The following is a 144,179-nucleotide window of genomic DNA, read 5'->3' as shown; positions in this document are numbered from 1 at the left end:
ATTCTCGTGACAGAGAAAGAGGTTGAAGAAATGGTCGTGAAAGTGGATGCTAATGGAAATGGGTTGATTGAATTTGATGAGTTCTGCGTGCTGTGTGAGTCCATGGTTAGTGAAGAGAGAGCAGCTGGGAATTATGATGAGGGAGATGGGGCAAAAGGTGTTGAAAGTAGTGAAGGTACTGGAGATGAGGAGGACGATTTAAAGGAGGCTTTTGATGTGTTCGATGAAGACAGAGATGGCTTGATTACGGTAGAGGAGCTGGGTTTGGTGCTGTGTTCTTTGGGGTTAAAAGAAGGGAAGAAGAAGGAGGATTGCAAGGAGATGATTAGAAACGTTGATATGGATGGGATGGTATGGTTAATTTTGATGAGTTTAAGAAGATGATGAAAGGTGGAGGCAGGCTTCTCTTAGCCTCCTAAGTAGTTCGAACTGAAAACAAGGTGATAATTTCATTTTCCAATCAATTGCTTGAGAAGATGTTCATTTCAGCTGCCTCACATGATGGAGAAGAAAGTCGTCTATGACTATGTAGAGACCTTCAAGTATGTAATTTCCCAATACTTTGACCAAAAACAGTATGTAATATTAGTATTTCTTTTCTCCTTTTTCCATTTCAAAGATCTAGCTAAATCTATAAAACAGGGTCAAATCCACCTCAACTTGATGAAGTTCTGGCTTACGTACGACTTCCGAGCAATCTGGCTACTCAATGTATGTGAAGTACTGCACAGAAATAATAAGGCAATAACATGCATGTAAAGTTCAAGCATCTGAACCTTTTTCTTCCCCAAGTCTTTGGTTCTTTGAGCAGTTGGGGAGTAGTGATCTGCAATTACCACCCTTGTTTGTAGAATGTACATATTATATTGAAGTCGTCGTTATGAATTTTGCAGACAAACGAAATTATGTATTCGTACTAAGTTGTCGAGGTATATAGACCCAAAACTTAAGAACAGATAAGCAAGGTTTGGTCTTTCTGAGTTGTTATGTAGTTGACCAACAAAAAGAAATTATGACTCCTTTGGATGCAAATAACTTGTCAATATGCAATAATTGCTTATTTTTCCTAAAAAGATTATATGAATAAAACATGACTCATGCAAAAATTCTCGATCTCTATACATAATATGCGTAGATACATATATATATATATATATATATATATATATATATATATATACAGCAAAGTTATTAAGTAATTTCCACGCAAACATACACTACAACACAATCCACTTTTTGCGTCCATATTATTTGCGGTGTTGTGTACTTTTGAGGCAAAAATGTATTGAAGTCGGACCAATTACGGTGATGACAAGAAGGACGCTACAAGGGAATTTTTGTGACGATTGGGCTATCGCCGCATTGAAGATGGACAAATTTGTGCTTTTACCGCACTTATGTAATATTTCACGGCGATATCATGCCAACACAATAACTAAGCATCAGACTAAACTTCTGCAGCGAAATTAATCACCGTAAAAGGTAAGGCCCATTACTGTTTTTATTCAGGAATCCCTAATTTTTTCCATCTCCCCAACCCGATCCCCTACAATTTCATTCCATCTCTATCGCCCAAACTGCAAAGTGGCTCCTTCCAACCATGCCACGCCGTTAACTCCTAGGGTAGGCACTATCTCTCTCTCTCTCGCTCTCTCTCTCCCCACGCGTCCTGATCATCTGATCTATCTCTCTCTGTATTTGTAGCAACAAACAACGACTGCTCAATTGGTTTGGATCTGTAAATTGGTCCAAGATCATTTTCTTCACTCGAAAATTGCACTCCCAGCAAAAAATCAGGTATTCGATAAACTCATTGCACACCCTGATTTTCCTTTCTCCCTCTCTTTTTTCCTCATTGACCTTCACTCGATCTGTCTCACCCCCATCTATTGGTCTCTATATGTTAATCATTTATGTTATCTTTTGAACTCTTCTATATTTTGTTTGGTTAGTGATCGGATTAGATGAATAAAAAAATTTCCATTACATGATTTGGCACTTTTAGTTTTTCTGTTTTGCTTATATATAGTTCATGGCTCCATCACTTAGGGTCCCTAGTGAATATTTTGGTCTTTGAGTATGACCAAGCATTTCAATTGGGATATGCTATTGCAATGCTTGCGAGTTGAATATAACCAAATATATTCACATGCAGCTTACTGCATTACAATGTATTATTAATTTCGAATTTTACATATGAAGAACAGCAAGCTCTCCTGCTACAAGTAGAATGGCAGATTCAATTCCTTAGACCAATTTAATGTTGGCTGTAGTACTAGTGTGTTAGATCGAATTTGCCACCTTAAATTTGTCTTGCATTGGACACTGAAAATATAAGCCCCAAACATTCATCTGCGTCAACTTAGGTACTAATTTGAATGTTTACCTGCGGAAATTTCCTCGTTGAAGCATTGTATTTCTTTATGGTTCATTCACAGCTTGTGCCCTTTAAACAAATTCACCCACTACCACACAAATAACACATACATGCATATAAAGGCGTCATTTGGACCAATATAAAATCTAAACTAGTTCACTTTACCAGCAAAATGCATTGTATATAACCCCTACCTATTTTTGAGAAAACAATTGTGAGTCATAATGACGTAACTAGATCTTTATGCTTTTTCCAATGCATTTTGGCATTTTGGACCAATTTCAGATAAAGTTGGCACTTGTTAATGTTTTTGATGCTAGCGCTTTGCAGTTGACATTTTTTAGCCTTCTCAATATTTCCAACTTCAGTGCCCTTTTTAGCAAGAATGGCCGTTTTAGTTTTACAACCAAACTCGATCCCCTATTTTCACCTTCCCATGCATGCATGATATTTCACACTCTATTCCTGGCGTATAGAATATAACCCATGCAGTGCCCACCCTATGACGCTTGAATAAACTTTTGTTGATGCATGATGGATCACCACCACCCTCTGAGCTTCCGTGGAAATCATTTAATCTTTTTTGAAATACTCACTACTTAAGGAAAAAGGGTCATGCCCATTTTGGGTAGAAATTAATGAAACATGAGATCAATGCTGAAAGAGGCCGATTTTGGCAAAACTTAATCAAGCATCATGAGCCAATCTTCAATCTTCCCAATTTTTTTGAGAGTTTTTTTTTTTTTTTTTTTTGAATCTTGGTTTTGTTGAGTTGTAAGACTTTCAAATCATGTGCAGAAAATCGCTGAGAAATATCATGAATTACTCAAAAATCATTGGTGAGTAACAGAAGGTGATCATTTTAAAGGAACAAAATGACATGTAAAAATCATCATGCATTTTTTTTTTTTGATACATGGGGTGGGGGATTCGATCCTTGGTTCTCTTAGTGAGAAATCAAGGTGTTGCCAATTGATCCAAAGGATCTTGGCGCAAAAAAAAAAAAAAAAAGTCATTACGCATAACTTGCATGCATATATATATATATATATATATATATATATAAATAGCTCAAATATGTGCCTATAAAGTAATGTTTGAACAAGTATAATCGTAATGAACATAGGAATATATAGAAGAGAGTGGGTGATGGTGTAACACCCCGTATTTTAGTGTATTTTTACTGAAGGATTATTTTTTATTGTTCAAAAATTTATCCTCTTATTTTAAAATTGGTTGAATTTTTTTTAGTGAGTTTATTTCAATGATTTTAATTTGGTAAAAATTATTTTTATGTGCTTTCCTAATATTTATTTATTGTTATGCATTTAAATTGCTTTTAATATTTAAATTAATTACTGTGTGATTTAATTATTTCAATTTGACTTTACCATTGCGTTTGAATTATTTTATTGAACTTATGGTTTTAAAATCGTCTCCGTTGGGTCATTTTTGTGACCCAAGTTATGAGGATTGGACCTCATTTCTTTTCCTTCTATTTTTCTTTCCTCCATTTCTTTTTCCTTTCTTTTCTTTTCCCCCTTATTTCACCTTCGGCCATCTCCCGCGCGCGACATCTCTCTCTCTCTCACCGTGCAATCGTTCCTCACCCAGGCCGCCGCCGTCGCGCCGCCGTGCGCGACACTGCCCACCCCATCGTCCTCCCCACCGGCCGGCGACCTCACCCCACCAACCTCACCTCCATCCGCGCCGCCGTTAACCACCACCAGCTCTTCAAAGCCGCTGCGCCACTTTCGCTCCAGCGTCGCCGTTGCGCCACCTCCGGCCACCATCTTCACACCACTTCATCCTCAACCTCTTGGCAACCCATTGGACCCAACCCCACCTCCGATTTGCCACCGGTGAAGCTCCATCATCTACATTTCTGATTTGGGTATTTTGGTCTTCTACCGCCCATTGCGCCGCCACCCACGGCCAACCTTCACTACCACTAGCTTCACCGACCTCCCTAGGCCCTACCCTATCAATCTTGGGTCTTCGTTTGCCTCCGTTTGAAAGTGGGTATTTGTGACCCACGGCCACAGTGTATTTTACACTGTTGCGTTGCTCAAACGTCACTTCTTGCAGCTTCGTGATCCTTCGAAAATTGCTTTATAGCGCTGTAAGTATTTTCTCAAAGACCTTTCGTGATTTAAATGTATTTTTGCACTAACTCATTTTAACTGTGAACTCGTTGGTTATGCCGGACTGAGTCCGAGGAGTTCGGGGGTCGGATGGATTGCGGACGGAGTTGATTGTATGTTTGGTTTGTGATTGGATTGTGTTGACATTTGTTGGATATTGGTGTCGTGTCTTGTTCACTGCATTTGCACGCATGTTCATAGTTGTAACTGAAAACTGGGTTTTCGCATGATTGCATACATGTTCATGTGTTTATTTGAAAACTGGATTTTCATGTGAGAAATGATTTTTGGGTGTGTTTGAAACGACTGGATTGACTGGTTTGAGAAAAAGAAAAAGAGACTGTAGGGATGGTGGTAAGCAGGGACGGTGGTAGAGTCCCGCCTGTGATTCCCACCTATGGTGCACGCGATAGGGATGGTGGTAAGCAGGGATGGTGGTTGTGTCCCGCCTGTGATTCCTGCCTACGGTGCATGCGGTAGGGATGGTGGTAAGCAGGGATGGTGGTATAGTCCCGCCTGTGATTCCCGCCTACAGTGTCCAATAAATTGTTGAGTTTTGTGTAAATCATTTTTTGAAAAAATGTTGGATTATATGTTTTGGCTAAAAATGGGATTTTTAGTGTGTGTTGGAAAAGTACTTGTTTTCAGGAAAAATGAGGTTTTGGGATTTGTTAGTTGGTTGCTTTAATGCGTTTTTATCTTGAGGGTTGTTTGGATTATTACTTACCTGCAGTACCGTTTTATGGTATCGCAGATTTTGATGCAGATGAGGATGATGAGTCTTAGGCTTTGGCTCCATTGGGAGAGCGATCTGGGATTGCTCTCGTGCATCGATATTTATTATCCTAGTCTTTTATGTATTTACCTTTTGTAATATATTTGGGATGACTGTATAATTTTTTTTTAAAGATAAATTATTTTGAATACCTGTATTTAAATTTCTGGTACTTAGTGGACTTATTATATTATCCGCTGCGATTTTTGTTGTGCACTTTTGCATGTTGCACACACTTGGGCACATTTTGTTGGGATGCGTGACCCATGTTGTCATCATCCCGATGTCACGATTCTCGCGTCCCTATACGTGGGAGTCGGGGCGTCACAGGTGGTATCAGAGCAGTTCCGCTCTGGGTAAAACCGCATGTCCTGTAGGTGCAGTACCAGAAAGTTTTAAAGTTGTGATTTGAAATTATTTTGTTTGTAGTATGTTATTTAAATGGTTTTAATATATTGTATGTTTTTATATTTTGTTGGTTTTATTTTATTTTATTTCAAGTTATTTTCTTGTATTTTTAAATCTATTTTACTATAATTATATTTTAGTTTGTTTTAAGTTGAAAGTGGGGTTAAGGGTTACGCTATGGCAGGAAAAATGGTGAGACCAAGAAGGCCAACTGATGTGCCTAAAGATGAGTTACCAAGGGGTGATGGGAACTACGCCATGGCTAGGGCGTTAAATAGGATGACGGAGTTCCTCCAACAGAATTTTCAGCCACAGCAAGGAGAACAGTACAGGGCGATGCAGGCCGGGTGCACCTATGAGCGCTTCTTAGCGCATAGGACCCCTGCCTTTTCTGGTGAAGAGGATCCATTACGGGCTAGAAGGTGGATTCAAGATCTGGAAAGAACGTTTGAAGTTTGTGGATGCACTAAGGCCCAGAAGGTATTATATGGGAGCTATATGCTGCAAGGTGAAGCGGCAAATTGGTGGGAGACCAAGCGGTCACTCTTAGAGATGGAGTTGGGATCCTTGGCTGCTGTGTCTTGGCAGCGTTTTAAGAAAGAATTTGATGATCGATTCTTTCCTGTTTCGGTGAGACGACAAATGGTTCGGGATTTCAATAATTTGGTTCAAGGAGACATGACTGTCGAGCAGTATGCAAGGAAATTTATGGAGCTTGGATGGTTCGCTCCTCACCTCATTGCTACTGAAGAGATGCGGGCTGAACGTTTCCAAGAAGGGTTGCGCCCTCAAATTCGCAGGCAGGTCGCATGCCTGGAAATCCAGAACTTTCAGAGGTTGGTCGATGTGGCCTCAATTGCTGAGCGAGAGCGAGGTGCTGTGGTAGGCTCCCCTCCGGGTAAGAAGCGACTGAACGTTGATGGTGAAGGGAGCAGCTCCGGGTCGCCACAGAAGTTTGTGCAAAGGATCGGGGCCAGAGCACAGGCAGCTTCCGGTATACGTATTGGGGGCCGAGCTCCAGTTTGAGGTAGATGTAATAGAGCCCACGAGGGCGAGTGTCGTCAGGGTTGGAACCAGTGCTTTGAGTGTGGTCAGACGGGGCACTTTGCTCGTAAGTGCCCTAATCGGACCCAAGGGAATCAGGGTGGTCATCGCGGTGGTAGGACTAATCAGAGGCAACTAGTTCAGGCTCGGGTGTATGCGGTGACTCCTGGTAGTGCTGGCGACGAGATTCCAGAGACTCAGGACGCTGGAGTTATGGCAGGTATAGGTCTAATCTTACCTTTCGTAACGGATGCCATGTGTGGTTTATTCTTGGGTTTTGGAAAGTTATGCAAGTTGTACCCATGCCCGTTGGGTGTTGGAGGTTGTGTGATTTTCTTAAGAGTGTTCTGGTTGTATTTGGTATCATGCTTTAGAGTGATGTTTGGCCTTACAAATTTCGAGGACGAAATTTTATTTTAAGAGGGGAAGGATGTAACACCCCGTATTTTAGTGTATTTTTACTGAATGATTATTTTTCATTGTTCAAAAATTTATCCTCTTATTTTAAAATTGGTTGGATTTTTTTTAGTGAGTTTATTTCTATGATTTTAATTTGGTAAAAATTATTTTTATGTGCTTTCCTAATATTTATTTATTGTTATGCATTTAAATTGTTTTTAATATTTAAATTAATTACTGTGTGATTTAATTATTTCAATTTGACTTTACCATTGCGTTTAAATTATTTTATTGAACTTATGGTTTTAAAATCGTCTCCGTTGGATTATTTTTGTGACCCAAGTTATGAGAATTGGACCTCATTTCTTTTCCTTCTATTTTTCTTTCCTCCTTTTCTTTTTCCTTTCTTTTCTTTTCCCCTTTATTTCTCCTTCGGCCATCTCCCGCGCGCGACATCTCTCTCTCTCTCTCTCTCTCTCTCTCTCTCACCGTGCAATCGTTCCTCACCCAGGCCGCCGCCGTGGCGACACCGCCCACCCCATCGTGCTCCCCACAGGCCGGCGACCTCACCCCACCAACCTCACCTCCATCCCTCCCCCGTTAACCACCACCAGCTCTTCAAAGCCGCGGCGCCACTTTCGCTCTAGCGCCGCCGTCGCGCCACCTCCGGCCACCATCTTCACACCACTTCATCCTCAACCTCTTGGCAACCCATTGGACCCAACCCCACCTCCGATCTGCCACCGGTGAAACTCCACCATCTACATTTCCGATTTGGGTATTTTGGTCTTCTACCGCCCATTGCGCCGCCACCCACGGCCAACCTTCACTACCACTAGCTTCACCGACCTCCCTAGGCCCTACCCTATCAATCTTGGGTCTTCGTTTGCCTCCGTTTGAAAGTGGGTATTTGTGACCCACGGCCACAGTGTATTTTACACTGTTGCGTTGCTCAGACGTCACTTCTTGCAGCTTCGTGATCCTTTAGAAATTGCTTTATAGCGCTGTAAGTATTTTCTCAAAGACCTTTCGTGATTTAAATGTATTTTTGCACTAACTCATTTTAACTGTGAACTCGTTGGTTATGCCGGACTGAGTCTGAGGAGTTCGGGGGTCGGATGGATTGCGGACGGAGTTGATTGTATGTTTGGTTTGTGATTGGATTGTGTTGACATTTGTTGGATATTGGTGTCGTGTCTTGTTCACTGCATTTGCACGCATGTTCATGTTTGTAACTGAAAACTGGATTTTCGCATGATTGCATACATGTTCATGTGTTTATTTGAAAACTGGATTTTCATGTGAGAAATGATTTTTGGGTGTGTTTGAAACGACTGGATTGACTGGTTTGAGAAAAAGGAAAAGAGACTGTAGGGATGGTGGTAAGCAGGGACGGTGGTAGAGTCCCGCCTGTGATTCCCACCTACGGTGCACGCGATAGGGATGGTGGTAAGCAGGGATGGTGGTTGTGTCCCCCTGTGATTCCCGCCTACGATGCACACGGTAGGGATGGTGGTAAGCAGGGATGGTGGTATAGTCCCGCCTGTGATTCCCGCCTACAGCGTCCAATAAATTGTTGAGTTTTGTGTAAATCATTTTTTGGAAAAATGTTGGATTATATGTTTTGGCTAAAAATGGGATTTTTAGCGTGTGTTGGAAAAGTACTTGTTTTCAGGAAAAATGAGGTTTTGGGATTTGTTAGTTGGTTGCTTTAATGTTTTTTTATCTTGAGGGTTGTTTGGATTATTACTTACCTGCGGTACCGTTTTATGGTATCGCAGATTTTGATGCAGATGAGGATGATGAGTCTTAGGCTTTGGCTCCATTGGGAGAGCGATCTGGGATTGCTCTCGTGCATCGATATTTATTATCCTAGTCTTTTATGTATTTACTTTTTGTAATATATTTGGGATGACTGTATAATTTTTTTTAAAGATAAATTATTTTGAATACCTGTATTTAAATTTCTGGTACTTAATGGACTTATTATATTATATACTGCGATTTTTGTTGTGCACTTTTGCATGTTGCACACACTTGGGCACATTTCGTTGGGATGCGTGACCCATGTTGTCATCATCCCGATGTCACGATTCTCGCGTCCCTATACATGGGAGTCGGGGCGCCACAGATGGACTTCAGGATTATTGCACCTTTCAAGAGTTTTTTCAAGTGCATATTCGGATATCCAAAAAGAATAAGAGAATTAGTTTTGGATAGGTTCAAGCTGTTGTGAGAAACAAAGCTGAGCATGCATAGTCAGTCCTTGTCTTACTACGTAAACAACTAGCCAGTGCATGCAAAAGGACAATGAGTTGGGGGAAAATCTGATGTTTTCTTTGAGAGTTTCCTATTTGGAATGAGTTCAAACAGGAATCCAAACTGCTCCTATATATATTATATTGTCGATCACTTCGTTCAATTCTTTACACATTTTCTATGCAATATTCTGGTTTAAGCTTTTGTCTTGGCAATATGATAATTTTGTATTCACTTTGGAACTTCCTGATCATTGCATGCATGATCTTTGAGTTTGGTTATTCTCTTTTATTTTTTATTTTTTTCTGTTCTTTTAAATCTGAGATGCATATATGGCGCCTTGTTGTCTATGAAGAAGAACTCAATCAAGCATTATTAATAAAGAACCCAAATTAAATTATGATTGCCCTTGCAGGGAAGATTCTTTCAAGACAGTCGATCAAAAAATCTGAATTCTATACTTAATATTAGTATAGAGAATATCATTAATTAACCTAGCTAATATCATCTGTCCAACCTTATTTTTTATTGCTTAGTTTTAAGGATATATATTAAGCATGCACTAGTGTGCTCTAACATATTTAATGATTAAGGGATGTATTCACATTAATTTCTCGAAATAATAACTTCTAGTTTTTACTAACTCCACTCCATGTCTGTTAGATTGGATGTCTATGATAATAAACATAGTGTTGAAATATTTAATGTTTCAGATAGACAAAAGTTGGATGCACCTCACTGATAGGTTTAGGTCAAGGGAATATGGTGAAGGGGTTAGGTAGTTTCTCAAAATGGCTCGAGCTCATGCCCTCGAAAACAACAGTGTGAAGTGTCCATGTCGTAGATGTCGTAATAATTTGTTCCTACCTATAAGTGAGGTAGAACAACATTTATTTATTACGGGCATAGATCCAAGTTACACTTATTGAATATTTCATGGGGAGCAAGAACCCATGAACTTTGGGGACCAGGCCGACGATGAGCCTGATAATCTTGATGATAGTTATGTCGATGATGTTGACGATATGTTGGGTGACATTCATGCGGCAACCACCATTGGTGTTGATGAAGACGCAGCTCCACATGATACTATGGTAACCAGCACGGTTGAACCTGAACCAACCACCTTTTAAAAGATTTTGGAAGATGCTCGGCGTCCACTTTACGAAGGGTGCACAACATTTTCTAAACTATCATTCACTGTGAAGTTGCTCCACATCAAAACAATTGGTGGGTGGAGTGTAAAGTCCTTTGACATGCTACTTCAATTATTGAAAACAGCTTTTCCAGAAGTTGCATTGCCAGACTCATTCTATGATGCACGATCATTGGAGCGCGGGTTGGGTTTTAGATACATTAAAATTCATGCATGCCCAAATGATTGCATACTATTTTATAAGGAACATAGCAACAAGCAAGAATACCCTAAGTGTAAAGCATCTAGGTGGTTGTCCTCCACACCTTCTAAACGACCAATACCCCAAAAGGTAGTGCGGTATTTTCCATTAAAGCCAAGGTTGCAGAGACTTTTTATGTCGAAGAAAACTGCAGTATACATGAGGTGGCATCAATCAGAAAGGATACACGATGATAACACTTTGTGATATCCTGTGGACTTTGAGGTGTGAACCACATTTGACAGAGAGCATAGTTGGCTTGCTGAAGATGCTCGTAATGTGAGGCTCAATCTTGCTAGTGATGGATTTAACCCATTCAATAATATGAGCAAACCATACAGCATATGGCCAGTGATTCTAGTTCCATATAACTTGCCTCCATGGTTATGTATAAAAGATCCATCCTTCATGTTGTCTACACTAATTCCTGGGCCTAAATCTCCTGGCAATGAAATCGATGTTTACTTACGGCCTTTAGTTGATGAACTAGTTGATTTGTGGGAAAATGGTGTTGATACGTATGATGCCATGGTTGGACAAAGATTTTGATTACATGCAGCTTTATTGTGGACAATTAATGATTTTCCCGCATACGGTAACCTTTATGGCTGGAGCACTAAAGGAAAGTTGGCATGCCTTTGTTGCAATCTGGATACAGAATCTCAGTGGCTGAGACATGGGCAAAAACATTGTTACATAGGTCATCGCCGCTTCTTACCAGTAAGTCGCATCTGGAGAACCAAGACGAATACTTTTAATGGTAAAGAAGATCACCGGATGCCACCTACACCCCTTTTGGGAGTAGATATAGTCCACCAATTAATTAGCATTGGTCATGTAGATTTTGGCAAGGGGAATAAGAGAAGGAAACGCACTCCTGAGGAGTTAAATTGGACCAAACGAAGTATCTTCTTTGATCTACCTTATTGGCCATCTTTGAAACTTAGACATAATCTAGACGTAATGCACATCGAAAAAAACATTTGTGACAATGTGTTAGGTACTTTGATAAATATTTCAGGTAAAACAAAAGATGGTATCAAAGCCCGACGGGACTTGGCCGAACTCAGTATAAGAATAGAGTTACATTTGAGAGAAAATGGTGATTGAGTGATAATCCCTCATGCCTATTTCATGTTCCATGGAGATGAGAGAAAAGAGTTTTGTGCATGGTTGAAGACTGTAAAATTCCCTGATGGTTTTGCATCTAATATTTCCAGATGTGTTAACATTAATGACTGTAAAATTTCTGGTATGAAAAGTCATGATGCCCACATATTCATGCAAAGAATATTGCCAGCTGCATTCGAAGGGTACTTAAGACATGAAATTCGTTTGGCATTGATGGAACTTAGCACATTTTTTTAAGGAATTATGTGCACAAACATGTAAGAAAGAAACATTGAAACATCTTGAACCTGATATTGTCCTCATTCTTTGCAAGATGGAAATGATATTTTCACCAAACTTTTTTGACGTAATGGTCCACCTAGCTATCCATTTGCCCCGAGAGTTGTCACTTGCAGGATCAGTTCAATACAGATGGATGTATCCGTTTGAGAGGTATTTGGGCAAATTTAAGCGGTACGTGAAAAACAAAGCCTGCCTAGAAGGATCCATTGCAGAGGCATATATTCATGAAGAATGTTTGACATTCTCATCTATGTATCTTCATGATGTACCAACTAGGTTCACTCGGGAGGATCGAAATATTGACGTGGGTGTGCAAACATCCGAGCTTTCTGCGTTTGATATTTTTTATCAGAAAGTGCGGTCACTCAGTAATTCAACCTCTATCCACTTAGAGAAGAAACTATTTAAAACTGCCAGATGGTACACCCTCAATAACTACACCGAGATTGTCCAGTATTTGGAGTAAGAATCTGACATTGACGTGACTTCACTTTGATATACCTATTGGAGGTACCATGCATTCACCATCTTTGCACGGTGCGTTGTGTGCTAAAACATTTTATTACTTATTGCAGGGAGCACTATAACATCTTGAAGGAGCTGAGCATATCTAACATTGACGGGAGGCACAAAGCTGAACTTCCATTGTGGTTCAGGAAACGTGTAAGTGGTTGTTTATTTGAATATCTATCGAACCTTAATTGTATGATCATTAAACCGTATTTTTGGCATTGCCTTTTCTTGTCTTATGGTCATTATTTTAGATTCAAGCGCTGCGTGCTATGGATCCACAGAGTGTATGTGATGATCTTTATGCAATAGCTTGTGGACCAGACCCTTGGGTGAGTTCATATTTTGGGTGTATAATTAACGGTATACGGTTTCATACAAAGCATCAGGAAATGAATCGTAGAACACAAAATAATGGTGTATTAGTTACAAGTGAACACCAATCCTCTATGGTTGACTTCTATGGGGTTCTTAATGATATCTTTGAGGTGCGGTACATGGGATGGCGACGAGTTTGGTTATTTTCTTGCGATTGGTTTGATGTTGGCGATATGATTTGAGGTATCAACATCGGTGACCATGTTACAAGAGTCAATATGTCTAGAACGTGGTATAAGGATGAGCCGTTTGTGTTGGCATGCCAAGCTTCGCAAGTATTTTACCTCAAAGAGGAAAGAAAGTTGGAACCTCCTCAGATTATTAAAATCAGATTCCAATACTCCCTTGCTTATTATGGGAGATTTTAATGAAATCATCTCCCATGGGGAAAAGTTGGGTGGACCTTCCAAGCCTAATAAACAAATGGATGATTTCAGACAAGTTCTTATGGACTGTGATTTGGGTGATCTTGGGTATGAAGGGTCTCAATACACCTGGTGTAACAACCGAGAGGGTTCAGAGTTCACCAAAGAGAGGCTAGATAGGGTCTTTGTCAATGGTACTTGGCAACACCTCTACGACACTAACTCAGTCACCACCCTGCCTGTCCAATGCTTAGACCATAACCCTATCCTGATTTCCAGTAAAACTTTTGCTCTAATTCAGAACCTAATAAAGAGGATATTCAGATATGAGGCTGCCTGGGCAAAGAAGGAGGGGTGTGAGGAGATTATAAAAAAGCATGGCAGGGTTCTCTCCAAGCTGGAACCAAAGCTGATGTGACCAGAAGGGGTGCAGATTCCAGCTGAGACAATGGAACCATGATTCAAGGAGGAAATCCCAGCAGGATCTAGTTCACAAAAGGGACAGATTAAGCTCTTTACAAACAGCTAACACTGGAATGGATAATGCTCAGGTTAGAACTCTACAGAAGGAAATGAACATTTTGCTTGAGGAAAAGGATTTATTTTGGCGCTAGAGAGCCAAACAAAATGGCTTCAAGAGGGTGACAGAAATACTAATTACTTCCACAAGTGTGCCATTCAAAGGGGAAAAAAAATTTAATTGCTAAAATTGAGAGTGAGAATGGTAACTGCTTTACAACAAGGGAAGAAATTGGGAGAGAATTTCAGGCCTTTTTCATGGATCTTTTTTCCTCCTCCAATCCAGTAGGAGTAGAAGACTTTGTGGAAAACTTCAATCCAAGTGTCACGGCTGAGATGAACTCCAACCTCACAAAGAACTACACTCGAGAGGAAATTGAAAGGGCTCTTTTTGAGATGAATCCACTGGGTTCTCCTGGACCAGATGGTTTTCTTGCTCTATTCTTTCAAAATCATTGGTCTATTGTGGGGAATGATGTAGTTGCTGCAGCCCTTGAATTGCTCACCTTGAAAACTGGTTTTCAGGCCATAAACAATACCTTTATTGTCTTAATCCCCAAGAAGAATTGCCCCTCATTTGTCTCAGACTTCAGACCTATTAGCCTTTGCAACGTACTCTACAAAATCATTGCAAAGGTCATTGCAAACAGACTAAAAGCCATTTTACCCTCTCTAATTTCTGAAACACAAAGTGCTTTTGTCCTTGGCAGGTTGATCTCTAATAACACTATTGTAGCCTATGAGCTGCTACACTCAATGCAAAACAGAATGAGGAAGCAAAAGGATGCATTTATGGCTCTCAAACTCGACATGAGTAAGGCCTATGATAGGATAGAATGGTCATTTTTACAAGTGGTTTTGCTTAAGATGGGCTTCGAAAAGGGTTGGGTTGATCTTATTATGCAATGTGTTGGAACTATTTCTTATTCCATCATCCTAAATGGAACTCCTCAAGCATCTTTCAAACCCACCAGAGGCATTAGACAGGGAGATCCCCTCACTCCCTATCTCTTCATCTTGTGCTAAAAAATGCTTAGCTTTGCTTTAAACCAAGCTAAACAAAAGGGGCTCATCTCTGGAATTCCTATTACCCATGGCTCCTTCACTGTTAATCATTTGTTTTTTGCAGATGACAGCCTTGTCTTGTGTAAGGCTCAGGCTCTGGAATGGTCTAGATTACACAACATATTAAGAGCCTATGAATTAGCTTCTGGTCAGAGGCTCAACCTTGGGAAGACCTCCATCTATTTCAGCAAGAATACCAAGCCTGAAATCCAACAAGCCATCTTGGCTTCTGCAGGGATTCAAGCCTCGGGTCCCTTTGAGAAGTACTTAGGTCTACCTTCCTATGTTGGCAAGAACAAAACAAGGGCTTTCAACCATATACTGGATAAAATCAAAGGCAAGATCAGCAGCCGGAAAACCAATTTGCTTTCCTAAGCAGGAAAGGAAATACTTCTAAAGGCAGTTATCCAAGCAATTCCCACATATTGAATGGGCATTTTCTTAATTCCTAAGAGTATCCTGAGGAACATAAACAAGAGTATGCAATCTTTTTGGTGGGGCTTGAGAGACCAAAAATCTAAGATGCATTGGCTTAGTTGGCAGGGAATGGGAAAGTCAAAACAAAAGGGGGGTTTGGGCTTTAGGGATTTTGAAGATTTTAACAAAGCTATCTTGGCTAAGCAAGGATGGAAGCTCCTCATAAACCCATCTTCACTTGCAGCACGTGTTCTCCAAGCAAAGTACTACCCTTTAGGAAATTTCTACAATGCAAAAATAAGGAATGGTGACTCCTTTGTTTGGAAAAGTATCACAGCAGCAAGACCTTTACTATTTGAATGCCTTCTATGGAAGGTAGGGAATGGTCAAAGTATTAAAATATGGTCAGGCAGATGGATCCCTTACCCATCTTCTTACAAAATTCGATCCTATCCAAGGATTCTGCCCCAAGAGGCTACGGTGGCCTCTTTAATTGACCAAGACTCCCTTCAATGGAAGATGCCTTTGATCCATGAGTTATTCAGTCCAGTTGAAGCCGCAATCATATCAAAGATTCATATCAGTCCATGCAAAAGCAAAGACAAACTGACATGGAGATGCACTGTAAATGGAAAATTCTCAGTGAAGCCTGCATATCATCTTCAAACATCTCTCAATACTAAAAAGCTTGGACAAACCTCAGAGCCATCTCACAGCACAAAAATATGGCATCACATTTGGAAGCTCCAGGTCCCAAATGCCCTCAAAATCTTTCTTTAGAGAGCTGCCAAAGACATATTCCCCACCAAGGTGAACCTGCATAGAAGAAAGGTAATTGATTCCCCTTTGTGTCCATTCTGCCAGACTGAACCATAAACCACTTCCCATGCTCTTTGGACATGTATAGCTGCTCAGGATGTGTGGTGCAGCAGCTCGAGAAAACTCCAAAAATGCAGTATTGATGAGGCGCCTTTTAGTGTGATTCTGGAACAGCTCTTGTCAACTCTTTCAGGGGAGGAACATCAAGCATTGGCATTCACCACTAAGCAAATCTGGTCCAGAAGGAACAAATGGGTCTTTGATGCTCAGTTTTCATCCCCTCAACAAGTTAATAACCTTGTCTTGACATGTATTTCAGACGGTAAAGAGCCTTCAGAAACAGAAAAGCAACCAAGTTCAAACCCTTATCCAATGGACTAAGCCACCACTTGGCAATTTCAAGGTGAATTGAGACGCAACCATAGACAAAATTCATTGCAAGGTAGGCATCGGAGTAGCTGTCAGGGACTGCAAGGGTCTGGTTATAGGCATTCTCAGATCAGCTCAAGCTTCTTTCCCTGATCCATTGCTAGGGGAAGCATTGGCAGCCTTAAGAGCAGTTCAGTTTTGTATTGAACTCGGTCTCTCAAATATTATCCTTGAAGGGGACTCCATGACAGTGGTAAAAGCTATCAATGGTAAGGAGGATAGCTGGAATTCAACTAACCTAATTTTTCAAGATATCAAGTTGTTGCTAGAACAAGTTAGTCCTTGGTCTGTTAAGCATGTTCCTAGGCAGGCTAATGTAGTGGCGAATACTTTGGCAAAGAGTTCATTAGACCTCTCCGAAGAATCCATCCATGTAGAGGATTATCCTCATTGTATTCAAAACCTTCTTGGGTGTTTTTAATATGAAGTAGCCGTTATTCTAAAAAAAAAAAAAAAAAAGTAGGCAAATATCAACTCTTTGGTGATTCTAGATCTTCTACCATAAAAGCAAACCCCCATTTTTTATGTGATTTGGTAGGATTAGAAGCATATATGCATGAAAGTAAACCTTTAAGTCCATGTGTATGCTGCAGAACAGAACAATTGGCTGAAATGATTATACTAGAGACAAAATTGTTGTGTATGAGCCATGAGGACTTGGTCTTGTTGCGCATAATGGGGATAAAGAACTTGGTTTTGATCAAAATTAATAGGGAAGATTATGTATTCCTGTAGCATAGTTTCAGCTCTTCTGTTAAATCAAAATGCCAACTTGTTCAATCTACAAAATCTCCATGGTGATCTACTTTACAGTATCTGTGATTATTATAAGTTGACATGACCAAAACAATCCAAGAATTTAGAGTCTCAGCGCCAATGTGAACGCAGGAGGTCCGTAATATAACAAGTTTTCCTTCTCAGAACAAAAGATTTGTATAGGAGAGGCCGATGCAAGAAGACACAACAATATTATTGGTGGTTGATTCCCAATCAGCATTCTAGTAAATTTTATAGACTGCCATTTATTTTGAGGCCTGGGTTCATATTAACTATTGTAATTGTGTTGTAATAATTTGTTCTTAGATGGAGGAGTGGATTTACCATGGTCTTAGATGCAGGAGTGGGTTTACCATTCTGGATCCAACTTACACTAATTTGAGCATCTTCATGAATTTCCTTCAACCGTTAATATATAATCCCTCATGAATGATCCGCACAGGTTGCAAATGCCCCTAGTAGTTGATTTCAGTATTCTTATCTCTATAGGGAGTTTGTTTTAATGTGGGTTTTTTTTTTCACATTTGTTGGAGCAGATGTTAATGTGAATATTTATTGCCCTACATCTTTCTGCAACATGATTTGTTCTGTTCTATTTTCTCACTTTCTATCTCTCACTTTCAAAAGAGAATCTTGTCCTCAACCCCCAACCTTGGGTCGTTTGAGTTGTAGCAGGGCATATAAGTCCTGATTATAAGTCACATGTTACTGCTAGCTAGATCAGTTCTAACTTCACTTTGTTTAGTTTTGGGACATGGACCGGCACAATTGGCCAAGCCGTATCTTAATCTATATATTTTTGTTCTCATGCAAGAAGTCAATGCATGCATGCTGGATATTAACTATGTGCAGTAGCATTCCATTTACAAGGAAAGAAAAAAACAATCACATATTAATTGGGCTTAACCAAAGTAGTTTAGTTATACTAAAATCTTTAAGGGCTGAAGATAAAAATTTAGTCATGCTTAACCTCTCAAGTAGCGAATGTCCTAAATTATCAAGTTTGGTAAGAGCCAATTTGAAGACTTTTTTCTTTAGAACCACTATTAAATCAATACTTGACTTTGTTTAATACTTGGTTGGTTCTTAAATTTAGCAGTTGTTCCTATATAAAATTATATATATATATATATATGAGGTCACTAATCAATCATTTGGTAGTCTAGAAATAGAGACTGTTAATATTGACACAATGTCCGACGCACGTAGTGGCACTAGCAATATCTCACACTCAAGAAATTCTTGTCAAGATAAATACCCAATATGCTTTTGTGGTATTAAAGCACGTCGACGAACCGCGCATACGGAGGATAATGAGGGTCGTAGATTTTTCAGTTGCCAAAACTTTGAGATATATTGTTATTTAATTGTTTGTTAAGAAGTTATTTTTAAATCTTTGTGAAAGCAAGCTATTTTACTCAAATCTTTTTTCAAAAGCAATATGATGCTTATTCATACCAAAATATGGTTTGTTTTTGGAAAATCATATGGATAATCTTTGTTTGCTAATATGTGTTGATTGATTTTGCAGGCTGGGCATTCTTGCCATTTTTTTGTTAGTATGACCCAGAAATACCACCATATGGCGAGAAGAAAATCACTAGTTTAGAAATCGAAATTCAAAGGATACAACTTGCAATGGATATCCAAACAACTCGACATGATGTATAGACTCTATGTTAATGCATGAATTTTGGAACACACATTTTGGCTCAAATGTACCAGTTCCTACAAGCATTGCACGTCAAGTGGGAATAGACTTTTCATGTGTTATATTTATTGTCATATTTTGGTTCCATTTCATTAAAGAAATATCTCTCTCAAAGTCATACGGCCACTGACTGAAAAAAATCATAGAATATGTGCCTGTGGGAGTGGAGGTAAAGAGAAGAAAAACTAGATGCGGGCTATATATACTATCTGACTTTTCTTTTTTAATTTTTTTGCTTTGAAAATTTGCTTTGATTGAAAGTCATATTTCATTGGAATTAGCTTTTATATCACTTCAACTATTTCATATATATGTCGAGTGTCAAGCAATAAAATAAAATAAAACAACTTTGATACATAATGTGTCAAAATGTAGCAATTATTAACATTTTTCTTCCCAAAAGCTTGCTGGTCGTCTTTATTTCTTTTGCTTTTCAGACGATGCAGCCTTTTCCTTGCAGAGTAAAATCAATTAACCCACCCACCCCCGTGCCTCACAGTGCATCCAAGACATCAATGCATAAATGCACCCAATGTTCTGAAACCCACATGCAGCACCAAATTATTCAGCTAATCCACCATTCAAGCCTCTTCATCATCGGTGACCATTTTACCCAAACCCTCGCCTCATGGGCGTTTGCTGTGGGTATCGAAGCCCGGCCATTGAGCATATGAAGATCCCTTTCGAAACCCCTGTGATGTACCGATGGCAAAGCTAAGACAAGATAATTTTCCATCCCATCTTGTGATTGAAGCCGTACAGCTCTCTGCCCAAAGTTGGCCTTGATATATACTTGCCTGATGAAGCCATGCGAATCTCTACCCAAATACACAATGCCAGACCAATCTCCCCAGCTGGCCTAGCCAAAACCGGCCTCCCTGCTCTGCATCGTCAACTCAGGAGCCCACTGTCGTCTGCCATTCAAGCCCTAGGGTTGCAGGAGTTTGCAATCCTACAACCCTATCTCCATTGTTTACGGGTTGTTGTATGCAAAAATGGTCTTTAAAGGTAAACTCCCCAAATCGAGGAAAGCCAGCCCTTTGAAACACCGGAAGGGAATCTCCCTCACCAAAACTGTCAAGAGACGTCGTTGCCGCCATACCTCCAGCACCACGGCTCCCAAGAGTTAATTAATATAGGATGGAAAAATAAGGTATTTATTTTGTAAGGAATTCTTTGTTTGCCTCTGTTGTTGTTGCTTGCCCTTGATATATTTCTGCGATTTTGTGGTTTTGGATTTTCTTCATTTACCATGATTTATGCTTCAGATATACATGCAAACATTGTAGTCTGTAATAAATTTTTGCAGTTATAGTGCTCTTGATCATTGAGTTTTGGATTTGTTGAAGTGTTTATACCAAGTTTAAACAATAGGGGTTTATTTTGTTTTATTTTAGTTGAAGAATCTGATCATCGATCAGCTGGAGCTTGAACATGTCTGATGATTGATGAAGTAAAACACGCGTTTGTTTTTCAATTATTGTTTACCCTGGTTGTGTTTCATGGGAGTTTAGGAACGTAAGAAGTTTTATAGGACAGGATGTTATCTCAGAAATGTGTGAAGCCTGCTTTAAATTAAAGAAACTAGTTCCAGTCATGACCTGGTTCCTAGTTCCTTCATGGAAAAATCTAAAGCCTAACAATTAACATCTCAGCTCCTTCTCAGCCTATCAATCATCATACATGTTCCACCAACATTTTGAGCCAATTGATAATTTGATAGTAAGTTAATCAAATGCGCGCCATAGGTAAGGAGAGGTTGCAACTTGCATGTGGCTAGTTGTATGTATACCCTTTGGGTTCAACAGTTTTTAAAAAGGTCATTTTAAAACATGATGCCGAAAAACTGTTGTACTGGGTATTGTGTGTTTATGTTTTTCATATAAATAATAGTAACAGCTAGGTATATATAGAGTTACTTATATATATAAAAAAAAACACACAGGTATATATAAAGCTATATATCATAGTTTCCAAACTGTTTTCTTCTGCTGAAGAAAAAAGGAGTAGTTAGGAAAATTAAACATCCACACCTTTTATAGAGATGTTTATTTTTTTCATTTAATTTTAGATGTTCATACATTCCAAACTGATACGTGCCACTATTTCTTTCTTATTACATGGTCATGCCTGTAGCCTTACTACTTGTGGTCAAGATCATCATCCTCATCTCGACAGGTAACATATTTTGAGGTTTATTGCATACAACATGTATCTGAGTACTAAAATGTTAGGATTTCTAATTTCCTGCCTATATGTAGCCTTACTGTGAATGACTGGGAAAAATATTGAACATTAGCTATTTCTTATCCTTACCCTATAAACATGTTATCTTTCACATCTAAAATTATGCCTTGTAATACACATCTTGTCAGCGAATTAAACCTCAATATATTTAAATGCTAGTGTTGAGGTTTATTTTTATACATCTTTTAGCTCCATATGGATGAGCCGAATGAAAACATACGTGATCGACTGTTGTGGTCTGGGGGGATGGAGGATCTCCTTGTTGATATCTTGTACGAAGATTCCATCCAAAATAGACTGAGGGGTGGGCATATCACCCACAGCAACCATGTGCGGCTCACTAAACAATTGTCGAACTATGGGCAGAAGAATTTTAACTCTGAGCAAGTAAAAGGAAAGATTGCACGCCTTAAACGAAGTCAGAGAGAATTTACAAATCTGATGAAGCAAACAGGGTTGGGCTGGGATCCATACAGGAAGGCCCCAGTGGCAAGCGAGAAACACTGGGCAAACACAATCAGGGTACGTACCTATGAGCTGATTAATTGAAGCTATGTCATAAAAAGTATTTTTTGTAATTTTCACTGAGCGAATTTAATGATATTTTTTATTAAATATGTTAGGTACGCAGCTCATTCAAGCATTTGACTTATGGATGCCCAAAGTATGAAGAGCTGTGCGTGATCTTTGTCTGTGCCTTTGCGATGGGGACATTCCATCGGGCATCGACTGACCCGGCCCCAACTAGCGAGGAGGAGGACCTGCTAGAAGAGGAGCTGCGAAACCGTGACCGGCCAGTGCATTATGATCAAGGGGGCCCATCACAGCGGCCAGTGCATTATGATCAAGGGGGCCCATCGCAGCCAACTCCTATGGACGGCTCCACTCAATCAAGGAGACCCTTATCCGCCTCATACAGTAGTGCATCTCGTCGACGCCAGAGGGGAGGGCCTTCCCAGTCCCCTGCCATGGAAGAGTCCTTTAGCAAAACCTTGGAGGCAATTGAGAAAAGTGCTGAGGCTAGGTGACTGGCAGCTGATGAGTGGAGGGCCTCGAAGCGCAGCAAATCAAACAACATGGAGACTGATGCGGGATTGATAAGCATGTGTGTTGCATTCAGTTGCTTGAAGAAGTTGAACCTCACCTGCCTTTTGTGCAATGGAGCAAGGTCTTTAGATTATTATCAGGGGAGTCGGGATTGCAGAACTCGTTCATCGCAATCCCTGCGAAGCGCAGGAGTGAGTGGGCATGGAGTTTATAGCTCTTTTTTTTCTTTTTTTCTTTTTTTTATTGATGAGGGGACCTTAGTTTAGACAATAGGCAGTTTTTAATTAATTCGGCATGGAATTTAGTTGTAAAACTTTGTGTCTGACATTGATCATACTTCATTATGCTGGTCATTTATTTTATGTTTATTTAGACATGAGCTAATTAGCTACTGCATGCTACTTTGGATGAGCATTGTATAAGGGTTATTTCGTTGAAAGTTTTATGCTTGCAGATGATTATAGTTAATTAATTGTTTATCTCTGACATGATTAAAACGGTGATGCTTAATGATGAGTTCATTTGGAGTCATGTATTGAATCATTGGTCCTCAATGCCACATATGCCGGCGGATGATGATGCGGGTTAATCATCTCATGTAGGTGCATGGTGGACATCATGTCTAGTGAATCGGCCCAAGCAATGGGGGCAATGAGTAATGAATTTGTGCATGCGTTACCGACGTGGGCACATCAGATTGGCCAAAGAATTATGAGACATTTTATAATTTATAATTGTATTTTGAATTTGGAGAGGAAAAATATTTCACAAATTTGTTAAAAACATGCAAGCATGTTTGTGAATTGTGTATTTCACATCAACCAATTGAAAAATTACTAGCATGATTAGTTTGGGAACAACATATATATAATGCTTATCAAAATTTTAAAAGCATGAAATATAGTAATATTTTATGACAATTCACAATTAACTATGGATATTTGTTTTCATGTGTAAAAACAAATGCAGTAGTTATTTATGGTATATCATTTGTTTAGAAATATTATGTCTATGTGAGCCTTCTTTTGGAATAGAAATCCGTAAAGTATAATATAATTATTCAGAAATTCTCGTACATCTTAATAATTTTGTAGAAAGAAATTATTATTATGCATTATTGTTAATATAAAAATAAGTGCGTTGACATATTCTTGTGAAAACCTTTGTAAAATTGTATTGTAACAAGTATTGAAGTGTGTAAAGTGAAAATACAGCTTGAGCAGAACACAAATAGAGGGTTTGCTCGACATGGCTCTACCATTCGCTCGAGCGAAATCAAGTCAGAGAGTTCGCTCGTAATAGCTCAACCAGTAGCTCGAGCGAAATCAAGTCAGAGAGTTCGCTCGAAATGGCTCGACCAATAGCTCGAGTGAACTCAAGTCAGAGAGTTCGCTTGATATGGCTCGACACTTCGCTCGAGCCAATGTTCTGAAAACCTAATTTTCCTTAGTTTTGAGCGCCTCTCTCTTGGGAAGTATAAAAGGAAACATTTTATTCTTTCCTTTGTGTGGAAAAACAAAGCAAAAATAGAGTCCCATTCCAAGAGCATTTGAGAGAAACTCTCCCCTTTATTCAAAGTTGAATCTCTTGGAAAATATATATACCTCCACCAAATTAATGACATTCAAGATAAAAAGACAGTTGAGTCCATTGGAGTGGATGTGTTCGTTGGCCTGAGGGTTTTAGAGCTGCTGTGGATGTAAAGAGCTAAAGGTTCTCGTGGGACACTACAGAAAGGTCGGAGTTCCAGTACACTACATGTGTGTAGAGATCGAGTGGGTCATTCGTGCTGGTGCAAGCCAAATTTAGGAATTACAAAGGTTTTGTGAGTGTCTCTAAATTGATTGTAACATTTAAAGTTTCTTTAGTGAATTTGAGGTGGTGTCTTACACCCGGAGTAGGTTTAGATTTTGAAGAGGTTCTTCAAATGAGTCTCCACTTCGTGACCAAATCTTTATGTTGATTATTTGTGTGATTTATTTTATTATTTAATTGCTTGCTTGTCAATATTTTGCCCCTGTGTGATTTATGAAAATAATGATGCTTTTTTACATTTGATGTGTATCTTTGGTTTTAAAAATTGCTCTAACTAATGTTTGGAGTCAAGCCATGTGAGTTTTTGTGTTAAATTCAATAAAACCAAAATTCTGGGTTTGTCGCTCGAGGAACCGCTCGAGGGTTTTAAAGTATGCTCAAGCGAACATCGTTTAAAAGGCCTGCGCCGCTCGAGCATTTCACGATTTTCCTCAAAACTTCTCTTCTCCTTCCCCATGCGATTTTTCTTCTTTCTTCTCCTAAAGTTCCTTCTCCTTCGTTTGGTTCTCTCTATATTTTTTTTTCATTCAAATACTGATCTACTTCTCCTTTCTTAATCACGGTAAGCCCTCATTCATGGTAATGTTTCAATTTTCTTTTTTATTTTCATGTGGGAACGTTTTCGAAAATGGGGGATACGGGTTGTGAAATGGGGGAGCACGGTAGTGTTCTTGTCATTCGATTTTCGATTTCATCTTCATTTTCATTACATTCTATTCCATTGCATTCCATGTCTTAGGAAACTGTATTAGGGGATAATGGATTTCCATTTCATTTCATGAAAGGGGGCTACGGGTTTTAGGTTTTTGAAATGGAGATTTTATGTTGGGCATTTTGTTGGTTTGTGAATGGGGTGTAGAGAATGTTTCTTTCACCATTGTATTTAGGAATTTTGGGATTTATGCATGCACTGCACCTTTGAGTAACAACACATGCACACCAAGTGTTTGATAAAATGCTTGAGTGATTTCCTATGTTGCATTTTGATGGAGAAAGTGTTGGGTTTGTTTGATATGGTTGGTGTGATTGTAAACACCCATTGAGAGGTGTCAGTACTTAGGAGGGCTTTGGAACAGCAATGGGTTCTTAAACCCATGTTTGGCATAGTATGCACACCACTTCATTGATCATATGTTGTGATTTAATTTGGGCGTATTGGCCATGCATCTTAATTAGGTGCATTTTAGGCATACATTGGGGTTGTTGCCCATTGTGCATGCATTAAGCTTGAAATGGCCAGGTCAGTCAAGGAAGGTTAGTGAGTGAGTTTTAGGAGGGTCACATTGGCATGCACATTAGTCATATATATTAGAATGCACATGCATTGGACATGCATACATTGGTCATGTGCATTACTTTTAGACTTGTCTAATGGTCATATTTCTGTCTACAGCCTAAAATCATGTCTCGTCGTGTGCGTCCTCACAGGAATCCTCCTACCCCAGCTCATGATCCCCCTGCCCAAGCCCAAGCACACTTTCACAATGCTACGGCTCGGGATCTTTATGATGAGAATTTTAGTAAACGCGCCCTTACTGTTGAGCGCGAGGTCTCCTTTGGTGAGCTCACTGAGACCATTGTGCCCCGCATTTTTGAATCCCTCCAGTGGCTTGGCTTGGACACTAATCTTCCCACTCCTTATGTGGAGTTGGTGAGGGAGTTTTACTCCAACATCCATGCCACTTCTGAAGATGGCTCATTTGAAGTGATTCTTTGGACCATACACTTTCGGGTGACCTTGGACTTGTTAGCAGACATGCTAATTGCCCCTAGGGTTTCCAACCCTATCTATCCATATCTCACCACTCGTCCTCCTCCCATGCCAGTCATAGCTGAATGCTTGATTGGGAGATACATTGCTTGGAATGGTAGGATACCCTTGCCTACGGCTCAGTTGCCACCCAACCACCTTCTTCTTAGGCAGATTGTACTGACTAACCTCTACCATACGGGTCATCACAGCAACCTCTGATATGATCGGGCTCTTCTTCTTTATGCCCTCATTAATGATGTCTCCATTGATTTAGAGAGTCATTTGTGCGGAGTCATCATTGAGACATGCCGGTCCAAAAATTTTCGGACTGGACTACCATTTCCTTATCTCATCACCCGAATCGCCTTGTCTTACTTTGTCTCCTTTCTTCCTCATGAGCCTAGGATTACACTCAAGGCTCTCATTGGTCGTAAGACCATTCAGCTCAGTCGTGCTCACCTTACCCCTCAACCTTTAGACATTGAGCATCCTCCAGCACCAGCACCCACATCTCAGCCGACGAGCTCTTGGCCTTCGAGCTCCGCACCATCCACCTCGGCACCTCTAGGCGTAGCCCCATCAAACTAGCCCAGTCTACAGATGGTGTTGGAATATTTGGTCCGCCTTGATGCTCGTCTTGATGGCTTCCAACAGAATGTCACCCAACCCTTGAACGACATTGAGGAGCTCCTCCGTAATCAGGATGATGGAAACCAATCAGATGGTGGTGATTGAACCCCTTGCATTTAGTGACAAAAAAGGGGAGTGTTATGTAGGAGAGAGATGTGTTAGGGGAGCACATGGGAGGACATATGAATTAGGGGGAGCACATATGTAGAGGGGGTTTGTACATATGTAGGTAGGGGGAGCACAAGTTAAAGGAATATTTGCTTTGTGAAACACAATTTTTGACCTACTATTGTATTGCATACTTCATAGAAACTCAAGTGTCATATTTTCTTAATGAAGATTTTTTTATAAGAATTGTGCTTGTCATGTGTATACTTGAATTTTTGCTTTTAACTTTGATAGTAGATATTGATTACACATGTGAGAATATTTCGTACATTTTTATTTTGGTACGCTTAACTTTTTGTCAAGAATATGCCAACATACATATTTTTACATTAACAATCTCCCCATTTAGCGTGAAAACCTTTGTAAAATTGTATTGTAACAAGTGATAAAGTATGTAAAGTGAAAAGGGGGTCAACACGGCTTAAGCATAACATGTGCGTACTTGATGCTTATGGTTATCATTTATTTGATGTTTATTTAGACATGAGCTAATTAGCTACTACTACTTTGGATGAGCATTGTATAATGGTGATTTTGTTGAAAGTTTTATGCTTGCAAATGATTATAGTTAATTGTTTAGTCTCTAACATTTCACAACCATTTATGCACTAATGCCATTGAACTTTCACATACATTTCCTTATTAGTACAATGTATTTTCCATTTTGTTAACGCACGCTAAAGGTTGCTTATTCAGAATGGCCGATGATGACTTTCCAAACGAGGATGCCCTATGGTTCGGAATTGGGGACGATGATGCAATGAATGAGATGAATATAGTTTATATGATGTGGATGAGAATGCAAAATGCTAGAGCTCGAATCCCAATGCCCCAACATGATCTAGGCCTTCGGGGGGATCAATATATTCAGGGGGTTTAGAATGGGAACCATCGTACCTGCCTTGAAATGTTTCACATGGAAGTTTCTGCATTCCGTTATGTAGTTGACACGTTACGGGAAACAATGATTATGGCACCTACAGAAAGGATCTCGGTGGAGGAATCATTGGCCATGTTCTGCTTTCTTGTTGATCATGCACAAGGCCAACGTATCGTTGGGGATCGCTTCCAACATTCAAGTGAGACTATTAACCGCCACGTAAAGACGATTATGCGGTCGCTGCATGAGTTAGGGAGAATTGTGATTAGGCCAATACACACAATTGGGGTGCATCCTCGAATTGCGAGAAATCTCCATAATTATCCATGGTTTGAGGTAATGACTTCCCGACTTTTAAACGTTTGTATTCAATTTTTTTTAATAGGAATATATATATAAATATTCCATATTGATTGAGATTTGCTCTATGATAATGATTTTGCAAAAATGTCTTGGGGGGTTAGATGGCGTAATGATCTTAGCTGTGTCACCCACTAATGTACATGATGCATATCAAAATCGTTCTGGCCAGATTGCATAGAACGTAATGTGTGCGTGTGACTTCGATATGAAGTTTGTATATGTGTATACTGGGTGGGAGGGAACAGCCCACGATGCACGAGTTTTCATGGATGCATTGAGTCAAAATCAGAATCAATTCCCATGGCCAGAAGACGGTAAATTTAATATGTGTATAAATATTATTGTGGAAATATTGTGAATATGTTGTGATATGGATTTAAAATATTGTTATTATTGTTGTGTATACATGTTTACACAAAGGGAAAGAATGATCTTGAAGAAATGTCTGTCAAATTACTTGACTCTCAAAGTCCCTCCAGCCTTGAGAGTTGTCAAGGTCGGACAATTTGTGATGGTTAAGTAATTAGACTAAAGTTTAGACATTTATTCAAGATCATTCTTTCCCGTTGTGTATTGATAGAAAACTTGTTCACATAATCTTCTATCTCTCTCCTAGTTTAACAATATAACACTACTAGGATGTGACATTGTTAATTTATAAAAAAATTAAAAATTAATAGTTATGGAATCGAAACTTCAGACTTTTCAACAGGCAACAAAGTTTTTTGGCGTGATTTTGGATTGGCTGGGGCTATCCTATGCGAAATACTATAATGATTGATCTCGGATTATTATTCCTAAATTTTAATTTTAATTGTTATTATATATCTTAGGACATTGTTAATTGGTACCTCCCTATAATTTTAATTCTTATTTATAATTGTTATGTAAAACGTTGTCTTTTGGAATTTCGCAAGTGATTTTATTTTGCAAATCACTGATTCCGATTCATTTAAAATGTAGTTTTAGGTTATTATTATCTTGTCGATGCGGCTTATCCTTGCGTCGAAATGTTTATGCTGCTTTATCCACGAGAGAGATATCACCGATCAGATCGTTAAAGTGCGCATCACTTTCAGGGATATAAAAATTATTTCAATTATCGTCATGCCTTTATAAGAAACATTATTGAACGCACATTTGCTTTGTTGAAAAATTAATTTTTAATTTTGAAGGTCATGCCTCGATATTCATTGACCAAGCAAGGCATGATCATTACTGCATGTTGTACACTACATAACATGATTAAAACGGCGACGCCTAATGATGAGTTCATTCGAAGTGCATTGAATCATCGGTCATCAATGCCACATATGCCGGCGGATGATGATGCGGGTGAATCATCTCATGTGGTGGACATGTCCAGTGAATCAGCCCAAGCAATGAGGGCAATGAGGGATACGCGATACCAATGTGGGAGCATCGGATTGGCCAATGAATTATGAGACATGTTATATATAATTTATAATTGTATTTTGAATTTTGGGAGGAAAAAAATTTCACAAATTTGTTAAAGACATGGAAGCATGTTTGTGAATTGTGTATTTCACATCAACCAATTGAAAAATTAGTAGCATGATTAGTTTGGGAAAAGCATGTAAACATGTAATGCTTATTGATATTTCAAAAAATTGAAATATAGTAATATTTTATGACAAGTCACAAACTATGGATATTTGTTTTCATATGTAAAAAAAAAAATGCATTAGTTATTTATGGTATATCATTTGTTCGGAAATATTGTACCCATGTGGGCCTGCTTTTGGAATAGAAATGCGTAAAATATAATATAATTATTACGAAATTATCGTATATCTAAATAATTTCGTAAAAAGAAATTATTATCATACATTATTGTTAATGTAAAAATAAGTGTGTTGACATATTCTTGTGAAAAGTTTTGTAAAATTGTGTTGTAACAAGTGTTGAAATGTGTAAAGTGAAAACAAGGCTGAGCAGAACACAAACAGAAGATTTGCTCGACATGGCTCAACTATTCGCTCGAGTGAAATCAAGTCAGAGAGTTTGCTCGACATGGCTCGACCAATAGCTCGAGTGACATCAAGTCAAAGAGTTCACTCGACATGGCTCGACATGTCACTCGAGCTACATTCAAGTCAGAGAGTTCGCTCGACTAGGCTTGACCAATAGCTCGAGCGAACTCAACCCAGAAATTTCGCTCGACTAGGCTCGACACTTCGCTCGAGCCAATGTTCGGAAAACCTAATTTGCCTTAGATTTAAGCGCCTCTCTCTTAGGAAGTATAAAAGGAAACATTTCATTCTTCCTTTTACATGGAAAAATAGAGCAAAAAGTCCTCTTCCATTTCATTCCTCCCTTTATGTGGAAAAACAGAGCAAAAATAGAGTCCTCTTCCAAGAGCATTTGAGAGAAACTCTCCCCCACATTCAAAGTCAAATTTCTTGGAAAATATATATAATACCTCCACCAAATTAATCACACTCAAGATAAAAGCACAGTTGAGTCCATTGGAAGGTTTCCGGAGCTGCTGTGGATGCAGAGAGCAAGAGGTTCTCATGGGATACTATAGAAAGGTCGGAGTTTCGGCACACTACATGCGTGTAGAGATCGATTGAGCGGGTCACTCGTGGTGTTGCAGTTAGCAGTTTATTAGGAACTACAAATATTTTGTGAGTGTCTCTAAATTGGTTGTAACAATTAAAGTTTCTATAGTGGATTTGGTCAGGAGTGGTTTTAGATTTTGAAGAGGTTCTTCAAATGAGTTAATTTCACTTCCTTGCCAAATCTTTGTGTTGAATATTTGTGTGATTTTTTTCATTATTTAATTGCTTGCATGTCAATATTTTTTATTAGACCAGAAAATGATAAAGTACATCTATTCACCCCCTCTAGATATTGTATTGGGTAGAATCACTGATTTTTTAAATATGTTCGAAACTATTTATGCTGAAAAATTTTAAACAGAAATATAATAATTATAATAGTAATATATTTTTACTCTCAGTGTAAGGGTGTTATTTATAAAATTAAATTCTAACAATACGCCCTCAATTACATTTTCGTTGTTGTAATGCAAAGATCAGACGGTCCATTTAATTTCCCTAAGCAATCACATTAATTGTTAATATATATTGACGTATTTATTTTAATGGGATCTAAAAGCCAATAACGAACAAAGTTATTTAATTTATAAAACAATATTATTATTTATCTTTCTTATAATATACATTTTCAATACTTATAATTACGGCGATTGATAAAATTTTAATGTAAAAAATAATTTGTTAATGCAAAGAAAAATGTATTATTGTAAAGAAAAAAATTTTAATGCCAAGAATAATTTATTAATCCAAAATAATTTACCAAGTAATTACCATAATAATTTACCAAATAATTACCATAAAAACAAGTATTCGATATTCAGATCAACTACTTGAGCCATGAATTTCAACTTTTGTGGCATTTCAACATAAAAAGCAATCTTCCAAATAATCATAGGCGGGAAAGTGAAATGAGTTAGCCGGGCTTGGTGACCATGTTGAGGGGCAAATGTGTAATCCCAGGTGATTTACGCCATTTCGTGTACATGTTAAACCAACAAGCAAACTGATTTGTGTAGAAAGTAAAGGAATTGCAATAATAATACATTTAAACTCCCCTACATACCCAGAAGAACCCCAGTTTGCAAGGACGCAAGGATTAAGCAGACCAACTATGGTGCAGCCTGTGGTTTCAGACCTCACGGTAGGTAAAATATATTTCCTTGCTGCCATTTAAGTATCTTCTAGTAGTGATTTGGGGTCATGCTTGTTCATGGGATGTCCTTCGATTCATTGAAAGGTTCATATTAAATTTCTTGCATGCCTTATAATATGGAAAATGAACGCCAATTCGTAGCATAGTTGTTTTACTCTTGGTTTCTTCAAATCGCATATGATTTGCTTGTGGGTTTTTAAGCCAACGATGTAAAGGATCATTTGGATCTTTCGGTGCTGCGAAGTGACTTGCCATTTTTGTGGTATACTACAAGGATAGCAGAGCATCCTTGTGCGGGTATGTTGAATGTAGGAAACCCATTCTCACAAGTTATAGGTAAGCTGCAAAAGTTTTGACCTATTTTCTTGATTTCATCATGTTCTAAGAGGTAACACAGACCTTAGTCCTAGCTAGGTTTCCTATGTTTACTTCAATGTCATGGGACATTTAATTACCATTCCCCATGAAGAGATGTTCTAAAATTTTTTCTATGCGTGGTAGTTTACCCACATATATATATATATATATATATATATATAGAGTTACCTATTTCATTTAAACTGCATCTTAAAGTCTTTTGAAGTCACACAACTCCATTTAACACATAAAAAGTATATAACCCCCATGAAAAAAACCAGCAACTATCAGGAGCATCTAGATGGTTTCAAATATCTAAACCAACTGAATTTGGATGGGATATTCTAGGAGTCCTATTCCATTGTGGGTGCCAAAGGCATTGTGTGTGGTTGATACATTTTTAAGAGGGAGGTATACCTGTGTTTTTATTTTGCCCAGCCCACTATTAGGATATTTACTGATCAATATCTTCCCATATTGATCATATATATATATATATAGTTGTATTTTTTAGTAGTTGTTGTGAGTCATTGAATGCATATATGTGCTCGAGCAAGCATATATAGTTTACAGGGCATGTGGATGTGCATGTATATGAAGACAATTTCTAATGGATTTTTTCTTTTTTTAATAAACGCCAAGGTCAGGCCTCTTATTATTAAGAATCCCTCACTGAGGTGGAGAAACAACCATAATTACAACTACCAACACAAACTAGAAAATTACATCAATGTCGAATATAAAGAATACCCAATTAAATTTATCCATACAAAGTACTAAGCCCCGAATACGACCTTGCATCATTTCTAAAGGATCACAATAGCTTCGGAGTACTTGATGAGACAAAAATAATATTACTAATTCTGATGATGATTAGGATGATAGATCTTTAACTCCTTATAAATTTAATTGATCCTTACAAATGTTTACAAATATATAATATCATGTAGCTAAAGATCATAATTGCCTATATATATACTAGGTTTAGGATTTTGGTAACCTGGCCTAGAACTAGGGACCACATGATGAATCACGTGGCTTTACATAACATGATTTGTTGTGAACATGATATATACAGTTTCTCTGGCATGCTTATATATATTTTACTCATGAACACAACAATTGGTGGGTGAAAGTTTGAGAAATTTCACAGATGTTCAAGAATGTGATAGGCATTATTAACTATATATTGTGAATGTATAAGATGCTCGGGGTATATATAATTCTATGTTTTATAATTAATGATAGTCATTATGATGAGTTTATGAATGTAGCTAAGATAGTAGCAGGGTAGCAGGGGTAACTGGTTATAAGTGCCACTATATAAATGGTGCGAAGTATAAGAAGAGGAGTACGTGGACGGAGGGAGGATTTAGGGGGTCTTTAGTCCACAGGCCAGAAATACAAGATGAGCCATTTCCACCACAAAATGTACCAACACTAAGAGACGACACTAACTCCTCATCGGATGACTCAACCCAACCACCCGATGGCGTATTCGAAACTGAGTTCCCGGAACAGCAAGCTTCTAGTACAAGTAGAGTTATACAATTTAAAGATGTTTTTTACTAGATCTTGTGACATAGGATAGTGTTAATTATTTGCATCACATACAAATTGTAATATGGTCACAAACCGATATTTTTGTTGGGATACATATGAAGTGGAATGACCAGTTTTTTGCTGATGTTTTATAAAATTTAGTAGCTGTGAGTAAGAAACAAGGTCGGGGATGGGCAAAGATGACAAAATTTGACATGCTTAGAAAGATTGGACCGATTCCGTTGCTAATCAAGGATGGGGACACAAATGTGTCATGCGAGAATGCAAGCCTATTTAGTGGTAGGGTCACATGGATCATCAAGCATTATGCTGACATGGGTTACCAACGTTGGAATGATATGCCAGAAGTTGAACAAGAGGAGTTGTGTTCTCGCGTCCAAGTAAGTAAATTGAGTAGACACTTCAATGTGGATCTTCATGTGGTTCTTTTTGTATACTTATTTAAACCACATTTATGATTTAATTTGTGGGTGTTTAGGCTGACTTTATTATACAATGGGAAAAACAAAACCATTGTAAGACGGTTACTGAGCAACTACGTAGGAGGTTCAATTCTTTCCACTATGACTTACACAAAATCTACCTCGGGTATGGAAGCCATAAAGTTGCTGTTGCTAGAGGGACCCCCATGGTGGATGAAGCAGTTTGGAGGAAATTGTGCATGCGCTGGGGTAGCAAGGAGTTTAAGGTAAAATCGTGGTGATTGGGGTACAAAATCTCAGTGTTTACTGCTTGGTGCTAACTAGAAAATAGCAAATTTCATTTGTTAATAAATGTTGGATATTTTTCAATGATATGTGCATTAGAAAGTAATAATATGGATTTAACTCATGTGGTGTTGTTTGAAATCTGGACTAGGCCTTGTCGTTGCAATACAAGGCAAATAGGGCATTACAACGAACCAACCATACTACTGGCAGGAAGTCCTTTGTTCGAATACTCGCCGAGTAGGTAATAATGCCATATGTGGTTATGTGTATGAGTCCTAATTTCAGCATTATATTAGAATTGTTAATTCAAGTATGACACCCATAAAAGCTGGTCCATGAAATTAGATTTTTAATTGGTTGTTTCAGCAAGATGGTGTTACTAATCTGGTGGATTTTTTTAAAGAGACTCACTGGTCAAAGAAGAAAAATGGGTTTGTGACCAACATGTCTGAAGAGCTGTATGTGAGTTACATGTGCTGATCTCAGGGGAAGTACCCAGTAATATTAAGTTGTAATTAACTTAATATTAACTACCTAGGCTGGATCTTGTTTTGTTATTAACTACCAAGGACTTAAACTGAACATATTATTTTTCGTTATTTTGAAAGGACAAAATGGTAGAGAAGTTGAATGAGATGGAACCGGAAGAGAGGACTAAGGACGCAGCTGCTGCAGTATTCAGGGAGGTTCTAGGGAGAAGATCAGGCTATGAAAGGGGTTTGGGAGAGAAGGTGATGCCCGTAACATCAGGAACAATGATTAATCCCGAGAATAGAGGTGTCTTGTCAGAGGATATGCAGTTTTACAAGGCCTAATTTGAGGCACTAAAGGCCAATGTTGATGAAATATTGGTCAAGCAAACGGAGTTTGATAAATTTATGACATACTCAATGTCACAGCAGCTGCCCCAAGGAAAGTCTCCGAGGGAGACACCGGGAGCTGTCTAACTTTGGTATAGAACACATTTTTGGGATTTTTTGGTTTTTTGAGAGGCAACGGGATGACGTACTACCAGCTAGTGGGTGGTTGTCTGTGGTAATTTTGTTAGTGGCTTCTCTAGACTCATGGTTGGGTGGTCGGTCATATCAAAGAGGAATTATGCCTATGCCTATTTATTTGCATTGATGCGTAGTCATAAATATACGCACTTCATGTAAGCCATAGACCAAAGGGACTGTGCATTGATATTAACTTTTGCTTATAAGCAACATCCAGATCTTGCAAGATACAAAAGATTAGGCAATGGGTTGTATGAAATGCTATTGTAGCCATGGAGCACTGCAAGAGGCCGGGGACAGCTTGTGCCATATATATTGCATTCTTTACATGGAGATATTGATCATGTGAAGTGTACTGTTGTGGGGGTGACAGCTTTTGAAACAGGTATCACTGAAGAACTCCACATGACTGACATATATGAATTAATTTATTTGCAATTGAGGTTAATACTTTTGGCTACTTCATTCTATGCCATGGATAATTATATGGTCTGTAAACTCGACTATAATTGGAGCCTGATAATAATGGGTATGCATGTTCTTATTTATGTAGTTAATATGTTGGCCTTTACTCAGCTTTATTTAACTTGAGGTGTTACGATTCTTCTATAAATTGTAGTGGTTCAATGATATATAGATAGGTGATGCAACTTGGTATGTGTATATATAGTTTGATACTTGTAGTATGAATTGAGAGCATTGAGCTATATATGTTAGGAAACTGCTGGTATGATGGTCTTTATTGCCTGCAAAGATTATATTTCCAGTTGGTTGCAATCATGTACTGATCTCTCTAATTTAGTAATGAAATCATGTCATATTTCATGTATACTATAAGTAGAATTAACATACGTTTGAATGTTCTTAGGTGCAAACCTATCATGTCCACTACATGAACAATAATGCAGTATTTATTAGTTTTGACATATACATGGGGTTAAATGAGCCATTGGAAGTTTATTTAACAAGCTGAGAGCTGATAGGCATTGTTGTTGATGGTATATTAATTTGATTAGTTAAACAACTTATTTAATGTTAGATTATTGGTCTTTCATTCATATAAATATATCTATATATATATATATATTACTTGGTTTATTTAATTCTTACAAAACATGGATGTAGAAAAAGGTATATTACAATACTGCCAGCTGATGGGTCATTGCTAAAGAGATCATGGGATCTAGAAGTTGTGGTTCAATTTCATCCCATGCTTCCAAGATAGAGAGGAGTCAAATGTTACTGCCACATGACATATATATAGTGTACGTGTATAGCACATATTAATGTTGTCTTGTATTAAATGTGCAAACTAGTTTCATTGAGTTTCAGAACTAGCTTGAACTTATTTAACAGTACCTGGTGGACGTCATGTATTTGGTAGATGTATAGAGTGATCGGTACATCACTCACTTGGATGATGAAATTAATTAATTCTCAAAAAGGGAGGTAATTAATTTATGTGCATGTATAGATGGTTGCCTTCCAAATGAAATATTGATGCATGTATATTTTTAGTTGAAATTGAATCTGTTTCAATTTCACAATTTCAAGTTTGCGACCTAGCTATATGTATCCACTGCTGCATTCTTCTGCTGCTACTCAGGTTTTAATTACTCATAGAATGCGGGTTGGGTTTATATAATTATCTCGCCGATAATAATGCAAATTGATCTATTTGCGTCCATATATCCACACCGCAAATACTAATACATATATCTATACCTGCGAGAAAAAGTTTTTGTGACACAAAAGAGTGCCACTACTTTATATTTGCGTCTCAAACAATACTTTTTGTGGCAATTGATATTGTATGTTAGCAGCGATGCCCAGCCATTTACGACGCCAATAAATGGACGCAAATATTCATCTCTATTCCTACGATGTTTCTCGCTGCAAATATTCGACGCAAGAAATATATGTTTGCATCCCAAAATTTTCGCCACACCTTTGTGGCACGAAATTATACGTATTTACCACTCTAGTTGTAGCGTTGCAAAAAATTTACATGCGGCATTACTAAATATTCGCGATGATCATAAATGGCAGCTAATGATGCATAGACTCGGCATTACTAAAATTAGGGCTTGGTTCGAGGAGGTCATTTCACAGTGAGCATAGACTCGGTGTCCACGAGTTGGAACCTGTCCCACGGTTGAAATTTTCCCTTAACCATATCGAGAATACTCGGCTGGAGCATCCAACGCTGACTTCGTGTAAACGTTATTTTACTAAATCTCTTCTCTCCCTTGTTTCATTATATCCGTAAACTAGACTTGGGTCTTTCATAGTAAATCTCATCAATTGTGGTCTTCCTTACTCATCAGTTTGATCATCACGTATCGCTTCACTGAGTTATCTCATTTCATTTCAAGGAGTCTCCCTTCCCACAAATCTCCAAAAGATTGCATGTAGTACCCAATCTATATATATATAAGGAATGGGTTTAGATTTTTTGCTTCTACCGACATGTGAATGACAGGTAAGGAATTTTATTGAAATTGGTTTTCTAATCATCATGTTGTTAAAACTCGATGGTTAGTGTATCTTGATGATAACAATATTTGTGGTAGCATGTTCCTAGTTTTGATGGTTTTTGGGCAAAAAGGGGACTGTCCCCGTAATTAGAGACGTCGGTGTAAAGGATGCTAATGCTCTAAAAGTGATAAATGCATGGAGATGGTAGATATACTTTTATCAAAAAGGCTAATTGAATGATGAAGTGTCATAAATCATTAATCAAACTGTATTTTTGTGCTATCACTGTACTTGAGAAAAAAAAATAATCATGCCTTATATGAAGGGCTGGGGCACTTTTATTTCAATTGCTCAAGCATTCAGGGTCTCAAGATCGCAGTACACTTAAAGTATTTTTTCTGCATTTTTTTTTTTGTTTGAGGTTCTAGACTCACCACTCACTTTACTATCAGTGAGGTCCTAACCTTAGTTTGTGAATTACTGATCAACTTCCAAGGCCATGAAGCATTGCCCGTGCTTAATGGTTGTATGTTTGTAATTATATATGGTTGTTTGTGGGGGCAAATGTTCACTTTTCCAATGCATTGGCCGGATGGTCTCATTTTTTCTTAGAATTCTATAATATCTAACCATTTATAAGTTTGTGAGACATTATAACTTAATGGTTATAACATCTAACCATTTATAAGTTGGATTAGATGTGTCAACTGGTTCACTCTACATAAATCAATGGCAGCCAGAAGTCATAATTTCTGCTATAGAAGATCTTTTTTAAAGCATGAGATAAAAGATATGCTTAATGATTTACTCCTTTTAAGGAAGCAGATCCGAGTGTTTTTTTTTTTTTTTAATATACCAATAAATTGGGGGCAAACTTAAAAAATCATAGCTAATTAATTAAAGGGATTGTAGACTGACAAGGATGTGGCAACCATTAATGTATGTCCACATTTATTGCCTAATGAGTTTTTTTAATGAGAACTCTGAAAATTACTACCATTTGTGTGATTTGAGTCAATGTCAATTAACCTGTTGGGATGGTGCTTAGATGCGAATTCTGATGGAGGTTTCTTTTTTAGTTTTTGTGGCCTTCTCTCTCTCTCTCTCTCTCTCTCTCTCTCTCTCGCTCTGTGGCTGGGTGAGGGGATAGAGGTGAGTTGATTTTGTTTTACAGTTGGTTGTCCAATACATTATGTTGTAAGCCATTTAGTGGCATCTCAAATTGCATGAAAAATTAATGGTTGGACTGTGTTATTTTCAAACTATATATGTTTGAGGAGAGATTTTTCTAAGTAACACATGAGAGAGAGAAGAGAGAGCTTAACTGATGTCTTGTGGTACTCCTTGTTTAGGTTATCTACTTTGTTATCCAAAAAGTAGGTGTCAGCTATAGAGAACGGCAAAATCTACAACCTGTATTCATAGTGGAATTAGTTTTTCGGTGTGGATGGCCAATTGACAATCCTACCTTGTACTTTTGTTAGACATGGTGCTAGTTGTATATGGGTCTCGTCGGTATTTCTTGATTGATTTGACATTGTTGTATTAGAAACTTGTGTAGATTCCATACAAAAAACAAATCTCAACATATGAGGGACTAAACAAACAAAATGAGAGAATACGGATTTGAACACCATCACTCTCTAGATCTTGCGTGTATGGTCATATCAGGATAGTGTGATGGAAGTAGGATGAGAGCATGGTATATAGTAAAATTCGAGGAAACAACTGGAAAAGATAAATCATCCTTAACAATATATTCAAATGTAACTAAATTTCTGTCATCAATAACTTTCTTCCATTTCCATATAAAATAGGAAACTTCTGCACACCCAAGACCCAATCAGCGTAATAGAACACCTTCTGAACTGCCTACAAATAATTCGTACCGAAGTTTTGAATTCTGTTTCGATAACCATTTCGGTTAAGGCACTAGAATGAAATATTTCGGTACCAGTACTATTTTGGGATAATCTATATATGGATAAATTAATTATAAATGTATAAATTATATTTCAAAATAACATTAATGCAAGTCTTAAAAAGTTAAAATACATATAAGAATATTTAGATATGAGAATTGGAGTAAAAATTACGAGAAAAAGTCATAATTTTTACATTAATTACAAAAATACCATAGCCATGTCGGTACACCAAAACGCATCGAATTTGCCAATACACCAAAAACCAGTCGGTATTGACTGAAACGCACCGAAATGACTAGTATTTGACTCGATACGAAAAACCTACCTGCCTCGTGCCAGTTACTGTTCCGGCACGGTAAATTCCAGTTGTACTAACCGGTATTGTACAATACGATATTTAAAACATTGATTCATACAAATTTTTTAGCAGTGTTTGAAAGCAGGCTCACATATCAACCATCAACAATGTCATATTAACGTATACAAGGTTCACTAAAACGCATCGGGATGGAAACGATCCGGGATGGAGTTGCTTTCCTGAGCCTGCTTCAGGTGCATAGTCAATGTATAGTTGTTTACCTGGTAGTGCATCATGAAATCAAACAATAATCATCATACACAAGCAATTTCAAGAGTAAAAGTCAAAATATAGCTTAATCATGCAACGATTGTAAAGATCAAAGGATCGATCAAAATAATAGATGTAGTAAGACTATATCGCACCATTTATGGTCATTTTCCTGCCAAACAATATATTCCATAGAACAATCCGAGAATGAAGTGGATAATAAGCAAAAGTTCAATCCAATCATGAGATCATATACAGACTCAAGAAATAATTAGATTTGTAAGCTAAACCTCTAGTGTTCTCAATTGCTCTTGGTACTGGGACACCAGTTGCTTCAGATTTTGTAACTCTTGGTTCCTATCTTCACACTCTTTCTGATCATGTTAAATAGACACTACTCGCTTGAGAATTGTATTTTCCTAAATATGTCTTTCTACTTGTTCTTTCATCATCTTATTTTTCCTACAAAAGGAACAACCATAAGTACAAACAATCCAATAAAGAAACCATCATCAAATATGAGTCGTCACTTTCTATCCCCCCTCATCCCCCCAAAACAACAAACTACCCTGGCACCCCTTGCACTTGCACTTCCCTCTGCCTTTCTCTTGCACACAAAAGAAGAAAAAAATAGATAGACCAAGGACAAAAATTACAATACATTCTGCATTATAGTACTAAAAACTATAACCACAATAATATTAACAGGGACAATGATTAATAAACATCCTGTTGAAGGCTTTGGGCTACCTTTGCACTTGCACGTGCATGAATGGATCTCTCTAGAATCTCAAACACTCTTGAAGTACGAGCTCTAGCATCATCTACATTGGAGGCACTCATCATATCTCTAACAAATAACTCCACCCAGTCAGTGGCATCCATGGTAGGGTTCTGCGGAGTTGATAGCTTCTCATCAGCGACAACATGTCCATTAGTTGTCACTTCACCTAAAACAAAACATTGCACTTAAGCCCATTAAGAATTAGCACTGCTTACTAGTCACAAGCCTCAGATTTGGAAAACCAAGGGAGACTAGCAAATGGATGATGACCAAAGGTGGCTTGCAAGTGACACTTTCTTTCTTTGGTAGTGGTTAGTCTCTGCTAGTAATTCGCTTTAAATTTATATTCTCCTGCGCACTTGAAACAATATATCTCCTTGTCTAAAGATCTGGTACTTCATATAAGCACAATTCGCTTAAAAATCACGTACTTCAAGACCCAAGGCATATGGTACATCAAAATTATATCATTTAGTGTGAAAAGAAGTTGACCACAATTCAATGTTTAATGTTCAGCTAGAGTATACCTAAACTTCAATTGAAGCAAATGTCTCATCTATATAATGAGGGAGACAATGTCTTTACACAGACCTACTAAAAGGTATCCCCATTCATTAGTGTATCCAAAGTAATTCAGAAACAACCATCAAAGTCAGTTTCAACCAATCGATTCAAAACATTTGCCTACGCATACCTAGTGATTGAACATTGGCTTCCAATGTTACATCACACTTGGTTGTAGTAAAGCCCAAGTTATTATCAGTAGATCCTAAACGAAACTCGTTCAAACTTCTGATAGCTGAATCCAAATCATCATCGCATTCTTCAAGTGCTCTCTCGAGAAGCTACAAGAATGATAACTCCCCCAGATGGTTAGAAGCTACTCATATTGCCACAAGCAGATGTGATCCACACCCTTCAATTTCAAAGCTTTGGCTTAAAAAGATTACACATATATTCAATTATTCCAATACTACTTATGCCACTAGTGAGTCATTACTCAAAACAATTGAGGAGCCACTATACAGCTTGTTATTTCCTCTTACTTTATCCTCTCTAGATGAGACTTTTCATAAAAACCCAAAAAAAAAAAAAAAAAAAGGAATCCTTGTTTAGGAAACAAAATCTTGAAAAAAAAATATCAAATATCGACCTAAGATCTGTAATAATCATTTTAGATAAGACAAAAAGTTACTTCAAATTTAATAACCGAAAGGAATAAAAAGTAAAAACCAACCTTCTGATCCATGTGAGGAAAAACGGCCCTAAGGTGTTCGATAAAGTGTGGTGGCGAGTGATTGAAGGAATGGGAAGGAAAGGAAGAGTGGTTGGACCTGGATGATGAGAAGCATAAGGGAGAGGAAGAGGAGAAGCAAATTCTCTTGGAGATGGGTGGATTGGCTAGTAGATTTAGACGATCTTTGAAAATGGAGGATCTCTTCCCTCACACGATGGCAGACATGTTTCGAGGCTCGTCCGCTTTAAGTATCTCTCCCCACAACTGACCTCCTCCACCTTTACTCTCTCTTCTCTTCCTCCCACTTGATCGATCCCTCCTCATTCATGGCTAGTTGTGTGATGCCCCGACTCTCACGTACAAAAACAAAGGAATCGTGACGTCAGGATGATAACAACACGGTCACGCATCCCAACAAAATGTGCTCAAGTGTGTGCAACATGCAAAGGTGCACAGTAAAAATCGCAGCAAATATTATAAACAAGTCAACTAAGTACCAGAAATTTAAATACAAATATTTAAAACAAATTATCTTTAAAAAGTTATACAGTCATCCCAAATATATTACAAAAGCAATACATAAATAATTGATAAAAACGAATCTCGATAAACAGGAGCAATCCCAGATCACTCCGCTAACGCAGCCAAGCTAAGGCTCGTCATCCTCATCTGCATCAAAATATGCGATACCATAAAATGGTATCACAGGTAAGTAGTATAAACCAAACAACTCTTAGGATAAAAACATATTAATGCAACCAACATGCATGCATATGACAAAATACGCTTAGCCATAAAATACCATTTTTTTTCAGAAAAATGATTATTTCCAACACACGCCAAAATCTCATTTTGGCCCAAAAACATAGTCTGTCATTCTCCCAGAAAATGATTCACACAAAACAAACTATTTATCGGACACTGTAGGCGAGAATCACAGGCGGGACTCTACCACCGTCTCTGCTTACCACCATCCCTACTGCGTGCACCGTAGGCGGGAATCACATGCGGGACACAACCACCATCCCTGCTTACCACCATCCCTACCGCGTACACCGTAGGAGGGAATCACAAGCGGGACTCTACCACCATCCCTGCTTACCACCATCCCTACAGTTTCTTTCCACACAATGAATACTTATCAGAGCACTGTAGGCGGGACACAACCACCATCCCTGCTTACCACCATCCTTACAGTCTCTTTCATTTTTCTCACATGAAAATCTAATTTTCAATAAACAGATGAACATGAATGCAATTACACGAAAACCCAGTTTCCTTACAAACATGATCATACGTGCAAATATGTCATGTACATGAACAACACCATACCAACAACCAACAATGCAAACCAAACACACAATAACTCAGTCCACAATCCATCCGACCCCCGAACTCCTCGGACTCAGTCCGGCATGTCCAACCAGATCACAATAATATGAGTTAGTGCAAAAATATATTTAAATCACGATAGTTCTTTGGAGAAATACTTACAGTGCTATATTATAATTTCTGAAGGACCATGAAACTGCAAGAAGTGATGGCTCAGCAACGAAACAATGTAAAATACACTGTGGCCGTGGGTCTCAAAAACTCACTTTTGAACAGGGACGAACCAAGACCCGAAATTGATAGGGTAAGGCTTAGAGGTGTCGGTGAAGCCAATGGTGGTGGTGGTTTGCCATGGGTGGCGGCGTAGGAGGCAGTTTAGGCCAAAAAGTCCAAAACAGAAATGTTGATAGATGTGCTTCACTGATGGCGGATCGGAGCCAAGGATGGGTGCATTGGGTTGCTATGAGGTCAAGGATGAAGTGGTGAAAAGATGGTGGCCGGAGGTGGCGCGACGGCGGCGCGCGAGCACCAAAAGCCGTGCGGCTTGAAGCAACGCGTGGGGGAGTTTCGCGGTGCGAGAGAGGCTGAGATTGAAGGGGTAAGGTCACCGGAGGGTAGGGGAGCTAGTGGGCTGGGCGGTGTTAGGCACGAGCGGCGCACGGCGGTGCTGGCAGTGGACGAAGAAAACGGAAGGGAAGAGGAAGGAAGACTATCGCGCGCAGGAAGAGAAGCAGGAGAGAAATAAGGAGAAAAAGAAAGAATGGAAAGAAAAAGAGGAGAAAAAGGAAAAGGGAAAAAGAAAAAGTGATGGAAAGAAATAAGGTCCAATCCTCACATTTTGGGTCACAAAAATGATCCAACGAAAAAGATTTTAAAACATCAAATCAATTAAAATAATTTAAACGTAATGATACAATGAAAATAAAATAATTTAATCCAACAGTCAATTAATTAAAAAGAAGAACAATTTAAATGCATAACAATACAAATATTAAGGAAACATCTCAAATTAATTTTCATAATTTAAAGATCATAAAATAAACTATTTTAAAATATACAACAATTTTAAAATAAGAGAATAAATTTTTGAAATAATAAAAATAATCCTTCAATAAAAATACACTAAAATACGGGGTGTTACAAGTTGCGACCATTCCACCATTGAAGGAGCCGTGATTGGGTGATGAATAGGTTTTGTTAAGGACTAGTCAGGATGAGACGTGCAAGTGAAAATTTTGATGCCATAGATGTTGTGCCCAATATAGAGCCTCCGGGAGATCTATGTTTCAATGCAGGCTGGATCAAGCAAGCCGGGCCTAACCCAAACAAAGAACAAGTTATTTGGACCAGATGAAAGTTTAAATAAAAGACCAAAAATCATGTTAATTTAAGTAAGAGTAATACTAGATACAAGCTCCAAATAGACAAATTCTATGCAGGTCCTTTGTAAAAAAGTAGTGGGTCTCACTAAAAAAATATTTAGAGCTTGTACAAATTATTATTTTTAAGTAAATGGAGAAAAGTGAAAAAAATCATTGTTAGATGAGAGAAGAGTGTGGATAGGGGCAGCCCATTTACAAAGGCCATGCGGTTTTCTGTCGTCTAAGTTTTTTTTCCAATATTTAATTTATAGGTGCTATTATAATCACGTCTAGATAAAAGAAAGTTATTTTTGCATGATATTTGCTCATCAATGTCATCATTTTTCTTGTAAAGAAACAGAAAAAACAAGGAAAAATTTTGGAAACCGAGAGAAAGTTGAAGAAATGGAGAAATGTTCTCCTTGATGTATTCTAGAGTATTCTGCTGTTTCTATTTTACATTGTATTTATCTAACATAATTATCTAATAAAATACAAGTGATGTGTCAGTTGTAAAAAATACTCTCAGACTATATACACTTCCAGATTACATGTAAGCCACTCGCCCATATTTCTAACACTTCCCCTCAAGATGGAGAGTGTATGTTATGCACTCCCATCTTGGAAATGAGATATGTAAATTGATCAACTCCAAGAACTTTAGTTAAGATATTTGCCACTTGATACTTGGATGAGACATGCAACGTTCTAAGGATGCCCAGCTGAATTTTTTTCTCTCATCAAATGACAATAAATTTTTATATGTTTTGTTCTCTCATAGAATACCGGATTGGCTGCTATATGTAAGACAGCTTGGCTATCACAAAATAACAAGGTTGGTTGCTTATGATTAATACCAAAATCTTTCAACAAGGATATCAACCAAACAAGTTCACAACTTGTAGATGCAAGTGCTCTATATTCTACCTCTGTCGATGACCTTGATATAGTATTTTGCTTTTTTGACTTCCATGAAATCAAGGAATCACTAAAAAAATAAAATATTCAGTGACTAAACTTCATGTGTCAGGGCAAGATGCCCAATCTAAATCACTATATGCTTTTAAATGCAATGATGAAGAAGTAGGAAAGAAAATCCCTTGTCCTGATATTCCTTTGATGTACTTCAACACCTGGTAAGCTGCATCCATATGGTTTTGTGTAGATTTATCCATAAATTGACTTAAGACTTGGATTAAGTAAGATAAATCTGGTCTAGACATGGTAAGGTTTAACAACATTCTTATCGATCTTATGTAGCTTGTTGGATCATCAAGAAAAACTGCATCTGACTGTCTAAGCTTCAAGTTAGAAATCATTGGAAGCTTGACTTGTTTTGCACCAAGATATCTAGTATCATTTATAATATCAGGAAATGCCTTTGATAAACAAAGATCCCCTTGGCTGATCTAGCCACTTCAAATCCAAGAAAATACTTGAGTAAGTTGACGTCTTTAATTCTGAATTTGATGTGCATTAACTCCTTTATTTCTATCACTTGTTGTGGGTTATTTCTAGTCACTATAACATCATCAACACACACCAATAGTGCTAAGAATGTACTGTCAATTTGTCTAATGAAGAGGGAATAGTCATTTTTAGACTAAGTAAAACCAATTTCAAGAAGAAAATTGGACAACTTATCAAACCATTGCCTTGAAGCTTGCTTCAAACCATAAAGTGAATTTTGCAATTTGCAAACACATGTCTCCCCCTTACTGTCATAACCAGGAGGTAGCACCATGTAAACCTCCTAAAAAAGATTTCCATGCAAGAAGGCATTATTTACATCAAGTTGATGTAAATGCCAACGATGAATAGATGCAAGAGCAAGAAGGCAACGAATGGTAGTGAGTTTAGCAAAAGGGGAGAGTGTCTCTAAGTAGTCCAAACCTTCAATTTGAGTGTATCATTTAGCCACACGTATGGTTTTATACCTTTCAATCGTGCCATCTGCCTTATATTTAATTTTAAACACTCATTTGTAGCCAATGAGATGTTTATTAGGAGGTAAATTAGTAAGAACACAAGTGTTATTTGCCTCAAGTGTAGGTAATTCAACAGACATGGCTTCCCTCCAATGAGGGTATTGGGTAGCTTGGTGGTAGAATTTAGATTCAAAAGAAGATGATACAGAAATAGTGAAGGCGCGATGGTTAGAGACAAGTTATCATTGAAAAGAACATGAGAGAGAGGAAAGGAAATACTGATTTTGTAGAGGTTGCAAACAAGGAAGAAACTGAATGGGTTTGAGAATTAATTGGTAAGTCACAATGATATTGCTAAAGGTAAGTTGGAGGATGTCTAACTCTATTTGATCTTCGAATAGTATGAGAAGTAGATGAAGCAGGAAGTTGGGAAGTTGGGAAGAAGTGATAGGAATTGTATGAGATGAAGGAAGAGGTGGAAAAGAGTTTGGAGTAGGGTCAGAAAAAGTAAGAAAGGCCATTAGGAAGGTTAATATATGTACGTGACACTGGAGTGAAAGAAGTAAAATGTGAGGCAGAATTTATCATATGGTTAGTTGCCCCGGTATCTAAAATCCAAGGAACATGTTGTGAATTTGGAGTAGACAGACTTGTAAAGGATGAGAAATGATTCAAATGATGAGGTGAAAAAATTGTGACGCCCCGACTCCCACGTACAGAAACACGAGAATCGTGATGTCGGAATGATGACAACACGGGTCACGCATCTCAACAATAAGTGCTCAAGTGTATGCAACATGCAAAAGTGCACAACAAAGGTCGCAGCGGTTAATTAAAAGTTCACCAACTAAGTACCAGAAATTTAAATACAAATATCCAAAATAAATTACCTTTAAAAAATTATACAGTTATCCCAAAATATATTAGAAAAGACAATTACATAAATGAGTGATAATACGAATCTCGATACACGAGAACAACCCCAGATCACTCCTCCAGCAGAGCCAAAGCCTAAGGCTCATTGTCCTCATCTACATCAAAATCTACAATACCATAAAATGGTACCGCAGGGTATCGAATACCGTGAGATTATGAATCTCAGCAAATAATCAACAAAGCAACCCAAGAGATAAAAATGCATTAATGCAGCCAACACACATGAGTACATAATGAAACACAAATGTGACCCCAAAAACCTCATGTTCCCCGCAAATAATTATTTTCCAACGCACGCTAAAAACTCCATTTGACCAAAAACACGCCATGAATGATATCCTTCATTTTCTCAGAAAATGCGCTCATAACCATCAAATCATAAACCGACAACATAAACATTTATCATGCACCGTAGGAGGGAATCACAGGCAGGACTATACCACCATCTCTGCTTACCACCATCCCTACAGTTCCTTTTTCATATAAGAAGTACTTATCAGAGCACTGTAGGCGAGACTCTACCACCATCCCTGCTTACCACCATCCCTACTGCATGCACCGTAGGTAGGAATCACAGGCAGGACTATACCACCATCTCTGTTTACCACCATCCCTACCGCGTGCACCATAGACGGGAATCACAGGCGGGACTATACCACCGTCCCTGTTTACCACCATCCCTACAGTCTCTTTTCATTTCTCTCAAACCAGTCATTCCAATCATTTCAAATATATTCAAAATCATTTCTCACTTGAAAATCCAATTTTCAAATATACACATGAACATGTATGCAATTATGGAAAAATCCAGTTTCCAGTTACAAACGTGAACATGCGTGCAAATATACAATGTACATGATACAACACATTATCCAACAACCAACAAACCACAACATAGTCCAATAACACAAACAACTCCATCCTCCAATCTATCCGACCCCCTTACTCCTCGGACTCAGTCCGGCACAACCAACCAAATCACAATAAAAATGAGTTAGTGCAAAATACATTTAAATCATGAAAGTTCATTGAAAAAATACTTATAGCGCTATAATATAATTTTTGAATGATCACGAAGGTGCTAGAAGTGGCGCACGGCAACGTAACAGTGCAAAATGCACTATGGCTGTGGGTCTCAAAATGCAAAATTTTGAACGGGGACAAACGAAGACTTGAGATTACAAGGGAATGGCTTAGGGATGTCGGCGAAGCTAATGGTGGTGGTGGTTGGCCGTGGGTGGCGGCGTGGGAGTTGTTTGGAGGCCAAAATGCTCAAATCAAAAAAGTAAATGGTGGAACTTCATCGGTGGCAGATCGGAGCTGGGATGGGTGGTTTAGGTTGCTGGGAGATCGAGGGTGATGTGGTGAAAAGATGGTGGCCAGTGGTAGTGTGACGGCAGCGCGGGAACACAAAGAAAGCCGCAGCTTGATGCCGTGCGTGGAGGCCCACGGCGGTGCGAGAGGAGCTGGAAATTGGGAGGTGAGGTCGCCAGTCAGTGGGGAGAAGAATGGGAGGGGCGGTGACAGAGATGGGCGGCACTGTGGAGGACGACGCGGATGGGGGGAGAGAGAGGGAAGGCATCGTGCGTGAGAGAGAGAGAGAGAGAGAGAGAGAAAGGAAATGAGGAGAAAAATAAAAGAAGAAGAAAAGAAAATGAGGAAAAGAAAAAGGAAAAAGAAAAAGTGAGAGAAAGAAATGAGATCCAATCCTCACATCTTGGGTCACAAAAATGATCCAACGAAAAAAATTTCAAAACAGCAAGTTAAATAAAATAATTTAAACGTAGTGATTAAATAAAAATAAAATAATTAAATCCAACAATAAACTAATTTAAAATAAAGAGCAATTTAAATAATGAACAATAATTATTAACAAGAAAACACATTGAATTAACAGTTAAAAATCTTAAAATAATTTCACGTAAATCATCTAAAATTTAAAACAAGAAAACTCATAATCTTAATAAATGTAATAATTTACTTAGTTAAAATACACGTAAATACAGAATATCACAAAAATGGAATGTGAAAAGTCACCTGTCATGTTGGCAGCAGAATGAGAAGTGTTGTTTCGAGTTTGTCTTTAGAAGACTGGGAATTAAGTAAGAAAATCAATTGCTAGTATTACTCTTGTGTAATTGGAAATTGCAGAGGCTTAATTAGCAGATGCAAAGTCTGACTTTGGCTTTGTGAATTTGAAACCAGGTGAAAATCCATGAAGACGATAGCATTTGTCTTTGGTATGGCCAATCTTTTTGCAATAACTACAGATTGGTTTTTCTCTAGTTTTACCATATTGTTTAACATCAATGGAACGACTAACTAAAGTAGCAGCATCATGTATGAAAACAGAAGTGGTAATGCCTCGTTGATATTCTTCTTGAAGGATCAAAGAAAAAACCTTGTTAATGGGGGGTAGAGGATCCATTAACAAGATTTGACCACGAATATGTGAATATGACTCATTTAAACCCATTAAAAACTTCATCACATATTCTTACTGCTAATAATCATTTGATGCTCGTAGGGCACCACAAGAACAGCTTGGTAAAGCTCGGTAATTAGTTGCTTCATTCCATAAACCTTTGAGGTGAGTAAAATAGTTTTTATTGACATTTGATCTTGAGCCGACCTAGCTATGGCTTTCTGTAATTGAAAAATACAGGGTCCATTCCCTTGAGAAAAACATCCCTTGAGATCACTCCAAGCTTCTTGGGCAGTATCAAGAAAAATGATGCTCATACCTATTTCTTTGGAGACCAAATAAAGCAACCAAGAGAGAATGAGCTTATTACAACAAATCCATAAAGAATACAATGGATCTGATGAATTAGTAGGCATTGCAAGACTTCCATCAATAAATCCAGTTTTATTTTTCGTACTAAGTGCCATCAACATGGAACAGCTCCAAGTATTATAGTTTTCTCCACAGAGAAGTCGAGAAACAAGAATCGTACCATGATTGTCGCCATGATGCAAGAAATAAGAGCTAGTAGGATCCTCGGATGGATTGAACAGAGAAGAGGATGTTGAAGACGCCATCAAACAGAGATGCAGCAAATAGAAAAAAAAAATATAAAAATTCTCTAATACCATGTAAAGAAACAAATCAAAAAACAAGGAAAAATCTAGGAAACCGAGAGAAAGTTGAAGAAAATGGAGAAATGTTCTCCTTGACGTATTCTAGAGTATTCTGTTGTTTCTATTTTACATTGTATTTATACTATTATAATTATCTAATAAAATACAAGTGATGTGCCGGGTGTACAAAATAATCTCAAACTATATGCACTTCCAGATTACACGTAAGCCACTCGCCCATATAATTTCTAACATTTATGTTTGTCAACAAATCTTTATTTTTCACTTTATTTTGATGTTGTACGTTTCTCTATTTGGAATTTTGATCTATTAGATTTTTTAAGTTGGTATATAATAATTGTGATTAACAAAAAAATGTACCTATTCAACCAGCAGCTTGATCTCCAGTACTTTAGCAATTGGATCCATTTCACTAATTTTTCATTGAGTAATAATAATTGGATTAACAAGTTAATTAATTTAGCATTGTTGAGCAAAACCCAATAATTAATTTAAGGTGGTGTTCCAAAACTAGATTGGAAATTAATTAAGGTAATCATGTCATAAACCAGATGGAGGAAAATTATAAAGCGAGTAAAAGAATACGAGTAATGCGCATGAGCTAGGTATAACAAGCCCCAAATGCACAAAGCTTACTTGAGTATTTTGTAAAAAGAAAGTTTTTCACATTTTTTTCATAATGTGATCGATTTACTTTTGTATAAAGGACATGCATGAGACTTCAGGTGCATGTGAAACTTTTATATATATATATATATATATAATATATCATTACTCAAATATTAGTCATATTGAATATTAATGTAATATTGACAATATTCAGGCTGCAGGCTGTATATATCAAAACCCTTTCATTTTTATACCATGCATGATTAAAGTTTGCATGCAGACTATTTTTACGGTTTTTCGGGTGTCGTTTGGATTCAAAGATGAGTTGTGAATAGTAGTGAGATTTGTGAGTTAAAGTTGATGAATAGTAATAAATAGTAGTGAGATGAATTGAGATAAGTTGAGATGAATTGAGATGAGTTGAGATGGATTGCAAATACAAACCGGGTTAAAAGAGATCGAAGATAGAAAGTGCATGGATATGGAACGTACATGCATGCATGATCGATCAACGCCATGATCAGCCTTGAGGACCTAAGTCAGCGACACAAAAAGCTTAAATAACTACACGTACGTTTAGGCTAGCTAGGTGCGATCTAGAAAGAGATCAGCTCGATCTATCTAGAGATGATCTCATGCATATATATATATATAATAAAGCTCTTCCCAAAAAAAATGTAACTTCCAGCTAGCATCTTCAAGAATAAAGCTTTCAAGTCCAGCTTGGTACGTAGGCGCATGTGTACGTACTGCATGCAGCTTCGCCCGGCCCTAGCTAGCGGCCTTGATGATCTTCCATATATATATATATATATATGATCAAGTGAATGATCAGCAAGATCGATCCATGCATCGATCCTAGCTAGCTACATGATCTACCTGAAGTCTTCTTGGCCATTAATTGAAAGATGCCGAACAAAATAAAGCTGTTCGTTTTGAGAAAGAAAAAAAATTATTAGCAAATAGTACTATATAATACATATATATGCAGTAAGCTAGCATGCATTTCCGATCAGGTGAACAATTAAGATCGAGAAGGAGATCATCAAGACCTAATTAAGCATGCAGCCATTAATTAATAACCATGCATATTACACATATGATCACGATGATCCTCGTCATGTTCATGATCAACAACCTACCTAACTACTCAAAAACATATATAAGAAATGCACTACAGTACTTATGTCTATATTTCAGTTTGGATTAATGGAAGATATAATATTAATATGGGCAATGCTAGGGATTCCGCTGGGATCCCCTTCAGTTTGGATTAATGGAAGATATAATATTAATATGGGAAATGCTAGGGATTCCGCTGGGATCCCCTTCATTTTCCCGATTGCCTTTTTTTTTTTTTTTTACTTAGTGATTAAGAAAATGTTGTTCATAATATTATGAATTTTTTTCTCTTTTAAAAAAGATTCAAAAAATGATGTGAAAAAAATATATATATATATATTTAAAACTTTTTTTTCTGCATCATTTTTTTAACACTTTTAAATATTTAAAAAAAAATCACAATATTATTAAACAATATTTTCTTAATCACTAAGTAAAAAAAAAAAAAACTTGAAAAAAAAAAAGGCAATCGGGAAAATGAACGGGATCCCCCAGCACAGGGATCCCTATCATTTTCCTATATTTAATATTAGCAATATCAAATCTAGTATGATCAGGAAAAAAAAAAAAAAAACATAATTAAACTATAGTACTTATACATTCTTTTAACTCCCGACATGAGGAAAGTGAAATATCTATATATATATATATATATATATATTATATAATTAGCACCTGATCCTCATCTTTGATTCCATACAGTCGGATATATGCTTTATCATCAACTAGTTTCCGACCTTTGTAGCATAAGCAAAAATGACTCCATACAAGACACCTGCACACCAAATTAATATATTTTCAGTCCTAGATCAAATTTAAGTACTTAAAATTGAACAAAATTTATCATGTTGTTGCAGAGACATTCTGGGAAGCTGCAGGAAGTAATTAGAACTTAACTAAAAAAATCTTGTATTTAATTGGTTTGATTAGCAAAAATGAACTGATCACCCTCTGCTAAGCTGCCAGTACTTTTTCGTATTAATTAAACTCAACAGATCCATTCGTCAGAGGAACAGAGTTTCTGATCTATAGTCTTAAATCAATAATAATATTAAAATATAATATTTTAATAATATTTTATTCAACTTTCAATTTTTATTCAAAATTATCTCATCTCACTATCCAAATCACTCTTAAATTTCTTTAATTTCTCGATCCCTCACGATGAGTGACCAAATTTTCAAGAAACTTCAACAAATTTATGGAAGTTGTGACATTTTACACGATTGCCAAATTATCAGGCCAACATGTTCAATTACTTTATTTTTCCCGTTGTGTGTGTGCGCTCCAAGAAATAATTTCATGGATAACAATTCAAAAAATCGCAGTGCACAAACCAAGAAATCGTAGCGTCTTCTCTATCCTGATCTGGTGAATGACCGAAAACATCTTCCACCGCCTCTTTCAGCTCCGCTATTGTTGCCGTCCTTGCAACAAACAACTCTGCTTGAAATTAAAATATATACAAAACGCAGCGCATGCATGCACTTATTTCGTAATACATGAAATGACGTACGTGCCTACCTATATGCTTTTGCATGTGCGCGCGCGCACACATATATATATATATATATATAATTCATGTGTATTAATTCGACGAGGATCATAAGAAAACATTAATTTACCAAAGCAGGAGCCATCCAATTTGTGAACAGAGAGCTTGAGAGGCTGTTGAGGCAGGCTGCGGTATGCGAAACTCTTCCAAACGCTCAGTGAAGAGACCGAGGGCCACATTCCGGCCTATGCCTCCGGCAAGTCCGACCCCATGCCCGGATCGAGTATTGCGGCTAAAAGCCTAACCCTAACTTTTACCTCAATGTGACTTTCCTAAATGACTCTATTCCATGATTAATATTTTCTTAATTTCATTAATTAAGATCATTGCATAGACGAGTTTTTTTCCCTCTCTCTCTCTCTCTCTCTCTCTCTCTCTCTGTGAGAACCCTCGAGAGAGGGCCTTGATGAATTTGGGGACAACAGAAAGATCAACAAATAACAAAACCAAACTCTTCTGCTGGTATTAATGGTTAATTAGGGTTAGGGCTTTGATCATCCCTACTCTAATTTCTCCATAACCACTATAACGAAATAAGAAAAGTTAAAAGAGTAGGAGAGACTTTGTTTTTTTTTTTTTTTTTTTCTTTCTTTCTTCGTTGGATGGCTTTTTTTTGGATGACTTTCTTCGTTGGATGGCTAGGCTTTGAAGACGGAGACGGTTATATAAATATACATTTACATATACATATATATACATATATATGTGTGTTTGTATATGTCCGGCCAACAGTAGGCAGCTATATATATATATATATATATATATATATGTGCGTGTGTGTCAGGCCAACAGTAGGCAGGGACATGATTAACTTCGATTTGGACAAAAATTTCACTGAATAATGCTTCTCGCGCGATCGGGTCATGGACAGAACACGTTTTCTCGCGGCCGTTTCACACACACACGACACACAAAAAGTAAAAAAGGTATATGTGGTACGTGACACGGCCGGCCAGACTCCTACGTACGGAAGACAGCACTACCACATATCACGTACGTACGTATAATCATGTGTACTCCGGGGTGTGCATATCCAATAAATAATCCAGGACCCTTTTTTAATTTTTTGACGCGACCCTGTCTCGTAGAGGCTATTAAAAAGAAATTGATAATATTATTGTGGCATTTATATATATATATATATATATATAACCGACCAAAAGTGTCCGTCAAAACACATGATGCATACTAAATTTAATGATCACCCATGCATGCAGCTAGCTATTCAACATGATGATTTGATTGCTCCGAAGATACTCTTAACGTCAACATGAATTACATGAAGTCCATTGCTCCACAGATGAAGAGCCAAGAGAGCAGATCATGTACAGGGATTTTCTACATTAGAAAGTTCTGTATGTATATAATATTACAACGTACCTTTTTTCTTTGAAACGGAAGTACTACTACAGCTTGGAGCCAGAAAACAGCAATATTAAATGCTAGCTAGGTTGAAATCCACCCATGTAAATCCGACCGTGCAGCCGATCTCACCCACCAAGAGAAAGCTGCTGGTCCAAGATAGCTGTTGAAGCCCCTCCAATGTCAAGATTAGCTGGTGCAGCCCTCAATCCCTTAGTCAAAAATTGTGATTGTTTGTCTCCTGTGACTTTTCCTATAAAAAAGGAGATCATTTACAACGAATAGAGTGGGAAAATAAAGAGAAGAGGTTTATTTGAGAGATAGAGAGGTTGTTTTGTTGAGTGTTTATAATTTTGTACAAACACATTGATTCAATTGTTTCCGCTCAACGTAGACAAATTGTCAATCGAACCACTTAAATATTGTCTCTATCTTATGTGTGAGTATGGGTGGTTTTGATACAACAAGCAAGCTGATACGAGGAAACACTAAAGGGACGAGATTATTAAATTAGGTCTAGCGAAATACCTTGGCCAATTCTTCAGTTGTAGTACTGCGACCTCAATAAATATGGTACAAAATCGTCGAATTTTCCGACAGAAATACTAACTGCTAGCTGTAAGAAGCTGAGAGGTTTGACAAAACACATGGCTTATATATTAAGAAAAATGAAAGACTGAATAATATCAGCTTATTAAATTAACCAAGTTGTCGAAAGAAACTAAAGGGAGAGAAGAGAAGAAAGGGATATAGGAATTCATGATCGATATTGAAAGTGATATTGGCGCGGCTCAATCTGAGATCGTCTTTTACGACTTTCACACGTAAATCCGTCATCGGATTGAACCACACCAACATCGCTTTCTTTGCTTCCTAAGCATCCATCAACATCTAGATCTCTTATAGTAAAAAGAAAAGAAAAAAAAGCATAAAGCAAAAGTTTCTTCCAGCTGATCCATGCATGCAGCATGACTACTGTTATACTGTAAGCCATGTGTGGACTAAAGAGTTTGCAGAGGTCTTGTCGACTTTCGAGCTTTTTGCAGGCCAGGCCTGCTAGCTACCGGCTGCCAACCAGAAAGAACAAAAGTACTAGCACAGGAAAATATATCAGATTAGTTAATATTGGACCCATTTTCAACCAAAGGACAATGATATGATAATTTTTTACACCGATGGTGTAGGGAAAAAGACGTTGCCCGCAGGTGAATACAGGCCAGACGAAGTCAAGAGGTGGGGATCTAATTTTTATTGCTCAATGCTGTGGTGGGATCTCCAAATATTGATATATGAATATATAGAAAATTCTGCTCTTCATCCCTCCACTATATATACTTTATTATTATTTTTTTTTCTTATCAAATATGTGGTATATGAATGATAATAATTACTTTAATATAGTAAGAATAAAACAAAAAAAATTAAAAATTCAGTGCAGCTACGTGTGGTATAGGGATGATATGATAAGAATTATAGAAGGGCTCTTATATATACATATATATATATATATATATTGTGCAAACAAATAGTGTCATTGCAAATGCGTTTGATATAATTATATTTTTTTGGTAGTTATATTCTTTATATAAAGGAAAATAAGAGGGAAAAAGCGCATATAAAGTTCGATGTCGCTAGTTCAGTAATAAGCCCAGCGTGGTCTTTAAATCATAGTCATATATAATTTCATAAGTCGTGCGGGGATGAAGGTGTAAAACATGCAAGGCTTTGACGCACATGTAGTTTCCACTGCAAAATTGTGCCACAATACAAATCCTGCATCTATCTATCTATCTATCTATATATATATATATATATATATATATGTCATGTGCGTGCGCAAGAGTGTCATGAAACGATAACATGCATGTACCAAATGGCCGGATAGTCATGAATCTAAAAAACGTTGTCACACACACACACGCATAGAGAGAGAGAGAGAGAGAGAGAGAGTAACGAGCCAGCTGATTGCTACTCAGCAGTACTCGTATTTGATTTTGAATGAAGTGTTTTTCAAGCAAGAACTCAAATATTGGTTAGAAGAAAAAGAGAGAAGCTAGCTTAATGAAGAAGATGAACGTACAGATTAGATCGATGTATGATACGCAAAGACGGAAACCATGATATTACATGCACCTGCGTGTTAAACTAAACAAACTATATGATCTAGTAGAACATGAGAGGGAAAATATATATAGCTAAGAACGACCATCGTTTTAGAGAGAGAGATCAGAGAGTTGAGAGTGGAGTGAGGAGCGAAAGGGTGGATAAGCAGAGAATGTATACTGGGAGGTTCTGCCTCGGGATGCAGGGAAGGTGAAGAAGGTGAGTGGAATGATGTCAATGGGGAGCACAACTAACTTTAGGGTTTTTCATGCTTAGTTTGTACTCAATAAAATCAAACTCCACCTTATTGCGCATGCACCTGAAATATTCTCCACCAGAAAACCAAAAATACACAACTCCTCCTTTTGATAGCACTGCTAGCTTTTTCTATTGTTATTTAATCCCCACCTTTTTGTATCATGCTTGCATTGCTAATTAAATATTATATAATAGTGCAGAGAATAAGATGGTTGGCTTATATGTCCCACGTATATTTAAACAGATTTTTCCAGCAATTATAGATCATCATCATCCACTCCAATCCAAAAATAGATTATTAATTAGTAACTAAACATGAAAAAAAAAAATTATGTCCAACATGGCATAAATATGCTAAAATATTTCCTGTACGTATACTGGATTAAGCGATATGGTACGTACGTAGGTACCAAGGTGAACCAAGTTGATGTTTTTTTTTTTTTATCAATCTTAGCTAGCTTGCACGATGCGAAAAGGGTAGATATATATAAATTCGTATATCATCAATTATATATAGATCATCATCATGATCCCTTGTCAAAATAAAGACCCAAAAATATACCATCCGAGGTCGGACAAAGTAGTATAGGTAATTTTGAGAGGGAGAGGGATATATATATATATATTTATATATATATATTATACCCTCCATTCCGGGGGGTTAGCCCTAAATTTGGTTCTTTCGCTCAAAATTAGAAAAAGTATCTCTTAACACTCAATACGTAGAAGTAAAAGATGGTCAAAGTACAAGTTTTGTGCTTGTGTTTGTACAGAGAGAGAGAGAGAGAAGAATCTTAGGAACAGGAATGCAGAATGTCAGCGTCTAGAAAAAAGTTTGGGAATGGAAGGGGTACGTACAAAGTTGACGATAGCTTTCAGAGACATATTTTAGCACTACTACTCAAACAGGCGAAATATCCAATCCAACAACCCAAAGCGGGGACACCGGCGCTAAAGGAGCACTGCCTTGGGCCTGCATTAGGAGACACTATCCTTGGGTTTTGCTTACGCCTTTCCCTCACCACCCTATTCTTCTTTTATCTTCTATTTAAATGGGGGCCACTCTCCTCTCTTCTTCTTTGAAGATATTTTTGGGAACTGCAAAAGAAGACCCTTTTAATAAAAACAGCCTGATATCTCTCTCTCACACACACATGTCATGATTTATGGCGATAAGTTCGCGTGCCACTATCCAAACAGAATCGGCACGCCTTAAACCATTGCCCTCCTCTTTCTGCTTTCTTCTTTCCTGATCACCAGATCCTAGGACTTCCTCTCTCGACAATTGGTTTCTCTTTCTTAGAGTAGTATAGAGTATAGACTTGGGAGGTCAAAAGCTGCCTCTACTCCCTTGGCTTTCTGTGGTGTGTTTTAGGCTGTTAAATCATATTATCTCTTTTGTAATGTCGCTATCAAATTATTATAGTTATCAATTTAGATCCAATTTCAAAGATAAATCGTAATTTTTCTTGTTATAGTTATGAAGTAGGTAAGTATCATATAGTTATTTTAAAAAAAGTATAATTTATTATTAAAAAAATTAATTTTTTATATAAATTTTATATTTATTTATTTTTTTAAAAATAATTATACGATAACTACACACCGTACCGTCTGGATATAACTGCACCAGTGATAGTGTATAAAATGATCATTTTACTTGATATTGCAAGAGGAGTGATAATTAATTGAGAAGCCATCTGAATATCTTCGGCCCCACGTGTCTCGTTGTAGCAAAAACATGCGTAGTGGTAATATGAATTAATCAAGGACAGGGTAGCTGCTGGTCTTTGAGAGTACTCTTGATTAAAGGTGCGCACAAAAGGACATATTAGAGAGATATAGAGATATATATATATATTCTACTCATAAGTGAGATTTTCTTAATGCTCGGCAGGCCATATTGGCCACTTTTTAATTTTTTTTAAAAAAAAAAAAAAAAAAAGTAGACACGCTTTCTCAAGAAATACTAATGCCAAGAGAGTATTTGAATCACTATACTAATTTCCTCCTATTTTTTTAATTTGATCAAATATTATTGTTTTGATTGCAGTCAAGAACTTGCATGGAGTTTTTGTTATCTTGTAACTTCTTTTTTTTCCTTTTTGCATGTTTGGTAGTACAAACATTTGAATTTTCTTGAGCATTCTCTTGGAAAATGGGGTTGGTAAGTGTTTCAATGTCTCTCTTACAGACATTTTGCATGAAATGAGGGTGGAGAAATGCAAAAAACTTTTTTAAGCTAATTGCAATGTGAGAAGGTGGGAATGATGGGGTGTGTTTCGATGATGCATGGCAATTAGGCCGAAGTCACTTGTCAGCTTGCGGAGACAAGAAAGCCACCTCTCTGTACACGAACTCCAGTCTCTCTCTCTCTCTCTCTCTCTCTCTCATGCCCTGTATCCGTATACATGATACTTCTCTGTTCACACATGCAAGATGCTTATCGCTTGCCTCCTCGAACCTCCCAAATAAATTTTCTCAGCATTAAGTCATGAAAGGAAGAATCTTTTTCATACTTTCTGAAAGATTGAAACAATGATGCCAGACCAAAGCATAACCCACAAGGCAAAATATGGACATAAGTTCACCGATTTTTGGGACATAAAACTCACCTGAACCGACCCTGCATGCATCTGACTTTAATATAAAGATTAATTTCTTGTACATGACTTACTTCTCAGTGCAGAAAAATATCATGATGTCTAGCTGGAGGTTCAGGCATGCAATGCTTACTATGCCGCAATGGCTCTTGAAAAAAAAAAAAAACCAATTCCATTGCCATCGCTTTTGGATGAAAGGAAAACCGACAACACAATTAAGCTGAATATATTCTTGGTCGAAGCTGTAATGCAAAAGAACAGCCTAATCATGCATATTCATTCATATGTAAAATGCATTCAGGACTTCTGAATTCTGATCCTTTATTTTTCCCAATCAAATAGTGGCATATTATCATTACCATGACCATAATCACGTCTCATGCTCATAAAGATCACATCTCGTCTAAAATCATTTATATCCCACAATCTTCAAATTTTGTTTTCAGCCAAAACGTTTCCAGCCAAAGGATGAAAGGCAATCCCAAGTGTGAAATATGTATAAAATATCTGCACTGTCATAGCATTCCACAATAAGAATTGAAAGGAACAAACAAGAGACAAGATTTTTCAACTTCATCTCACCAATGTAGAGAAGTTAACAATGTCCACCCCCCCCCCCCCCCCCCCAAAAAAAAAAAAAAAACTTCCAACGAATCCGACCTAGGCGATAAATGTATTTTATAATGCAATTTCTTTGTATAACCCTCGTTGGGGAGGGAGGAATCTAACATATGAAATATGAAACAAGAGTATCTGTCACAGAATATCACCGGAGGAACCCACCAAAGGCGTCGCAGCATAGTGCTGCAGGTTAACATTTTCCAGGGAGCCAGTGTAAATTGAATTCTAAACATGGATGCGTGCGTGGATGCGTGGGATCACGGGTTCACAAAGTAGACTAAAAGAAAGAGAAAAAGTCATACACTGGGCTGAACGATTGATTACAAAAGACAGCAAGATCACTGAATATTAAAAAGAACTACAGAAGATGCCAAGATTTGTCATCTATAATCTGATCTCTCAATTTGACTAGAACCTGAAGTTTTAATGTTTGCTCTGAGTTTTAATTAATGTAAATAGGAAAGAAAATTGAATTCGCATTTCATTCTAATCTGCAAATCGCCTGCAATGGGAGTGGGACTATAAAAGGCCCTGCCTTGTAGTTTGAAACAAGAACATCCTATATTGCGAAGGAAATTTCTATATGTTTTCACATGCTTCCTAAGAACCTGTAATCCTCAGAGCAAAATTTGACAGCTGACAGAAGCAGCAACACTGAGCCATTTGAGCTAGTTACCTCCGGTAAAAGGAAAACTTTCATGCAGCAGCTTCATATACTTACTCTCCTTTGAGTTTATTATAGGCATATAAACAGGATCCAAGAAAACCAAGGGATTGGCCAATAACATTAAACTGGAAGAGAACATGACAGAAGCTCACATGAGAAAATAAGATTGAAAATGGCAATGATGAGAGCATCGCATAAAAATAAGGTTTATTAGAGGTTTATGCTCACGTACTTATCAAAAAAAAAAAAAGTAGAAGTTTATGCTCACCAAATCAAACGGAAGCCCGCCAAATAGTAGCCAGCCAAGCCCAATAGTAATAAGATCCTATAACAGAATTGGGTGTGAAGGAAGCATTTATTGAGAATAGCTGTGGAAAGGGTACAAAGTTGCAAAATATATATGGAACAAAACCAGAAGTTGGCAGGCTAGGCCAAGGACTATACTCACTAAGGACCATAAAGGTAGTGCACAAAACCAGAAATTATGTTTGCAGCCATATACTAATGCCTTATTCAACTAAGTGAACATAATGAGGCTACCAATTTCACCAAGTCAAGTTGGCTTTTAAGAAACAAATTGAACCAATAGCCACAAGATCAGCATGTCTACCAAAATGCTGGTGACTTGGCTTCGATGTGGCTATTGAGACTTCTGGTAACCAAAATAGGGATCTAAAGAAATGCATGATCTAGTATTTGATAGATATATTTCACTTGTTTAAAAACTTTTGTTGGTTCAGATGGTCCAACTGACAAAGTCGGGCTCACCGAGCCTGTGGCAGTTGACTTCATATATAAGATGAAACAATCACATGGAAGCCACTGACTTTGCAGTTCAAACTCAGTAGCAATGCACCAATTTTCATGAGAAGAATGATAATATATATTAACGCAGGTACATCAATATTAAAACAGATTCATGTCTGCTTCTTTGCAGGGTATCAAGAAGTTGGAAATAGATATTGAATACCTTCAAATTACCACAAATTGTCTGAGTGAGTGCTGAATTGAGAGTGGTGTTCAAAAATACACAATAGTTTATTAAGAAAGCCATAATGCAGGAAAGAAGCATCACAACCTGCAAAACATTCAAATGGAGAAATTTAGAAATTAGGCCAATCAAAATTCACCAATGCTATAGCCCTCATTTGGAGAGCTATGGGATTAATATAGCCTGCAGTGGCACCTGATTAAAGTGTGAGAGGCACAAACGGAGCATATATAAAGATAAAAACTTAGGTCTTCATGGAACCAGCATGACAATGTGTGTCGGAGTCATAATCTTGATAGAGAAGTTTGGAGGAACCAAGATATGTTTTATCACGAGATATGGATGTGTTCTTTCCTAGAAAGAAGTTTGAGGGGATGCGATTAGTATCAAAACATTCTTGTATCTGAAAATTTCAGTCCAAAGGACGGCCTCGTCGGGGCATGATCTTTCAAGAGCTATATTTTTATGTACTTGGACTATCAATTCAGATGAGAATACCGACATTATTCAAGATTTGTAGGGGGTTGGGGGAGGGGGAAGGTTTACAATAATATGGGGTAAAATTAAACAAGCTTAGTGATAAACTAGAACGGCTAGGGTACTGTTGTCATGGCTACACTTTATCCTCAGATTGTAAGTTGTTTGAGTAGTAGGTGTTATAACAATACTTTTGTTGCTGAAGAACTAAACAGGAAGCATTATTAGGCAGGACAGAAGACCTGAGAGAAAGATTGATTAAGAAAAGGAGCACTTTCCGGCTGAATAACATAATTAATGAATAGAATGTAGTCTTAAGAAGAGCAAATCATATGCATCAAAGAACTACCACAAAACAGGAATGAGGCAACTAAAACCATGCATTGTTGTTGATAATGCACCTGAAAACATCTGAGCATAACATTCTTTCTGTGATAAAACAAGCACCTGAAAGCCAGGGGAGAATATATGAGGGAAGTTTAGTGCCACTTCTAGGTCTCCTCTGATTGATGTCAAGAACAGCAAGATTGGTCCACATATGATTCCTACAGAAATAGCTAGATTTTCATACTGAGCACGGGCGAGTCCAAATAATTTCTTTCACAACAAATGAACTAAAGGTCATGAAAGTTTGTTAGAACCCTTATCTTACCATTGCACCACATAAGACCAAAGGTATTCAGGCCACTGGACTTACCTGAAAGATCGAGGATACACTGAACTAATGAAAAGGAATTCTTAACCGCACAATACCGGAGACATAAGAAGATATAAGAATGAGTACATTACCAATACGAGCTATCAAAGCTAGATATATTGCTGTACAGATGTTTGCCATGAAAACAACAGCATAGGCATAGACATCAAATGACAAATCCCGAGCTCCAGCAACAAATGCACCAAGTATAATTATCCCCACACTGATGAAATACATGGAATTATTCAATTAAAAAATGTGCAAGATGAATTACATAGTTTTCTTATCATACATATTAAAATGATTAGAATTTGTATTTTGCAATTTTTTTTCATATGGCTGTCACTTATAAGCAAGTGTGACTTATGTCTATTTTCGTAGAATTAATTCCTTTTACTTACCAAAAACATTTTCCAAGATTGACACAATATAAAAGCACATTTAACAAAAAAATAAAGTTAAAAAGCAGATTAAGAAAAGAAAAACGAATGAAATACCTAAAGAACAAGCCCAGCAATTATGATCATAATCCCAAAAATTAGTCAAATGTGCTCCACATAAAATAAATTTAACATCCAACATAAATCAAATATACTTACAAGGTAACTGAAGAAATCCAGAAATCTAATATTAATGATATTATGCGTCTATGCATGTAAAAGAACTACTACTAAAAAAAGTTCAGTGGATTCCTACATTCTTATCCAGCACCAGATCCACCTTTGGTCAATGGTATCATAGCCAAATCAAGAACTCTAATTGATGGCTAATGCAAATATGGAAAAAGATAACGGACTGATTTCAACTCCACACTCACTGTCGGGAGAGCCAAGACTACTGAGGTTAGGCTTAACCTTCAAAATGAGTTTCTGCCTCTTGCAGCTCAGGCCAAAGGCCAGCCAAAGATTGATGCCTAAACTCAAAATCTTAGCTCAATGCTCACATTATTCAACCAAAGTCTTTGGCCTTTCTGGTTCTTTGAAAACACCTTAAAAAAATACCCTCTTCGCAATTGCAATCATCTGTCCCGTGTATGGTGAACCTTCTAATCAATGTTCCCTTGTTTTTCCCTAAATTGAACCATAATCTTAAACAAAATACCTCCATTTATCATCTTCTCCCATCCTTTCCCATTGTATTATTGCAACTTATCTGTTTCATTGTCCTTATTTTACTCATTGTTTCTAAAGACATTCTTCCGATTAAGAAATAGAAGAAGCTTCTTTACCTTTAATAACATCTAAATACTCATTCCCAATCACTGTCTCATCTTTATAGTTTTTTAAAGATGATCAAGAGTCTAGAACTGATTATGACATTATTTAACATTATCTCTTAATAGATATCAGTGCTATAATCTATGTATAACTTAGAGAACTTTAGGATGACTCACAATATTTGAAATGAGAATTTACAGAGATTAAAATCTTGTTAGCTTGAATTAGTTAGATTAAGCCTACAAAAAAGTTATTTTTCCTAATACGTTGAATAGATTTGAGACATTCATTTATTTGATAGGTAGTCTCATTATTAAAAAAAGTCAAAATATTAAAATACTACTTGAACCCTTTTCTCTTTGATACTTAGCTTGCATGCACACTCATGCATACAGTCATGCATTAATCTTGAAACAGCACTCAATTAACCACTTTCTGGCTTCCAATAACATTGATGACATGATCATTGTGAAAAACTACGAATACCAAAGGTTGCATACCAGGCAACAACAGAAGGGGAATGCTTCTGCCCAGTCAAGAGATACTCCATAGTCATCGTAAAAGCCACGGTGGTTCGCCTGAGGGTGGTGTACATGGGAACATTTATGCTCCGTACAGATTCCATTGAGACCAGCTTTACCAAAAGAAGATAGGCAGTCGGCATTCTTTAGAAGATTATGGTTTATACCAGGGGAAAAATGTGAACTATCGTATATCATCATATACATACCATGTAAAGCAAATATGATATTGCAAGAGGGAAAGTTTGAGCCAATGTCTTAAATGGTACAAGGGTTGCTGGGTTGTATGTAATGCTTTGTGATTCATCCATTGAAAAAGAAATGATCTTCCAGCATTTCATTGCGTAGAGAATTGAACATGAACATAGCGTCTAAAACAACCATGAGATAAAAAAAAGCTCCAATTAGTCTAGTGAAAAAAAACAAAAAACAAAAACAAGAAAAAAAAAAAGAGGAAAATTGCATAAAACAGTTACTCAGCAAGCATCGCTGTTGTCAGGCCAGAATGAATTAAAATCATCAACATTTATGTGGCACATGGGACACATGTTTAAATTTTTTAGTTTAAAAAAATGAAAAGGATCATCAAATTTGAATTGAATTGAAATCATAATTTAAAATAAGTGTTAAGTTCATAGAATATTATTAGCACAAGCAACTTAATAGTTACAACTCAAGGATATAAAGCATGGTCAATAAGACGATATTAGCAGATGAACTACCTGAAAAAGTGTGATGACATTTGCACGCGGGAAATTGTAAGAAGAAAGGGCTGCTTTATTGAACATTATCAAGAGAACTGCAGGATGGAGGACAGCATTATCATTTTCATTTTCACAGAATATGGCTACAAACGGAAAACCTATTAACCGGTACATGGTAAAGTCAGTAGCCAAAACCTGGCACAAGTATTCAGACCAAAGTCTTCCTTCTCTCACTGTGAGACTGAAGTTACTTAAAAAGCAATAGTGGAAACACCATAGGTGATAGCCAAGTTTAAACAGATAAAATGAGCTTCGCTGTAATTAGATTAAAAAATCTTTTAAAAGTAATCAAGAATTTTTTTCACTAAAGCAATTGGCATAGCCTATGTACACAGGACATATACAAGAGAGACACCCATGCATGATTAACAACCAAATATAAAAATCCCTTCTTTTCTATCCTTATAGCATCCCACTACTCACAGACAGAATAATCTACAGTTCATATGCTGACTTATACACATCTAGACCAAGACACACTTACATATGGCCACGTAGAAATCAAATTGGAACCCATAAAGAAAAGCAAAAGGGCAAAGAAATTGAAGGAATGGGAATCAATTACTAATTCTCAATGTAACCATCCAAACACTGTATTGTTGCTCCTCCAATCCTTCTTAATTTGTTACCCTCAAAGCGTAAATAAATCTAGTAGATATTACTTTACTTTTCAGGGCTAACTATCTCTGTGACTTTCGTAGATCAGATAATTTCTATTAAGCCCTTCATTTTTCCCTTTCAACCTCTTTGTGAGGAAATATAACCAACTCAATAATGTAAAATTATTAGGTACTTTTGGAGCATAGATGATGTGATAGTCTCATCCTATCACAAAACGTCATGCCATTAAATTGCTTATGTGAGTTCTAATTTTTAATGACATAGCATATTGTAATACAACGTTAGTACCACTAGTCTGTATTCCAAGACTACCTCAATAATAGTGACTTTTTTTTATGCCATAGTGTTTGCTGAATCAGTTAACCAAATTTCAACCTGAGATATTTCATAAGTTAATTTCCGCTTCTCAAATTTAAGGAAAGGAACTGATATTCATTTCTTCAAAGCGTTTTCACCTTCTTTAGGCTGCATCTGTCTCAATATAAACTGAGTTAACTATTCAAAATTGGTTTCCATTGTCTGGTTGAGACCAAATTAAAGAAAAAGTATCCAAAAATATTGTTGGGTATTTGGTTTGTATGTCACTTATTTATTTGATCACCACTATCCAAAACGGTAGTGCCGCCCATTGTCAGGTTCTTCAACCACCGAAAAACTGTTGGAAACTGTCCTAATCCCGTCAGCCACTATCAAGTCCCAAACCTCCACGAGGAGCCAGCAAATGCGTCGTTGCGACGAGACAGAGGGACGACGGGCGGCAATTGGTCGTCTAGGAGAAGCGATAGCATTGAGAGGAGAGGTTACATTGGAAGCTAAGGGAGCGGATGAAATTTAATTACTCTGCAAGAGTGAACAAGCATGGTCGTGAGAGTTACGCGGGGACAGGGGCTATAAGGTGGCCCGGAAAATGGCTTACGGCTCTTGAGAGAAAGGTATTCGAAGAGGGTTGATTTTCCTGACGACGAACCTAACATGCTCTATAACCTCAATTTTCCGCCCAACCAAACATACCAAGAGCTTAAAGCCAAAACAAACACAGCCTTGTATTTGGGTCAAATAATTTTGATTAACCAAACCACTATACGTCCAAAAACAAATCTTGACGTCATTAGAACTAACTTCTACATCATTTTCTCACCAACCAAGCAGAGCGTAGCCAAAAAAAATATTGCTGACCGACAATGAAAATATATATACCAAAAAAAAAAGAAAAAGTCACAAACAAATAATGCAGAAAGGATAAATGAAAACGAAGTGGACTGTGAGTAGTGGCGAAAATGACAAAGGGAAAAAAGGAACCTGCAGAGGCCATGTAAGAGATGGCAGCATAGGCTCCTTTTCTGGTCATGGCCGAGCCTTTACTGCGGCTTTCTTCACCCTTTGAGTGATCAGACACCGGCAGTTTCTGATTCTTCACTGTAGCCATGGCCAAAGCACCAGGTAAGTCTCTCTGTCTGGGTACCTCTGAATACTTAGCATCCATCATTCTCTGAATTCCCAAACCAGATAAAATGATTGACACAAAGAAGAAAGAGATGTCCGAGAAAATATTCCTCTGGAGTCAAAAGACTGCGACTTGATTGGGGATATGTTTTTCTCCCTTACATATATGCAAAGCACATTGTCTCTTGCACATATGTACGAATCCCACCCACTCACTCACACGAGATAAAAGGTGCAAGAATCTCCACTACGATCCTTCACAGAGCCTCTCAAGGAAGACAATTAAAGATGCTTCGCTAAGCTTCCCTCGACAATCAATTTTTTCCCATAATAACGTTTTTGCAACGTCTGAGAATTAATTATTTATACGACAAAAGAGATCCATTTGAATTATGGTCAATAAATAAGGAGATTTATCTATTTATTTCTCGAATTGATTATCGATTTATATATAAAGAAAATTAAATTAAATATTTTATTAAAAAACTAGAGAAAGATAGAACTTTTTGAGTATGTACAGGGCAGCTCATGGAAAATAATTAAGATGCTTAGCTAGGCTTCTAAAAAATAGAATATTATTCCCTTTCAAGAAAATAAGAATATTATTAATAAGGATTTTAAAAAAAATATATATTATTTTATGAATAAAGTCGAGTTTAAGTTGGGATTCTTGGGAACATAGAGTTGTAGCGTGGTATATCTGAGTTATTTATTATTAATTTTTACATTTTTTAATTATTGTTATTATTTTTACATTTTTTGAGTTAATTACAAAATGATTTTTGAGTTAATGAGGAATTCTTACGTTACAATTCGAAAACTGACTTGGTCAAGTGGCAAGTCAATGCATGGGATTTTTAACATTAATTAATTGCATCGTCCTTGACGTTTATGCAACATAACAACCAACGAAAAACGACATGCGTATAAAATCTCCACGTCATTTTAGGTGTGCTACCTGCCCCGTAGAGGCAGGGTAGCCCCTCGCACCCGCACGTGCAGGGGTGGGATTTTCCATTCCGGCACCCATTTTCGATGTGTGGGGGCGGGGCACCCCATCTGGATACTAGGGTCTGGGGGCGGACACTCCAGTCGTCTATCCTGCCTGTTTTTGAACTATTTTGAGTTCAGAATTTAAGTAAAAAAAAATTAAAAATACAAAATTTAATAATAAAAATAAAATTTACAATAATAGAAATCATTAATTATATACTATTAAGTTGTAACTATTAACTAATAATTATAACTAAGGTATTAGTATGTTACAATGATAATTAAGAGAAAACTACTACAAAATTATAAATTCATCTAAAAATATTACAAATTGTACTAAGATCATAAAATCTAAAACATTAATAATTTAAAAGGAAAACAAATTAGATTCATAAACATGAAACAAAAATTAAAAAATAAAAACATATATTAGAAATGTAAAAATTACAAATATTAAAAGTACTAACCAAGATGAGAGTAATCATTGGGTCTTTAGGAAGTTAGGATTAAGATTTGGCATATGACATTGAGATTATAAAAGTTAAAATAAATACAAGCAAAATAATTATATACAAAAAATTATATAAAATATAAATACAAAAAACAATTAATGGACAAATTGTGCAAACCAATGACGGATGGCAATGGTGGGTCCAATACACACGAAGTCATACTGCAGCAGAGCTAGTCGTAGACGCCGTCTCATGTATCGCTATAACAATTAAATTTGAAACTAATACCGATTAAATGAATATAAATAAATTAAAATAATAAAATGAAATTCACAATTACCAGATGGTCCAGATCCAGGCTGATCACCACCCTCCTCCTCCTCAGCTTCTTGAAAGTCAAGAACATCTGGAATATGAATTGAGGTCTCGTTGATCCAATTCTGCATGCAAATTAATGCATCTACAGTGGTAGCAGATAATAAACTCCAGAATGGATCCAATATATTAAGGAAGATACTGCAAATATCTTTCTGCCAACTCAGACTCAACGGAAACAATGAATATTTGGCAGATTTTGTGCAAGCTTGAACAATTTTTATTTTTTCTTGTAAATCTTATAGTATCATACGTTGTAACTTACCTTACTTAACATACTTAGTTTCCTTGTATATAAACTGATCATGTATAGCAAATGAATTTGAGTTCAGAATTTTTAAAATCAAAAGCAGTGTTATTTCTTTACATGGTATCAATAGAGCCGGTCTCCAATGAGATTTAGTTCCTTCATTCTCAGAAATGGCTGTTATTTTTGGGTCCTCTTCTTCCTCATCCTCTAATAATCCAATTATCACCATTAACGCTACCATCACCATCAATGAAAAATCACTCTCGTTACCTTTCCTCAATTGAGAGCCCAATTTGAAACACTGTTAATTGGTTATGATCTCATTGATTTTGTAAATGGCAAACATCCATGTCTTGCCATTGATGAAGCCAATTCTGCTATCTCCAAAGCAGGGAATTCCCACTGGATTCACCAAGATAAATTAATCCTTCATGCCATTATTGCTTCCACTTCCAGAGCCATTACTCCTCTCCTTGCCTCTTGCAAAACATCTCATGAGGCTTGGACAGCTCTTACCCGTCTCTATGCGGGAAAATCTCGAACACGTGCAATGCAACTCAAGGAGGACCTCACAGTGAGCACTCGTGGCAGCTGTTATGTCACCAAATTCCTCCAAGCAGTCAAGATAATTGCAGATGAACTTTGCAATTATTGATCATCTTGTTTCGGATGATGATCTAACCCTTTACATCTTAAATGGTTTGGGTCCCGAATTTAGGGACATCGTCGCGCCCATTCGTGTTCAAGATACTGCACTTAAGTTTGAAGAACTTAATGACCTTTTGGTTGGTCATGAAAATTACCTTCGGCGGCACCCAATCTACACAACACTTGATTGCCACCGCGAACTATAGCCATCGAAAAGGGGCATTTATCGGCAACAATGGCACTGCTACTCAGCACCATTCATCTTCCCACAACAGGGGCCGTGACAATAAAAAAGATGGCCTTCAGAATCAGGTTTTCGAAAGTTCAAGCCCAAATGTCAATTGTGTGATCAAATGGGCCATACGGCCAAAAACTGCCCCAAAATTGTTTCAAATGACCTCACTGCCAATTGTGCAACTTCTTCAAAAGGCAGAGATCAAAAATGACTTGTTGACTTAGCTGCGTCCCATCACATGGCCACTGGTCTTTCAAATCTTTTAATTCATTCTGAATATGATGGTACTAATGAGGTGGTAATTGGTGATAGATCAGGTTTGCATGTATCTCATGTTGGCTCGTTATCTTTTGTGCATATATGTGCATTGAGCCCAACACACATCGTCTCTATCAATCGAGACATGTCCTATTTGATGAAGGAACTTTTCCTTTGTCTGACCTGAAATTTACGCTTCCAGATATCTCAAAATCCCTTTTCTCCTCTATTGAAAAGGAATATATTATGCTGCTTTCTCTATCGAAAACCCCCTCTTCACCGCTGCCAACTGATGATTCTCTATGTTTGGGTATTGATCATCCTCCGTTGTCTTTGATGGAGTCCTCTCTTCTGGCAATCCGTCCTCAGGTATGTGTCTTTGTCCCCTATTCCTCAATTTCGCATAAAATTTCACCATCAAACACATCAGAAATTAGTGAACCTATGATCCCTCAACAACATGCATTGCGCACGCACATTATGGTCACTCGTTCAATGAATAATATTTATAGACCAAAAAAACATCTTTTATGGTCACAAAGCATCCAATACCCTCTTCCTTGGAACCCACCAGTGTAAAGGAGACCCTTTCTGATTCTCGATGGCGTGATGCCATGTCTTCCGAGCTAATTGCTCTTATGCACCATGATACATGGCAACTAGTCCTACCTCCAAAAGGGTGTAACATTATTGGATGCAAGTGGGTCTTTCGAATCGAGAGACTTGCTGATGGCTCAATTGATAGGTTTAAAGCAAGACTAGTGGTGAAAGGTCTTAATCAAAGACATGGTCTTGACTACAAAGAGACTTTCAGTCCTGTAGTCAAATCAGTTACAATTTGTCCAGTTTTATCTCTTGCTATGATGCATGGTTGGTCACTCAGATAGCTCGATGTAAACAATGGATTTCTTCATGGTCATCTTACAAAGAAGGTATACATGAAACAGCCACCAAGCTTCATTCTTGAGGTTTCTCTACCAAAACCTTCACTGATGTTGTGTGACAATCTTGGTACAACACATCTTAGTTTTAATCATGTTCAGCACTCAAGAATGAAGCACATTCAAATAGATCTTCACATTGTTCGAGACTTGGTTCAGAAAAATTCCCTTCATGTTCGTCATGTTCATACCAATGATCAACTTGCAGATTTACTGACCAAACCTCTCTCGTGTCAACATACAGATCATCTCAGAAACAAGATCGGACTCATTGATGGTAGCCCATTCTTGTGGGGGCGTATTAAAGAAGATATTGCAAATATCTCTCTGCCAACTCGAACTCAGTGGAAACAATGAATATTTGGTAGATTTTGTGTAAGCTTGATTTTAGGAACAATTTTGATTTTTTCCTATAAATCTTATAGTATCATACGTTGTAACTTACCTTACTAGCATATTTTGTTTCCTTGTATATAAACTGATCATGTATAGCAAATGAATTTGAGTTTAGAATTTTTAAAATCAAAAGTAGTATTATTTCCTTACATAATATGCGCTCTCCGGTGTTAAAGGCCGAATATGAGACTACAGTGTTAATAAGGATGGCCAAAATATTGCGAGCTATCTCTCCAAGGACAGAATACTTCATGGCATGACTCTTCCACCAAGCTAATATATCAAAGTCTCGTGCAAATGGTTGAAGGTCTGTTGTCAAGTATCTGTCTACCGCCAACTAAGCCTCTGTAGAATGACGGACTATGGGGTTGTGCTTCAACCTCTCACCCCAATCCAGCCTACACTTTTTCTTAACCCTGGCTTCTGGAGAAGGTGGGGTGGTAGGTGTAGTTGTCGGAATATTACTACCCTTGAAGACGGTAAACTCATCAAACAATCTAACAAGGGTTTCCTTAACTCTTTCCTCAATAAGCTCTGCCCATGCATTCCTGTGCGTAATTCTCAATCCGTATACCATGCCATCAATCTTAAATTTGGAGTCAAGAATAACAGCTACATATAACAAAAAATTAAACCTACTGAAATCTCCCAAATACTTGTCATACTTCACCCTCATCATCAATGTCATCTCTCGCATCCTAATATGGTTACTCACGCACATTTCATCCAATTATTCTCTTACCTTACATATTTGTTGACAAAAATGAGTGATGTAGGGTACAAAGTATCAGATAGTTTCGTTGCGACCTTATAGAAAAGCCTAAAAAAATCTACAAAAGTAACAACCACCCCCCAATCATCATCAATAGGCTTCCCCAATCCCCCATGCTTATCAAAATATATGACATATTGAATGTCTTCATCACCTAATAATGTAAAGACCAACTGATATTCTTGGGCTACCTCCAACATCAAGAAAGTTGAGTTCCAGCTGGTAAAAACATCAATAAAGAAGTCCTTCTTGGATGTTTTGCCTGCAGACCTCACAACAACCTTGAGTTTATCCAATCTAGTAAGAGAAGATCTCACAAATCTCACAGCAGTTCTGACTCGGGCAATCGAGTCATCAAGATCTTTCAAACCATCAGTCACAATTAAATTTAGAATATGTGCATCACATCTCACATGCAAATACTCACCACTCATGATTGTCTTATTTGCCTCTCTAAGATAGATTGAGACATCGTTTGATGAAGCATTATCAACTGTAATGATCACTGTCTTGACATACATACACTTTACCACAATAGTTACACTTAACTTAGGGGTTATTAGGGTCACCACCCTCTAATTTAGTACAGTGGGTCCATACTATAGAAATAGGTTTCTTGCTTTATGGGGGCAAGGGGGCAGGCTCGACAGGGCAAAGGTCCGAAGGGATATGTGTTGGGGTAGGGGTATGGATAGGGGTATTGGTAGGGGTAGGTGTACGAGAGCTACCACTACAATCTGACGGATTTTCCATTCCCCAAAATTGACAAAAATCTAAAATGAAGCAACATCACATCAAGTTCAAATAATTAAAACTATGCAACAATCACTCAAGTTCATTAATTAATTCTTTATTTTCAGAAAAAGATCAACATAGAGTCATAAACTAATCTATTTTGTTATAAAAAAAATTCATGTAGGTACAAAAATGCTCATCTAATATATAAAGATGCATTTCATTGTAATTAAGAATTTTCTAAATAACAATTTAATTCATGCAATTTACAAATTACTAAGCAAAAAATTATTGTATAAAAATCACGCAAAGGAAGTGAGAAGGCAGAGAAATAATAGGCCAATAGGCTAGGCATGTTAAACAATATGAAACATTCAACAATTTGCCACATTGTCACATTATCATTCTCTAAAATATAAATTAAGTTTTATACTAACTCTACTCTAATCTAAGGTAAAAATTAACGGTTATGATATAAATTAATATTTATATAAATTAACAATTTTGTTTTGTCTTCTTACTCTGGTTAGAAAATGATAGTTTATGATGATATAAAGTATAAATTAACAGTTATGATAATTTAAGGTAAAAGCTTAAAACCAGATCAATGCATGAATAGTATATATAAATCAAGAGTCATGAATGATGAAACGTGTAATATGTAGATACAAATTACTCATTACAGACCAGGAAACCCTAAATTAAAACTCCTAAATTAATTTAAGGTTTTGGATTGGAACCTTAAATTAGCTTAAGGTTTCAATATGAAACCCTAGAGAATTTCACATCAAAGAATTTACAAATTACAATCATACAAACACATGCACAAATCAATCTTTCATAGCACACAATTCACAATCTCATCCTCTAACTCCTCAATTTAATCCCATCCTCCATAATTCATATTCTATAACTCAAAAAATAATAATAATTAATCAAGAACGAGCCACGGGCACGGGGCACTTACCTTCGACTACATACAACGGCGACGACAATGCTATGGTGTGCGACGGAATCACGAATGAAAGGAGCGGCACCGAGGTACTGGGTAAGGTACAAAGGTTTATAATTAAAACCTATAATTATATATAATTATATAATTTAAACGATGTCGTGTTAAGGAGTTAGAGGATATAATTTAAGTATTATATTATATTATAATTTAAATTATATATAATATAATTTAAGTATATATAATTATATTATATATAGGTATATATATATATATATATATATATATATATATACACGGGGGCAGGGCAGGACGGGGGTTGAGGCCATCCCCCCCGGCGACCCTCGATGGGGGCGCCATATGCGGATGGGGGATCCGCCCTGTTGCCCATCCCTATGTCATTTGGAGAAGGATGAACTTGGAGCAACCTCGCAAGAATGACTCAATAGTCATCTTTAGATAAGTGGGTTTAGGTTATATTTGGATGTTAAGAATATCTAGATGATCGAGTTTTATTTATGAATAGCAGTGAGTTAAAATATTTTAGTGGGTTTTGTAACAGGTCGAGAAATGATTTGTACAAGTTCCACGCAAGCCTTTATGAAAAAGTGGATCTCACCTTAAAAAAGTATAAAAAACCTATTCTTTATTAGTGTGACTCACTTTTTTATAAGATGTTTGTACGAGACTTGTCTATTTGGGGTTTGTGTCTAGCATTACTCAAAAGTAGTGGATCTCATTAATGATGGTTTGTTTTTGTAGTGATGGAATAATAATAAAAACCCCGTCAATAAATAGTGTTGAGTTAAGATGAAATAAGTGAAGTTATTTTAGATGAAATAAGTTATGTGTGTTTGGATGGAAAGTATATCCATATGTACAAAACTATATCAAATTATTTGAAATCACCTTAGTATCCAATTTGGCCCTTAATCATCTCACAGTGGCTTGCGATGGTTTTGGCTACCCATTTCATATGGTGGATACGGCCACTTCAAGAAAATGTGGCTTGCAAGTAAAATTAGATAATGAGTTTTACCCTTTAATTTGAAACTCACAAGAGGAGTGATAGTGAGGGACGAAGGAAATCAATGGAAATGGCTCTACTTGGTGCTGCATTGTTGGGAAGTCCTACTGGATGTCAATTCACACCCCCAAAGAGAAACAACAGATACTGGCTTTCCATTGGGATGAATGGTGACTATCGAGTATGGATGGAGGAGGATGAAAATTAGAGGATGAAGATGAGTATGAGAAACCAAGGGCTTCACTGTGTGGATAAGATGATGGAAACCTTGTGACATTGGGACTACCCAATCGATATGCATGGAGACAACGAGAACCGATCTAAACCAAGACAAATGAAAATTGTGGGGGGCGTGCAAAGGAAACAACAGGAACCGATCTAAACCAAGACAAAGGAAAATTGTGGGGGGCGAGCAAAGGAAACAACGAAAACCAAGTGAAATGGAGGATAAAAGAAAACGAGGGGGGAAGTGCAAAAAAAATCAAGAGAAAGGACTGGAAATGGATGGGAAAGAGAGGAATTCGAGGGAAGAGAAAGGGGTGGTTGGTTGGAAGAAATAATAAACACATGTTTGAGTTTGCTATAATAACCCATCAAATATGACCCCAAACCACGTTTCAAGGTCTTGGGGTAGGATCCATGACACTTAAAGGAATGGCTCACATCCATCCTTTAGACAAGTGATCGATGCCTTTTGAGGGTAAGGTTGATAGGGCTACTCCATGATGGGTTGCAATAACTACTCTGCATACGGTGGTTTTGGTCACCTTGTAAGAGTCACTCTTTTTGTAAAATGTATCTAACAACCATGAGAAGATGTGATTCACAACAACTACTAAACACATGCGAGGTGGTCCGTGACATTCATAAAAGTGAGTCGATAACCATCCCCTAGCAAGGTAGATTTAGACTATGTTTGGTTAGTAAGGTCTATCTCACTATTATTCATAAACTATTCACTACTATTTATAAAATATTCGCTTCTTTTTTACTACTATTCATTACTTTTTTACTATTATTCACAGATCATCTGAGATTAATTCAACATTCAAACGTAGCCTAACTACATATAGGGAGGTGGGTTGGACTTAGCCATCTTACAGTAGCTCATGACAACCATCCCATATCAGGAAAGTAACTATTTTGTTAGGACTATATGATGCAATAAAACACCCCAAAACAACTCAGATTAACTTGTTAGGATTCAAAAACTATCTCAACTCATTTCATTTAATCATTACAACTTTTTCAAATTTTTAAATAAAATATAATGAACAATTCAACTTTTTAAAATTTTTGAAACAAAAATTATATTAAAAAAATTATACTATAATAATATTTTATTCAACTTTCAATTCTTATCTCATCTCATCTCATCTCACTATCCAAATGATAAATATAATCTCATAGAATCAAAGAAAGGAGAATGTTTGCTATTAATAATAATATTAAAAGTTGTAACAATATCATTAATAGCAATTTTGTAGTATAAAACTCAAATGTGCCACTGTCGTTCTTTAACTTTTCATAATAGTTGTCTTTTTTTTTAACGTTGCCCAATACTCATATTGGTTGGGTTTGGTTTGTTTTCATAAATTTTTAAAATTATCTCATTATATTTCATTGAGCAGTACTATACTTATCAAAAATATGTCTCGAATAGGTATCCTAAAAAGTATATTTCACTTTTTTATTTTTTTTCAAGTATTTTTTTAATCATCATAAATATTTTTTAAAAAATAAAAAAAAAATTCATAACATCATTAAAAAACACTTTATTAATCACTAAGTAAAAAAAAAAAAAAAAAGTAATTCAAGACACTTTTTGGGTTCCAAATTCGGGACCCAAAGCATTTCTCTATTTCATTTCAGCTCAATATTTAAATACTATTTAAATATAAATACTTTTCAGTTTCAAATTTTCAACTTTTTGATCTAATCATTACCTAATCATTATAATTTTTTTAAACTTTTAAATAAAATACAAAAAAAAAAAATTCAATTTTTCTAAATCTCAAAACAAAAATTATATTAAAAAATTATATTTTAACTATCTTTTAACTTTATAATTTTTTATTAAACTTTTTCTCTCTTCTTTTCTAAATTTCATAAAAATTTTAACACAAATTATTTCACTACGATTCATAAATTATCTAGTTACTATCATTAAATTTTTTATCTCATCTCATTTATGTAAGCAAATCTTGCCGGCCTTGCATCCTCAAAAAATGGCAAGGGTGAGGATAATTTTAAGAGATGCATGGTAGGGAGGCGGAAAAGGAAAGTGAAGTCGATGACATAAGTTAATTGCTATGAGGGATACACTGAGCATTGTTTTGGATATAAACTCCATTCATAAACCAGTTAACTCCCATATTGGAAATGTGGCTGTTACACTTACAGAAATGCTCATGATATTCGATCCTACAAGGTGGCCCATACTAAGCAGAATGGGGAATGACGAGCTAGCTCGACAAGCTTGAAACGTACAACAAATAGTGGGATTCCTACCTGGATTTCATATCTAATTTGAGTGTTTTCTTCAATTGGATTAAAATAATTATTCTTTTATTAAAAAAAAAATTGTTCAATGCTAAATTTCAAATTAGATAGAACAAAAAAGCTTGAGCCTAATTTGGATAGAAAGAGTCTTTCATTTCATCTCATCTTATATCTTCTCAGTATTCAAACATCACAAATACAAAAACTTTTCAATTTTAAATATTCAACTTTTTCATCTAATAATTACTTAATCATTACAACTTTATCAAACTTTCAAACAAAATACAAAAAACAATTCAACTTTTTCAAATCTCAAAATAAAAATTATATTAAAAAATTATATTTTAATAATAATTTAATTTTATAATTTTTTATTCAATTTTTTCTCTTGAATTTATCAAAACTTCGTAAAACATCTTAATTTAAACATTCTCACTACTATTTACAAATTATTTTATTATTATTTACAAATCATCTTATCTCATTTAATTATCCAAATCAATCCTTAGTTTAGAAATCAATATGTCTATAAACTTATGAAGTAGGCCACGACAAATAGTTTAGTATAATCATCTGTTTATTTCCAAGATGGTTCTTACTTTGGTGGTAGCATTATAGTTCAAATTCTCCTTCCTTCTAACGCCACTTCAAAACAATTTTAAAAAATTTTTCATCCCAAAATGATTATAGGCATTATCCTTTTTTTTTTTTTTTTTAAGTAAAACTAAATTGGATTATGAAATATTTAATTATGTTTACTGTTAAGGGCGTAATAAAGTTATGCAGAGATGCTGATAATTATAATAGTAAAATTTGAGATATTCTATTATCAAGCGTGGATAGAATATATTATTACATCATTTAAATAGTATGATTTGGTTTATAAAATTTAAAATTTATCTTCTAAATCAAATCATTTTATATAAATATACACATGCTCAATAATAGAATTTTTAATTATAATAACAATCTTTATCTAATGGGAAATATTCTAACTATAACGAAAAGAAAAATGATTTATACAAATCTCAAATAGACAAGTCACATACAAATCATTATAAAAAAGGAGACCCCACCTAAAAAAATGAGTAAAAAAACTATTTTTTTATTAATAAGACCTACTATTTTACAAAGAATTTATATGTAATTTGTTTATTTGAGACTTATACCAATAAAATATCTCACCAACTTAGAACATTCTCAATCTAGTTCCCTAAAACATGTTTTTTCCCTAAAACATAGGGTTTGTATTTTGGATTTTCTCTAAATACACGCTCCATCCGGTTCCCCATTTTAAGGCTTGCTATCGAGGATGCTACAGCGGAACTATTGTGCATCTTCAATCCTCCCTTTCAGTTTCATTCAGTACTAGTGCCTCTCTGGTTCGAACCTCCTTGCTACAACCATCGTTCGCATTCCCATCCGCAGCCCCTCCGTCGTTGTCTCCGATAAGACCCACGCACGCACGCACACACACACACTCTCTCTCTCTCTCTCTCTCTCTCTCTCTCTCTCTCAACAGGATGCTTTGCACTGATTCATCTTCTTCCTAACAAACACCTTGCATGCTTCATTGTTTACATCCATCGATGTCGTGCTTTATCTGTGATTTAACGTTGTGATGACTCTGTGATTTATCGATGCTGAGTCGTGCTTTACTTGATTTTGTTGGGTTTGATTTTACACCTTCTCTTGGCTTGTGATTTATAAATTTGGGTGTTCTGCTACTCAAACTTGTAGCACCAACTTGAACCTCTTTCTTCTATAGAGTTGGGGCTCTGATTTTCCCTATAGGTCTCTCATGATCTGTTTAGGGTTTGCCATTTGTGTATGCAATTTTGCATCCGTATCGAAGATGCGGATTTTGCAGACTGTGAATTTGCTCTAAGTGTTTGTGATTCTACTGCTCAGTTTGGCCTTTAATTTGATAGCCACTTTGACGCATTCATTATCTTTGTTGAGAATTATTTTTCATGCTTTCATTTTCACAAAGTATACTTACCATTTGGATATGTGATTTTGCATCCCTATTGTTCTAATTTTGTAAGCTGTGAGTTTGCTCTCACTCTTTGTTATTTTGTTGCTCAATTTGGTCTTTAATTTGATAACCACTTTGATCCATTCATTATCTTTGTTGGGAATTATTTTTCATGCTTTCATTTTCACAAAGTATACTTGTTACGGGGAGAAAAGACAAAAAATATTACTGTTTGAGAAATGATAAAAAATGTTATTGTTTGAAAAATAACAAAAAATATTATCGTTAGATAAAAGATAAAAAATGTTACATTTGGAGAAAGGACAAAAAAGTTTAACGTTGGAGAAATGATAAAAAAAGTTACCATTGGAAAAAGAACAAAAAATGTTATCGTCATCATATAGAGAAGATGTGTTACCGTTGGAGAAGGGGAAAAAATATTACCTTTGTAGAAAAGGACAAAAAATGTTACAGTTAGACAAATGGAAATAAAATATTACCGTTATATATGCAGATAAAATTATATTAAAAAATATCATCGCGTTATAAAGTACACATATTAAAAAAATTATTATTTTTAATACCGATAATAGTTTGAAAACTATTATTGTACTTGAGAAAATAAATCGTATAAATATTTATAAAATTAGTAGAATGTGATATTTGAAAATAAGAGAAAAAAATAAAAAAGTTAATAGTTAAGAATGGAAATGCAAGTGAGAGAAAAAATTAATAAAGAAAGAATAGAAGACTATTATTTTAATAGAATATAAAAATGATAAGGAATGAGATGTAGAAATTTTTTAAAGATGAGTAAAATTTATGATAAAATTATAAAAAGCATTATTTCTAGCTAAAATTCAAGAAAAATTACAGAGAACCAGATAGATTGCTCTTAGAGCACTCTAATTGGATTAGCTAAAAGTTAAATCCATTGAGTATTTAGCTATTAGAGAGCAAAATATGCTCATAATAGATTAGCTAAATTCTTACAGTGATTTTCAAAAGTTTTTCGAAATTTGAAGATACTGTACATACATCAAATATATATTTTATTAATTATTTCTGTATCGCTTTCTTTCTATCACATTTTTTTTTATCACAATTGGTATATTAATTTGAGTAGTAATATATTAATTTAATAAGAATATGATTATTAATTAATATATAATAGGTAGAATAGTAAAATATGATAAAATAAAATAAATTAATAATAAAAAAATTAAATATTTTTGAAATTATTAATTATTCATTACTATATAATGAATAAATGTATAATCTAATGTGAAGATTTGATATGAATAATCAAAATTAAATTCATCTTATATTATTTTATTATTATATAATAAAAAAGTAACTATTTCAATATAAAAATTTATATAAATTAAATAGTTAAAAATTAAATTTTTTTTATATTTATAAAAAATATCTTTTAATTTTGACTAATCCGTGCTCTTACACGTGTCTGTACGATGTAGCAGTGCTCTTTCCTGATTCCTCCAAAAACAGATCAATCTTGCTTGCTAGGTCGGTCCCTCCACTCCTCTGTGTCTTTTTTATCTCTGCTTCCTTGCAAACAGGCCCTGCCTTCGTGACGAAGAAAAACCTCCCTCTCTCTCACAAATCCGTGGCGATGCAAGAAACCGAGCTACAAGATTTGTCCGACGACGCGGATTATGCAGCGTCACAGCTACAAGTAATCATTTCTTGATCCCATCCAATCTGAACCCAGCATCAAATCCTTCGTTTGATGGAAATTGCATTCAATAAGTGATTCGCATTTCAATTCTTGCGAAACCCGATTCCCGAACATTAGGCTACTAATTCAGCAGCAATTGATGCATAATCGGTGAAATTGATTTGGGTTTTTGTTTCTTAAATTCGGTTTCAGGGGTCGGCGAGCATGGTGCGAAGCAATAGCCGCAAACAGAGCTGGTCGAGCGAGCCCGACGGTGCCGAGATCGTTTATCTGAAGGATAATGTGACTATTCATCCGACGCAGTTCGCTTCAGAGAGGATCAGTGGGCGATTGAAACTGATTAAGCAAGGCTCTTCTCTCTTTATGGTAATTCCTACTAGTTTTCTGTTTGTTTTTGTTGCATGCCTCGGTTTTATTCATTTGTTTTTTTGCGTGTGCGTGCATGTAATTGATAGACGTGGATTCCATACAACGGGCAAAGCTCGAATGCGAAGCTGTCTGAGAAAGGTCGTTGGCTTTGTATTTTTTATTTCAAGAGCTATGTGTATGAGAGAAATATATTTCTGAATTTATTGCTTTGTGGCTTTTTCGTAGATAGGAATCTTTATACCATAAGGCCAGTCCCTTTTACGGAGGTGCGGTCGATTCGGAGGCACACCCCGGCACTCGGGTGGCAGTACATTATCGTTGTTTTGTCATCAGGTAAAACAACCTGGCATTATTTGAGAGGAGTTAAATATTTGCAATGCTCTACAATGTTTTTGAAGTTGTATCATTTATGTTAACCATGTAAGTATTGTCGGTTATGCTTATATGGATTGGTAGTTCGGATTCGACTTATTGTTTGCTTCTTCTCTCCTTTGATCGGTCCCTCATCGTAGATACAGCGCTCTGTATGAACATATCTCCGTCACAAAAAGAGGCTTGATGTATATTTTCGAGAAAGTAGCAAAATATGTTTATGAAAACTATATGTTTAACCTGGAAAACAATTCTAAGATCTTAGATGTCTGAGAATCTCAAACAACTTATGCACATTGGGTGTTCAATGTAGCCAATGTGCATTCAATTTCTCCATTTCTCTCTGTACTCTATTTAGGTACTTATTTTGGGCTATTTTCCTTTTGCATTTTTTGTGTTTTAATTTCTTTTATTAGTTCTACTTTCATATATAACGAGTTTGCGACAGTTTTATCCGTTTCTTCTATGCTGCATGACCAAATTGATTCACTGTCTTGTACTTCTATAATGTGTAAATGGAAGTCCTCTGCAGGACTTGCTTTTCCTCCACTTTACTTCTACAATGGAGGAGTTAAAGAGTTTCTTGGTACCATAAAGCAACATGTTTTTCTTGTGAGGTTGGTAATTGTTTACATGTATTGCCTCTATTATTTTTGGGTTTTTTTTTTTTTTTGTTTTTTTTTTTAAGAATAAGATCTTGGAACCAATCTGGTCCAAAATTCTGGTTACTGATGCAATATATCAAGAGTTCTCCGGTTTTTTTTCTTCAGAGCCTTAAGAATAAAAGTGTGCAGAAAAATATTTTCGCATTGAAGAGGGATTTTTATTAAGATGTTATGAAATCTCACTATGATCATAATTTCTTCAATTATCATCACCACTTTGTGCTTGTGGTGCGTTTCAGTGTTAGTATCTTCTGCCATTGTTCTAATTTTCATTTCATCAATACCCAGGTCTGCAGAAGGTTCAAATGTATTTCTAGTGAATGATTTTCAAAATCCTCTCCAGGTGCACATCTTACTGCTTTACTTGTTTGGCTGGTTGGTACAGTTACAACTATCTTTGCTCATTGGATTCACTCTCTGCCAGTGATGCCTGCACATGAGAGAACATGAATCTTTGGATGCTCATCAAGGCAGGGCCATTTAGATCCTCCTATGGGCAGTAAACTTTGGATACTTGACCCCACAAACCTAAACTTTGTATCAGATAATCCGCTGGAAATCATAGTGCAGGATCAAACCTATAATGTCAGAGTCTACAACTGTACAACTCATGCCCTGCCCCCCACCCCCCGTCCCCCTTTAACCACTAGGCCGTAACCTAACGGGTAGTTTCCACAGAATACTTGGAAGTTTATAAGTTAGCTTTTGGGAATTATTCCCTCAATTAGAGTATATCTTTTAAACTTTGGTTTGGCTTTGTCTTATTGTGTTGATTCTCTAATTATGGACCGTCCAACAGCAAGCTGCTGCATTTTGTCATATTTTTTTCATTGGTTTTACCCAGAGAACGTTGTCTTCTTTGGAGCTGCCTAGGGCTGTTTCTCTTGCTAGCGAGCCATCAATGTCCATTTCAGTTGGCGAGTCCCCTTTAAATGATGATCAGGAGAGAGCTGATGGCGAGGTTCGTAATGAGAGTTCCAATCTTTCTCAAAACAATGTGATGCAAAGGCAAAAGGTTCATGATCCTGCTCGAGATCTCTCAATTCAGGTATTGGAAAAATTCTCTCTTGTGACCAGATTTGCCCGGGATACAACTTCACAACTCTTCCGTGAAAGTCATGGTAATGGATATGGTGCAATTGAGAGGAGAAGCCATAAGCAGTCTTCCCTTGATTGCCCTAAAAAGACATCCAATATTGAAGAAAAAGCTCCTGAAGAAATCCCTTTGGCATCAGATCCTTTGGTAGTATCTTGTTTGTTCTTTCATATTTTCTAATTAAATGTAATAATAGTAATTTCAGTGAAAGTAATGCCATGAAAATTGTGTTTTTTTTTTTTTTTTTTGACGAGCAATTGAAATTTCTGTCTTAGCATTTTCCACCTTTAAATGTTGATAGATTTCAGTTCATTCTCCAGATCTTAAAGTGTCAGTATGTAATAACCATTGAAGTATGCATTGAGTTGTTTCTCAGTGCCTTGCTTAGTATTCTTTTTTGGAGTGGAACTCTTTCTTGATAATCTAGTATGACACTTGCAATTTAGTTGCATTATATAATTATATTTCCTTATCCTGCCAGTTCTGTTTTACTGAACTTATATAACTCTACCCTGCATTGTATTAAGTATAAGAAGGTGGAGGATGAGACTCCACGTTGCTTGGGAGAAAGAAGTACTTGTCCTTTAAAATGATTTCAACAAGCTCCAATTGTAGCATTTACTAGTCTTTTTTGGTGTATCGGGCCCAGACGTTACTTAGATCATCACACCAAGCAATGATTTTGTATTTTTTTTTTCTTGTATGAAAATGTGACATGCTTCAAGACTTTCTCAATTTCGTTTGTGATGGAGTAGCATAGATGGATTATTAAATTCTAGAAGTAGATACAAACATGAGGTGCGATGTGCTCATTATTGCACTTATCTGATACAAGACTTAGCCGAACTTTTTGAATGGAGTTTCAGTTCTTGCTATCCAATATTTCCAGGTATATATTGAAATCTAAATGGTACAGAAGACTTTGATTAAATTGGTCAAGGGTAACCATTATGCTACATTTAGTAACAACTAACAGAGGACGTGCGATTGCTAACTACGTAATTGTGATACACTTTTGTTTTTATGATTTATTAGATAAGATAAACTTCAAAGATGCAATTTTTACCCTGATGGCTTAAGATTTTCTTTCCATTTTGGAATCTCAAGTCAACATCTTTTCTGGCAGGTTGATAAATTAACGCTGGTATGGGGAAAACCACGGCTGCCACCTTTGGGGCCTGATGAGGTAAGAGCTGAGCCTTGTTGAAGATAGGTCCTCTTTGATAAAATGCAATGATAATTCCATCAAGCTGATGTCTCTGTCATTTCATAAACTTGAAGTTGTATCTCAAAAACAATTCCTCTACTTTATTAAAATCTGATCCATTTCTGAACTTAAGAGTGGCTCTCTCTCTCATTTCTTTTCTTCTTATAAAGAAAAGTCCTAGACACATGCAATCATTTTGCAGTGGTCCATGCTCTTGGATTCTGAAGGGAGAATCATGGATTCAAAAGCTTTAAGAAAGAGAATATTTTATGGGGGAGTGGAGCATGGATTACGGAAGGAGGTAGGCACATAATAGTATCTAAGATATGTGATTTTTTTTTAGATGCATCATGTTCTTTGAAATCGCAATAATGAATATAGGTATGGGCATTCTTGCTTGGATACCATCGCTATGATTCAACATATGCTGAGAGGGAATATCTTAGGTCCCTTAAAAAGACAGAGTATGAGACCATAAAGATTCAGTGGCAGGTTTGTAATGAATTCTAGTCTCTTCTACTTCTTGCCATCCTTTTTGCCTTGGAGTTTAATTTTCATTGATTTGCATGCTCTCAAGCACATGTAATTATGTTTGTGAAGTACCCGTTATGTGAACTTCAAGTGTGGATATTCTACATCATTTTCAGAATTGGGTTCAGGCTTTCCCAACTCCTTATCATCAATGGACTGATGTATACAAAGGAGATCTGTTCATTCGACAGATTAGAAAGATGCTGGAGAGTTGCCCAAATGAGCGCTAAATACATTTCAAGAGATCTCCTTTAAGATTATATTTCTTATTTTTCTGTTATTTTTTTTAAGTTCTAGATATATTATCTTGGATTTTAGGCTGGTCTGTTAGGCACTTTGTAAACTTCCACTCCAGAATATCATAGCAGATTGCTGCGGCTGATTCATGCTACAAGCAGTGTGCATATGGTTTGTAACAGATCCTCGGATCTCTCTGGCACAAGACAAAAAGTATTTATATGAGATTTTCAATTTTTCTCTTCGCTTTGTGGCTTCCACTGTGTACTGTATGGATAAAGAATTCTCTGGCCACTTCTTAATTCAAGCTCCTGTGATTTTGTTGAAAATTTTTCATATTTCTCCTGATCATGTTTTATACAGAAAGTCTTATATATGAGTGCATCTTCCTATGCAGAGTATCTCCCCTGAACAGGCAAAAAGATTTACGAAATTTAGGGAGAGAAAAGGCCTTGTTGAAAAAGATGTGGTAGGCATAAACTTGTTCCAGTGTTTTTAAACGCACAAATTGAATTCAATGGATACATTTAAGGATATAGTTTTGAGTTCCTGAATATTTTTTCTTTCTGTTTTTAAGATAAGGACTGACAGATCACTCTTCTTCTATGACGGGGATGATAATGCAAATGTGAATCTGTTGCGTGATATTTTGCTAACATACTCATTCTACAACTTCGATCTTGGTTACTGCCAGGTAATTATTTCTCGTATAAACTGTCCTGTGTACTTGGGCTATGCCTATTTCTCATCAATAAAATCTTATTTGCTGATCAAAAAAGTTATTTCTGAGTTTGTTGTCTGACATTAATTTTGTAGTGATGCTTCAATTATTTTTTTGGTTGGCTCAGATGTATGGAAACATTCCAAATTCAATGGAAATTAACTTATGTCTTGAAAAGTCTGTGATCTATTGTTATGCTTTTTGTTTATGGTTTTGATGTTAGTATAGGATGGAGCATTACATGATTGGATAGAAAGCCATGCGTGTAGCACCCACTTGGGGCAGAAAAAGGGGGGCGGGGGGGCAAGGAAAAACATGATGCCAATAGGATGGAGCATTAAACTTGTAATGACTGATGTTTTCCCTGTGTAAATACAAAGATTAGACATACGCATCTGAACATTGAATAGTCCAATGTACTTTGCAACACTTTGTTTTCTTTTATTGGCACCAAGTGTCTGGGATCAGCGTCCTAACTAATCCCGGGGATGCACAGGCTCTTAGCAAGGAGTTTCCCGCAAGTGCATCTTGGGTGATTTAAGGGGAAAATTGCTCAGTCCGATGGCCCCTAGAGACTGTTTGCACCCAAGGGGATTTGAACCTTAGACCTGGGGGGAGCATACCCCCAAGCCCTGGCCTTTACCACTTGAGCCAACTCCTAGGGTTACTTTGCAACACTCCTCACAGGTGATATATTATTGTACACATCAATTTAAGAGCTAAAAGGATGTTTATTTAAGTGAGTTAAAGCATCTTCTTTATTCACATAGCCTTTTCAGAACACAGAACATAAACACTCAACCAAATAGTCCAATGTCCAAATATTTGCTTTTTTTTAGTTAATCCTTGTCAATGGCTTGCATTAAAGAAAGGCTGGAAATTTTATTTTAATGATGGCTGCATTTAGTAATTTGCTTTATATATGTATGAACTTGAATTCATTGAGTCTATTCCAATTTGCTTGAGCTTTTGAAAAATATTTATTCAATACGATGATGCTTAGGTTGCCCGTGTGAGGGTTGCCTTGGGATTATTCAATTTGACATCAGTCATTTTTTATTTTCAAACTAGGTGTTCTCCTAGATTACCTTACACATGGTTATGGCAAGTGGAGTTGTGTGTTCGGAGTTTATTCTCCATGGGGTGGGTTTGAAATACCCTGCCTTATTGAGATTTCATGTAAAAAAGAAAAAGAAAAAAGTGTCTTGTGTTCCAATAGTGGGAGCTCCTACGTGCATTTGGTGCTCATGTGTTGGAGTTCACATGCATTTTTTAGTTATATGGGAGATAAGGGGAGGTGATAGCATGTGTGAGCATGATATACATTATTGGACCTTGTTCCTTTCGCTTCAAGCTTTTTTTTATTACATATATGTTTTGCCAGTATTTATCATTCATCTTTTTTTGCTCAAAGTTATAAATCCCCTTCCAGACTTCACATTTATTTTTCCCAAGATTATGGTTTATTGACTGTTCCTAGTTGCATGAGTAAATTGATGAATGCTTAATGGTTGGTTATCTTATTGCTGAACTCATGTCATTGGATGGTGGTTCTGTCAACACTCAACAGTAATTAGGTCCTGAATTGCTTCATCATACATTCCAGTGCATATAACTATTCCCCTTGTTTGCGTATTGTTGGGGATATCCTTATGGTTGCACATCATAGATTCTTGTGCTATCTTGCAGGGTATGAGTGATCTCTTGTCCCCAATATTGTTTGTAATGGATGACGAGCCAGAGGCATTTTGGTGTTTTGTTGCGCTGATGGATCGGCTTGGACCCAATTTCAATCGTGACCAAAATGGCATGCACTCTCAACTATTTGCAGTATCCAAGGTTCTCTCTCTCTCTCTCTCTCTCTCTCTCTCTCTCTCATGCATATGGGTGTAAAAAACAAATCAGTTGATGGATCATGTTGTACTAGTGGAAATGTCAGATTTAAACATATTGTTCCTTGATTTATCAACTTGGTTATTTGGATTTCAGCTTGCTTCCCTGGCCAACTGAGACTATTAATGTTTTAAGATGGGTTTTTTTTTTTTTGTGAGAGGGGGAGTGTCTTTTGATAATTATATCTTTTGAACAGTTCGGCTTATTTGGAATTGGCCATATTTTTCCCACTATGTTTATTTTAGTTTATTCTTTTGTGTATTTGGAACTTTTTCATTGCAACTCATGACAGTGGAACAGCTAGTGCTGGATGAAACTTAAAATTATGAAATTTCCTTTAGTTGCAGTGGCTATTTATTTGTCATGCCAAGTGGTTTTTAGGAATTTTCTTAGTGATCTTTACTTCAAGATAGCTCTTGGGAAAAAAAAGTACAATTAAGAAAGAAGGGCAAGGCTACTCTGCCGCCCAGCATTTACAGCTGGGCCACCCAGGGTTTTTTTTTGCTTTTTTCTTTTCATATTTTTTTAATATATTTAAATATTTTTTAAAAATAAAAAAAATACACCAATACACTTAAAATCACTTCCTTAATCACTAAGTAAAAAAAAAAAAAATTGACCAGCGGTCAACTAGAGCAGTCAATGTAGGTGGGCAAAGAAGCTTTTCCCAAGAAAGAAAGCATCTAGCAAGACTTCATCCAGCTGAGCTAGATGCCGTCATTCGTGTAATTGCTACTGTGAACTCTTAATTGCCATATATGATTGGATGTACGAACCATATAGTAAAAAGTTACGTGGTTAATCATTTCTTGACATTTACTCGAATTTCACATGTTATATAGTACAAACTTTTGGGTAGTCGCCTTACTGGTTGTCTGTGTCCCAGTTTCTTCTTTATGAATATTTGTGTGGTTCAATGTGGCTCCTTGGTGGATTTTAGACAGCCAATATAGGCACATCTAGGATCTGCTACCGAAGTGAGTCTCTTCAACGACCCATTATCAACTTAAGAAATGGAATCTTTGTTTAATTGGACAAAATATTTAGCTTGAACAGGCATAATATGATCAAGGAATTCCTTTCTGTTAATATCAGTAAATGCAGGCTCATATATAATGAGAAAGGCAACATTTTTCTTGGTGTGCTTCAGTTAAATCATTGAAAATTTAATACCATGTTTCAAGTTTTTGATCAATTTTTGGATGTGTGAATGAATGTTTGGTGCCCCAGTGGCGAACAGTGAAAGTGTTTTGCTGATAGAACAGTTGGTTCTGAGTTTTAGTTCTAATGAATTCTCACTATCTCACTATCCTTGTTGCAGTTGGTGGAGTTGTTAGACAGCCCATTGCATAACTATTTTAAGCAGAATGACTGCCTCAACTATTTCTTTTGTTTTCGCTGGGTTCTAATACAATTCAAAAGGTCAGTTCTTTAATTTGAATTCCCTTTTCTCGTTGTTAATGTTTACAAAATTACAACCTAGCAATGGTATGCGTGTTAAGAGTAAATAACGCACTAACCAACAAATTTCGTTTTTTTTTTTTCTTCTAACAAGTAGGAGCAACATGTTTCTAGCTTTAGGTGTGGTTTGGATAATAACGAGTGAGATGAAAATTGAAAATTGAATAAAATATTATTAAAATATTATTTTTAAATATTATTATTATTTTAAGATTTTAAGAAATTAAGTTCTTTATTATATCTTGTGTGTAAATTTAAAAAAGTTATAATGATGAAATGTGACGAGATGAAACACTTCTTGTATACAAGCGGGACTAGATGCTGTCATAATTCATTATTTCCGAGTGTCATAGATTCTCGATGTAACTTTGAACTGTATTCAGTTCCCACCTGTATGAAGAAGATTGAAGACCTAGCATCATCACACTTTTATTTTTTTACAGGGAATTTGAATACGAGAAAACAATGCTGTTATGGGAGGTATTGTGGACTCATTATTTGTCGGAGCACCTACACCTGTACGTATGTGTGGCAATATTGAAACGATATCGCGGTAAAATAATGGGGGAGCAGATGGACTTCGACACTCTCTTGAAATTCATTAACGAACTGAGTGGTCACATTGACCTTGATTCAATCCTCCGGGATGCAGAGGCTTTGTGCATATGTGCCGGTGAGAATGGCGCGGCTTCCATTCCTCCTGGAACCCCTCCCTCATTGCCTGTTGATGATGGTTTTTTATACCCTCAACAAGATGACGACGTCTTGTAATTGGGGCCCCTCGCTATTCCATTTATAGACTTTCTAGTCTCACATCTGTACAAACACGTTCACTGCTCTATTTCCGTGTAATTAATTGCTGTGTTTTTTTTTTCCACCGACCATGTCAATGGGTCTATCAAATCGAATCGATAAACTGTATCTTTGTTGACGGTTCTCATCCGGCTATATGCATCACATGGCGCCAAAGACCATTGGATTTGTAGTTCTTATGTTTTGCTGAGCTCTGAAGAGATGTGATGTGATGAGAGAGAGAGAGAGTTATGTCTTGTGTCCGTTCTGTGCGCACAAGATGCAATTTGGGGGCGTCACATCAGCCTTTAGGAATGCGTGATATCCTCTGTTTACCAGCTGTGCCAAGCCAAAATATCTCGTTTTGAAAGGACTCCAAGTCTCCAATGGATTCTTCCTATTTTTTAAAATATATCATTAAAATATTTTTTTTTATTTTATATACTAATGTTTATAATATACTATATATTAATTTATTTATTTTTTCTTTATATTATTTAAATATTATATTTTTTTAACTTTTTTATTCATTTTAAATATTCTCTAATTATTAATGATATTTTCATATTTTTGATATTTACAATATCATATAATTATGTCTTATTTTAAATTAATTCAAATTTATAAACTAAATTAAAATATAAATTAATTCAAAAATTAAAAAGAAATTATTATATAATAAAAATATTCCTAAAATATATTATGAGAATATTCATTCTCACTAATTACATAATATAAATAAAGAGAGTTGAAGAAATGAAAAACTTAACAAGAGGAGAGAAGAGAAATTAATTAAAAATGTTTACAATGATGAGCAGTGTTCTCTACATCTAGAGGTCTATTGAAGTAGAATGTAAAAGTATCTTTAAAATAGAAGATCCAATAGAGAGCACTTTTGAGAGAATTTCTTTATATTTTAAAGGAAAATGTATTATAAAAATCCATTGGAAGTGCTCTAAGGACTCATTTTTGTTTCACATCTCTTGCTCTTGCTCTTCTGGGGTTGCTTCAGAAATTTTTTCATCTTTTGCAAACAGGTAACCAGTGTTTTATCTTTGAGAGAGTGGAGGGATGGTGGTTTTCCTAAAACATAATTTTATTTTATTTTTTTAGATTTTATCATTTCTAATCATATTTATTTATGTGGTATATTTATGAATGAGATGATATAATCATTAGTATATTAATGTTCACTTTGACTACATACAACTTACAAGGCACGTTGAGTTCGATTAATGTAATATTGGCTGTTTGGAGGTCTTTTTTTTTTTCTTTTTTCTTTTTTTTCAAATCTGCTGTTTGGTGTTTGGAATTCAGCAATGCCCATTTTTCGTTTCATTTGAAAACTGCATCACGTATGGTTTCATCCAAAGTCAATGCATCTTCAAATTTTAAAGAAATATAGATAAAATCATCTACATTGACTTCATCAAAATGTAAAAGTTTGAAGTTTGAATAATAATTCAATTAAATTCGTATAAGGTTAATACTATAGGGTTTTGATAGTAAAATGTGATGAGTTGAGATGAAAGTTAAAAATTGAAAAAAATATTATTTGAATATTTTTTTTTAATATTATTATTATTTTAGAGATTTAAATTATTATATTTTGTGTGAGAACTTAAAAAAATTGTAATGATGAGATGAGATTAAGCGATTCTTGTATCCAAACTGGACTGTGTTTACATACCAGAGGTTCAAAGCAAGCAGGGCGAAATGGTTTTGAAGGAGGTCCCTATTTTTACTGGATTTCCTACAAATCATCATTCACACGGTCGGACTGTTAAGAATATAATACAAATAATTAATAAATCTATTATTGTTTATGAGTTTAAATTTTTGGGACAAATAATGATTCCATATGATATTAGAGCAGAAGTTCTGTGAATCTGAATCCTAACTCTTCACTCTATACAATTTAATTAAATATTCCACATATTATGACCACTCATTAAGAAAAAGTCTAGTTAGCACACACACGTTAAGAATATAATACAAATAATTGAATCTATCACTTTCTATAAATTTAAATTTTTATTTCACCCAAACTTGGGTGTGTACATAATAAATTAACGAGACATTCTCAGAGAAATACTATACGTGCGTTGGCAAGTACATTTCTTTTTTTTCCACTCATTATTTAACCTGGAATTATTTTGTCCTAAATTTTACACTACTGAGTTATAAGGGATCATTTAGACATTTAAATGATCTATAAGTAGTAGTAAAATAATTTGAGTTAAAATATTTTACTGAATTTTGAAAAATGTGAGGAAAAAATGAATAAAAATATTATAAAGTTAACAAATTATTTGAATATTATTTTTATTTTTATTTTGAAATTTGAAAAAGTAGTATTGATTTTCTTATTTTATTTTAAAGTTGTAATGATTAGATAATAATTAGATAAAAAATTTTAAAATTTAAAAGCTTTTTGTATTTAAATGATATTTTAAAAGAATTTAAAGTTGTGTTAATAATTTCTCGTAATTTCATAATCCAAATATACCGCTCCTCTTCTAGGTTGGAGGGCACATCTGAAAAGTAAAGATGGGCATGAATCACATGCATACAAAACACGATCACAGTACTGGAACTGCATGTTCACCTTGCCAACGGAGGAGGGAAAAGCTCATGATAATTCATTGTAGTTGCTACTACTTTCTGGGAGTGGTCACCCCTAGCCACCATACCAAGAATGGAAGCGCTCTTTAGTATATCATTAGGTGGCTCATGATCCCAAAATATGGTTGAGACGTGATCAAGATCATATTATTAAAGTCGTTTATATAATAAAACATCAGCTTTTTAACGAGTATATATATATATATATATATATATATATATAGCGCACAGATTAAATATCAGAAAATACAATTTATACGTGTGCATGATTCTATCTAATAAGTATTCGTCACTACATGATTGATTGCATCTGTGCGTACTGCGCCTCCTCCCCCATCGCATTCAAATGATTCAAACAAGATAAAAGAATCCAAGTAAGCTGTGAGAGGTTCATCGTCAAAAACGAAAGTTGCATTCTTTCCGGGCAGTCTCGGATACTGATCATCTATGTAATAGTTGAAGAAGCTGTCTGTATTGATCTCCATCCAGGTGGGTCTGTGACAGTACTGCTCTCGGTCTCCTTCTCTTCTTTCCTTCCATCCAAGCTTATAGATTTTGTCGTTATCAAAGCTGCACTTCCACTGGACTCAGAGTGACACAATGGACCCAACTTCTTTTTCTTGTTCAGGTTCTTGTCGTTTTCCTCATGTTGTTGGTGGTGGTGATCTGGGTCGGTTGCTTTTCTTTTGCCTGGAATGCATTTCTTGTTCAAATGGGTATTCCAGTAGTTCTTCACTTCATTATCTGTCCGACCAGGAATCCGACCAGCAATCAGTGACCACCTGCGTTAAACAAAATAAAAGGTTGACCAATCATGACCAGTATATATATGTTGGTTTGGCTGTATCGGATCGAAGCTGATCCACCAGCGCAGCCTGTTAATTTTGTGCTTTCCTACTTGCTTAACTCGATGTGAGAAATTATCTCGATTATTTTAACGGATCGAAGGGAGTAATGGGATTGTTAAAACTAAAGAATTCCAGTCGAATTGGGGGCTGGTTTTGCAGGAAAAAAGAAAGAAAGAAAGAAAGAAAGTAAACAAGCTGTCACAATTACCTGTTGCCCAGAAGCTTATGCATTCGGATGATAAGATCTTCTTCCTCTTTGGACATCTCACCTCGTTTAATGTTAGGTCTCAGGTAATTCTTCCATCTGAGCCTGCAACTCTTTCCTCCCCTCATTAAACCTGAGAGAGAGAGAGAGAGAGAGAGTTACTGATCATAGTGTACATAAATTAATCAAGTAGATTAGAAAGGGGAAAGAATTCTTACCCGATCTCTGGGAGACGGTAGTCCAGTTGCCTTCACCATGAGTTTCCACATAACTTTTCAGAATCAAGTCCTCTTCTGGCTTCCACAAATTTTTCTTGAGCTGTGGCTTGATCACTGATGATTTCTTAATTACTTCCATGACTACTACCTGCAGATCTCTTTCACGTAGTACTAATTAATTATATGTGTGTCGATGCTGAATGGGTTATATAGGAAAGGGGTGGGTATGGAAATTAAAGCTAGTTAATTAGTTGCAGACACAGAGACACTCGTGCATGCATAAAATTACGCAATTAATTATATCCCTTTTTGCTTCTCCTTTTGCTTTCCATGCATGCATGGAATTTATATATATATATGAATCTATGATCCAGCTTGTAAAAGCAAATCTGCCTTCCACTTTCTATATATACAATATCTTTCTATTTCATATGACATGCACTCGTAACAAGCAGATCACTTGTGCGTGCCACGAAGAACTAATTAATAATTTATTGAATGATACCTGTTATGTATGGATGGAGAACTATATATTCTGTCTATTTTATTAAAATAGATTTAGTAAATGACATGATCACTTGATGTGAGATATTAAGTTTATTTTATATTTAAAAAAGTACGTATTTTATCACATCAAAATATTTTATTTTATAAATTTAATTTTATAAATTCTTCAAGTATTTCTATCATATGAATAAACCACTATATAATAAATAAAATCTATAAGAAATATTAATACCGATGCATTGATCTCCAGAATTTAGTTTAGGGCTCGTTTGGATAGTAAAATGAGATGAGATGATTTTATATGAGTTAAATAAAATATTGTTAAAATATTATTTTTTTAATATTATTATTGTTTTGAGATTTGAAAAAGTTGAATTGTTTATTAATATTGATCTTCAAGTAATACTACATGCAGTCGTGGAGTGAACAAGTATCGTACAGTCGCTTTGAAAAAAAGTGAGATCTAGTACTATTAATTTTTTTTTTATATAGGTCTCGTATTTATTCATATTTTTTTTCAAAGTAATTATACGATATTTACACTTACGATTGCAACTATCATTTATGTTGATCTTCTCTCCCGGTCGGTAGCTCCTTTAATTGTTTTCTTGTCAGTAATGAAAATTCTTATAAACTCGAGTGGAGAAATGCTAAAAGCTCTTTAAATTAATAGTGTGTCAAAGTGACATTGACCATCAAGAATGATAAATTATTAACCCTTTAAAATTTTCTCTAAAGTTCAATAATCTATATAAATCCATTGATTTATACAAAATTAAAAAAGGCATGAGTTAACATATCTAAAAAGATATGTGTTAGGAAAACTGGCCTGAACTCTACTAACTAGAAATGAAATCATGACCCACTTTCCAAATATTAATGTTCTTCCTTTAATAACTTCTAATTAATTACATATATATCTTTAATGTGAATTTAATAGTAGAATATTGGATGAGTGGATGCGTTGCTTCCTAGGGGCATGCAAAGTTTCATACTTCCAAAATTATATTGTAATATATATTTATATATCAGATTTAGGTACCGAAAGCCCCATAATTTATTATACCATTCACTATACCTCCTTGACGTGGCTACAACGTGGTATATTGAAAAAATTAAAAAAACATTAAAAGACAAACATAAAATAGTAGAAGAAATCTAAGACATATGTTTTGAATGTCACATGACATGCACCACCACATCAAGAAAATAAAGTAAGTGATATAAATTAAGAAACATAATGATTACCCATCTATGCGTAGGTGTCACAAGTGGTTAGAATTACTAAGTCATGTAAGTCTATAAGTTTAAAATTACTGAGAACTCAAAAGATCTCTTCCCCATGATATATATAAGATATATCCAAACTTGAGTTGTAAATTAATAAATATTACCATGAGCAGAGAGCTGTTTGCATATTCAAACCAGGATGCCCATCAGCAGCGGTCTGGTCTCCTCCTCCTTCCAACTAGTTTAAAATCAACTGGGATGAGACTATTGATAAACTTAAAGGGTTGATTGGCATTGGCATATGTGTTAGGGACTGTGAGGGACAAATTGTTGCTATCCTGAGACTTAATAAACAAATATATCCTGATCCATTGCTAGTTGAGTCCTATATATGGTGCATTGCAGGCTTTTAAGTTTGACATTGATTTAGGCCTTGGACAAGTCATCTCGAAGGAGACTCATTGCAGGTTATTAATGATCTCAAGGCCACTACAGAGGCTTGATCTAGTGCAAGCATGTTTGTGAGTGAGGCTAGACTCTAAGGTGTTATCTAGCTAGTTGTTTTGCTAAGTGTGAAATTTCTCATGTCAAGATAAATGGTAATAACATAACACACTTGTTCGTAAAAAATGGTCTTTTCATTTCAGATTTTATTGTAATTATGGAGGAGACTTTTCCATGTATTTCTTCTCTGATTTAATGAAATGTGAGAGAGGATTTCCTTTAAAAAAGATAACTATACACTTACAATTTTTTTTTACAATTATTTTATAATTTAATTTAAATCTATCAATAAATGCCACTCTATTCACATTTGTCATTATAGTTTTATTAAAAAAAAAAAAAAGGATACATAAATTAAAGAAGGCAAGTCTCCCTAAAACAGTATATATAATGTACAAAGTAAAATCAAATCGGAAAACAGTATTAAATAATTGATCTCGTCCCATATTGAGCAACTTTGAAAGATGATTTTATGAGCAATCCATTGATCAATCGGATGGAGGATGACGGCAAGAAAAAGATTTTTAAAATAATAATAATATTAATAAAAGGCATAATTAGTCCCACCACCTAGCTAGGACGGATGGCATGCATGCATGCGTAAATTGTCGCGATGGTGGCTAGCTGTGGTGTTGGTGGTGGGCTTATTTTCATTTTTGCTATCTCACTTTTGAATAATGTACTGATCGCAATTAAATTATTAATTGGTTTGATGTCATTTGGGTCATATCAATTATTATTCACGATATGAATTTTGAATAAACCCAGGCCACGACAGACGACACCGAAGGATCCGTACAAGTACTGGACTTATCTCAATCTCCTTCCTGTCTTCTCAAGAATCTCAACAAAGTCTTTTTAACCTATATTTTATTAGATAGTTGGGTAAATATCATGTCTTTTATTTAAAAAAAAATAGTAGAATTTGTTATTAAAATTTTAATTTTTTTATATAAATATTTTATTTATTCATATTTTTTAAAACAATAGGCCGGAGCGGATTGGTCTCATTTCTCATATTATGGGGCTATAATTTCTCCCTTTTTCAGTAGTACTACTACCTTGCATTCAGCAAATTAATTTGTATCCTAGCCCTGCTGGCCCAGCAGTGAAATAATAACGCGTGTGACTCAGTAGCAGTGAAATAATTTGTACTACCTTTACATGTTGGCTTGAAGAATGTACTGATTTTAGTCTGATTCTTGCTGAAATGGCTTCTAATGACTGATTTCAATGAATGAACGAGGTTTATTTAAAAAAAAAAAAATAGAGCATAGAATAATATGAAAAGAGTAATATGATATATAGTTATAAAATATGTAAGTGTCGTGTAGAGTCTATTATTAATTTTTTTTTTTTATATAGATCTTATATTTATTTTCTTTCAAAATTATTATACAATTCTTAGACATTCAAACTATCATTTCACGTATGCAAAACAATTCGGACTATGCATTCTTGCATTTTGTACAGGTCGATCGAGTAATGACACAGTAGGTTTTTTTTTTAAAAAAAATTAATTAAATAATAATTATTATTATTATTTTTTATAAACGGCACCATCACATTGATTAGTTGGAGTTGGAGTACTTTGAGTTCTAAAAAAGGTTACGTGAATATCATTATTCATCTGTTTGGTTAATTAATGAGCAATAATTTGTACAGTTAATATGGGTAAATTCCGTAAATTTTTTTAAAAAAAAAGTGAATAAATTTTAAAAATTATTTTTTAATAATATCTCTTTCTTTTCTTTTCCTTTTTAAAAAAAAATAAAGAAGTACGTAAAATTTATACATTCTAAAACTAAATATAATATCAGTCTCTAATTATTCAGAGAATTCTATGTTAGGAACAATCTAAAACCAAAGATCAGAGTATCATGCTTTTTTTATGCAAATAAAAAACAAAAATTAAAAACACGAAACAATTGAGAATCATGTTTGGAGAAGAAAGTTGGCAAGGGAGACATATACCTTTGAATGTTGGAACTTGGCCTTGAGATTTTGGCAGTACTAGAGCTGTATTATTATTCTCTTCTTAACTTTCTTGCTTTTTTCCGGTCACTTTTGCTTTGTAAAGTTCCCTATTAGCCAAACACTTTCCACGGCAAGACTGCAATTATTTAGAGAAACAAAGCTTTCGATTGATGTGAAGAATAGGACAAGTTTGTGCATGCAGACAGCATTCCATACAGTTGGGTTAATTCCTGAACATGATGGACTTTCTCCACTAAAATCAAACGTGAGACATATACCACGAGTCTATATAAATATATATATATATATATATATATATATATAACCAAAAAAATTTTAAGAAAATAAAAATTAAATAAAAATAAATGTGATGTTTGGTGTGAGAATGATTAGTAGATATGCTTTGTTTTCAAAAGTCCCCATATATAGAGTAAGTCAAGTTGGTTTTTATTTTATTTTGTTTTTCTTTTTTTGTTGTCTAGGGTCATTAAGGATTTTTTTTCTATATTTTATTTTTAATTTATTTAAACTTTTTTAGTATATTAAAAAATTGTTTTATAATTAATCCACCACAAACATATGATGTTGCAGTTAAATGCAAACTTATGTAACTCAATGCATGCGATGTGTAATCTTATCACACGTTGATCCTAACTAAATTAGTATATTATATATAAATAATCTCAGTTTTTGGTAGCGGGTTCTTTCTTTTTATACCATATGAAAAATCAATTAAATAATCAACTTAATTTATAAAACTAACAAGGATAAAAGCACAGGAATCCGTTATTTATTATAAAAAAAATAGATATTTATGACCAATTATTTATAATGAGAAGAACTATTTGTGATAAAAATAGATTTATTTTAATAGAAAATAATTATTTTATTATAAATAATTGAGCATAAATAAATAATTTTCTTCTAATAATCATAATATATAAGATAAAAAATACTAACCTTCTCGTTGGTTCTTCTGGTTGAAAGTTATCAGTGATCACCGAGACTTTTTTTTATTTTTTATTTTTAGTCTTTTTTACTATAAGATATATAGTTGGACCATCCTCTTCCCTAATTATTTAGGTTATGTTAAAGGAAAAGACACGAGTACTGTCGTACAAGGGATAGGACGTGATGTTGCACAATCACGCACACATTACGAGTGTGTACGTTTTGGAAACTTTGAAGCTGGCGTCTCTCTCTATTATCAGAAATGCTAAGTCTAAACCATCCTCTATTATTTTTTGCTATTATATATGCACATCATTTTGATTCCTTTCACTTTTTCCACAATCATATATTCCAAACTTTTCTTTTTCACCACCAAAATCAAATCAATCTTTGATCTTGTGCAAAGTGAAAAGCAGAACAGTATCCTCCCTGAGATCACCCCTCTAAGATTTAAGAAAATAAATATATATTTCAATTGATGTTGTCCCAAGGCGGCAAAAAAAAAAAAAAAAAAAGGACATGCATAGATGTCTATGTGTTTCTACTTCCTTCTAGCCTTTTTTTATTTAAAGACAAATATCATTAGCCTTAGGGTAAGAGTTAAAGGAAGTGACTTCTATCGAGCAAGAAATTTTTGATGTGGTTATTGAATCGTAAAAACAGGGCACTAGGTTATTGATGTGGTGATCCATCGGATAAGCAATATTCTAATTTGGGCTGGACCTTACTTTTGGGGCATTAGATTCTCACCGTCTAAAACTGGCTGGCTTAATCCAGTCCTGCCTTCTTTTTTTTTTCTATTATTTCATTTCAGAGAATGAGTCCTATATATATATATATATATATCTATTACTATTATATAAGTGGCTATCAAACGGTCGCTAAACGGAAATTCTTGTTTTAACTGAGCGGAAAGTCTTATTTTAACGGCTATCAAACGGAATGTGCATTCTCTCGAAGCTTCTCCCCACCCACTCTCTCGCTCTCTCTCAATCCTCTGTATATTCCCCCCGACCTACTCTCTCTCACCCTCGATCCTCCTCAAACTCACTCTGTCCTCACGATTCTTCAATCGTGTCTCTCAAATATCTCAAATCTCCTCTCTACAAACGTTTCCCGTGTTTGGTCTCAAAGAAAATGAAGAAAACTGCAGCTAGGTCAGCCAACGAAGAACACGGTTCTTCACTGAAAAGGTGGAGTTTTTTTATTTTCTTCTTCTGATCTTTTTTTTTTTTATTATTTACGGCAGCCTACTCCACGGGAATATGCTCAAACACTTTCGATTCTTCACATTGTGGTTCTTCCCTCCCTCTCATTCTTCCCCTAGAGCTTCCGATTCTCATAGCTTGTCTCAGTTAAGTCTCCGTTGGCAGCCCCATTCTCCCTGAACAAAACCACTTTTGCACCCTCCAAACCACAAAAGGCAAAGCAAAACCATCAAAACTGCTTCCTTCTATTTTTCTTATTCTATTTTCTAAGTCATCTTTCTTTAATTTAGATCTCCAAGTTGATTTTTTGAAAGATTTTTTTTTTGGTGTTATAGTTTTTTGCCGTTTTAGTGAATGTCTCGGCGTTTTTAGCAAGTTGAGTGCTTCGGTGTTTGTGTTCCTGTTAGATCTGCAACTGGAAAACCATAAAAAGAAGATCACTGTTGGATTGACTCCATTTCGTGTTATCTTTACTTTATCTTTGGGTTTTCAAAGTCTCTACCTTCTATTTTTCTTTCGATCTTTCCGGCTTTCTTTCGCTCTCACTTGTAAAGCCTGAATTTTTCCTTTCGTGTTTTTTGTTTTGTTGAAGAAATCTAAGAAATATCCAATCTTAGTTTACTGTTTGGTATACACTGCTTTAAGTTTCTTTATAAGAAGTGGGAAGATGTGATTCAAGTTTCAAGTTTCTTTTCAAGTGTTTCAAGTTTCAAGTGTGCGAATCCAGTGTTTGGCCCCGCCTGGTTAACTTCGTTTTCTTTTTCTGGTTTGGAACTGGGATCTGCAGAAAGTGAAGATTTAGTCAACGTATGGAGGCAGTGACGGAAGGGAACTAGGTATTTGTTTTCCAGAACAAGTTTTTATTATTATTATTATTATTATTATTATTATTATATATATTTCATTTTCTAGATTTTTTTTGATTATGTCTTATTGAAGGCTTGTTCATGATTGGTTATTGTGTTGTCAATATCTTGTTATATTTTGCGGTAACGTCTTTGCAATCTTATTGGAAAATGAGGTGTTTTTTTTTAAATATATTGGAGAGGAGGTAAAAGGCCGAGAAAACTTAGATACTACCAACGAGGTTTATTTTCTCGATGTTAATTCTCATGAACTTTTACAAGGCATATATAGGTTCAAACAATCACCGAAAGTCGAGATCTGAAACAAAAAACATTAAAGATTGAGCTTGCGACAGGGTGTTTTCATCTAAGACCCAAAAATTTTTAGAATCATTTGTTTTTCGTGAACCTTTTCAATGCAAAGCAAGGTAATTTGTTAACTCAAAGGTGGCCCTCTGAAAGTCTTTGATGCAAGCCAGTTGAATAATTCAAGCCAACCAATTATCCAGTACTATTGTTTTAATAGAATATTTAGTACTAGCAAGTTTTTTGTTGTAATATTGGCGTTTGTAATTGTGAGACTTTAAGGTGTTATTTGTAGATACATAAAGTCGGTCGAGTGCAATAATTATTGTGAAAAATGTAAGACTGCATTTTTTCTATTTTGTTCTGATCTTAAATAAAATGGATGGGATCTATCAGGAGCTTGAAGCGTGACCTGATCCAGTGGGGCATACCTGCCAGAAGAAGGTAAAGCACTTATCTAATACCAAATTTGGTCTCTATTAAGTTTTTCTGTGCATATTATGTTGAATAATCCAACATCTTACTTTGATTTATAAGAGAAAACCGAATCAGAACCAGTGGATTTGGGTTTATAATTTGATACAGGAGAAAGAATACAAAGAAGCTCTTGAGGCTTTCAATGAGAAGAACAAGGAAAAAGTACAACTTATATCCAGGTTAATGGAGGTTAGTATCATAACTTTTTGCTTAAAATAAAAGTATATGAATCATGACACATTGTCACCTGCCCCTAGGACTTTCATTAACACGTTACCTGATTGGAGCATGCTTCTTGGCGCTATCACCACAATCTTCTTGGCTACTGAGAAGCAGTGGATGATACTTGATTGGAAACCTAGGCAGCCTGACATGCTCATTGACCCTTTTGGTCTTGGGAGAATTATTCAGGATGGTTTTGTGTTCCGGTAGAATTTTTCTATTAGATCATATGAAGTAGGTGCCGATCATACAGCTTCTATAGGGACATTGATGAATCATTTGCAGGTACAATTAATTCTTCAAATTTTATACCACTTCTTTAAAAACCAAAATTACATCCTTTAACAGGCCGTTCTGTTTTTCTTGAATAACATGTGTTTGAGATTTTTTTTCATGAGCTATTGCCTTATTCCTCCTGCTTTTGGTTCCAGGAAACAGCCCTTAATCATGTTAAGAGTGCTGGACTTCTTGATGTGCAAAAAGAACCTGATATGGGTGGTTACACGAATGCAGGTGGTGGTAGATCGCTATCCTACTTGGTAAGCCCACCACTTCATGTATATGGTTTGGCTTCTTTATCTGCAGTTGTTTTTTGTCATTTATGTTTATATTTCATTTTTTGTTTATCCATTTTCCATATACGGATTTGATGATTTTATCCTACATTGCTACCATCCCCTGTACTTTGCAGGACTGACTGTGTAACAAAGAATTTGCTCCATGCTTAGCTCTATTTACTTGTTTTTGTACTTAATTGTTCTAAACATTTACTAATTTGTGGGGAGGACACCTATACAGGGTCACAATTTTATATCTAAAAACTAATACACTATTTGTTTCTTTGTGGGACGATTTATTTCTCGAGCCCATTAGTGTAGGGGAAATGTTAGCCCAAGTAGTCATTAGCAAAAGCATATTAAAGGAAGAGAAACAAAATGGGTTCACATTCTGATGTTCCCTGTCTTTAGAAAATTGTATGGGAGAATGGACCAAGTTTGAAGATTTAGGTGAGGTCACTGTGGGAAGTCCTCCTGTAATCAGTAATCAACTGTTATAATAAAAGAAGTCGTGTAGTATTGGCGTGTCTTTGGAGATTGAAGTGTAAAAGGGTTTGAGGAATTGCTTTGTTAGAGAGAGTACTACTCTTAGTTGACAAAACTACTATCCTTGAAAGTCTTTTGCTACAACCTCTCTGAAAAGAAAGCATTCGGATTGGAGACTTGGGTTAGCAATATGGTTAATGACAGAACATCATGATATTCATGTAGGTTTGATATTATATCATTGGGTTTTGGGTACATGGATTGTTTTCAACTATGTATGTGACTGCTGAAATATGAGCCATATATTGCATTTTTTATGGGTAAAGTATGAGCCATGTCGTATTGTAGCATAGAGGTTTTTGCATTTATTTTTTAGTGTGAGATTCTTATTGTTATAGATTCAGTTATTGCTTTCCAATTTTGCACGTGACTATGGAATTTAATTCATGCATTCCATAGTGTTATTAGAGGAAACAGAATGGTGGTTTTATTACTATTTTTTCATTCTCAGGTTTATGAAGTTCTGAAGTTTCTGAATGAGCTCTACCTACTACAGCTAGAGATCAAGATGCTCAACAAGTGTTGGATAAGGAATTCCGTTTTAGTTAATTCCCCCAGTCTTTTGCAAAAATTCGGAATTGATATACTTCCCTTGTTGATCCAGGTTGGTTTTGTGGTATATAGCAGTAAATTGATTTTTTTCCTTATATGGCTTTGTAATGTTGCCTTCACCCCTTGCACAAGTAGTTAATTCTGGTGCAAATTTATATTTTTGCTATGGCTTCCTTTCTATTATCAACAAGTTAGTTTATTTCAGCAAATCTGACATGAATTACTTAAGAATACCAACATTTCAAGGTGAACCAGGCTATCTTGTGTTTACAGTATTAATCCTGATAATATTTCTCTTGAACTGAAGATTTTTTTTTTCTAATCAGCAATTTTTTGGCTGGAGTGTTCACTCAAAAGGATCAGCATGTGCTCTTAGTAGCTCTACATATTGGTGAGATGATCCTGCAAAAGCTTTCTGATATTTTCCTGAGTTCATTTATCAAGGAAGGTGTCCTTTTTGCTATTGATGCATTGTCATTTAAGTAACTATTACGGTTCCTTCTTTCCTTTTATTTGTCTATTTGTTTAATGAAGAAAATAGAAACTATCTATTCAAGACCTAGAAAATAAATATTCTAGAGTGTTGATATTGAAAATCATTTGTCGTATGGTGTCACATGTTTTCATGTGTTATGCTTTGACCCTACTTCAACACAAAAATGTGTGCTTTGAACTCGATATAATTGTCCGAAATGGTTTTTTAGATGGATTGATATTTTTCTTGCTTATGTTGGCATAGATGGATTGCTTTTGTGAAAAATCAAATTTTTTTTTATTAAAAATCTTGTCTCACCTAACTAGGTAAACGTGCTTTGCACGTTGTCCTGACCTAGTATATATATATATATAGGCTGATCATCTCTAGCTAGCGACTTCAATGCAGAGAGATGAATGTATTATTTATAAGTCTGTGTTAGGATTTCCAGATTAGATACGTCGGAAGCAATGTTATTTTTACCAAATTAGAGGATGTTGATTCCAATAATCTTCAAGTCTAGTGTAACCACTACGACAAAATTTATGAATTCTACTATAAAAAACATGATACCTCAATTAAAGGTACACTTACAAGAGCAATGTAAAAAAAATCTAATATTAAGATCATGATTACAAGAGAAGAGTTAATTTAAGCTACAAATTAGACTTAAGAAAATGGTGGATTGGAGTAGTGGATGTGCAATGTTGATGGGGTATACTAAGTATGATCTCGATGAGTGTAGAAGACACCTAGCTCGTATGGTCATCATAGACGAGCTACATTTTCAAGTTGTTGTTAGGAAATGGTTCCAAGCGTATTCTCACTACTTGGAACCAAGGTTTAATCTTTCTTCTCGCCACACAGTGTGGCAAAGAATGTAAAAAAAAATATATTATTGGTTTGAAAAAGAGAAGTTGATGGGTCAATTGGTAGGTCAATTTGTTTGCGTCATCACTGATACTTGGGCATCAGTCTAAAATTTTAATTATATGTCTTTGATTGTGCATTTTATTAAATGTGATTGGACATTGCACAAGAAAATTATAAAATTTTGTCAAATCATCGATCACAAGGGTGAGACGATTGGGAGGGTCTTGGAGGCTGCAATAAAGGAGTATGGGTTGGCACGAGTTGTTACAGTCACAGTTGATAATATCTCGTCTAATGATGTCGCATTGGGACATCTTAAAACCTATCTTAAAGAGGCAAATAAGACAATCATGGATGGTGAATGTCTGCATGTGAGATGTGCGGCACATATTTTGAATCTTATTGTCACTGATGGTTTGAAGGATTTTCATGATTCAATTGCTCGGGTTAGGACTATTGTGAGATGTGTGAGATTTTCTCCTTCGAGATTAGAGAAATTGAAGGCTGCTGTGAGATCTACAGGCCTAACATCCAAGAAGAGCCTTTGTACTGATATGCCTACATGATGGAACTTAACATTTTTTATGTTGGAGGTAGCTCAAAAATATAAGTTGACATTTGTATTATTGGGTAATGAAGATATCCAATATGTAAAATATTTTGATGATCACGAGGGATTGGGGAAACCCATGGATAATGATTGGGAAGTTGTATCTATTTTCGTAGATATTTTTAGGCTTTTCTATGAGGTCACCACGATGTTATTTGACACTTTATACCTTACATCCCTATTAATTTTGTCAACAAGTATGTAGGATTAAAGAAAAATTAGATGACATGGTCACGGTTGGTCACATTAGGCTGCGGGACATGACATTAATTATGAGGATGAAGCACGATAAGTATTGAGAAGATTCCACTAGGACTAATATTTTGTTATATGTAGCTAATGTCTTTGACTCTCGGTTTAAGGTGGATGACATGTTCTTTGAATTGAGAATTGTGTACGGGCAAGCATGAGAGGAGAAAATTGTAGCAAGGGTTAGAGAAACTCTTAGTAGATTATTTGATGAGTTTACCGTCTAGCGGGGTGGTAATATTGCGACACCTACACCTATTCCCCCACCAGTTTCAAAATTCGAGATTGGAAAAAGACATAAATTGGACTGGGCTGAAAGGTTGGAGTAAATCTCCTTCGTCCAGAGTTCTACAGAGACTCAATCAGAGATAAACAGATATTTGGGAACGGAGTTTCAACCATTTTCATGAGACTTCGATATATTAAGTTGGTGGAAGATGAATGTCGTGAAGTTTCCCATCCTTGGAGAGATAGCCCGCAGTATTTTAGTCATCTCTGTTAGCACCTTAGCCTCAAAGTCGGCCTTCAGCACTAGAGGGCGCGTATTAGATTCATTATGAAGTTCATTAGCTCCTATCATTGTGAAAGTTTTGATTTGCACGCAAAATTGGATCACGGGAACTCCAATTTATGTTTCAGATGTTCTTGACTATGAGGAGGCCGATGTCGAGGATGAGGGTGGTGGCCAGCTTGGATCTGGTAATCGTGGAACTTAAATTTAATTTTCTTATTTTCATTTATTTATTTTCATTTAATCGGTATTAGTTTCAAATTTAATTGTTATAGTGACACATGAGATGGCATCTACGACTACCTCCAATGCAGTATGACTTTGTGTGTATTGGACCCACCATTGCCATGGTTTGCACAATTATCATATTTTAGTTGTTTTTTGCATTTATAATTTTATATCATATTTTAATATCTAATTATTTTGCTTTTTATGTTTTTTAGCTTTTATATTCTTAATATACATGTGCCGAATCCTAATCTTAAGGAGCCAATGATCTATGTTCATCTTCATCCCAATGACTCAATCTCATCTTGGTTAGTACTTTTAATATTTTGTATTTTAAATTTTTGTTTCATGTTTATAACTTTATAATTGTAATTTGTTCTATTTTTAACTTATTAGTATTGTAGGTTTTATAACTTTTATGATCTCGATTCTCAGTCTCATAGTAGTCGACACAACTCAATGAACTCACTGCCACCCCAAATTGATCAAATTGAAATGTTATGATTTTGTTAATTTACAATTAATTGTAATGTTGCTACAATAGTTAATAGTACAATTTGTAATATTTATTATTTTTAGATGAGTTTGTAATATTAAATTTGTAATAGTTTATTAGTTCTCTTTATTTGTATAATTGCAATAGATTAGTATCTTAGTGATGATTATTAGTTAATACTTAATAGTATTAGATGAAACTTAGTATATAGTTAATAGTTCTAAACATATAATTTATTTTTTGTTTTTATTTTTTAAATATATTTATTTTTATAGTTAAATTCTGGACCAAAAAATAGGTTTGATTGTGTTTCTAGACCATTTTGGACCCAAATAACTAAACTGGGCCACCCCCGCACCCCGTGCTGAGGACGGGGAACCCTGCCCCTGCGGGGCCGGGGGGGAAGGGGTGGTCTCGCCGTGTAGGGGGCGGGTAGTACCCCTAATCCTCATTGGTTGTTTGAAAGAATAATTCTACTTATCATCCCACACATCACATATATTTTAATTTTTTTTTCATATTTTCTATAACAAATATGTATTGATGGACGATAAGTAGAACAACTCAATTAGTTTAACAAGAACAAAATAAAAATATATAATAATAAAAAATACTATTAAAATATGTGAAATGTATGATGTGGGATGATGAGTAGTATCACTCTGTTTGAAATCATTATGGTCAATGTTAGAGTGTACTACGTGGTAAAATCAGTGCAACACTGTCATATTCACAATTTACAAACCGGGGTTAGAGATGTAAGAGTTTTATTAAAAATCTATGTCTCACACACTCATATCCTAATAGGTTTAGACTAGTTCAAAAATTTTCACTTAATTAATAAGTCACAATGGGACATGAATACTTCTATTCTAGTCATAGTAAGATACGAATATCTCTAGATTTCATGATGGACAGAAGTCTATAAATAGCACTAAGAGGTTAAGGGTTCTCACCTACAACATTATTGTTCCTCTAGCCATCGGGAGACACTCGAACGTAAAGTTGCTAGGGTGATCATTCTCTCATAGTCAGGTTAAATTCTTTATCAATATGAGATGGAAGGATGCACGCTTTCTAACTATTATTATTTATTATCGTGGATCATAGAAAATCGAAAATCCTTATATTTAATGTTTCATGTCAAAATATTTAACATATACTATCAAAGTGACAGGTTACAGATATTTTATGATCTCGATAAAATATATAGTAAATAAATGTCTATTTGATTTTATAGGTACCTTCGTGTGTCTCTCTCTATTTTTATCATGTTGTGATTGACTATAAATATTGTGTGTCCTTTTGGTCTCATAAATAAATTACGATGGTATTTGAGAATTTCAAGTGATTGATTTTGGTTCTCAAATGAAAATCTTCACAATGATATTCATGTCTCTGTTTTGATTTTTTGCTTGAGTTTTATTTTCCTCTCCTTTTTTTTTTTTTTTTTTGTGCTCGGTTGAAGAGAGAGTTGAGGTAGGGTCCACCGTATGGGTCAGCAATGGGCAGCATGGAGGTGGTTGGAGTGCCCTCGTTACTACTCCAGGATGGAAGAATGCTGCCACCGCTGTAAAGACCCTCTCGATTTAGTGGCTCAATCTATCTCTAAGTTGAGTTTTTGAAAAATAAAACTATGAGGTACAGTATTTGGGTCCGTGAGGAGTCTAAGAACCTCCTCGTTGACGACTCTATGACAACGGTGCATAGGGCTTTAAAGCCCAGTGGCCACAGCCATGATTTAGATAAACTAATAGAGAAAGGAGGTGGACAACGGTGGCAGGAGGAGGTAGGGGATGCCATGCCGACCTCTTCTAGCTGACAACGCCCGTAGCTATGTCAAATCAGTGGTTGGAAAACTAACAAGTGCATCAACTATTTGAGGGAAGAAGAAAGGTGAAACAGGTAGGGTTTTCTTTAAACCGTTAAGGGTCGTGGGCCGATTGTGGGTCGTTGGGTTTTGGCCCAATCCAAGCAAATAAAAGAGGAATCGTGTATACGGGCCAGCGTAGTGGGCCAAAAAATTGGCCCAATCCAATGGCAGAAACAAGAAAATAAAAAGCAGCTGAATGGGTTGTGGGCTAGCACAGTGGGCTACAACTATGGTCCAGTCCGGAAGTAAAATAAAAAAAAAATGGAAAGAGAGGCCAAAGAGTCAGGCTTGTACAGTAGGCCTGACCGAGATCAAAGGGTCACATGTGAGCCGACCCACGATATCACAAATGAACTAGGTTTTGGCCCGGGTTACTGGATCGGTCCGGTTTGGACTTAAACCGTTTAGATTATAATATGATAATATTATTTTATAATATTATTTAAAAAAAAAGGTAAAAATAATTCTTTCTTTCTCTTCTCTTTCAAAGCATGTGCTTTATTGTTTATTAAATGTATAAATTATTTAAAGTTGAATTATGGGTATTAGTTATAAAATTCTTAATTATTAAGAAGATTGAATTAATTGTTACATATCAAACTATAAGAATTCCTTAGTTTTGAGCATAATGGTTTACTCCCAGACCATTATTATTTCATTAAAGTAATGAGATATGAAAAAGATGGTAGCATGACTGTTAGCTAGATACAAATTTATTTTGTTAATTTGTATGGAAAAGCAACTGTATCTTTTGAAAAATCAAGGAAATAATGGTCGCGAAAGTGTAAGAGTTGTGTCAATTGAATTTTGAAATAAATAAGGACATATGAAGGTTTAGGTATATGAAACATAAGACTCGATTCAAAGGGAAGGGTAAACTTTTCTTTCTGTATAAGTGTCGAATAAGATCTTATACATGTTTATACATTTTTTGAGATTAAACTCGAGTGCAAATGTTCATCTTTATTTTGTCTGTATAATTTTCAAATCAAACTCTATAAATGTTGATATTTATTTTGGTGGTTGAATTGGAGCACAAATGTTCAAATGTCAATTTGTTTCAAAGTGTCATTTATGTTGGTTCCATTAATCTTCTAATAAAACTTTTGTTTGTCATGCCTTCATAGTAATGTTTTTCCTAAAACAATTTCATTTTCACTCATGAAGTATGTGCTGGAATCAAATGAAAAATGATTTATAAAAAACTTTTACAATTTTTGGCATAGAATTAACATAATTTAGGATATAAAAGTTTGGAGAATATCTCCAAGAAAAGTTGTAGAGGTCAGTAAATAAAATATTTTCCGCATTTAGATTTTTTTAATCTCAGGATATGTATTGATTTATATAAAAGGAAAATAAATCAAACATATCAAAAAAAGATGGTACAAAGAATAGAGAGTTTCTTGAGGTAATGTATAGATAGAAGTATTTCATTACTTTTATAGATGATTTCTATGGTATTAATGTATCTATCTCTGCTACATGAAAAGTTCCAAGCCATTAGTAATTCTTGAGGTACTTCTTATGGGGAGAAATTGCAGTTAAATAGAAATGTGAAAATTATTGAATTGAATTGAAGTAGTGTAATGAAAAATTATTAAGAGTTGAGCCATGACTCTAACCTATTTTGTTAACTTCTTGAAAAAATGTGTAGTAAGATTTTCAAAGACAATCTTATATATCTCTGATTATGTTTCTAGTAAGTAGTCTCAAAAACTTATTTTGAGTTGTGGAGTAATAAGATACCTGATTTAAAGCAGATACATATATGAATAGTCAATCTAAAATAAGACTTTACAATCAGAATGAAAGAAAGTTAGATCGTATAACAGTTAATGGATACATTATTAATTACTCAGAGAGATTTAAATGATTTAGGTTGTATTGTCTTTATTCATAGTTTGAATTTTGAGAAAATTAAAATTTCAAATTCCTTATGGTTAGCAAAATCAGTGTGTATGGAAACTAGAGATGTGATTGTCGTGGAGTGTATTCTTGTACTTCGAAAATGATTGTAGTTTTTTCTGATTATCTCAATGATAACATAGACCAACAAGCAAATAATCATCTACCTCATCAAAGAAACACCGCTGAAGAATTGACAATGGAGACATTACAATAGGTAACCTTATATAATCTTCTTGATTTGCTATTTGGTTAGGCTACGTGGTGTATTTTCAAATTTTGAATTTGACATAAAAACAAATGAAAGTTTACATATGTTTTCATAAGTTATAGAAAGAAGTGATTCTATAAAAAGATTGATACGTAAAAGAGTTATCGAAATCTATGAATCAATGTAAAATCTATAATTTCGTCTAAATTGTCTGAAATATATAAAAAGTCGAATGTAAATGGGTCTTGGAGACAAAACCCTAACTTTAAAGGTAATGTTGAACGATATAAAGTCAGACTTGTAATTAAGAATTTTATCCAGAAATAAGCATTGATTAGAAAGATAGATTTTCTAATAAACTTGAAAGGACTCATTCAGGATTACTATAATATTAGTAACTCATTATGATTTAGAATTATATCAAATGGATGTGAAAATAATTGTAAAGTGAAAGTTTGAAGTTTACAAGAAATAAATCAAAAGACTACTTAGAAAAAGTAAAAGATTTTTTGAAAAAAAGTACATGAAATTTAATAGTTCTAATACTATTTTTGAACTTATTATTAATGTATATACCCGAAGGTTAGTGTGAATATATTTGCATTTATGGTCATGTATGTATATGACTTTTTAGCATGTATAAATCATGATTTGTAGTGTGACATTAAAGTTATGTCTCTAAAGAATTTTAAAAATGAAATTTATGAATGAGACATCATTTTTAATTGTGATTGAATTTTAATACCAAGGACGAAAATTGTTAGGATTGTCTCAATATATTTGGATAAAGTTTTGAAAGACTTCGCATGCTTGTTGGTCAATAGATGCTTTAAAAATAAAATATGTCATGCTTAGTATTTTTTAAAGTTCTCGAATTGATGATGTTGTTAAATAAATTTTGTATATGATTGTTATAAGGAATTTGATGATTGCACAAACTTTTATAAAATTGAATATTAGTTTTTCAATTGGCATCATTGGTTGCTGCCAAAGTAACCCAAGTATATTTGACTTAAAAGCTGTGAAAAGAATGAAAGGTTATTTGTAAGAAATTAAAAACTATATTGTTGCTTTAAGAAAAACTTATGCTCTTAAGGTAACTGGATATTCAAATCCTATTTTGTGGGATCACTCTAAATAAACATTTGCAGTATGGTTAATTTTCTATAATAAACCCATGAACGAAAAATATTATTTTGTAGGCATACGGGCCAAGTGAAATAATGTAAGAGTTTTATTAAAGAGAGCCTATTTGCACCGGTCCATCCGTTAGTAAGGCTTTAACAACCCCTAATAGTAGTCCGCCACGTTACCAATTCCACACAAATCACAATAGGGTCACAACACAGGATAATCGATAGTTTGAGCCTCACTTAGAATTTCAAACCGCTAAAGAACACCATCTTCGTCTCCCACCACCGCATGACATATGTTCCATTATCAACCAATTATGTCGCCACCAATCCTTTGCCCACAAGTAATTTCAAACACCATATTTGTTGCCCACAAGTAATTTTGAATAGATATAAGAAAAACACTTTAGAAAATGAAAATGAAAATTATCCTCGTACATAAGCAAACAAAACCCACATTTCCACACACCATTTTATGTTCCTTGTACAACAATCTCACGCCAACACAGAAGCAAACAGAACCAACATTTCCAAGTGGCCCTCCTCTTGTAAACCTCACACCATAGTCTCACGCCATAGTCAAAATTGATAGCCATATTACCACTAGAGAAACATGATCAGATTAATTCGGAAATAAAAGAAAAAATTGTAGAAGAATTCGTAGGTCAGTACAATATTTGGGGAATTCATAGCTGCTAGAGGACTAACTACACCAAATTCATCCTCGAAGTGTCACGGCTTCGAGGGTTACGTTGTCGTCAGCTGGTAGTGAATCTAGAAATTTGAACACGGCTGCTTGGGTTTCTGGATCTGGTTTAGAGAGACAGGGGAGGGTCACAACTGAAGGGGCTTCAAGATTTCTGGTCTAGTCTTGGGAGAGGGTGGGCGGAGAGGTCTATAGGTTTTCTTGCCACCGTCGCGAGGGAGAGGGGGCGAAGATCTCTTGGAGAGCGTGTTAAAGGGGTCGAGGGATGAAGAAAAATGAGATATCACCATCTTAGAAAGTATCATTTTTTGTGCAAGAGAGAGTGAGGGGACGAATTTCAGATTGACGGAGTTAATGGCAAAGACGGTTCCATAGGAGAGAATGGAACCGATTTTGGGTTGAGTCCGTGGGAAGAGAATGGATAAAGGGAAATCGTGCGTAATACCACGGGGTTGGAGCACATGGTAGTGTTGGTGAATTGTCTACGTGGAAGTCACACATTGAAGGGCTGGTGATGGGGGAAAAACAGTTCGACTAGTGTTAAGATTAACTCTTTATTAAAACTCTATGTTTCACACACCCATATCCTATTGCGCTTAGACTAGTTTAAATATTGTCACTTAATTAATGAGTCATAGTAGGACAAGAATACATTTATTCTAGTCATAGTTGGACACAAATGTCTCTAGATTTCATGATGGTCATAAGTCTATAAATGACACTGAGGGGTTAAGAGTTCTCACCTACAACATTATTTTGCTTCTAGCCTTTGGGAGACACTCGGATGTAAAGTTGTTAGGGTGATCATTCTCTCATAGTCAAGTTAAATTCTTTATCAATTTGAGATGGATGAAAGTACGCTTTCTAAGTATTATTATTTATTATCGTAGATAGTAGAAAACTGAAGATCCTTATATTTAATATTTAATGTTAAAATATTTAACAAGAGAGACTGTTTAGAGAGAGAGGTTTTCAGTTTTGTAGAAGAAGCTACCGATTAAGGAAAATGCTGGATGAAAGATCCGACTCTCCCAAGATGAGTCCTTCTCTCTCTCTAGTAGTCTTCTTCCTCTCCCTAGTAGTTCCCTTCTTTATGTCTCCAACTTAACCTCCCTCTGACTTTCCACTTTACACCCATTTTCTTTCTCTTTATGCTACCCTAACGACTTTTCCACTTATTTCCCCCCAACTTTCCCAACCACCAATCTCCAATAATGACAAAAGATAAAACAAACATTGAGCACCTTATAGAACGGACGAAATCTTTAACTTGGGATGATATCATTCTGACCCCAGCTTCAGACACAGCTACAAAGAACTCCAACCAAGCATTTGTGGTAAGTTGGTCTCTGATAAAGTTCTAAATAAGCATATTTTTCATTCCATTGTCTGTGCTATTTAGAACTTTGTTTCGGGACTCATTATTGAAGATCTGGATGCAAACACATTTCTATTTACCTTTCCATCAATCATTGAAAAGAATAGAGTCTTTTATCAAAGGCCTTGGAACTTTAAGGGTTATCATATAATCCTCAAAGAATGGCCCCTAGACATTGGTTTACAAGAAATTGATCTTACATTCTCTACTTTTTGGGTCTGTATCTGTAGATTACCCCTTGAGATGATGACTAAGGAGAACGCAGGGCAAATAGCCAGAGTCTTGGGCAAACTTGTTGAAATAGATCAAGCCTATCTTCCGAATAATGGTGTGCGACCTTTTATGCATATCAGGGTTGAAATAAACACGTTGGAACTTCTCTTTGATGGTTTTCTCCTACCCAAACTCAATGATAAGCCAGCACAAATCAGTTTCAAATGTGAACGTATGTCTGAGTTTTGTTATAATTGCAGAAGACTGGGGCACATTCAACAAGCTTGTCCTTTTTTCGCTAGCCCAGTTAAGGAAACACGACTTGGACAATGGATGAAGGCTGAATCCCAAGTTCTGTGTCGTTCTGGCAGTTACTTGCAAAGAACCGAATAGATTCTGAAAAACCAATCTCAGTGGATAACTTCAATTAGTAACGTGAAACATATTCAACCTTTGTTATCTCCAGTAACATTAAGAGAACCTTTGGAAGGTTCTGAGCAAAGTTTCAGTTCAACTTCGACGGAAAAAGATCAAGTCAACACATGGGTAAGGGCAAAGCTATTATCATCAATACTAGCGAAGGAATCAGGAAGGAATACTGCATCAAATCTTTGTTCTCAGATGATTTCATTCCCTATCAGTGCAATCATGAAGAAGATATTGTTCTCTCAATGCTCCAACTTCCTCAACCAAATAGACTTGATCCATGCATAATTTCATCATCCACACGTGGCGAAGATCAACGGCTCCATCGGTCTGATTTATTAAATGAGGGCAGCCAATCTGTCACCATCAATAATCTGGTTCCCCCAATCCCTGCAAGTCTGACAAATGACATCACTTCATCTCTCCCTCAACCCCCCATTTCGGAGCCAAACAAACCTCATGTTCCCCTCTGTCTCTTAGAGGAATTGCTTGTAATACCCCTTCCTTCTAAGGAATATAAATTTGAACTCAGGCCTGCTCCTATCAAGCCCAAAGTAAGCCCAAATCTCCTCACCCAAATACTTTCCCAGCTTCAAAATAAAAATGGGTTGGATTCCATCTCTAATTCCAACCAAAATCTCTCGTTGCTTGTTAGCCCCTCGGGTAGGGCATGTTTGGCCCTCAAAACCTCCCAAGCTAACCAAGCCCATTCCTCCTCATCCTTTCAAACCCACTTCATTCCCTATCCATCTTCTTCTATCTCAAATGAACCATCCCCGTCTCTAAGCCTAAACATCAAGGAAATGGCGTTTGCTTTCTCAATCCCACCTTCCATTCCACAATCCCACAATAAGACTTCAAAGAAAAGGAAGGACTTTATCCTGGAAAAATCTATCCCTCTGTTTCCTCACAAAAAATGCTTCATTAGTTCAATAATGACATTGGACGCTGATGTCTCAGAAGAGGAGGATAATGCTGCTCAACGTACAGAAGCCTTAACAGTCAAGCCCGAAGGGAAATCCATGAAAACAAGAGCAAGTCCAAGGGCCAAAAAAGACAAAGTGCAAAGGAGGAGCTTGAAGAAACCTACATCTATCAGATATGCCCCATACCATAATCAAGAGATGAAAGACTCGGGTAATAATGTTCAGACCCAAACCATGAACCTTTTTCCCATAAATCTAAAGACTGAGGTGGCAGAGTCCTCACTGCCACCACAGATTCCATGAGGCTTATAACATGGAATTGTTGAGGTATTGTCCGACCTCGTGCAATTAGATCCCTTCGATCCATCATCAAGAATCACAACCTTGATGTTATTTTCCTTTCTGAAACTCTATTAGCTACTAATGATATAGCTCGTATTGTAAATATGCTGGATTTGTCATATTTTGTACATAATCCCCCTTCTGCGAAGTTGGGGGGGGGGGTCTTTTGATGATGTATCAATTTGGAATTGATATTGAACTGGTGGTTATATGTGATAATATTATTTCTGTTTTGGTTTACTCTGATCTAATCCATACATCTTGGTTTCTTAACTTAGTGTACTGTCCTGCTCCTATGAACAAAAAACATAATTTTCAGGAACATCTTAATTGCCTCATTGAGTCATTCTCTGGTCCTTCCCTAGCACTAGGAGATTTTAATTCTATCCTGTCCCAAATAGAGAAACTAGGTGGGAAACATTTTTCCCAAACCTCTACTCCGAAAGGCCTATTTTTATTTATGAACCGGTTTGGATATATTGATATGGGTTCTATTGGTTCTAAATATACCTGGTCTAATAATAGACAAGGTCATAACCTGATTAAGGAGAGATTAGATAGGGGTATTGCAAACCTTTTATGGGTCGATATTTTTCTCCAAGCAACCCTTCATACTCTCACTAGAATTGCTTTTGACCATGCCCTAATTTTCCTTGATATTGCCAAGAGAAATCAATTCCCAAAATCGTTCAATTTGAGGAATTTTGGCTTCAAGAACCATCCATTTTCAAAGTTATTAAGGAAGCTTGGAACTCCCATCATTCTGATACTCATTCTTTCATTCTCTCCAAAAAGCTTAAAACCACAAAAAAAGCTCTGAAGGATTGGAATCTTAAGTCTTTTGGCCATATCCAAACCTAGATTAAACATCTGTCCAGCATTCTTTCCTCTATTCAAGGAAAAAATTCCTATTCATCCTCGAAATCTGATTTGAAGGAAACCCTAAATGAATTGCTTTTAAGGGAAGAGAGACTTTGGAGACAAAAATCCAGAATCACCTGGCTTACAACCACTAACTTGAACACTAAATTCTTCCATGCCACAACCTCAATTAGGCGTAGAAGAAACAACATAGATTCCCTCAAAATAGGGAGGAATCAATGGACTTTTGGCCATTCAGTTATCATTGGAAGAATTCAGGATTATTTCAAAAGCACTTTCACCTCTTCAAATCCTTCTCCCCTGAAGGGTTGGATCAATTATTCCCAAGAAAAGTTTCTGCAACTGAAAATGATTTCTTGTATAAAATCCCCTCTGATGAGGAAATCACATCGGTTGTCAGAAAAATTCCTTCATCAAAGGCCCCTGGCCCTGATGGGTTTACATGCCTCTTCTATAAAACTTTCTGAGAAATCATAAAAAAATGACCTCATTGTAGCTGTTAAAAGTTTCTTTGTTCAAGAAAAAATTCTTAAAGAACTTAACCATACAAATATGGTCTTGATTCCCAAGGTTGATAACCCAAATGATATGAATCAGTTTAGACCTATTAGCCTTTCCAATGTGTGCTATAAGATTATAGCAAAAATCCTTGCTAATAGGCTTAAATCTATCTTACCTAATATAATCTCTCCTTGTCAATCAGCCTTTATTCAAGATCGGACCATCCAAGAAAATACCATCCTTGCACAAGAAGTCTTTCATCTCATGAAAAAAAGAAAAAGTAGGAAGGGTTCTATAGCCATTAAAATTGATATGGTTAAGGCTTTTGATTCCATGGAATGGTCCTTTCTAATAGATGTTCTCCATCATGTTGGATTCAATAATTAATAGATCAATTGGATTAATGAATGTATCTCCACGCGGGTTTCTTACTCAATCATTGTCAATGAATCACCTCATGGTTTTCTCAAACCATCTAAAGGCTTAAGATTGGGGATCCTCTATCTCCCTTTCTCTTTATCTTAGGGATTGAAGTGTTGTCCAGACTCATAGCTGCGAAAGAAAATCTCAACCTCCTAAAAGGAATCAAACTGTCTAGGAATGGCCCTTCCATTTCTCATCTTCTGTTTGCGGATGACTCATTCTTCTTTAGCTCAGCTACATATCAAACTGTCCAAGCATTTGAAGAATGCATTGACTTGTACAATTCATGGTCTGGCCAAACCATAAATCATAAAAAATCATCTCTCCACTTTAGCAATCACATCTCAATGGACTCGATTAACATTGTAAAAAACTCATTTGAGTTTAGAGTTTCTCCTCCAAATTCCAAATACCTGGGTCTTCCATTGGGTGGAGTTGATAGGAAAATTTTTTTCATTGATCTCATTGGGAGAATTCAATCAAAACTACAAGGATGGAAAACAAAAATTCTATCCCAAGCTTCCAAAATAGTCCTGATTAGAGCTGTCGCTAGTTCAGTAATGTCTTCAATGATGCTTCCAAAAATCATGGCAAAGAAGATTGATAGTCTTTTTAGAAGGTTTTGGTGGGGATATGAAGATCTTGAAAATAAAAAAATTCACTCCTAAATCATGGCAATCTATATGCATGCCAAAATCCATGGGTGACCTTGGTCTCAAACAGACTTTCCTCTTTAACTCTGCACTAGTGTCCAAACTTGCCTAGTCACTCCTTAATGATCCCACTAGACTATGGAAAGAAGCCATCTCAAAGACGTATCTTAATCATAATTCTTTCCTAGATGTAAATCCAAAGGCAAATGATTCTTTTTTCTGGAAAAATCTCTTGAAACAAAGAGACTTTATTAGGAAGAGTATTTGTTTTCAGATCAACAATGATGTTTCCACAAGAGTTTGGATTGATCCTTGGATCCCAACTTTACCATCACATATTCCTATCTCAAATCCAAATCTGCCAGTTATTGATCAAACCATGTTTGTCTCTGAGTTGATCCTAGAAGAGCCAAGACGTTGGAATATTTTACTTCTAAACACTCTCTTCTTTGAAAATACTTCAAGGGAAATTCAAAAAATCCCTCTAGCCAATCACAATTTTCAATTCACTCCTGAAAAAATTAAATGGATTCACCATTCATCTAGAGTCTTCTCTGTTAAATCGGCATATGCAACCCTTGCAAATGAAAATGATCAATCCGTGTCCATAAACCAGGCCATTAACTGGAAGATTTTGTGGAAACTAAAAGCTCAAGACAGATTCCAATTGTTCCTTTGGAAGATTTGCTAGAATCTCCTCCCAACGAAAGTCCTCATCAATTCTGTTATTCAACTGGAAGCAGACCATACTAAATGTCCCTTATGTAACACTAAACAATAAGATCTTCATCATTTATTCTTCAATTGCATCTTTTCTAGAGTGTTATGGAGGCAATCAAGATGGCCTATCGATATTTCTTTATTTGCTGCCTAGCCAATGTCCATCTGGATTAATATCAGTCTGAGTCATTTGAATAATCTCAACATCCCAGAAGAAGAACACCAGAAATTCCAAAATTTTGCTATCATAGCCATGGACAACATTTGGCTCCATAGAAATAAAGTGGAACACCAGCAAGCTATACCATCTATCCAGAGTTATGTGGAATCAGTCTTCAAAACATACTCACAACACTTTAAAGCTTGGGCAGCAAGAAATATCCACATGGGAGTAAATGAGGTAAGACATCATGTTGGTCATCATCTTATTACTTTTGATGTTGCTAACCGAAATGAAAGATCAATAATATCATCCATTTGCTGGAAAGACAATGGTGAAGTATTTTTTGCCAAAACTGATTTGATTAGTAAGGTTAATCTAAACCTAGGAGAAGCAAGTGTAGCACTCATGGCCATCAAAGAAGCTAAAAGACTAAAGCTGGAAAAAATTGTTGTGGAATGAGACTCAAATGTAACAATCCAAGCAATTTCAAACTCCTCCTATGTCCAATAATGGATTTTGAGCCATTTCATAAATGACATCAGACATCATCTTAATTCATTCAAAGAATGGACAGTGAGGAAAAGACTCACTAGTGGAAAAGACTCACCTTTGTAATTGTTAATTATGTAGATCTCCAACTATGTACTGAACTCCTTTTATGTTTCTAATATATCTCTAGCAACTTGCGGAAAAAAAAACAAAGCAAAAGCTACCGATTCAAACGGGGATGGGATATATTATATAGTCCTCTCAACTGTAACCCCCAACTCGCCTTAAAGGCCAGTAATCAAAATCCTTGGGAGTGGCTTAATAGCGGCCACTTTATAATCCCTGAGCATATGAAAGAGGAGTGCCGGCCATGGACACCCTTTTATTACGGTCTGAAAGGCGATTTCGGGAGCAACTCTTTAATTACATGGTCAAATATATATATATATATATATATATATATGTATATATATACATGACTGACCACTTGAGTAATAATTGGTGAATGCAGAATGTATAATATATGATCAATGCTATCATACTTTCTAGTGTGTAACTGCATTGATCACTAGGTTTCATTATTGAGGTGTCTATGAATATATAGCAGTACATTAGGTAAGTACAAGACGATTATAGTTCATTTATGTAGAAATCAGAGAAGGAAAAAGGTGTTGTATTAATATAGCATTAGGGTTACAGAGGATATTAAGTCGAGTTACCTGATCTCACTTTTGCAATTAACATTCATCATTATTTTCTTTTTCTTCTTTTCGTTTATTTTGCAAAATGATTTCGATTCTTTAGAGTTCAACTTTAGAGAGAGATAAACAAATCAAATGATCAGCCTTATAGTATTTATTGATCATTTAATATTATTTAAAAAATTAATTCAAACAATTATAAATATTCTAAAATTTTACTTTATATATTTATTACTCTCACACTCCGGACCCTAGTTTAAAATAAGAACTCTAGAGCATCTTAATCATAGTGAAATCATTCTAACCATATATGGCTCTATGCATTGCATGAATATTGGTTTCAACTTTCATGCATGCAAGCAGTGGCGGAGTTAGAAAATGAGAAATCTAAGATGAAATTTGAATTTGTAAAGGTCACCCAAGAGTCGAGTTAATAAGTTTCGTATCCCATGAGGATGAGCTAATCTCAAATTAAAGAAAAATCCATCTTCAGTACAGATTGTATGCTTCAACTCGGCTGCAAGGCTGCATGAAGAAGAGGAATGACGAAGACAGGACTAACGACGGAATTTGTAAATTAGTCGTAACAAGGTAGCCGTACAACGTTGCTCCAAATTTATGATTTCTATTTTTTCCTTGTTTGTTTTCTATTTTTGACATTATTCTATTTTCTTTTGGTTTTAAATACCATTATTTTTTGAAAAATATTTTAGTTATAAAGGAAATATTTTAACTATGCTTAAATTTTATAAAAATAAACCTACAAATATTTTTTATTTTATAATAGATTTAAATAAAATTATATCAATTTATAACCTTACGATTTTTTTGTGATTCTAATACTTCTATATCTTAAACCCAAAAATAAAGTGTTGATTTTGAAAACCTACTGCCAATTTGAGAGTCCAGATCTCAAATTTGTGATGTTGACCAAGTCTAGTCCAATTTGCATGCCGCTAAAAAATCAATGGTGGACAACGAATAGACCAAAACCAACGAATGAAGAAGAATCCTAAGGATAATATATTTTAGATATTCATCATATTTTTTAAATTAAATGATTGAGATTTCTCACGTAAAGACGTTGTTATCATTTTAACATTTTTAATTTGTATATTTACTATAATTTTCATATCTTTTAAAGTGATAAAATCACCGCAACACATTCAACTATTTTAATATAAAGATAATAATCGAGATTTCCGACTCCAAATGTGTGTGTGTATATATATATAAATATATATATATATTTATATTAGCAGTAGGGTAACGTCCAAGGGACGTTTGCCTAATATTTTTTTTTTTTTTGAACTAGTAATTAAGGAAGTGTTTTTTAATGATATTATGAATTTTTTATTTTTTTTAAATGTTTATGATGATTAAAAAAATACATGAAAAAAGGAAAATAAAAAAAAAAAAGTGAAATACATATTCAGGACATATTTTCGGACTACTTTTTCGTTAGTTGTAGCAGTTCTTTTTAATTAATTAAGAATATTATCATATTTAAATTATGTTAAAACTCTAATTATTTATATGGTTATACTTTTTTAAAAATATTTAACAAAATTTCATCATTTATTTAATGATGAAAGATTAGTATTTTATAAATTAAATTTGATACTTTATTTATAATATGATATTTATATGTTAATTATCTATTTTAAATTAATTTAAATCAGTATTTAAATTTTCACCATTGATCAAATTTGGAGAGTTATGATGAAGGGTTAGATTTAAATCTTAAAAAGTTTCTTTTTCCCTCACTTTCTCTTTCTCCCTCTCTCTCCTTCCGCTCAGTCACGTCTTCCCTCTCTTACTCGATCTCCTCCCTCAAGCAGACGTACGCCACCGTAGGTATCACCGACCTCGTCATGGACCAAGTCACAGACTTCCCCTCACGTCGGCGAGCAAACTCCATCGTCGAAGTCCTTTGGTAGCTCCTTCCTTCGCCGCATGCGAGTTAACGCTTGCGCCACCGCACCACCACTATCGAGCTCCTCCTCCTTCGGCGACCACCCCCATGGACCTAAGCCACCGTCGAAGCCCCTATAGCATCCCTCGTCTCCCCGCAACTCTCTCTCCCGCATGGATCTCACACAGTTTCTCCTCCATATTGCCGCCATACGTTGTCCCCACGCCACCGCACTACCACCATAGAGCTCCTCTTCCTCTGGCGACTACCCCCATGGACCCAAGCCACCGTCGAAGCCCCCAGCCCTCGTCTCCCCGCAACTCCCTCTCCCGAAATGGGTCTTCCTGTTTATTGATCATTACATATAATTCAATTAAGATATTGTATGCGGTAATTTTGTGATCTGTTGTGATATTTTGTGATATTTTTGTGATATTTTATGGTAATTTTATGAAGAAGATTACTGTGAAGATGTAGAGATGGACGAAGAAGCCAAACGTAAAATAAGAATACTGTTTGTTATATTTATCTTACTATTTATATTATTTATTACTGTTCATCGAGCGATCATACAAGGAGTTATATATATTTTCCTCTTTTAAAAATCAAAATGGCCTATGAAATTCTGAAGTGGGTTACGAGTAGTATGGGTAGACTGTCATGTCCAATAATTGAAAAGCTTCAGCGTCTGTGTACAAATGAACGAGGCCCAGCCATTAATTAAATGTTTGGTTCATTTATGAGTTTGATTGTGAGGCCGCCGGTTCTACGATTGGAGCAAAGCTCTAGGCCACAGCAGGGCTCAGGAATTCACTCATTCATCCCTATATATATATAAACCAAATCTTTCTTGGATTATGATTTGTAGCCTTCAAATCAAAAGTTGGACCCTACCATTGAAGATGGTAGCTAGCTTCGATCACATGCGGTGAAAACATATTTTTAAATTCTTGTAAGTAATTATAAGGTTAAGTGAATAATAATTATATATACAAATTTTTAATATATAATTCTCAAGTAATTAAATCTTTTGTAAAAGAAAAAATAATCCCATAAAAAATGTAATAAAGCCTTTTTTATAAAAGGAGATTTGTGAATTTGTGGCCATTGCATTTTTTTTTTTTTTAAATTCTTATGTCTGAATTTGAGACTTAAGTAATATGATTTTAAAATTATACATACAAAAATAGTATGATTTTTACGCAAAGTTTGTGTGAGGCTTATAGATTTAAAACTTGCCCCTAACATTACTCAAAAGTGAAATATTGACAGTATTGTTGGATTCCCAATTATATAGAAAAAAAAAATCATACTATTTTTGTATGTATATTTTTATTTGATTAAAATAAGTTACTTAAGTCTCAAATTCAGAAATAAGAGTTTAAAAATAAAAAATGTTAGGTTACAAAAAAATTTTATAAAAATAAATTTATAAATTAACATGACTTGTATGATATATTATATTTATTTTATAATAAAAATAATTTTATAATTTAATATATTATATCAAATTATATTAATTTATAAATTTATTTTTATAAAATATCTTTATAATTAAAGCATTTCAGAGTAGAAAATACAGGCAAAGATCCCAAAATCGGACCTAAGAAAAGAGTAGCCGACAGTAGGCATTCATTTACATGCCAAAAGAAAACAATTCTAGTTTCGAACAAAACATGGAATAATGGCGAATTAATTGACCCAACAAACTCCATATAAAATCTTGACAGAGTCTCGATCAAAATCAGATGAAGTACTTGACTGATGAAAAATATACTTGTAATCGTCTTATAATCATTTAAAAAAAATAAATATGAGATTTAAATAAATAAAAAATTAATTTTTTAATAATAAATTTTATTTTATTTTTAAATAATTATAGGATATTTATACATTCATTCCATAAGTGTGTACGCCATTGAAATCAGTAGGTGAGAGATATTCAGGTTCACCATTATGGATCCCACCAATAATCCATTCACATTTAACACACAATATTACGCTGAAGCAGCAGCAGCAGAAGCAGCGGCAGCTTGTGTGTAATGTATGGCAAAAGCTGGTTTTCTTTTTAGCAAAACTAATTAATTAAAGAAAGACATGACTGACATGATGGGATAATTTGGAATCATCATTAGCCATCCGATATATGGTCCCCATCGCAAAACCATTCTGTCGGGCCCCCCCATATCTCCCACGTGTGCTGAAATTCAAAACCGAACAAAATTTGAGGTATCAAATTGGCCATCTTGAAGACAAATGTGGGAAAAGCAAAGCACCAATCCCGACAAGGAGGACACAAAGTCGCAAATATCATACCAACCAACAACGTTACAGCCTAGGAAGACATTTTCCCTCACGCAATAAGTCCTATATATATAAAAAGAGCAAGCCGAATATGAAAATGGTTTCTCGAGAAAAAAATCTACATAACTTCTTACTATTCATACAACTTTCATACATCACATTTTTTTTTAATTTTTATTATTTTATATTTTATCAAATATTTAATATATAAATAATGAATAAAAGAATTGAATTAATTTTAAAAAAATAAACTCAAAAAAAATTAAAAAAATTTTTAAAAATTTTAAAAAATATGATATGAGAAAGTTGGAAAAGTTGTGTAGCATTACTCGTTTCTCAATTAGTAGTTAAAGCAGCATGCATCCTCAAAATTGGACCAGACAGTTGAATTTTGTCTCAAAGAATCCTGGGTTTATATCGTCCATTTGGTTCCTTCATAAGCAATCTGATTCCTTGGAATAAATGCTTTGTTCCATCTGTCACTCATGCACAAGATTTTTCAGCTAATGCTTCCATCATGAGCATATATAATATGGAAAAAAATTAACTTGGTGGACCTATTTAGCTAGACTTGTTGAAATCAATCTTAATTTGCTGCATGATGCTAGTGGATGATGACGACTTGCACTGTAAAATCTCAAATTGTTATAGAAAAGTAATCACATTATTTGTGAGACATCGTGCATAGGTTTAACTAGACGTGTGAGCTTGCATGATATGATATTTCACTTGAAACTCTTAAATTTGGATACGTAGGACAGTAATCGGACATGACATTAATCGCTATGGTACACATAAACCTACATTAAATAGTAAACTGACCAAGGAATTAGGAAGTTATTGGTCCATGCAGCATGTGGTCCTTCAATTCCCTCAGGCTGGTTGGACCAATACTGGGACTAATCGTATTGATTAAGATCGAATGGCTGGCTAGCGTGAGAGAACGTGGGTGCACCACATATTTGCCTGGTGCGGGTTCAGCGGCACTGAAGGTGTATGCCGGCTCGTGGGTTTGCCGGGAGGTTTCCTTTCAATCGTCCTCCAGCTGCTGACACCCCAACTGAGTTTGTGATTTGGTTCAAGGGAGCAGATCAGTTGGAACTGTTGGAAATTATGTTTTATTTTTTTCCTTTTACGCACGTAGGTGAAAGAGGGACCATACAACAACTATATAACTATATATATATATATATATATATATATATATATATATATATTCGAATATTGCATATATATATTTGTACATGAATATAGTAAGCATCAAAACATAACAAATACAAGGCACGTAGGGAACATGTCAGATCGATGTGTACGCTATCTTTGTAACATTAGAATCTTATTATATCGATGACATTTCTAAAACATAACAAAACTAAGAAAAAAAAAATTGTTTTTTCTTTTAAATTAATAACTTCTGTAGATCTTGTTTGGATACAGAAACGATTTCATCTCATCTCATTTTATCATTACAATTTTTTCAAATTCTCACACAATATATAATAAACAATTTAATTTTTTCAAATTTTAAAATAATAATATTGTTAAAAAATATTATTTTAACAATATTTTATTCAATTTTCAATTTTTATCTAAAACCATACCATCTCATCTCATCTCACTATCTAAACCGAGCCTAAGTCTTTGTCTATGTATAGCTGTCCATGATCCACGTGATCATAACTTAGTTTTTTTTTTTTAAAAAAAAAAGTAATGAATATTTGAATAAAATATTCAAAAAATAGCATAACTGGGTTTTTCGACATAATTTTTTTTTTAATTTTTAATTTTTTATGAAAAATAGATTTAATTTTATTCAATGAAACTGAAGTTACAGCTATCACTGATAAATACAGGAAAAAACTCATCTTACAAACCAAACTAGTAATCTGTTTGGGGCTTCCCGGCACACAAATTTCTTTGCGACGGACATTGTCTTAACTTCTATAAACTTTCTAATGACAAAAATATTCTGAGATATGAGACTATGTAAAAACAGATATTTCAACTCCGGTTTGTTTGAGAATATAACATTCTGTAAAAATAAAATAACCAATCATCATCCTTCAAATGAGGAGCGGAAAAACCATCCCTCATCCTTCAAAGGAGAAGAGGGTTCTCCTATTATAGACAACAAGTCCAATAATTTTTTTTTTCTTTTATTTTTACCTAACACAAGTAATAGAACAGAAAAACATAGAAAAAATTGAGAAAATAGAAAGACAACAAAATAGAAACTTGAAATATACTGAAAACTAAAAAAACACTGAGTGAAGAGGCTGTAACAGTGCGTTAAGGACACGTGTCATGCTAGGAGTGTGCTGGACTGTCGAACCTGAAGCTACCAAAATCGCTAATCCAGAAACAATGGCGGCAATAGAGCCCTTTGTGCGGTGGTGTGTAGAGGTCACGCGTGCAATTTGACCTGCGTGTGTAGATCACGTGCCTCTTCTTTTGACAAAGCCTTCGGCAGTTTGAAAGATCGGCGACTTAAGAACCCCGAAGCTCCCACCCCCTGTGAGGTGGTTTTCGACTTGGGTTTCTTGAGCTGTAGAAATATTTAGGGCCGGCGCTTTCAGAAACTACGCAAATCGGTTCATTGGACCAGATAAACTTGAATCCTGGGAGTAATCTGGATGATAATTATTTGGGTAGAAAATTCATTGATAATGGCGACCAGTATAGGTAGTAAAAGCAGGAAGTCAAGCTAGCCTCATCAATCGAAAATAGAAGGTGTAAGTTAAGTAATCCAATCACAGGGCGGAGTAATTAAGGAGATGTCGAAGACTTTGGGTACAATAATTTTTAAGGTGGGAATTAAGGGCCCACCCGGCTCCATCGTTTTGACTATCAGACAGTGAGAAATCAAATGGTATATCTGAATGGAAAGTGATGGCTCCAGAGATGCATGCTGATGCTTCCAAGTAATCCATTAGTGGGCGCGCATGCATACAGATAAACACCAAGAAAGAGCTCTGTAGTTTCGGCCAGGTTACATTGGAGAGTGCTCTCTCTCTCAACACAACACTGTAACATTAACTGTTTGGGATAAGACTGAAAGCAACTGCATTCCTGCATATTTCATTGAGAACAAATTAAAATGAATGCTGTGTATTTATTTAAAAAAATTAAAATCTATCGTTAAAATTTTAATTTTTTTATATGAATATTATTTTTATTTATTATTTTTTTAAAATTAATGTACCATACTTACATACTTTATAATTGTAAATATTATTTCTTAAATTATAAATTGATATTTTTCTTATTTTTAAGTTGTTTATAGGACGGAAGATGATGATTTTGGATTTCTAGAGTATTGGCATTGAGTTAGTCAAACACATTTTTATCTTTAAATTTAGTAAATATCATCTATATTTACTCCACATTGAATTAGTTAAATTGTTTTCATCCAAACTATAATCTACAGTAAATTTATTCTTATTTTCAAATATAAAAAGAACTATAGCAAATCTAAAAATATTTTTTGAGATTATTATATTATAAATATGAGATTTTTATTCATATGAGATTTTATCATCTATATACATATGAGATTATTATATTATAGATTGTTAGATTGTAAAAATGAAAATGAATATGAATATGATTGTTAGAGGTTATTGAAAATTATAAAAATAAAATATAAATTAATTAAAAAAATCTAAATAATAATATTTTATTATTATAGAGAGTGTGATGACTAATCTAATATAGATTTTAAGTTTTGAATGATTAGTTAAAAGTGAAACAGCTACATATTAGATAAAATTTAAAGAATATGATAGTTAATCCAATATTAATGCTCTTAGTATAATGTCAAAGGAATAGTCTCTTGCTCATTATCCGTCTTTTTAATATTATTTCACTTTTAATATGATTGAGATCAAATTGTTCGTTCTTAGTGCATTCTTAATGAGTTATATAAAACTCGTGTTTTTATAAAATTTGAAAGAAAGAATTTAATAAAACCCATCTAATAGATTATGTATTTTATAACTAATACAGTTTGTTACTGTACCATCTCTATATCTATGACATACTATAAACTTGGATAAATATTTAATTTATTTCTCCTTCTGCTTTTTACTCTTTATTCATTTTTTATCTATTTTTTATTTTTATTTTATTTAAAATAAATAAAATATATTAAAAAGTATAATATTTAAATAATATAAAAAAATAAATGTATAGTATATTATAAAAATTAATATGTAAAATAAAAAAAAAAATTTGATGAAATATTTTTAAAGATTGGATAAGAATCCATTGGCAGTGCAAGAACGTTCGCGATTTTCCGTCATCTAAAATTACAGTGAAATCGCAAAAGATACGAATAAATATCTGGTTTTCCTCCTCCTCAATCTGAAAGAAAAGAGGAACAATCTTAATGCGCGTGGGTAGATCTAAAGAGGATGATAGTGTTGGGAGTTAAGAAAACAAAAGAGCAAAGGAACAGCCGGGCAACTGGGTCGGCCAAAAGTGGAGCACTGATGCGGACCGTTTAGTCTTTGTTTCCAACACCCTGTCCCACGCCCCGCCCAACCCGGGATCACTCTCTCTCTCTCTCTCTCTCTCCCCCTCCCTATTAAAAGCTTCACAGGGAAAAGACCCCCAGATTTCTTAGACGTCAAACTCGTACACCGACTTTTTCTTTCACACACGCTCACCCTTGATCTTTGGTTCCTTATTTTATTGGGGCTGGCAGCATTTTTGTTTTGTCATTTTACATGGAGCTTCAACTGGGTCTCGCTCTTCCAAGCAATCCCACCCAAGGGTTCGATTTAAATTTCTATGGCTGCGAGTCTAAAGAGGGAATGGTTTCTGACTCATGCTACCAACATACTAATGACATCAACGACAAAAAACGTGGTTTTGATGAAACCTCCTCCGAGAATGCTACTGATAGAGCCACCGTCGTGCCTCGAACGCTGTCTTTGCTGCTTTGGAATAACCGTCCGAACGAGGAAGACGACTACCCCAAAGACCTCGAGAATCACTCCTTTTTCACTCCGAAAGAGTACGTATAGTCTCTCTCGATCTCCTCTATTCATGTTTGGATTTAATTTTCTTCCGGGGTATGAAGTTGTTTGATTGATTTTGATATACAGAGATGACGGAGACGGAGATGGCCTGGTGGGGTGGCCGCCAATTAAGTACTCGCGGAGGAATAAGAGAGTTTGCGACGAGAACAACCAGGCGGTAGTGGAGAATGGGTATGGCTGCGGAGGCAGAGGATCAAACTCGACGTACGTGAAGGTGAAGATGGAAGGAATTCCAATAGCTAGAAAGATCGACTTAAGCCTCCATCAATCTTTTGAGACACTCACAGAAACCTTGATGGACATGTTTGGGCAATGTAAGTATAATCCAAGTTTGTTTGTTTGTTTGTTTGTGGGGAATATGAAAAAGGAGGAACAGTGAAGCAGTGGGGGATTGACATGTTCCTTAATTTTCTGGTTTTGCTCTTGAAGGGTGGTTGGAAACGGGCCATAAAGATTCAAACGAGTACAAGCTTGTTTATCAGGACTGGGAAGGAGATTGGCTATTTACCCAAGATGTATCTTGGAGGTAAGAGTGCACGAATTTAGGTCCAAGACCATTTAACCATAAAAATAAAAAAATAAAATAAAATAAAACAAAAAGTTCCCAAGTCTATTTAACATTTTAGATCCGGTTTGACTGAGAGACTTGAGATCATCTCTTTTATTATTTATAAATTTTAACTTATAAATCTCATTATTATTTATAAATCATTTTAACTCATTTAAAATGATGACAGAGCCGTGTTAAATTGATTGCAAAAACAAGTCAAACAAGATAATCAAATTATTGCCAGTTAAGTTGGATTGATTTGAAAATGGATGGGGATTTTTTATATATATATTTTAATCGAACACTTTTTTTGTAATTTATAGAAAGAGATAGGTATAGGTACTTGGATGGTACGATATTATTTTGTTTGAGGCAGGTAAACCTTTTCCCCCTCTCTAAAGTCCAGAAAAATTCTTGGTTTTGCAGGACTTTTATTCGGTCTGTGCAACGTCTCAAATTGCTGAAGAGCAGCGGTTGATTGAACGAGCTGTAGCCTTCATTTCCTCCGGGTTTTGCTACATCAACCTTAAAAGACTCAATGCATGCAGTTCCCTTTTGTATGACTTTTGGATGACTATGTAAATATGGTTTATGTTGTAGAACAACAACAATCCTAACTAGTTGTATAACATATGGATAACCATTTACCCCAAAATTGAAAAAAATATATATATCTTATAGTTAAATTTATTTGGAATTTCTACCCTTGTGAATAATTACATGGAATTTCTTTTCAATGAATATTATTGATGATCCCCCAACTGCCTTAGGGAGATCCCCACCCCCAACCCCCTTCCTCAAGGTTTTTTTTTTTTTTTTTGTATTTTTTTATTTTTTTATTTTTTGCCTAATTTTGTTCTAGGGTGAGAGTTATTATTATTTTTTTTTGGGGGGATAACTAACACATGTTCTTTTCATTCAACACATTGCAAGAATCTAGTGTACCCCTCAAAGTTGGGATCATATTTAGTATACCCCTCAAAGTTGCACTTCCACTAATCTCATCCACCATTTTTTGAAGTCCATTCTAGCCTAAATTGGCTCTTATCTTGTAATGATCTTAATATTAGACTTTTTTTGCATTGCTTTTCTAAGTGCACATTTAATTGTGAAATGTCATGTTTCCTATAGTAGCATTCATAAATTTTCTCAAAATGGTTACACTTGACTTAAGATTTATTGGGGTCACCACCTGCTAGTTTGGTGAAATGAAACCAAACTATGGAAGCAGGTTTCTTGCTGGGCTTGGGGGCAGGGCAAGGTGCCATAGGGGTAGGTGTTGGGCCAAGGGTAGGGGTAGGAGTAGGAGTAGGGATAGGTGTAGGGGTAGGGATAGGAGTACCCTGGGCCTGGAAAAGAGAGTTCACACAAAAATCTGCTGGCATAACCATGAACTTAGGCAAACAAGAAATCTGAAATTATAGCAAATATAGCAACATGTCAAACAATTAACATCCAAGTATCAACATATATATTGGAAGTTAGAAGATCAAACATTACTGATCAAACATCAAACATAAAAAAATGAAATACCAAAATTAAAAACATCAAACATAAAAAAATGAAATACCCAAATTAAAAATATCAAACATAAAAATTTATTTTAGCTGAGTCAAAGCTAAGAAACAGTGTGAAAACACAGGTATAAATTATTGTACTTAAAAGAAAAAATTTCAAAGGTCATAAATTTATTTACACTTTCACTATCGCTTTTATTTTCTTGTGCTTTTTCAAAGCAAGTTGCTTCTACCAACTTCATTGTTCAAATGGTGCCTATTGGAAGAAAGAACACACATGTTTCATATGAGAAGTTATAGATGAGCATTCTGAAAATGAAAACAAAAGTTTTCTATTTGGATTTATAAAACCAAGTGTAAGAATTACTATCTAATAAAAAGAAAACGATAAGGCAAGAGAAGGCATATTCACTTGCATCCTAGAACAAACTAAGATGTTTAACATAAACGGTTGGAAATAATGATTTTGTAAAACAAACCAACAAAGAATATGGAAATAATAGCGAAGAGTTGGTTTGATGATAATAAAAGGGTTTAGATTCCAAACATATATAATTTAGGGTATTTCAAAATCCTAAATTAATTTAAGGTTCCAATAAGAATTAATTAGCCACAAATCAACTCATCAATTATCAAAATTTACACACATTACATAATACAAATAAAAAATAAATAAAAAACACATGGACAGATTCACACACAGTCACACATTGTTCATCAATCATCAACGATTCAAACCACATGCACAATATGTCTCCACAGCACACAGCACACAACACACAATTCACAAAACCTCATCCTCCATCTCCGACTAAACCCCATCATTCCTCCAATCTCCATTCCATAAAATATAAATCACAAAAAATAAAACCTTAATTTAGGTTTTCTTACCTTCGATGACGGAGCTGAAGACAGAGTCACGGAAGGCTACGGTGACGGTGACGATGACGATGATGGTGACGGTGTCGGCAACGACGACAACTACAGTGATAGCGACGGAGATGCAGATTGCAGAGAGGGAGCGACCGAGCAAGACTCAGAGAGAGAGAGAGAGAGAGAGAGATTCAACTAGGTAGGTACTGAGCTCACGGGGGATTTAAACAAATAACGAAACGATGCCGTTTTTTCATTGACAAAACGGCGTCATTTCGTTATTTGTTATTAAGTAAAAAAACCCAGTTTCATGCCTAGGTTATTATATATATATATATATATATATTAATATATGAGGAGGGGCGGGGGTCACCTCCTTTCCCGCCCCTGCCCCCACCTTGGGTACCAGATGTGGACGGGGTAATCCGTTCCGCCCACCCCTAATTGGAATAAAATAAACACCATCAGCTAAGGATTGTGGAACAACAGTTGCAAAAACTCAGAAAAACTTTAATGCTATGAATTCAAGTAAATTTTAACATTCCTGTGGGAAAAAATTGCATAACAGTATAAATTTACTCATCTTTATTTATAAGATAAATTATTCTGAATATTAACAAATAAAACTATCAACATCTGTAGGCAAAAGACAAATTTTACCTTTAATATCGAAGATCATTTTCTTATACTAATTAAATCTCAAAAATTAAAGATGTTCCTGTAGAGATAAATCCTTAAAACTTATGATTTAGTTATCATGAGATTCCAAATTTATTTATGTATTTTTTTTAAATAATAAGGATGCTGTAGCATTACCTTTATTATTCAAAAGAAATACAACTGAGCATCAACTAAAATAGGTAAAAACATATTAACTATAAATTAGCCCAAAGGCCCATCAATATGTATAAAGCTTGAAATTAAGCCCAAAGTCAAAACATGCATTTGAAATCCATTAATAGAGTTATAAGCACATAACTATCCAGATATGAATTCAAAGAAAAAAAATTTAAAAGTCGAAAGTCAAGCCCATCTCTGAAATCATTAAAAACTCATTATATGAATAAAAATAAAATGCTAATAATTTAAACACAAAGCTGAAAGGTTTGGCCTTGATACCAACTATAAAACATCTTAAAAGAATAAAGAGATCCATTGAATCTTTTACTTCCAGCCATTTGGGTTTGAGAATTGCAAAGTATACTAAATAGAGTAGAGATTTTTTGTAGAGAATAGAGTTCTAGTTTTTTGTCTTAAAATTTTATGGGGTGAGTCTAATGGAAAACATAAGCCTCTTTATATATGCAAGACTAGAGACCCTTACTTATTACACTTAAAATCTTTGGGTTATCTTTACTATTTCATCCATAAAAAAAATAATAAGGATTAACCACTTTATCTATTAAAGACAATTATCTATACTTGATAGATAAAGTAAATTATTTTAGATGAAGTGAATCACTTTAGAAAAGACAAATAATTTTCTAGGAAAACCAAAAGTCTAAAAGAGCCACCCCCGGAGCAAGTTTTCAAAGATGGCGCAACTAACCTTGTGGCTATTGGGGCTACGAGATCACCCCCGTCTGTGGCCATCAATAAAGGTGGTTGTGTTACCCTAACAGGCTAGTGGGCACTCAACCACCCAAGTGGGTTTGGTAGGTAATTCCTACTTTTTATGTTTAACTATAAATAAAGAAATAAAAATGATATTTATAGTTGTATAGTGTGGGAATGTTGTATAATTATTTTGAAAATGTGAGTAAATAAAAGATTCACATAAAAAAAAAAAAATTTTAACAACAAACTTCACTTTTTTTTTTAAAATAATTACATAATATTTACACACTCTACAATAGTTGTAGCATTACTAGTAAAGAAATTTCCGTTAAAACATTTGATGGAGTTTGAATGGTTAGACATTTCGATCCAATTTCAATTACAAACTTACCAAATGAAAGAAAATATTTTTATTTTCAAAATAAGCCTTCCTTATTTATTGAAGATCGAGCGACCCGTTCCGCGCACCAAACCTCCCCAATTGACTCAAAAGGCATTCACTAGGTAAATTTTAAGAAGAGTGTAGGTGGTAGGGGAGGAAAAAAGAAGGTACATGACTCATCGTGACTTAAAAGAGGGTCTTTTTAGTACTTGACATCTGTGTTTTCTTTTTCTTTATTTTTTTTTAATAACATTAGCTCTATTAATTATATATTCTTAATGCGTTAGAAGTAGATATTCTTTTTTGAGAAACACTACTATGCCATCCCATTTTTATCACTCTATTTGATCGTTTGGTAATTTTTTTTTTACTTAGTAATTAAGGAAGTGATTTTAAGTATATTGATGTATTTTTTTATTTTTTTTAAATATTTAAATGTATTAAAAAAATGTGAAAAAAAGGCTAGGCGTACCTGTCTAGCAGTAAGAGTGGGGCAGCATAGTAGCCCCACTCTTCTTTTTTTCCTTGACTTTGTTCTTACTTTTGGAGGAAGCCAGAATCAACAAAGTTTGACTCGTTTGGTTATGCAGTTCAAATGAGACGAAATGAGATATTTTATTGAAAGTTAAATAATATATTGTTATAATATAAATTTTTAATATTATTTTTATTTTGAGATTTAAAAAACTTGAATTGTTTATTATATTTTGTGTGAGAATTTAAAAAAAACCGTAATGATTATATGAAATGAGATGGGATGAGATGTTTAGTTTTGTGTAACAAAACCAGAACGAGCGTACTCATTCTTTGTTTTAGCCTAAGTATCGTTTGACAGTGAGATAAGATGAGATGGTTTTAGATGAAAGTTGAAAGTTGAATAAAATATTATTTTTTAATATTATTATTATTTTAAGATTTAAAAAAATTGAATTGTTTATTATATTTTATTTATGAATTCGAGAAAATTATAATAATGAGATAATATCATTTTTGTATCCAAACAAAGCCTTAGACTAGAGCACAATTCTCGTATCGTCTTACTTCAAATTTCTAACACATCAACATCTGGAATGAGTCGAGATAATGTTGATGTAGTTCTGTGAATGACATGGTTGCCTCATCGGACAAGGTAGGCATCTCCAGTCTTAATAATACAGTGAGATAAGATGAGATGGTTTTAGATGAAAGTTGAAAGTTGAATAAAATATTATTTTTTAATATTATTATTATTTTAAGATTTAAAAAAATTGAATTGTTTATTATATTTTATTTATGAATTCGAGAAAATTATAATAATGAGATAATATCATTTTTGTATCCAAACAAAGCCTTAGACTAGAGCACAATTCTCGTATCGTCTTACTTCAAATTTCTAACACATCAACATCTGGAATGAGTCGAGATAATGTTGATGTAGTTCTGTGAATGACATGGTTGCCTCATCGGACAAGGTAGGCATCTCCAGTCTTAATAATTCAAAGAAAAATACTAAATTTATTAAAAAAATTTGTTATCAAATCCTTACCCAGTTAAGAATTCATGTAATTTTAAGGTCTTGGTTTTGGTTAATGACATAGATTTTTATAATAAATCTTGTACCAACATCATTATTGCGGCGTGGCGTTTGGGGTGGCTCGGGGGTGTTCGAGGAGCTTCCGATGTCAAAGTCAGTTGATCTTCTTAGTAAATCGTGCGAAGCGCGAGAGTTTTAGAGAGAGTTCTTCGTACATAGGGGATCAGTTTTTACACGAGGTTGTTGGGGACATCCTGTCCCCCTGTTAGGCAGTTCACATCATTTCTGCTGTAATTTTGTTAGGATCCTTTAATGCAGCGTGAAGCTTAAGGTGACGTCATTAATGTAGCGTGGCTCCTCGAGTGGCACCTTACCCGTAGATGATCGGCGCCGTGTTTCCCATACCTTCTGTCAGAGAATCAAAGGGCACCCACATTTCCCGTCCACATGTCAGCGCATGTTCTCGAGTGCTAGGTTTCATTGGGGGTGCCAGGGGCGGTGAGTCCCATCCATCCTTGTCAATTGTCTCTCCCGCATGAGGGTTTGCCTCTCGAGTTGGTGTAGTTCGTGGACTGGGTATATAAAGTGGCGCATGGGCCAAGATGGGCCTCTTGTGGTTCTTCATGCGCCCGTCTCACATGCCCGAGGGAGGAAAAATCCCACACCTATTTTTATCGGTAAAAGTAAAAAACCTTAACATTACTCTCAACAAAAAATATTCAGCCACATATATATTTTATTTTCTTGGGTATAATTTATTTTATAATATATGGTGAAAGATGGTGTTATATGTATAAAAATAAGTAATGCCATGTGTAAGCATAAAGTGTATAAATAACTACAATTTTCCTTAATCATAAATGAGAGTTATTAATAAAATTAAGGTACCCCTCTTCTTAAAAAAAAAAAAATTAATAAAGTGTACAAGTTTTATCCAAACCCTTTTTGTAGAAAATTGGGTCTCACATTTTTTGTGTGTTTTATACTTTTTTCATAATTAAGTTAACCTTTTTACAAATAAATTTATATATTTAGAGCTTGTACAAATTATTATTTATACAAAATCGTTAAATAGTTTAGAAGTATGAATGTTATAACGTTACAATCTTATTATAAATATTATGTGGTGAAAATTATTTATATAAATATTAATTTTTTAATCCTTTCTTTAGCAAGTTGTGTATTTTGGCTTTCTTGATATTATAACTAACTTTCCTAAGCCTATCCCAAGCTTTGTCGCTCAGGTCAATTTTCAAACTATTCTTTGCACCGATTATTGCCGTCTCGGTTATTTCAAATAATTTTTTAATCCTTTCTTTAGCAAGTTGTGTATTTTGGCGTTCTTGATATTATAACTAACTTTCCTAAGCCTATCCCAAGCTTTGTCGCTCAGGTCAAGTTTCAAACTATTCTTTGCACCGATTATTGCCGTCTCGGTTATTTCAAATAATGAAATATTATTTATTTTTGTAAAGAAAAATAATAAATGTACTTAAAAAAAATTTATAAAAAAGCTTACTTCTCTATATATCAGTTATTGATATATTAAAAATCATAAAATTTGAATTTTAAAATTTAAATTTCAAAAGAAAACTAACAAAATTAATTTTGTAATTAAAAGTATAAGTAAAACTGTAAGTACATATATTACTACTCATAAATAAATAAAAGTATAAGTAAATTATAAATACGTGTATCATTACTCGTAAATAAATAAGAGGAGAGCATATTCTAAAAATACTTAAGGGCTTATTTGTTTTTAGAAATGAGATAAGATGAATTGAGATTAAAGTTAAAATGTTAAATACAATATTATTAGAATATATTTTTTAATATTATTTTTGGTTTGGAATTTGAAAAAATTGAATTGTTTATTTTATTTTACGTAAGAATTTAAAAAAGTTATAATGATAAGATGAATGAGGTGAAATGAAATGTTTTTTTGAAAATAAACAAGACTAAATGATTTCTCGTAATTTACAAACATGTGGCAGGTAACCGACAATGCTAGGATTGCAACTGCAGACCTCACGTTGTCTAGCTTCTTGTTCTTTTCCACGCTTCCCCATCTTTGTTGGTTGTCTTTCTATAACCGTAGGGTTGTAACTGCAGAGTGGACAGAGGACGCTGACTTTTCTCATGTTGTCACCTTACTTCACTCCGCCATCTAACGTGGGCATTCGACTTCGTCGCCGAAGTTCTCTCATCTCTGCCTGTCTCCGTCTGCCTCGCTAGCTCTCTCTCTCTCTCTCTCTCTCTCTCTCTCTCTCTCTCTCCCTGTGGAAGTGGAGGGAATTCGTCTTCGGGGACAATCACGGGGCCGCTGCAACTCCAAAAAAGAGTATTATTATTGCATGGCTCCATTTGAGGTACTGCTGCCTCTTGAATTCATTGCAAAATGGCTTCATTTAATGAATGATTTCCCCTTTAGATTTTGTCTCCGAGTTTCGAATTTATTTGTTGTTGTTCCTTCGCATGTTTCGGATTTATTTATCGCAAATAATTATCAGTTCTTAAATATCTTGATGAATATTGTTCGGAAACTTCCCCAAAAAGATTAAGTTTTTATTTCCTTTTGTGCGAGTTTTGATTAACTGATCTGCTTAGAACTTTGATGCGTCTGTTCAAATGATCATATACGTAATGTAATTAAAAGTAAAAATATTTGGGATATATGTGCCCAAATTATACGTCGATTTTGTGTGACTTCTTGTTCTGAAAAGAACGAGGTCCAGCTCTTAACGCATGCAATCAAAATCATGAACTTGGGCTAACACACGTACGGTGCTTTAATTCCCAGTTTTTTTTTTTTTTTTTTTTTTTTTTTTTTTTTTTTTTTTTTTTTTTTTTTTTTTTTTTATCTTTTTTTGAGTCTTTATCGATCGGACCCCAGGCTGTGAATCATAGGGACCACGCGCGACCGTACGAAAACGTTTTTAAGTTTAAAGGCTAGCTGAAGGCTTCTCTTTCTTCCATTGAAGCTTTAAGCAAGATAGACGCACCACATGTTAAACATTTCCCTGAGAAACATTTTCCATGATATTCATTCGTTTGTTTTCCTTTTTAGTTCTGAAGATTATACGAATCCTTCACAATTTTTATCAGGGATTTATACATGTTCTCATACAGATTTTTGTTGCTGAAAACCATTCCTCTGCCACCCGAGACTATTATTATTATTATTATTTTTATTAAGTAATGGTTTAGATAGTGAGACGAGATGAGATAAGATAATTTTAGATGAATTGAATTAAATATTATTAAAATATTATTTTTTAATATTATTATTATTTTAAAATTTAAAATAATTAAATTATTTATTATATTTTATGTAAAAATTTAAAAAAATTATAATAATAAAATCATGTTATAAGATGGATGAAATCTGCTCTATATCCGAGCAGTAAACTCGCAAGAACAGTGCATGTCCTTTGTCATGATGAATTCAGGTCTTAGATTATTCTTTGTTTCCTATTGGTTATGCAGAACTCAATCAAGCTTATGCATAATATAGAAGAATATAAAATCTTGATATAGTCTTGAAAAAATACTACAAATGGGGGATCTTTTCTACTGTGAAATTCTAGAACACATTCAGGTAACTTAATAAGGGGTATGCATCCAAACATCTTGTTTGTAGTGACCCATTGCGCCAAGTCATGCGCTCATCGATTTTGATGTTGATGAATTTTTTTAGTGAACCATTCCTGGAAGGACTCCAATAAGGAGTTGATATCTGTGAGTATATTGAGAATGGACCAATCCGGAGAGGATGAATGTCTCTCTAGTTATTCGTACGATCTTCTGTACGAAATTAACATAAGATAGAGAATCAACGTCACAGAAGAATTTTGTTTAGTAAAAATAACAAAATTGTTAATGCATAAAAATCGGTACAAAAGGCCAGAACAAAAAAAAAAAAAAAAAAAAAAAAAAAAAAAAAAAAAAACAAAAGAGTCATCTCAGTCCATGATGATGGTTCAGACATTGATACGATACTTTTCACGGTCATCTATAAAATAAATGGAATCTCACAAAGTGACGTCAGGTATTTTTTTAATGTTTTATTTCATTCTTTTCATTTTTTATTTTACTCGTACCCTCAATTCCCCTCCCCCAACTTTCATTTTTTCTATTATTTTTCTCACTTCCCCCTCACAGTCTCCCTCCCCCCACTCACTATCTCAGAGCGAGCCCTCTTCCAGATAGAGGCATGTTCATCAATTCACCCGTGCCTCATTCCTATCGAGTCTCCGATAGCCCAGACGACGTCAACGACAGCCCTTTACCACATTCTCTATGTTTAGTTGTTGAGAAAATGAAAGGAAAAATTTTGTTTGTTTGTTGTGAAAATGAAAGAAAAATAATATTTGTTTTCTATTTATTGTTGAGAGGGAAAATCGCAACTTGTTCTTGTTGTGTTGTTGAGAAAATAAATGGAAAATAAGATTTATTCTGTATTTAGTTGTTGAGAGGGAAAATCCTAATATGTTTGGTTGTTGAGAAACTTGCAAAGGAAAATAGAATGAATATAAGTGAAAGAGAGACTGTGAGAGAGAGAGGTCTGTTGTTTGTTGCTGGTGAGGGATGGAAACAATGGCAACGACGTTGACGTCAGTTGTTTTCTAGGGTTGGCTCTGACAAACGCACTGACTCTTTGCTAGGGACAACGGCGTGGGTTTGCTACAAGGAAGGGAGGGGGAGGGAAAAGGGGGATTGGGGATTGGGAGGGAAAAAAAACAAAAAAGGAAAAAAAAAACTTAACTGGATGTGGTAGTGACTTGTTGGATCCATTTGTGGGATCCCTATGTGTCTTTAGCAGTCCTCTAAAATAAATTCTAAATAAACATATAAAAATAAATATAAAGATACAAAGATTTATGTAGTTCGGTATAAAAACTTATGTCCACGGAGTGTTTGGGGGCAAAATCTACTATATTAGGCGATTTAAAATCTCTCATAGCCTTACATATCTCTCAATACAATGAAAGAATTTAGGATTATGGGAGGTTGAAGATAATGCCTCCCTTGAGAGAAAATCTTTTGGAGTGACTGTGCATGCATGGTGGAGTTTATATGTAGATATATAAGTGGTAGAGAGGCATCCCGATTTGTAGAGATCTCTTACTTTTTATAGAGGTTTATTTTATTCCTTAGAATGATTGAGTCATACTTGTCTTATGAAGTTTTTTTCTTTTAAGAGTCTGATTTAACTTCCTTTATCTCTTTTTGGCTTTATCTCTTGATTTTATTTTTTCCTATTTTTATGATAGATTTTTAATGGGCCGGATCCAGTCAACTTTATCTCTAACAAAAATATTTACTGAAAATGGTGGCTCGAAAG

The 144,179-nt window shown here is 35.4% G+C and overlaps 6 protein-coding genes, 1 long non-coding RNA gene and 1 pseudogene across 9 annotated transcripts in view; 4 read left to right on the top strand and 4 right to left on the bottom strand.

Moving 5' to 3' along the window:
* Positions 1–667, top strand: part of LOC121253695 — a 1,121-nt pseudogene extending 454 nt beyond the window's left edge.
* A 39,703-nt stretch (positions 668–40,370) lies between these two features.
* On the bottom strand, positions 40,371–42,479 carry LOC121253567. Its single transcript, XM_041153566.1, has 4 exons — positions 42,468–42,479; positions 41,925–42,075; positions 41,197–41,396; positions 40,371–40,457 (listed from the first exon to the last, which is right to left on the bottom strand). The coding sequence occupies exons 1-4, from the start codon at positions 42,477–42,479 to the stop codon at positions 40,371–40,373; spliced, it is 450 nt and encodes a 149-aa protein (XP_041009500.1).
* Positions 42,480–52,381: 9,902 nt separating this feature from the next.
* LOC121251610 lies at positions 52,382–57,152 on the bottom strand. Its single transcript, XR_005938068.1, has 5 exons — positions 56,303–57,152; positions 55,793–56,027; positions 54,195–54,300; positions 53,533–53,632; positions 52,382–52,661 (listed from the first exon to the last, which is right to left on the bottom strand). It is a non-coding gene; the product is annotated as an uncharacterized LOC121251610 (long non-coding RNA).
* A 4,494-nt stretch (positions 57,153–61,646) lies between these two features.
* On the bottom strand, positions 61,647–69,075 carry LOC121251424 (UDP-N-acetylglucosamine transporter UGNT1-like). Of its 2 annotated transcripts, XM_041150679.1 has the most exons (11): positions 68,920–69,075; positions 68,614–68,803; positions 66,652–66,728; positions 66,139–66,300; positions 65,909–66,042; positions 64,284–64,414; positions 64,147–64,191; positions 63,942–64,039; positions 62,997–63,104; positions 62,295–62,351; positions 61,647–62,151 (listed from the first exon to the last, which is right to left on the bottom strand). In XM_041150679.1, the coding sequence occupies exons 2-11, from the start codon at positions 68,798–68,800 to the stop codon at positions 62,077–62,079; spliced, it is 1,074 nt and encodes a 357-aa protein (XP_041006613.1). In that variant the 5' UTR covers positions 68,801–68,803; positions 68,920–69,075; the 3' UTR covers positions 61,647–62,076. The 2 variants fall into 2 exon arrangements, with proteins under 2 accessions (XP_041006613.1, XP_041006612.1); XM_041150678.1 differs by lacking the exon at positions 68,920–69,075 and having other exon boundaries at positions 68,614–68,913.
* A 13,678-nt stretch (positions 69,076–82,753) lies between these two features.
* On the top strand, positions 82,754–92,503 carry LOC121252388 (TBC1 domain family member 15-like). 2 transcript variants are annotated; one of them, XM_041151996.1, is made up of 15 exons: positions 82,754–82,967; positions 83,163–83,336; positions 83,426–83,477; positions 83,565–83,672; positions 84,244–84,328; positions 84,665–84,719; positions 85,221–85,619; positions 86,599–86,658; positions 86,882–86,980; positions 87,061–87,171; positions 87,845–87,916; positions 88,025–88,141; positions 89,858–90,007; positions 91,383–91,483; positions 91,966–92,503. In XM_041151996.1, the coding sequence occupies exons 1-15, from the start codon at positions 82,905–82,907 to the stop codon at positions 92,291–92,293; spliced, it is 1,974 nt and encodes a 657-aa protein (XP_041007930.1). In that variant the 5' UTR covers positions 82,754–82,904; the 3' UTR covers positions 92,294–92,503. The 2 variants fall into 2 exon arrangements, with proteins under 2 accessions (XP_041007930.1, XP_041007931.1); XM_041151997.1 differs by having other exon boundaries at positions 82,779–82,967; positions 85,221–85,424.
* A 2,606-nt stretch (positions 92,504–95,109) lies between these two features.
* LOC121251473 (transcription factor MYB82-like) lies at positions 95,110–96,706 on the bottom strand. Its single transcript, XM_041150733.1, is given in 4 exon segments — positions 95,110–95,430; positions 95,433–95,721; positions 95,996–96,125; positions 96,211–96,706. Coding segments are annotated over 4 exon segments (774 nt in total). The 5' UTR covers positions 96,350–96,706; the 3' UTR covers positions 95,110–95,214.
* A 35,301-nt stretch (positions 96,707–132,007) lies between these two features.
* Positions 132,008–133,736, top strand: LOC121251440 (auxin-responsive protein IAA29-like). Its single transcript, XM_041150701.1, has 4 exons — positions 132,008–132,418; positions 132,510–132,757; positions 132,873–132,969; positions 133,420–133,736. Exons 1-4 carry the CDS (start codon positions 132,129–132,131, stop codon positions 133,469–133,471), a joined length of 687 nt encoding a protein of 228 aa, XP_041006635.1. The 5' UTR covers positions 132,008–132,128; the 3' UTR covers positions 133,472–133,736.
* Positions 133,737–140,814: 7,078 nt separating this feature from the next.
* LOC121252816 (beta-1,4-mannosyl-glycoprotein 4-beta-N-acetylglucosaminyltransferase-like) overlaps positions 140,815–144,179 on the top strand; it is a 7,271-nt gene continuing 3,906 nt past the window's right edge. Inside the window, exon 1 of the mRNA XM_041152638.1 lies at positions 140,815–141,204. The gene's annotated coding sequence lies outside the window, so the exon portion shown is untranslated. The remainder of the gene's footprint in view (positions 141,205–144,179) is intronic.

This window comes from Juglans microcarpa x Juglans regia, chromosome 2S, assembly GCF_004785595.1.
Source record: "Juglans microcarpa x Juglans regia isolate MS1-56 chromosome 2S, Jm3101_v1.0, whole genome shotgun sequence".
NCBI lineage: Eukaryota > Viridiplantae > Streptophyta > Magnoliopsida > Fagales > Juglandaceae > Juglans > Juglans microcarpa x Juglans regia.
The sequence above is the reverse complement of the archived record's forward strand: the minus strand, read 5'-3'. Positions and strand labels throughout refer to the sequence as shown.

What these genes read in the sequence shown, in the direction of transcription:
- LOC121253567 (XM_041153566.1), bottom strand. An exon ending in AGCCAATGTTCAATCACTAG is followed by an intron (nt 41,397 to 41,924) that starts GTATGCGTAGGC and finishes GTTTTGTTTTAG; the next exon opens with GTGAAGTGACAACTAATGGA. An exon ending in ATGCACGTGCAAGTGCAAAG is followed by an intron (nt 40,458 to 41,196) that starts GTAGCCCAAAGC and finishes ATGCACTACCAG; the next exon opens with GTAAACAACTATACATTGAC.
- LOC121251424 (XM_041150679.1), bottom strand. Translation starts at nt 68,800, where the DNA reads ATGATGGATGCTAAGTATTCAGAGGTACCCAGACAGAGAGACTTACCT. An exon ending in CTCTTACATGGCCTCTGCAG is followed by an intron (nt 66,729 to 68,613) that starts GTTCCTTTTTTC and finishes TCCATCCTGCAG; the next exon opens with TTCTCTTGATAATGTTCAAT. An exon ending in TGGTCTTATGTGGTGCAATG is followed by an intron (nt 64,040 to 64,146) that starts GTAAGATAAGGG and finishes CTATTTCTGTAG; the next exon opens with GAATCATATGTGGACCAATC.
- LOC121252388 (XM_041151996.1), top strand. Translation starts at nt 82,905, where the DNA reads ATGCAAGAAACCGAGCTACAAGATTTGTCCGACGACGCGGATTATGCA. An exon ending in CAACATGTTTTTCTTGTGAG is followed by an intron (nt 84,329 to 84,664) that starts GTTGGTAATTGT and finishes ATCAATACCCAG; the next exon opens with GTCTGCAGAAGGTTCAAATG. An exon ending in AACTATTTGCAGTATCCAAG is followed by an intron (nt 90,008 to 91,382) that starts GTTCTCTCTCTC and finishes TCCTTGTTGCAG; the next exon opens with TTGGTGGAGTTGTTAGACAG.
- LOC121251440 (XM_041150701.1), top strand. Translation starts at nt 132,129, where the DNA reads ATGGAGCTTCAACTGGGTCTCGCTCTTCCAAGCAATCCCACCCAAGGG. An exon ending in TCCTTTTTCACTCCGAAAGA is followed by an intron (nt 132,419 to 132,509) that starts GTACGTATAGTC and finishes TTTGATATACAG; the next exon opens with AGATGACGGAGACGGAGATG. An exon ending in ACCCAAGATGTATCTTGGAG is followed by an intron (nt 132,970 to 133,419) that starts GTAAGAGTGCAC and finishes TTGGTTTTGCAG; the next exon opens with GACTTTTATTCGGTCTGTGC.